At 42.8% G+C, this 117122-nt stretch overlaps 2 protein-coding genes across 3 annotated transcripts; one reads left to right on the top strand and one right to left on the bottom strand.

Annotated features, from left to right (window-relative positions):
• Positions 1-8094: 8094 nt before the first annotated feature.
• VWA7 (von Willebrand factor A domain containing 7) lies at positions 8095-64345 on the top strand. Its single transcript, XM_067463331.1, is given in 17 exon segments — positions 8095-8343; positions 20529-20783; positions 23147-23428; positions 26324-26420; positions 27532-27654; positions 29402-29597; positions 32655-32824; positions 36153-36265; positions 38706-38822; positions 40121-40300; positions 42791-42968; positions 44354-44506; positions 47589-47681; positions 51205-51485; positions 53845-53981; positions 54684-54852; positions 59851-64345. Coding segments are annotated over 16 exon segments (2949 nt in total). The 5' UTR covers positions 8095-8343; positions 20529-20543; the 3' UTR covers positions 60271-64345.
• Positions 64346-71646: 7301 nt separating this feature from the next.
• On the bottom strand, positions 71647-106431 carry SAPCD1 (suppressor APC domain containing 1). 2 transcript variants are annotated; one of them, XM_060759413.2, is made up of 6 exons: positions 105507-106426; positions 87634-87770; positions 76926-77063; positions 75642-75743; positions 74832-74936; positions 71647-72263 (listed from the first exon to the last, which is right to left on the bottom strand). In XM_060759413.2, exons 1-6 carry the CDS (start codon positions 105946-105948, stop codon positions 72141-72143), a joined length of 1047 nt encoding a protein of 348 aa, XP_060615396.2. In that variant the 5' UTR covers positions 105949-106426; the 3' UTR covers positions 71647-72140. The 2 variants fall into 2 exon arrangements, with proteins under 2 accessions (XP_060615396.2, XP_060615397.2); XM_060759414.2 differs by lacking the exon at positions 75642-75743 and having other exon boundaries at positions 105507-106431.
• Between the last annotated feature and the right edge of the window lie 10691 nt (positions 106432-117122).

The following is a 117122-nucleotide window of genomic DNA, read 5'->3' as shown; positions in this document are numbered from 1 at the left end:
TCATGTGGCTGGCATGACTACATGGAGTGCCGCTGGAGTGGTATTTGATCTACTCACATTTGAATGTTTTCGAAACTGCTAGATTGGCAGAAGCTGGGGCTAACAGTGGGAGCTCACTCCGCTCCCAGGATTCGAACGTACAACCTTTTGGTAAGCAAGTTCTGCAGCTCATCGGTTTAACCCACTGTGCCATTGTGGTCTCCTTATAACCCAGAATATCAAGGCAGAGAATACAACAATATCTGCTTAGAACTGATTTGAGTCCACACTACCACATATTCCAGTTCAAATTAGATATTGTGGGATTTTCTGCCTGGATATTCTGGATTACAGGCCTGTGTGGAAGGGCCCCTCTTTTACTCCTCTGCCAGTTTAGGAATGCCCAAGTAAAGCACCCCTGAAACAGAGCCAGTTATGCACCTTTTAGAAATCCCCAACCAATTTATTACCTCCTTGGGAAGTATTCTCCATAGTCAAAACACCTCTTACTAAGATGGACTCTTCTTTCTTGTAATATAAATTAAGGGCAGGAAAAAATACATTTGTGCTCTCACACAGTAGCTCTTCAGATATTTTAAGATCTCTCTGCTTATCTAATGCTTTCAATGTTGTGAGCCCCTTTGGGCCTGGATTAAGAGAGGAAAACGGGTCGAAGAAGAAGAAGCAGGAAGAGGACGACGACGACAACAATAACAACATTCCCATTTCATTCCGGAAATCAAGTTCCTCTTAGAACTTGGTTTCCAGATATTTCCCATCTTGCTTGCCTTCCTCTGGACACAGATTCACCTGCTGATAATAATCATTCTTCAGCTGCAGTGCTCAGAATTGATCGTATTGTCTTCCAGGTGAGTTTTGATCAGAATGGAGTGTTTCTACTATTATTTTGATTTTATTATTTTATTACTATTTTATTATTTGATTATGTTGATTTTGTTTGCTGTTTACTTTCAAGATATTTCTGACTTAAGATAAATTTTTGAAGTTAAAGTTCAAGAAGCTCCTGAAGAAGACATAGAGATATTGGTCCTTGCAGCCAAGAACATCTGGAGGACCACTTGATCATTGCTTCTGTCCTTGAGCACAAGAGGATCGGCCACCACAGGCATATGGAAATTCACTGCAGTTACACCAAATTTTGGCTGGGAAGTCCTCTGCTAATGAACATGTGATAGGTTTATCCATCCAGAAATGTCCTAGTCTAAAAAAATACTTGACGTATAATCCCTTCCTTCCCCTCAGTTTCTGAATAGAATCACACTATGCCAGCAAAACTGCTTTGAAGTTACTAAAAGCACTTTTAGTACCAGGAGAGGGGTTTAATGTAAAAAAAGGGCATCTGAGGTCCACAGGCTTCCTTTGTACTTTTGCCCTTAAACAGTAGGTTGCAACAGGAAAATGCTTTAGCAGGTGAATTGATAAATTAACTTTTCTCTAGGTCCTACAAAAGACAGCAAACTAGTTGGTTGATTAGACAAGTGCTTTTCTAACCTGCTTTCATATGCTAAGTAACCACTAACCATTTTGTCTCAGAATGCATATATATAAATAAAAATATAACGTTCGTTTGTGGGATTAACATAACACAAAAACCACCGGACGAATTGGCACAAATCAGGACAATGAATGACCATCACTCATAAAAAGATTGAAAAACACAGCAGAAGGGACTTAAAAAGCCAAAAAAGAAAAAAGACACTACAGCTCATGCACAAAATGACCCCTTGGCAAACAAAACACACAAAAGCATATCCACACTCTCTTCTGAACTACAGCTCCCAGCATCCCCTAGACCAGGCCCTTTAGGAGAGGCGGATGATCCAAATGCACTGCTTCCAAACTGGAAAGCTTTCTTCTCCTTGGATTTCTTTGAGAGCATCCCAATTCCTGCATGTTTCCAATTTCCTATTCCCGGACTGCAACTCCCAGCAATCCTATAGATAGATAGATTAGATAGAGATAGGTAGATAGATTAATCAGGAGGACTGCTGGGAGTTGCAGTCCTAGAATAGGTAGAGAAGGAAGAAAGGGGAGAAAGGAAGGGAAATAAAAAGGGGGGGGGGGGGAGGGAAGCGGAAGAGAAGGAAGGAAGGAAGGAAGGAAGGAAGGAGGAGAGAAAGAGGGAGGGAAGGTTGGCCACAGCAACGTGTGGCAGGTACAGCTAGTCTATAATATAAAATTAATGCAGTTTGATGCCACTTTAACTGCCGTGGTTGAAGGCTATGGAATCCTGGGAGCTACAGTTTGATGAGACACCAACCCTCTTTGGCAGAGTAGATTAAAGACCTTGCAAAACGACAACTCTCAGAATTCCATAGGTAGTTAAGGTGGTGTTAAACTGCATTAAATCTGTGGTGTAGATGCACCCTTAAATAGAATTGATGGTTTATAATCTCTTTCCTTACTAAACTTTCAAAATCCTTCCAAAAGTCTAGGGATTCCACTGTATTTTTCCACCCCGTTGCTGCAAACCCAGCAGAATATTCTCGGGACTTGGCCATCTCCAGCCATGACTCAGTTCTGTGTTTTGAGCCAAGAGTCCACTTAGCTTAATATGGGAGAGAACCTTCTCCCCAGTGAGCTATAATTTATCCCTTGTGAGTTAGTCACTGAAGATGAGCAGATGAGGTGTATCTGTACTCATGGCCATATTCTATACCTTCTCAGTTCGGCCGCATCCACTTTTGGCTGCAGATTTCTAGTGTCAAGAAAACAGCAAGAATAATTTGGTGCTGCTACAATATTGAGACTTTCCAACATTTTCGGCGTATGGCGATCTTAAAGTGAAGCTATCATGGGTTTTCCTTGATAGGATTTGTTCAGGGGAAAGTTGCCATTGCCTTCCTCTGAGGCTGAGAGAGTGTGAATTGCTGGCGGGCACCCAATAGTTTTCATGGCAAGTTGGGTTTCTCCATCACTTGCCTATCTGTGATATTGCTCTTAGAAATTTAAAATAGTAGATTTTTTTAAAAAAATCTCTCCTTTGGTTGTTCCTTTATTCATAACAAAACATATCCTGCTTCAACTGGAATGTTATACAGCTAATTTTTGCCCTGATATTCTTGTTATTGTGTGCCTCCTATGGCTTATGGTGATCCCAAAGCAACCTTCTCATGGGGTTTGCTTGGCAATAGTATTCAGTGGAGATTTGCCTGTGCCTTGCCTTGCAGCAACAACATACACACCAAACAAATCTTACCAATAAAATACCTTAGGATTTCTCAACCTGGGGGTCAGGACCCCTGGGGGGGTTGCAAGGGGCTGTCAAAGGGATCGCCAAAGATAATCAGAAAACACAGTATTTTCTGTTGGTCATGGGAGCTCTGTGTGGAAAGTTTGGCCCAATTCTATCATTGGTGAGACTCAGAATGCTCTTTGATTGTAGGTGAACTATAAATCCCAGCAACTACAACTCTCAAATGTCAAGGTCTATTTTCCCCAAACTCCACCAGTGTTCACATGTGGGCACATTGAGTATTTGTGCCAAGTTTGGTTCAGATCCATCATTGTTTGAGTCCATGATGCTCTCTGGCTGTAGGTGAACTACAACTCCAAAACCCAAAGTCAATGTCCACCAGTCCTTCCAGTATTTTCTGTTGGTCGTGGGAGTTCTGTGTGCCAAGTTTGGTTCGATTCCATCATTTATGGAGTTCAGAATGCTCTTTGATTGTAGGTTAACTATAAATCCCAGCAACTACAACTCCCAAATGACAAAATCAACCCCCCACCCCACCAAATTTGGGTGTATCTGGTGTTTGCCCCAAATTTGGTCCAGTGAATGAAAATACATCCTACATATCAGATATTTACATTACGATTCATAACAGTAGCAAAATTACAGTTATGAAGTAGCAACAAAAATATTTTTATGGTTGGACGTCTCCACAATATGAGGAACTGTATTAAGGGGTTGCAGCATTAAGAAGGTTGAGAACCACTGCATTACGAGTGTTTGATTTCAGGAACAAGAAGATATGCAACAGCAGTAGTCTATTTGATTTCCTTTTCCCCCATTTATTTGCTATGAAAGAATAGTTCAACCCTCCAGAATACTTCCTTCCCTTTTAATTTTCATCAGTGTGTTAGAACAAATGCCAAGTGGGCAAATGTATTTCCATTTTTCAAATTAATATCTATCACTGCCACTTTTCAAGCTGTTTTAAGGCCAGTTCAAGGCACTATGCTGCCTAAGCAAAGGAAACAATAGCATTTTTCCCTTCCCATGGGCAGAAGATGACTTGGTCAGCAGATGGATCCAACTTTCAAGGCTGTGCCTGATGTTTTTCCAACCAGCTAATGTTGAGTGTTATAAAAGGACAGCAAATTATTATTTGCTTCTTGTTGTGATTTTTTCATTTATTTTGTAAGGCAAGGGTTTAAAATACCCTAAAGACAACACATCCCATCTGATCTCAGAAGCTAAGCAGGGTTGTCCTTGGCTAGTATTTGGATGGGAGACAATCAACAAATACAAGGAGCTGTAGGCTATTTCAGTTGGCCCTAAGTATCCATGGGTTTTCACACCCATGGATTCCACCATCCGTAACATAGAAAATATGGAAAACCATATTATATAAGGGGCGGAATTTTGATATGCCATTATCTATAATGGGACAAGCATCAACAGAGTTTGGTATCTACAGGGGATCCTGAAACCAGATCCCAGCAAATACCAAGGATATTTCAGAGAAAAGTACTGAAATAAGCCTTCCTTCACTAAGAAAACCCTACAAAATTCACAGAGTCACCGTAAGTTAACACATGCAACTTATTAGAAACCTGAAAGGTTGTACCATGACATTTACATAATACAAGATATGCTCCAGCAGGCTTGGAAAGAAGCAGAGCAAATTGTATTAATAACTGATGAATATATGTAATTCCAGAGGGTCTTAGTCTCTTTTCCTGTCATTTGAACCCATTGCTTTGAGTCCTGGTTTCAAGGGCAGCAGAAAACAAGTCTGCTCCCTCTTCCTTCTGACACCCTTTCATGGCGATCAAGTCTCCTCTCAACCTTCTCTTCTTACAGGGCTCTTTACACAGCCCTGTAATCCAGAATATCCAGGCAGAAAATCCCACAATATCTGATTTGAACTGGAATATATGGTAGTGTGGACTCAAATCAGTTCTAAGCAGATATTGTGGTATTCTCTGCCTTGATATTCTGGGTTATAAGGAGACCCCAATGGCACAGAGGGTTAAACCGATGAGATGCTGAACTTGCTTATCAAAAGGTTGTAGGTTCAAAACCGGGGAGCGGAGTGAGCTCCCGCTGTTAGCCCCAGCTTCTGCCAACCTAGCAGTTTCGAAAACATTCAAACGTGAGTAGATCAAATAGGTACCACTCCAGCAGGAAGGTAACAGCACTCTTGCCAGCCACATGACCTTGGAGGTGTCTACGGACAATGCCAGCTCTTTGCTTAGAAATGGAGATGAGCACCAACGCCCAGGGTCAGACACAACTAGACTTAATTTCAGGGGGAAACCTTTACCTTTACTATAGTATCTTACATTTCTCCTTGTCAGAGGAAGAAACTAGCAAAACCACCTCTGAGTATCCTTTGTGTAAGAAAATTCTGTGAAATTTCTTGACATGAAGGTACATACATGGGAGAGTTAATACTGGGACTTTCTGTCCTATGTGCCAAAATAGGGCACATTTGGCACTTTGTGTGCATTTGGATTTGGCACGTTGTGTGCATGGGAGGGAGACATGCACTATTTAGCCTTAGGCAGCAAAATGTCTTGGGTCCACCCATCTGAATTCAACTATTCCTTTTCCCCACTGCTTGAGTTTAGTTGGATAATTTTGGAGGTTCTGAACAAATCCTGCTATATGCTTCCTTTAAGTGAGAAGACTGGCTGGATCCTAAAGGAATCGATGTAATATCCTTCACACTGTATAAATTGTATCCTTTTTAATATAAAAGTCAGCCTTCTTATTTGAAAGGCTATCAAAGGCCAGTCCTTTCTTTGTTTCATTTTTTGGTGAGTCTTTAAAAAGCTGTCCTTTGTAAGTCTAGTTTCTGCTTTTGGAATGCTACACTTACAAATAGAATGTGTTTGATTCAGTGCTGAAAAAGTAACACACTGCTGTTACCAATTACAATGATCAAAAGAAACAAATTCGGCACTTTGTTACACTATTGTTATTTTTGCAATCCTTGAGGTATTTTATTTTTTTCTCCGAGGGGAGAGACCCATAGAATTTCCCCTTGCTCGTTCAATCGTTTTTTTAATGCCTTAATTAATTGTCACGTGCCTTGAAGCTGGCTCCAATTTATGCCAAGGCTTCTTCAAAGGAAGAAGCCTCGCCATAAAGCCTGCTACATCTGAGGCTGAGAGAGTGTAACCATGGTCATGCAATTAGTCTTGATATCCAAGCAAAGATCTGAATTCTGATCTCCAGAGTCATTGTCCAAGGCTCAAACAACTACCAATGATGAGTTGTGATGCCTTACTTCAGCGTTTCTCAAACTGGGGATTGGAACCTGAGTGGGGGGGGGGGGGTTACAAGGGGTCACCAAGGACTATAAAAAACACAGTATTTTCTGTTGGTTATGGGGGTTCTGTGTGGGAAGTTTGGCCCAATTCTATCATTGGTGGGGTTCAGAATGCTCTTTGATTGAATGTGAACTATAAACCCCAGCAACTACAACTCCCAAATATCAAGATCTATTTCCTCCAAACTGCACCAGTGTTCACATTTGGGCATATTGAGTATTCGTGCCAAGTTTGGTCCAGATCCAACATTGTTTGAGTGCCCAGTACTCTCTGGATGTAGGTGAACTACAACTCCAAAACTTACTTGCCCAATGACGCACAATATTCACACCAACACAATCACCATAAACAGCTTGCATTCTCTGATGAATTTCCTTTGGGGTGACACCTTCCAGGCCTGTAGCCGGGGGGGGGGGGGGGGGGGTTAGGGGTTCACCCCCCCCCCCAAATTTTCAGATTTTTTAAAAAACCTGGTTTACTCATGAATTTTAACTAGTTAACCAAATTCCCATGCTAAGTCTATGAGATGCAAAAAACCAAGAGTCCCTCCAGAATTGCAAGCACTATCTCAAGCAAATATTGACAAATTATTCTCACTGTCATTACTTGCAGCAATAGCCGATGTAGCAAAGCAAACAAGTTTTTTTTGGGGGGGGGGGTTGAATGCTCTCATTAAGGAGGCCAGACTTGGTGGAGGTGGTTGACAGGGGCGGAGCTGCAGGCTATTGAAGACTAGGAGGCAGGTTTCAACCCAGAGGCGGCCCTAGGTAATTTTCAATGGTAAGCAAACAGTATTCCCGCCCCCCACCCAACCAATCACTGATATATATTTTCTGTTCGTCGTGGTCCTGTGTGTCATATTTGGTTCAATTCCATCATTGGTGGAGTTCAGAATGCTCTTTGATTGTAGGTGAACTATACATCCCAATAACTACAACTTGCATATGTCAAGGTCTATTTTCCCCCAAGAGCACCTCAAGAGCGCCCCTGGGCAAAATCAACTATACTGCAAATGCTTACTTCGCATAATGGGTTGAGCCGCCCCTGTTTCAACCCTCCCCCCCCCCCACGAAATTTTCAACCCTCCCTGATTTTTTTTTCTGGCTACGGCCCTGACACCTTCTGCTGTCAAGAATTCAATTCAATAAAAGGAAGCTTTGAAGCAGAGGCTGGATGGCCATCTGTCAGGGGTGATTTGAATGCAATATTCCTGCTTCTTGGCAGGGGGTTGGACTGGATGGCCCATGAGGTCTCTTCCAACTCTATGATTCTATAATTCTATGACTGCATGTTGCTTAAGTCGCATTGACCGACCGTCTGTGAAGGGTTCCATACTTCGCACTTTAACAACACAACCGTTCAATGCTAAGGCTTCCTGCCAAAATGGAACTGTAGAGGAGAGTCTACTGAACAAGCCAGTACCTGCCGCATACCAGTATTGCCATCTGCTGAGGAGTTACGAAGGTGGAGGCATTATTTTTCATTCAACCCTCCTAGATGTTTTTCAGTAATACCTTTTTCCAGGGCTGTTCTTAAGCCCGGCCGGCAGGGGGCGGGCTGGCGCATCTCCTTGCCTTAACCAGCAGCAAGGCGGCCGCAGCCTGGAGGCGTGGGAGGTGTTTTCTCTCTCTCTCTGTCTGTCTCTCACTCTCTCTCTTTCGGCCGCTTGCCTTGCCTGTCATTCCAGCCTGAGACGGAGGTGGCCTTGGTGCCCTCCCCGGCTGGCCTTGGACCCGGCTTCTGCAGCCACTGGCTATTCCTGGGCTCCCTCCTTCCCTTCCTAAGAGGGAATCTCTCCAAGAAGCGCACCCGGCACACCTCCGAAGCCCACCGCTGAAGGTAAACGGAGATGCCACCTTCCTTCCCTCCCTCCCTGTTTGGCTAGTAAGCAGCTAGAATCCATGCAGTTCTCCCCCGCTTGGCATGGGTGCTTTTGCAAGATCTCACCAAACTGCAACCCCCCGGGATTCCATAGCAGATCAAGTGGTGCCACCGTGTAGATGCACCCCAGGAAAGAGAGGTGATGTGAGAGGCACAGGTTGATCGATTATGTGTTGAGACTTTTCTGCCTTTCATTTTAGCCTTTGGATTATACTCTGCCCATCCCACTCCCAATCTTTTGACCTGCTCCCTCTGCAAACCAGACAAGGTTGCTTTACAAAGTCTGGTTTGGATCTCTAGTTATTATTATTTGGAGTTATTAAAGGTAAAGGTAGTCCCCTGACATTAAGTCCAGTCATGTCTGACTCTGGGGTGTGGTGCTCATCTCCATTTCTAAGCCGAAGAGCTGGCGTTGTCCGTAGACACCTCCAAGGTCATGTGGCCAGCATGACTGCATGGAGCGCCGTTACCCTCCCACCTGAGCGGTACCTATTGATCTACTCACATTTGCATGTTTTCGAACTGCTAGGTTGGCAGAAGCTAGGGCTGACAGCGGAAGCTCACGGCGCTCCCCGGAATCGAACCTGCGACCTTTCGATCAACAAGCTCAGCAGCTCAGTGCTTTAACCCACTGCGCCACCGGGGGCTCCTTGGATTTATTAGTTATTATTATTTGGAGTGGGAATTGGATAGAAGACACTGTTTCCATAGTCTTTTATATAGTTGTTGTATTTTTTATATGTATTTAGGTTGCGATTTAAACAGCAGTGGAACTCTCTCCCCCGGAGTGTGGTGGTGGCTCCCTCTTTGGAAGCTTTTAAACAGAGGCTGGATGGCCATCTGTCAGGGGTGCTTTGAATGCAATATTCCTGCTTCTTGGCAGGGGGTTGGACTGGATGGCCCATGAGGTCTCTTCCAACTCTTTGATTCTATGATTCTAACTGACTTATGTATGTTTTTATATACGGCATCTAATTGTTGCCGGTTTGCATGCCGCCCTGAGTCACCTTCGGGCTGAAATGGGCGGGATAAAAATGATGTAAATAAAATAAATAAATAAATAAATAAACCTCTGAGCTGCTGAACGTGTTGACCAAAAGGTCGCAGGTTTGAATCCGGGGAGCAGCATGAGCGCCCGCTGTCAGCTCCAGCTTCTGCCAACCTAGCAGTTCGAAAACATGCAAATGTGGGTAGATCAATAGGTACCACTCTGGCGGGAAGGTAATGGCGCTCCATGCAGTCATGCTGGCCACATGACTTTGGAGGTGTCTACAGACAACGCTGGCTCTTCAGCTTAGAAATGGAGATGAGCACCAACCCCCAGAGTTGGACACGACTGGGCATAATGTCACGGAAAAACCAACTTGTTGACCTCCCTCTTCAAACAGAAGGTTGCTTTACAACATCTGGTGTGGATCTCTAGTTATTATAATTTGGAGCCCCCGGTGGCACAGTGGGTTAAACCACTGAACTGCTGAACTTGCTGACTGAAAGGATGGTAGTTCAAATCCGGGGAGTGGCATGAGCTCCCACTGTCAGCCTCAGCTTCTGCCAATCTAGAAGTTCAAAAATATGCAAATGTGAGTAGATCAATAAGTATGTTGGTAAAGTGTTTTGAATGTGATTTTCCTGCTCCTTGGCATTGGGTTGGACTGGATGGTCCACAAAGTCTCTTCCAACTCTATGATTCTATGATTCCACCTGAGATGCAACTGCATAACATTGAAGTGTGTGTTGCTATTCCTGTGTGTTGTGTCAAAAGGCAGCAAAAAGTGGGTGTGACTCACATGGCACCGCTTTGCACATAGCTGAAGGTTGTGTAGATGCGATGCAATTAGCAATTGTGTGAATGGCCTTTTTAAAAATAAGTTACAGAGACCCATCCGATTGGAGCTGCCTTGGGTGGGTTAAAGCCCTCCTAGGGCCTGATGTTTACTTTAAAAATGTCATTCGCATACATGAATAATCAGCCACTCACCTAATCTGACCCGGAGAGCCATTTCATTCAATCTTGGTAGATGTGTAACTTGCATAAACATAATCCTTTGTGCCTTAAACCTAAGATAAGTAACTTATTGTCACAAATGGAGTCATGTGCAGATCAAAAGCTGGAAAATTGATGTAATAGATTGGATAGAGTCAACAGAAAGGGAAAAATCATAAAAGAAAGTGTAAAATTAGGAAGAACCTGTTCCTTATCGTTTCTTTATTTGCTAGATAGGACTAAGTTTTGCTGCTGCAGAAGCAAACAGAGCCATTTATGGGCTGTAGTCTTATGTATACTTACCTGTCTGGGAATATGAACTGTTTAATTTACTCCTAGTAGACACACAATGTATTGTTTCTTATTGTGGGTCTTTAAGTCATTTCCGACTTATGGCGATACAAAGGCAAACTTATTATGGAGTTCTCTCAGCAAGATTTATTCAGAGGGAGTTTCACTTTGCCTTTCAGTGGGTTTCCATGACATAGAGATTTGAACTCTGAATTCCAGAGCCATAGATGCATTTACACTGTAGAAATAATGTAGTTTGGCACCACTGTCATGACTCAATGATATAGTTTGAGCATTAGAACACTTTGGGACCAGGATTTGAATCCCTGCTTAGCCATGGAAACACACTCAGTGACCTTGGGCAAGTCACACTCTCTCAGCCTCAGAGGAAGTTTATTTTAGAATCACCATAAGTCAGAAATATTTGAATGGCATACAACAATAACAATGTGGCATACAACAATAATATGAATGGAACCTCCATGTGCAGTAGAAATATATCTGCAAGCATACCAGAAGGTGAAGGCAAAAGACAGGGACAGGGGCGGTCTTTGTGTCCAACTGATGAATCCCCAAGTATCTGTATGGCTCAGGTATGGGCAAACCTGAGCCCCTTGGACTCTTTTCCCAAGCCTTCCTCTCTCACACCACCCTATCCTTCCTTCCTTCCTTCCTTCTTTCCTTCCTTCCTTCCTTCCTTCCTTCCTTCCTTCCTTCCTTCCTTCCTTCTTTCCTTCCTTCTTCCCTCCCTCTTTCTCCTTCCCTTCCACTCTTTCGTCCTTCCTTCCCTCTCTCCCTCTTTCTCCTTCCTTCTCTCTTGTATTTCCTTCTTTCTCTCTTTTCTTTATCCTTCGCTTCCATCCATACTTCCTTCCTTTCCACCCTTCCATCTTTCCTTCCTTCCCTTTTGGCTTTCCTTCCTTCTCTCTTTCCTTTATCCTTTCCTTCCTTCCCTTCCATCTTTCCTTCTTTCACTTTTGGCTTTCCTTCCTTCTCTCATTTCTTTATCCTTCCTTCCTTCCTTCCTTCCTTCCTTCCTTCCCTCCCTCCCCTCCCTCCATCCCTCCCACCCACCCACCCACCCACCCACCGTTCCATCTTTCCTTCCTTTACTTTTGGCTTTCTTTCCTTCTCTCTTTCCTTCCTCCCTCCCTCCCATCTTTCCTCCCTTCCCTTTTGGCTTTCCTTCTCTCTTTCCTTTATCTTTCCCTTCCTTCCTTCCTTCCATCCATCCATCCATCCTTCCACCCTTCCATCTTTCCTTCTTTCCCTTTTGGCTTTCCTTCCTTCTCTCTTTCCTTTATTCTTCCTTCCCTTCCTCCCTCCCTCCCTTCCACCCTTCCATTTTTCCTTCCTTCCCTTTTGGCTTTCCTTTCTTCTCTCTTTCCTTTATCCTTCCTTCCTTCCTTCCTTCCTTCCTTCCTTCCTTCCTTCCTTCCTACCCAGCCACCCATCCACCCTTCCATCTTTCCTTCCTTCCCTTTTGGCTTTCCTTCCTTCTCTCTTTCCTTTATCCTTCGACTCCTTCCATCCTCCCTTTTGACTCTTCCTTCCTTTCTTCCCTTTTGACTTTCCTTCCTTCCCTCTTTCCTCCCTCATTTCCTCTCTCCTTCTTTCTCCTTCCATCCTTCCATTCCTCCCTTTCATCCTTCCTTCCTTCTCTCTTTCTTTCCTTGCTCCCTTTTTTCCATCACCGGGCAGCCAGTCTTCCTAGTAGGGAGTGCGAGCATGCATCCCCCAAGTTAGAGAGTTTGCCCATGCCTGGTATAGCTGCTACTGGAAACAGAAAATGGACTAGACTTCTGTGGCATTTTTTTTTCATGTTCTTCCAGCTGTGAGTTCAGATCTATAGTCAAAGCTGATAAGGCTGCTTTTGACCACACAAGCAGATTGCTTTGAAGCCGAAAAAGTGTCAGTTCATGCCAGGAACTGTACAGGAGCCCAAGAATGCATTTACACTGTAGAATGAATGCAGTTTGGCACCACTTTAATTGCCATGGCTTGATGTTATGGAATCATAGTTTAGTCATACACCAGCAGTCTTTGGCAGAGAAGGCTAAAGACCTTGGGCCCTTGCACATAGCCATATAACCCAGAATATCAAGTCAGAAAATCCCACAATATCTGCTTTGAACTGGGTTGTCCGAGTCCACTCTGCCATATATTCCAGTTCAAAGCAGAAAATGTGAGATTTTATTCATCTGTGCAGAAGGGGCCCTTGTGAAACTACAACTCCCATGAGCGGCTTTGAGCGGCGTGCACTCTCCCATGTGGTTTTTTTGTGTGATGGCCGGAAAATAGTAAGGAGCTGTTATCTTTGCAACTCAAGCTGCCTGACTAACTGCCAAGTTCTAAGAAATGGCACAGATCTCTCAACTGTCAGTACTCAGGGTTCAAAAAAGGAAAAGGCAGGAAAAAAACAAGATAGAGATAGTGCCAAAAAGAGAAGGAAGAGGCACCATTTCTGCAGGCTGTCATGTGCAAAACATTTTGTAAATAAAGTGACTGGAAGTAATGCAAATAGGAATTCCAAAATACTTCAAAATTGTCCAAATTTAGATTTTGATGGTTCAATGTACACAAACTTTGTTTCATGGACTTTTTTTTTAAAAAAATTGCATAATATGACCTCCATATTATGATGAATGAGTAAATGAGCTTCCTGTTTAGCTTCCAAGATATCTTTTTATGTTAATGCACACAAAGAATGGCATTCCAAAATCCAAACAACTCAGAAATGCAAAACACTTCTGGCCCAAAATATTTTGGATAAGGAATACTCAACCTGCCCTTAACAGTTTTTATATAGTGTGAGTGAACCCACCTGTTAGCCTATCCACAGCCATTTGCTATTTATTCCACCTGCTGTCTGCTCTTGGTACCTTGCACAGACCAGATGTGTGATTAAACCCTTTCCTTGCCAAATTAAACACCAAGAAGTAGATCTTGTGATGAAGAGGCAGCTAAGCTCGTACTTAAGGCAAAAACTTTCTGGTGTTTGTTGGAACAAAATGTTGTCTTGGAGAAATTTCCTTTAAAGTGTGATTTCAAATAAAAGTGAAGGATTTCCCCTGCTGCTTGGTGGTGTCATCAAGGCAGGACTTTGGGGCAAATATCCTTGATCTAGCTCAGTGTTGCTCAACCTTCCGAATGCCACAACCCCTTAACACAGTTCCTCATGTTGTGGTGACCCTCAACCATAAAATTATTTTTGTTGCTACTTCATAACTGTAATTTTGCTACTATTATGAATTGTAATGTAAATATCTGATATGCAGGATGTATTTTCATTCACTGGACCAAGTTTGGCACAAATACCAGATGCACTCAAATTTGAATAGTGGTGGGGTGGGGCGGTATTGATTTTGTTATTTGGGAGTTGTAGTTGCTGGGATTTATAGTTAGCCTATAATCAAAGAGCATTCTGAACTCCATCAATGATGAAATTGAACCAAACTTGGCACTTGGAACTCCCATGACCAACAGAAAATACTGGAAGGGTTTGGTGGGCATTGACCTTGAGTTTTGGAGTTGTAGTTCACCTACATCCAAAGAGCAATGATAGATCTGGACCAAACTTGGCACAGATACTCAATATGCCCAAATGTGAACACTTGTGGAGTTTGGGAAAAATAGACCTTGACATTTGGGAGTTGTAGTTGCTGGGATTTATAGTTCACCTCCAATCAAAGAGATTATGAACCCCACCAACATTAGAATTGGGCCAAATGTCCCACAGAACCCCCATATCTTGAAGGGACTCGCTGAAGTGAGACTCTCTCCAACCTCGCACACTGTCCGTTGCCTGAACATGTGCACCATGCTACCATGTGCTGAGCACGCCTACTCTCCCCTCCCTGCTTGGAGTCTCAGAAACAACTCTCCCTTTGGCTGAGAGGCTGGCCAATCAGAGCGGAGGAGGGTTTTTGGTGGAAGGATTCGCCGTCTACTTGCAAAAAGGAAGAGAAGAACACACAGGATGAGATCTTCAGCCTTCTCTGCCAAAGGAGTTCCTAACACCATCAGAAATACATGTTTTCAGATGGTCTTTGGAGACCCCACTGAAAGTCCTTTGTGACCCCCAGGTTGAGAAACACTGCTTTAGGTGGTGATTTCAAATAGAAGTCAAGGTTTATCCCTGCTGCCTAGTGGTGCCATCAAGGCAGGACTCTGGGGCAAATATCCTTGATCTAGCTGAGGCATGGGAAAATTTCGGCCCTCTAGGTATTTTGGATTTTAACTCCCACAATTCCTAACAGCCGGTAGGGCCAAAGTTTGCCTATGCCTGATCTAGCTCCAAGTGTTTAGCTTACTGGGCCAATCCTACTATCAGCATTTGAGTGACCTGAAAGAGCAGAAAATAGTTTTTTGCTTCATTATTATTATTACTGGGTTCTTAACAAGCTGCACTTGTAAGGTTTCTTTTGGCCTGCCTGGCATGCCCAAAATAACTTGGCCAGCTTTGAGCACTGTATGTACCTTCCTTCCACTTGCAGCGGGGTGTGTCCTTACTGCCTCCAGCAGCAGAACATTTCAGTCCAGCCCTGCTGATTTACCATATTTTGAAGTACAGTAAGTACGGTATATTACTTTACTATACACCGCCCACCAAAAATGGGAGGTTTCCTGAAGATCAGAGTGTAAAATGCTCTAACTGTGTTGATAGTTCCCTGAGGATTTCTACATATTGAATGTGTTTTTTGGCACATTCAATATGCACACACTCAGTATGGTTTTTTAAAAGCTGGGGATTTCAAAATATGTGGGAAGTGGTATATCTCTGTGTTTTTGTTCTCTGTTGGTTTCTGTCAAAGTATCAGAAACAGATCGTAATTTGTGACCCTTTGTGGAATCATTTTCCAGTTTCTAGGGCTAAGAATACTCGATTAGTAGGATTTAGTTTAGGTCAGTAAAGCACAAAATATGATACTGAGCTCCAACTTAGTTAGCTTGGAAAGAGAATGGAGCAAATTACAAAACAATGGGAGGAAATTTGGAACACTAAATTAAAATATACAGTAGCTACAGACCTAAAAGAAAATTGGCATAAAATGTTTTTAGATGGTATTACTCTCCAGAGAAAATTGCCAAATTTAGCAAAACCGCCTCCAACAAGTGTTGGAAGTGTCAAAAAGAAATAGGGACATTCTACCACCAATGGTGGGGATGTAAAAAAATTAAGAAATACTGGAGAGAAATTCATTTAGCAGCACAAAAAATCCTAAAAACAAATTTTCCACAGCTCCCAGAAATGTACCTATTAGGCATATCCTATTCCAAATTTAATAAAAACCAGGAAAAAGTTCTCTTTCTGATCAGCACAGCGGCCAGGATACTGTTAGCCAAAATGTGGAAGCAAAAAGATACCCCGACAATAGAAGATTGGATTATAAAGACACTAGACATAATACAAATGGATTGTTTATCCCAACATTTAAACAATTCAACAAAAAGGACAGACTGGGAGGGTTTCAAAGACTTTATTAAAGAAAAAAAGATTACTATGATAATAGACATATCCAGCATCTGAAGAAAATCAATAGACGGAGACAGCGCCGGAAAAGTCCTAGAAACATGGACGAAACCAACACCAGAAGGGAAAGGTTTCGCTTTGAAGACTTTGGGAAGTTCATCACATCGGGGGGGGGGGGGGGGGGGGGGAGGGAGAGGGTGGGAAGGGGATAAGGGACTTTCTCTCTCTTTTCCCCCCCCACATATTCTTGCTCTATCTGACACTGCCTTCTATTTTGCCCTCCTTTTCTTTTTATTATGTAACATTAAAATTTGCACAATAAAAATCATTCCAAAAAAAGAAAGAAAGAGAATGGAGCAAATTCATGGAGGATGAATTTGGGACCTACATTGGGAGTCTTATCCATGAATTTGTCCCACTCTCTTTCCAAGCTGAGTCGGAGCTCAGTAACACGTTTTGCACTTTTAATGTTTGGAAAAGGATTTTTTTTTAAAAAAAGGACTATAATTCCCAGTGGTTATCAGTGATAGCTGGAAGATTCTAGAATAAAGGATTTCAGCACAAAATCTGGTAAGCAACAGGATCTTGTGGGTACCATAGAGAAGTGTTTCACAAACTGTGTTCCTCCAAGCATTTTGGACCTCAGCTCCCAGAAATCCTACCCAGCTTACCAGCTGTTAGAAATTGTGGGAGCTGAAGTCCAAAACATCTGGAGGAGCACAGTTTGGGAAAATCTGCTTTAGAGCAGAGCTTTTCACACTTTTTAGATATACTGTATATACTCGAGTATAAGCCAACCTGAATATATGTCGAGGCACCTAATTTTACCACAAAAAACCTGGAAAAGGGATTGACTCGAGTATAAGTTGAGGGTGGAAAATGCAGCAGCTACTGGTAAATTTAAAAATAAAAATAGATATCAATAAAATTACATTAATTGAGACATCCGTAGGGTAAATGTTTTTGAATATTTACATAAAACTGTAATTTAAGGTAAGGCTCTCCAACTCTGATTAAGGCATTATTCTAACCTTCTTCAGTGAAAATGTGCTTAAGTATCCTTCCAATAATAATAAAGGGAGTAAAACAATAAATGCAATTAATAATAATAATAATAATAATAATAAAGTAAAATAATGGAAATGTAATAATGACATTAATAATCAAGTAAATAATAAATGTAATAATAACAATAATAAATAGTGTAAAATACTAAATGTAATAATAATAATAATAAATAGAGAAATTATAAATGTAATAAAATAATAATAATAATAATAATAATAATAACAGAGTAAAGTAATCAATAACCTTGACTTAAGTATAAGCCGAGAGGGACTTTTTTAGCCTAAAAAAGGGCTGAAAAACTAGGCTTATACTCAAGTATATACTGTACATAATTTCATGACATAGTAATTCAGTTTTACTTGCAGATGGGAGATTAAACCAACCTCTTATAAGATGTATGAACACACATATTGAATTGTAATGATGCAACATATCACATGAAAACCTTATATATGTGTGTGTGTGTTTTAAAATATGAGATTTATTGCTTATTTCACATAGACCCGGAAGTTTCTCATTAAGTTCGCACCACATATCTACATACTGCAGCCAACTCAGAGCAATGGGTTCAAATGACAGGAAAGGAGATAAGAGTCTTCCACTGAAAGACCTAGAATTTCATAGAGAGGTTAAAAATAGTGCTTTTTTATTCACAATTTCTCAATTTCTGCAGGGACCCTTGCCCTTAACCCCAGAGAATCTGGTGTATAGCTGATTAGTACCACATTGACTGCCATGGCTCAATGCTATGGAATTCTGGGACTTGTAGTTTTGCGAGCTATCAATCCTTCACAGCTAACTACAGATCTGAGAATTCCATAGGATGGATCCACGGTAATGAAAGTGGCCTTAAATTGCAATAGTGCTGTAGCATGGGTGGATTTTCTGTTAGTCTCTAAGGCTCTACAAAATTCCTTTGTGTACTGATATTCCAGACTAACTTTGAATTTTGAGCAACAATAGTCTATTCAAGAGGAACACCAAATAGAGATAAGTTATGACTAATTATGACTAAGCATGTGAATTCCTGCTGCATGAGTCTGTCTGAAGCACATTGTGGACCTCCTAGAAACACCAAAGGAAAGTGGAGTCAGGCTTTTTCCCTGCTCGGTGTCAAGGCTGCCCAGAGGGTAGATGATGCAGCCACCTTGCTGAACTAGACAGGTCTGAGATTGTCTGGAAACTTGGTGTATATTGCCTTGGGATGCCCAATGGGAAAACAGGTGTGAGTGTATGAAATAACTAAAACAAAACATGATTATTCTGGGACGAAAGAATGTGAAACAGGCTGCTTTCCTCATACCGTGATTGTTCTGAAAGTGTTCTCTGGAAAGCTGCATTCTGAGAACTAATATATTGGAGTGTTGTGTGGTTTTGGGCCATGTTCTAGCAGCATTTTCTTCTGATGTTTCACCTGAACCTATGGTTAGCATCTTCAGAGGATCCTCTACAACACAGCCATACAGCCTGGAAAGAACACAACACCTTAGTGAATCCGGTCATTAAAGCCTTCTACAACAAACTAATGTATTTTTAGAGCACAGTGGTATTTATTTATTATTCATTTACCACATTTGTATACCGCCTTTCTCAGCTGGAGGCGACTTAAGGCGGTTCACAGTTGGCAGTGATTCAATGCCATAACTATTATAAAATGCAGTTAAACAATTATAAAAACAATTAAAACAATACAGCCTGTAAAAACAAAATCCTCGGCGTCTCCTGACTGAAATCATTGTCCAATTGCATCGTCGGTCATTCCATATATTCATTTTTGTCTAATTATGCTCCAATAGTTATTACTTAAGCAATCCCTCATTTCCCAAGGTTATTGTCTTCCAGTGTTCTTGTAGGTCTGTATGTGGCTGTGGAGCCCTATTCTTGCTCTGCATCTTCTTCCGCAGTGAGGGCATTGGTTTCCAGGTGGAAGGCGGTCTCGGTCGGGGTTGGCTTGACGCGCCTTCCTCTTGGCATGCTTCTCCCTTTCGCCCTCCACTCGTGCCTCTTCAAATTCTGCAGCACTGCTGGTCACAGCTGACCTCCAGCTGGAGCGGTCAAGAGCCAAGGCTTCCCAGTTCTCAGTGTCTATGCCAGAGTTTTTAAGGTTGGCTTTGAGGCCATCTTTAAATCTCTTTTCCTGTCCACCAACATTCCATTTTCCGTTCTTGAGCAACTGCTTTGGGAGATGGTGGTCAGGCATCTGGACAACGTGGCCAGTCCAGTGGAGTTGATGGCGGAGGACCATTGCTTCAGTGCTGTTGGTCTTTGCTTCTTCCAGCACGCTGACGTTTGTCCGCCTGTCTTCCCAAGAGATTTGTAGGATTTTCCAGAGGCAGCGTTGATGGAATCATTCCAGGAGTTGCATGTGACGTCTGTAGACAGTCCACGTTTCACAGGCATACAGCAGGGTTGGGAAGACAATAGCTCTATAAACAAGCACCTTGGTATCCCTACGGATGTCCCGGTCCTCAAACACTCTCTGCTTCATTCGGAAAAATGCTGCGCTCGCAGAGCTCAGGCGGTGTTGTATTTTGGTGTCGATGTTGACTTTGGTGGAGAGGTGGCTGCCAAGGTAGCGGAAATGATCAACATTTTCTAATGTTACACCATTAAACTGTATCACTGGCATTGGAGAGAGGTTGGCTGGTGTCTGCTGGGACAGCACCTTGGTTTTTTCAATGTTCAATGACAGGCCGAGCTTCTCGTATGCTCCAATAGTAAAAGCTTGTTCCAAGAGCCAGGTCTTAACCTTTTTGCTGAATGTCAGAAGTGAGTTAGTGCAGTTATCATTTCAAATTGAGATCTTCCAATGCTTCATTATTTCATATATTAAAAATTGTCTGTGCAAATAGAAAACAGAACATTTAAGACTGTGTTGGGTCTCTGTAGCTCTCGCCAAATGTATACCTTTGTTGCATGCCAAAGACTTTTGGTGACAATTCTTTCTGTTCCTTCTCAATCTCATCAGTCTGTTCTCCCCACTTGCATGCATACCATGTCTAGCATAGACCTTGTCTGTTATAACAATAGCTTAGTTCACATTGGAAACATATCCATGGTTGTACTGTGCCTCCTGTGCTTTGACGGAGTTATATCTCTTCCCCATTGAGTTCCAGTTTGGAAGAAAGGTCGGCCATAAATACAGTGATGGGTGGATGAAGGTACAAAGTGGACTTGGCAACAATTTATACCACAGACTACTGATGCTTAAAAGAGCCACATTGGCTGGAATTGAGCCTGTTTAAGGATTCCTGCCAGCCTGTCATAAGGTTGCACAGAAATATGAATAACTGCCTGTGCAAACTCTATTTTCTTCTCTCTGCTCAGATAAATGTATCCAATATGGACCATACCTTGGCCTGGTTGTGGCGTCTCCTGTGGATCCTGATGCTGTGGTATTTGCCTCCACGAGAAGTCCATGGCTTCTTCCCCAACTTCTGGTCTCGCACCATGGCTTTCACGTGGGGGTCCACCACCCACCAGGACATGACCGAAGATGCCATTCTGAATGTCACCATCCGCCTCTTTGCAGAGATGCCTCCTTCCGTCAAGGGGAAGCGCTTCCGAGAGGAAGACTTCAAGGTGAGAGGGAACAGAGTCACTTCATTACAGACTTGTAATCTTTCTAAAATGGAAAAGGGGATAGTAATATTAATTCCCTTAGAATTGCTAAGAGGCAGACTGTCTGGAATTCCTTACGCCCAAAGACTATGCCCCTGTGGAGGAAATGAAATAGAAACAATAGAACACATTTTATTGCAGTGCTACTATTACACAGTGCAATGTAGCCAACTTTTATATCCAATCATGTCCCATATGACCAGTCATCCCCCGCAGAGGATTGTTAGATAGGGTTGTTGTAGGTTTTTTCGGGCTATATGGCCATGTTCTAGAGGCATTCTCTCCTGACGTTTGGCCTGCATCTACGGCAAGCATCCTCAGAGGTAGTGAGGGGTTAGGGTTAGATATCTTTTAGATAGATTGTTAGATATCTTTTAGAGGACAAGTGCCACATGTGGCACTTGTCCTCTAAAAGACACAGGGTGGCAAAATTCCTCACAGTGGTAACAAGGCTGAGAAAGCAAATCATCTCTGATAGGGATATTACTTGAAACCATGTAGACGTATTTTATACAACGGACTTCTCCTGAGATGGGAGAATTTATAATGACTGTTGGTTTTACTGATGAGTCTATGGATCATACTAAAATTGTTTTAAAAATAGAGAAAGAACCCATTCTAACTGGGCTTTCATTGTGTGAGTGATGGGGGTTGTAGTCCAACTCAACTGAAGGGTGGAGGGTGTGATTACTTTTAATATAGTAGAAGCTGCAATGGTGTTGCCTGGTGTGTTCAACACACTCTTCACCCTATTAGTGAGGCCACTGGAATAATCCTTTCCAACTTTTCAAGGGAAAAGTATCAGTTGAGTTGTTTGCCTGGTTTAAATGATGGCCCACAAAGATTGCTTCCAAACCAGTAGGTGGAAATGCTACATTTTTCACAACAACTCCCAGAATCTCTCAATCAAAATGGCCTGTTTGAGGATTTTGGTAGCTAGAGCCCACTAAAATAACACTATGTTACAAAATTTGAAACATTTTGTGTTCCTGGTTTGAACATGTTATTTTCTGTTTAATTGTGTGGCACTTGCTTTAAAAGTAGTTGTTTCCTCCAGAAACTTTGTTTTCGTGGCTGCCACAAACTATATTGAATTGGTTGACACTCAGTGAGTTATTTGTTGACAAACTATAGCAAAGTCTGCTGCAGGATGTCCTGCAAAAACAAAGATTTTGCAGTGGGTTAAGCTGCTGAGCTGCTGAACTTGCTGACCGAAAGGTCGGTGGTTCGAATCCGGGGAGCGGGGTGAGCTCCCGTTGTTAGCCCCAGCTTCTGCCAACCTACCAGTTTGAAAACATGCAAATGTGATTAGATCAATAGGCACCGCTTTGGTGAGAAACTAACAGCGCTTCATGCAGTCATGCCTGTCACATGACCTTGGAGGTGTCTACGGACAATGCCGGTTCTTCAGCTTAGAAATGGAGATGAGCACCACCCCCCAGAGTTGGACATTACTAGACTTAATGTCAGGGGAAACCTTTACCTTTTAAAACATTTTCCATGTTCTTATAACCCAGGAACAAAAAACGTGTTACACAGTATTACTTACTTACTTACTTACTTACTTAGGTGATCCCTCATTGTCCGGGTAGGATTGTCTTCCACGACCCGTGTACTGGTGGTGGGTACCTAGGTGACTGTGGAGCCCTATTCTTGACCTGCATGTTAATTTGCAGTGAGGGCATTGGTTTCCAGGTGGAAGGTGGTCCTGGTTGGGGTTGGCTTGATGTGCCTTCCTCTTGGCATGTTTCTCTCTTTCACCATTCGTGCCTCTTCAAATACTACAGCACTGCTGGTCACAGCTGACCTCCAGCTGGAGCGCTCAAGGGCCAGGGCTTCCCAGTTCTTGGTGTCTACGCCAGAGTTTTTAAAGTTGGCTTTGAGCCCACATAGCATAATTCTATGTTTATTCCCTCGGCTATGGAACGCACTTCCTGGAGACATTAGATCTCCCCCCTCCTTCTTAACATTTTGGAAAAGAGTCAAGACTTGGTTGTTTGAGGAAGAGTTTGAAAATGCATGATAAAAGACATAGGAATTGAAACGATTGGACGACGAGATGGGACAATGTTTTTTATTAAGAGACGCAAATGATCTATGTTTTAATATTCTTGTTATGGTTTTATATTATGTGTTAATGTTTTAAAATGTTTTATGGTGTTTTTGAGTATCAAATCATTGCCATTGAGAGGGGAAGTATACAAATACAAATACAACAAATACAGTAAATAAAATAAAATAAATAAAATTATCTATGTTTCATGTCCAAAGGCAGATTGGCTCTTCTTATTTTCTTCTTCTTCTTCTCCCTTATCCTTTCCTAGGACAAGACTCTTTTGGCTGATGATATCTTTGCTGCTTTCTACGGCCCAAAGGTATCTGTAAAGCGCTTCCGTGGGGCCATTGCCCAAGTGGCCAATGCCAATGCCGCCATGGACTTTGAGAATACCACTCGAGATGATCCGGTGCTCCACTTTGATTCAGAGCTCATCTTCTCCAGCAATGCCTGGCTGCTGCAAACGCACAAAGAGATCCTTCAGGCCATACGCTCGGAGCAGTACGGCATCGCGCGGGACAAGCTGGGGCAGCTACTCCATTCCTTACAGGTGCTAATACCAAAAAGTACGGATCACTAACCAAAGGCAGGAGAAGAATTTGGCAGCTGTCTCTTGAGTTGAAATAAGGGTGTACAATTTAGGATCTGTTCCTTTACTTATAAACTCCAAAGCAGAACTTTAAAATGAAATAGAACAGAAAGGAATGAATTGCATTGTACTCTGCTGTTATAGTACTGTAATACTTTATTTATACTATGCCATTCCTCCAAAGCTTGGAATCAAGGTGGCTTAGCTGACAAAAAGAAATACAAGTAAAAACATATGTAGGCAAAGACATTCAAAATATTGTTTTCAATGGCATTATATAGAATTCAAACCATTTAATGCCTTTCGGTTTAAAAGCATCGGGGGAAAAAGAAGACCCAACACTTTAATGAAAGCCCCTTCCTTGTAAAACCATAAGCCAGTTCCCAAAGGCCTTTTGACATAAAAAGATCCTTACCAGCTGACAAAAGGATGAAATGGATTGTGGTACTTATGATCTCCTCTATTCAGATTCTTTACAATTGTGAAATGTCATCTGGAAAGTCTGTGGTTTAAATCAATACAATGGAAAAACCCAGCTGGGGTCAAGTTTCAGGAGTCAAATGATGGCTTTGTGACCAGCATGGTGTGAGAGCCAGTTTTATGTAGTGGTTTAGACATTGGATTATGGCTCTGGAGACCAGGATTCAGTTCTCTAGAAACCCACTTTCTAGACAAGTCAGCACCAGAAAAAAACACATTTAGATTTGTTTTATGGTAAAAAAAATGGTCACAATATGTCAGAAAATTATTTCAAGCACACAACAAATAGTGTTTTCTCACCAAGTTCCACCTCCCTGCTGCCACTTCGAAATGGAGAAGCAGTATGTAGACCTTCCCAAAGGGAATATGGATCCCCAGTGTCCACCATTAATCTCTTGGGATCATATGCGATACCAGTATTTCTCAACGCCACAATGCCTTAATACAGTTCCTCATTTGTGATGACCACCAACCATAACATTATTTTCATTGCTACTTCATTACTGTAATTTTGCTACTGTTATGAATTGTAAGGTAAATATCTGTTATGCTGGATGTATTTCCATTTACTGGACCAACTTTGGCACAAATACTCGCTATACACAAATTTGAATACTGGTGGGGTTGGGGATTGATTTTGTCATTTGGGAATTGTAGTTGGTGGGATTTATAGTTAACCTACAATCAAAGAGCCTGTAGTTAACCTACAATCAAACTCCACCAATGATGGAATTGAACCCAACTTGGCACCCAGAACTCTCATGACCAACAGGAAGGGTTTGGTGGGCATTGACCTTGAGTTTTGGGAATTGTAGTTCACCTACATCCATATAGCACTGTGGACTCAAACAATGTTTGGATCTGGATCAAACTAGGCACGAATACTCAATATACCCAAATGTGAACATTGGTGGAGTTTGGGGAAAATAGACCTTGACATTTGGTTAGTTGTAATTGCTGGGGTTTATAGTTCCCCTCCAATCAAAGAACTCCACCAACAATGGAACTGAATCAAACTTGGTACAGAACCCCATGACCAACAGAAAATACTGTGTTTTCTGATAGTCTTTGGCGACCCCTCTGACACCCACTCGTTAACCCACCCCAGGGGCCCTGACTCCCAGGTTGAGAAACACTGTACTATACCCTTTCATTTTGTATAAAAGCCCAATATCATAATAATAATCATCATAATCTTTAATTACTTATTAATCGCCCTCCATCCGAGATGCTCCAGGTGATTTACATTGCAGAAATTATACAGGATAAAACACATACATACAAATATTAAAATTAACATGGTTCAAATGCTCTAGTAAAAAGCCAGGTCTTAAGTGCTAGGATAAAATGCCCTAAGTCACGCATGGCTCTCAAATAGGGAGGTAAGGAATTCCATAAGGCAGGGGCAGAAACAGAGAAGGCCCTGCGTCTGGTGCTTTCCAAGTGCACTTCCCTAGGACCCGGTAAATAGAGCAAATCGCATTGGGATGGTCGTGGCGACCTTCGATGATGGTAGAAGGAGAGACGGTCTCTAAGATACAATGGACCCTGGCCATATAAAGTTTTAAAGGTCAGGACCAGCATCTTATACAAACCACGATACTCAATTGGGAGCCAGTGTAGATGCCGCAGCACTGGTGTTATATGCCATTTCATGGGCGTTCTTGTGAGTAACCTGGGTGCAGCATTCTGGACAATATGGAGCTTTCGGGTTGTAGAAATAGGAAGGCCAACATACAAGGCATTACAATTGTCCAGCCTAGATGTGACCGTGGCATGGATGACTGTTGCCAGAGCCTCATCCGACAGGTAAGGTGCCAGTTACCTCGCTTGTCGTAGATGGAAAAAGGCCTGTTTGCTGGCACAGTGATGTATATCACAAGCTTTTAGTATAAAATGGAATGAAGTGGGGGATAATTTTTATGTTCTACTCTTGGCTTCTTGTACAAATGTGTCAGTGTATTAATTTTTCCTAATGGCTAAAAAATGACATGCTTCACATGTAGTCAGGAAGGTAAACAACCCATGATGCTGATGTGTGTGGGTGTGATTGAGTGATACTTTCTTTGCCTGGAGCATAATGTCTCCAGTAAGATTATGCTGGAGCCCTCAGAAATGTCTGGGAGAGTGTCTACAATTGGAACTTTCCAGAAGAGATACTTGTGGCTCGACATATTGCATAGTGTGGGAGACAGCATGATGTAGCAATAAGACCATTGGACTACAGCTCTAGAGACCGGGTTTCAAGTCCCCTTTTGGTTGTGGAAATCTATTGGGTGACCTTGGCCAATCAAGCTAGAGCAGGTATCCGTACAGTAAGTGAAACGCTGCATGCTCCAACCAATATCGACATGCTGTTTCTTTTTTTCTGGCTAGGATTTCTACAGCCATAGCAACTGGGTTGAACTTGGAAATAAACAGATCCATCCAGATCTGGTCCAACCAGGTCATGAAATCAAGTCAATTGCAGAAGGTGACAAACTGGTGTGATACTTGTGGGTTTTTTTTTCAATCTAGGGAGGTTTCCTTGTGAAAATTAATACAGGTTGACCCCTATATTTATGGTTAAACTTTCCTGTTCCCAGGCAAGGGCTTTGTAAACATTAACTTGAAATTAATGCATTCCATGCTATGTCGGAGAACAGCAAATACCTCTTTAAATCTCTAGGTTCTCCAAGGCAATTTATATATTTTTTGTGTCAGGAGCAACTTGAGAAACTGCAATTCGCTTCTGGTGAGAGAGCATTGGCTGTCTGCAAGGACGTTGCCTAGGGGATGCCCGGATGTTTTACCATCCTGTGGGAGGCTTCTCTCATGTCCCTGCACGGGAAGCTGGAGCTGACAGATGGGAGCTCACCCCATTCCCCAGATTCAAACCACAGACCTTTTGGTCAGCAGTCCTGCCGGCACAAGGGTTTAACCACCAGGGGCTCCCTAACTTATGATATGATAAACTGGAAATGAAGTAATTAAATGGCATTCATCATATCTGTACTTCCACATAACCATGGTTCAGCCAGGAACATATTCCTAGATAAGGGGGTCTTACTGTATCAGCATCTAATGGAGGCCCTAAATAGCCAGCCTAATGTATAGTCCTGTGTAGACTAGGGGCCCTTCCACCCAGCCATAGGGTAAAGGTAAAAGTTTTCTCCTAACATTAAGTCCAGTCATGTCCAAGTCTGGGGGTTGGTGCTCATCTCCATTTTTAAGCCAAAGAGCTGGCTTTGTCCATAGACACCTTCAAGGTCATGTGGCCGGCATGACTGCATAGAGTACCGTTGCCTTCCCACCAGGCAGGTTAGAAATGTGGGAAATAAAAGCCTCTGCATTATAAGAGGGTTTGCGAGACCAGTTGCTCTCGTTGCAATGGTGTAGTAACTGTTTTAATTCTTGGGGACCACTGGTGGTCCATGGACCACAGGTTGGGAACCACTGTGCTGAAGAGAGTGCAATAATATGGATTTTAAAATTGTTCTGATGACCCCTATCAGAACTAAATCTGCATTTTAGTCAATCTGTGGGTCCCTCATTTGTCCGTTCTCTCATCTCATCTTTTAAAAATCTCTTCTCGGCTCTCACAGCGGACATCCCGACCTGCAGCGACTGCATTGACTGGACCTGTGAAGGAAATCTCCTGGAAGACGTTGCTGCGAAAGGCCTTCTGACTACGGGTTACTATGGCAGCCAACCAGAAAAACCCATTGGTATGGAATAGGATGGGAGGCCCTGGTTTGGGACAGAGGGTTTTTGTTTTTGCCCCCATTAAAGATTCAAGGGGAATTCCCATTCTTCATTTGTATTCCTCGTGCGCCTTTAGACAGCTCATGTCAAAGCCCATGAGAACAAACCTTTGCTGTACCTTGGTTTAGAGAAGAGCTTTCTCATGTGATGGAGATTTGTTCTTTTCCGGCCACAGCTGCTTGCCTCTTGCTTCTTTCCTCCTGCGTTTCTTTTGTTATTATTTTCTATAATACGGTCAGATGTAATCCTGGAGAACTGGAGCGCTTTGTTCTCCTCCGCCATAGATAATTAATGAGGGAGAAGCAGAGCTTTTCAGCCATTCTCTCCTCGCAGCGGAGTCCTGTTTTGTTCAGCGAGGCCTAATGCAGGGCTCTATTCAGGAGATGTTTGCTCTCTCTTGAGGCATGTGGGCTTCATTATTATTAGCCCTCATACGGGAAGACAGAAAACAGAATAAGGGTAGGCCTGGCAATGGGGCCAAACAAGACGGGATGCTAACCTTGAGCTGCAGTGCTTGCTTTTGCAAAACTATGAATAGCTACTGCAGATTTTAATTCTGTTATGCTTTATATAGGGATATAGAGAATATCACTCACTTTGCTGCTATTAGCCCAAAAGACATCTTCCCCATACGCAAATGTAGAGGAATTATTATAAGATATTTTTTGGAGAATTATGATGGAAAGGCATGACCTTGTTAGAAATCATAACCTTTTGAAAAATGATGCCACAACCAGGTTGTTGTAGGATGCTTGTCATAGATGGATGCTTGCCATAGATGCAGGTGAAACGTCAGGAGAGAATGCCTCTAGAACATGGCCATATAGCCCGAAAAAAACCTACAACAACCCAGTGATTCCTGCCATGAAAGCCAATGATGCCATAACCTTTTGAGAAATGGCATTCACCATTTTGGGAAAATCAGAAATCTTGCTGAGAAGAGTTAAACCTTCTCCTTAATGATAAATACCCACTAGTATTAATGCAAGGCAATTAGGTTTCTCAGCTGTTAAACTGATATACCTAGATATCTCTTTGAACTGTTGGGGACAAAGATATGCCAATGCAGAAAAACACACATACATATATATAGCAGAGTTTCAGAAATGTTCTTTCAGTTGCCCAAAAAACATCTGGGCAAAAGTATGATAGCTGGTAGATGCTGATAGCTGAGAGATGCAGGTGCGACAGAGTCGTGGCAAGCTAGTTCACCAGAAAGGGGGGACGGGACGACAGAAAGGGTGGTAACGAATAGCCAAGCATAGTGCTTAAGGCTATCCAGATATCGTATGCAAACACGTTCAAATACTTAACATCTTCGCTTCTCTAATTCTGACCTGCGTTGTGCAACCAGCTTTGGATCCCAGCTATCATACTTTTGCCAACATCTACTCTCCCTTAAAACATCTTGGTTTAAATCATGCTCTCAGGAGACAAAAATAAGGTATACTTCTTTAAAAGTAACCTAGTTGGTTTACTCACAGACTTCATGTATTCAGCATACAGGTACATTGCATATCAGTCCAGTTACAGATAGGATTTGAAGTGTCTGTGTCTGTCTATATATAATGTATGTCTAAATGGCATTGCATGTTTGCCATGTATATGTGCATTGCTATCTGCCCTGAGTCCCCTGTGGAGTGAGAAGGGCAGAATATAAATACTGCAAATAAATAAATAAAGTTCTTTGAAATGTCCCTCTTTCCCCAGGAAAATGCAGCCATGGTGGGAGGTTTGATGACAGCCGCCACGAGGAGCCCCGTGGTGGGATTAATAAAGACAGCTCATCCCTCTTCTTCTCGCCCCACCACTACCTACACCAGGAGGCGGCTGTTCTGGCCCAGGAGGCCACCAAGCACTTCTTGGAGAAGTTGTGGCGAGAAATAGGGAACAAGCAATTTATGAGGTAATGTTGCTCATCTCTAAACCATGGGCTCTTAATCCATTCCTTTTTATCACACTCATCTAAATCTTTATACAACATCTTTCATTAAGCCTTGTCCATTCCAAGTTGGCAAAAGGATGCTATACAACATCATGTTATTTTCAGTAGAGTTATCAGAGAGCACATCTACAATGACCACTTAGGTCAGTTACAAACAGGCATAGAAGAAAGCGTGTGGGAATGGCTAGATTGGTAATCCTGGAACCCATTTGAGGCTGGCTCCAGGATGGTGATTGTTATACAGAGACTGGCCTTGAACTAGTTCCAGGGCTCACAGTTTCCATGGCTAGGTGAATGTGAAGTTTTGGTTTAGCCTTCTCCTCCTTTGCTTCTCTTCCCCCTGTTTACAGGCCTTCCCAATAGTGTAGGTTAAAAGGTAAAGGTTGTCCCCTGACATTAAGTCCAGTCATGTCTGACTCTGGGGTGTGGTGCTCATCTCCATTTTTAAGCCGAAGAGCTGGCGTTGTCCATAGACACCTCCAAGGTCATGTGGCCGGCATGACTGCATGGAGTGCTGTTACCTTCCCGCTGGAGTGGTACCTATTGATCTACTCACATTTGCATGTTTTCGAACTGCTAGGTTGGCAGAAGCTAGGGCTGATAGCAGAAGCTCACGCCGTTCCCTGGAACTGAACCTGCGACTTTTCGGTCAACAAGCTCAGCAGCTCAGCGCTTTAACCCACTGTGCCACCGGGGGCTCCAATAGTGTAGACCTTCCTTTATATTAGTGTCTGGGTGGATCTTAAAACACCCCTCAGAGGCCTGCCTGAGTTAGTCTATTCCATTTCCCCACAGAGCTCTTTTGCTGGATTCCTCCTCTTCTCTGAAGTAGAGCCTTAGAGGCCTGGATATTGTCTGGAATCTTAGGCCTAGCAGTCCAAGCAGGCATTCTTAGCACTTTATTATGCTGCTGCATTTAGCTGTATTTTATACCAGCAGTCCAAAGGACAACAGAAGCATTTGACCAGACAAGTTTCACAGGAAAGAAGATAAAGGCAGTTTATAACCATCGCTTTGGCACCAGAGGCAAAAGAAACTTTTAAAGACCCCAGAAAGATGCCTGCAACCAGCAAGTTCTCCTTTTGTAATGTTTTAAGTTATTCTATGATAGTTTCAGGTGGAGTTAACCCTTTATACATCTTGTTTCAGTAAACTCATTTGGTTATCTTTTCACCTTGCCTCAAAGTGCCTCTGTCTGCTAAGGGTCTTAATCTTAACAGAAGGTATCAGATAGCCAGAAAATATAGTTTTCCGAAAGTCTTGGGTGTGCCATCACAGTGAACGTATATGTTTTTCAACCCGCTTTGCATGTGTGCATGAGTGGAGCAATTTGGATATCTGTAATCTGGCCCTAGATTACACAAATTTAATCTGCAGAGCCGAGGTAGGCAAGCAGCAGAGTGGGAAAAACTCAAAAGAGTTTTAAATTGTTGTTTTATATGCTATATGTTTTACTTTATTGTATTGTACGGTACTGTATATAGATTATATAAATATATTTCATTTCTGTCTGTTCCAATTACAGCTCCATCCTCATGATGCACTTTCCCTCCACCTTTAATGAAGGTTTAATCCCACTGTTCAGCCCTTTGGGTTCCCCCGCTCAGAAACACATTCTCCCACAGAAACACATTCCACCCATCTCATCCAGGGTTTTAACAATTCCATCAGTTTTACTTCTAGTACATTTGGCCCGCTCACTGTGTCCCATTTCTCTTATCATGTCATTTTGGAACTGTTTATTTTATTTTGTTATGTTACATATTTATTTTGATGGTATTTTTGCTTTTTGCATTTTATTTTGCTGTACTTATATTGTATTTTGTTGTAATTTTGGGCTTGGCCTCATGTTAGCTGCCCCGAGTCCCCTTCGGGGAGATGGTAGCGGAGTATAAAGAAAGTTTATTATTATTTGAAACACAACAAGATGAGTCCACAGCAGACACTCTGCTGGCTGTTATATTGGATCGCACGTCGGACACTTCCCAAGTATCTAGGACTGTGTGATGTATCGGCAAATAATGCGTGCAGATCCCAGTAGGGTGGCCTTCTGCAGCTGGCAGATAGTAATTTTGTCAGCGCCGATTGTATTTAAGTGCAGGCCAAGGTCTTTAGTGCAGGCCAAGGTGTGCCGATCACCACTGGGACCACCTTGACTGGCTTGTATTTTATGCCCTGTCTCTTTTAGTCACTTTGTGCCATATGGAAGATGCCCCGAGTCCCTTTGGGTAGATGGAGATAGGGTACAAGAATAAAGTTAATTTTATTATTTATTATTCATTACAGAGATTCACATTCTGCAGAGCTCATATTACGGTGCAATGTAGTTTACATATCAGAGTACAGATGTAAATTACAGATTTTATTTCAGACTATTCCCAATTTGGCTTATCTCAAATGAATGGGTTTAAAGTACACTGCACCATGCTTTCTGAGTGTGCATTATCTAATTACCACATTTTCAAACTGCCTTAAACGATCATTGTAGAAGGCCGCTTAATCTAGGCTGTGTAATCTGTCTGGAGCAGTCTGGAACATCCCTTTATCTTCATGTCATCCTGGCGGCTGCCTCACTGGCCAAGGTGCTCTTTGCAAGAATGTGGTCATCGCAGTTGCATCTTCTGAATTCAGAGGATTCGGAAGGGGCACCTGTGTGATCAACCGGGAGGGGAGTAGAGTAATTTGATTTCTAAAGAGTAATCAAATCTATGAATAATCAAATCTGCAGAAGTTAAACCTGCAAATATGGAGAGCCAACTATAATTTTTCCAGGCCATACATAAAACCAAGCAAATACCAAAATGGAAGTCAAATGTGTTCCTTCCTCAGATACTTTCATCAGAAGCTGTTCTGTTATTTACAGGAAATTAATGCTGATAATCTCTTGGAACCTGCCCAACTCCCATGAAAATTGAATTGACTCAAAGTGCTTATGATTAATACTGTTTTCCCTCTACATAACCCAAGAGACCAGGATAGTGACTCATCCATGGTTGGTTCCTATTGTTTTGTTTGCAGGCTTCTGGATATCAGTCCAGCCACAGGCCTGAGCTTCGTGGTGGATACCACTGGAAGCATGGGAGACGAGATCAATGCTGCCAAGAACTAGGCACGAGAGATCATTGACCAGCGGCACGGCACCCCCCAAGAGCCAGATTTCTACCTCTTAGTGCCTTTTCATGACCCTGGTGAGATGATTGACATAAACCCAGGATTGCGGTGGGTGGGTGGTTACTTTTTGTATTTTCTATTTGTTTACATTTACATTCTGCCTTTTCACCAAGTGGTGCTCAGAATGTCTAAAGTACTTTGGAATAACATAATAGCAGAGCTTAGGGAAATTCATTTTTTGGATCAAAACTGGCAATACTGGTTAGCGGATACTGGATGCTAAATTGTGGCAATCGAGCTGCTTGTCCCAATTTAAAGGCAAAAGTTTCCTTTCCATTTCCGGCATCTGGAGGCAATGCTCAACTCTGGCCATGGGGAGGTACTTGTGTTCATTTTTCCATACTCTCCTGGTCATGTTTGCTGACAAGACTGCATGGGCACCTTTTTTACCTTCCTGCCGAGGCGGTACCTATTGGTCTGCTCACATTACATGTTTTCGAACTGCTAGATTGGCAGGAACTAGGACTAACAGCAGAAACTCACCCCGACCCACAGCTTCAAACTGCTAACCTTCTGGTCAACAAGTTTTTTTCTGCAGCTAGTGGTTTAACCCACTGTGCTACTGCAGCCCCACAGTATCCACATAGTATACAGGTTGGAGGGTTTATTTATTTATTTACTATATTTATATCCTGCCCTTCTCAACCCTGAAGAGGACTTCAAGTGGCCTTACAAATCAGCAGCAATTTGATGCCGTCAACAGTCAATAGAAAATAGACATGTACATTAAAACAAATGAAAAACAATAAAACATTAAATGCAATTTTAAAATCACCTAATCTGAGGACATAGTCAAAGGCCGTTCCAGTTGTCATTGCACGTAAGTCTATTTTACTTGTTGCACAGCACTATTGGCCAAAAGCTTGGTCTCAAAGCCATGTTTTTCACTTACTTCATGAAGATCAGGAGTGAGGGGGTTGACCTGATTTCGATGGGGAGGGAGTTCCACAGACAAAGGGCCACCACTGAGAAGGCCCTGTCCATCGTCCCCACCAACTGCACCTGAGAAGGAGGTGGGATTGAGAGCAGGACCTCCCCAGATGATCTTAATCTCTGAGATGATTCATAGAGGGAGATACATTTGGACAGATAAGCTGGTCTGTTTAGGGCTTTATAGGCTTTATAGGCTAAAACCAACACTTTGAATTTGAATTTGAGTAGTTTAGTAGGAGTCAGCCAGGGAGTTTCCAAGAGCTGAAATGTCTGTGTACAGTTTCTTTGAATTCTGCATTATTAGTATATTCATGTATGGATCCCCCTTACAGTTGTGTGGATATCAAAATAATTCGCCGAAGAGTTTACTGCCTTAAGGATCATTTTGAGTAGGCAGAACGTGTCGCTTTGACTCCTTAAGCCCAAGACCATCTGCTTAAGACACATGAATCAACTGATGTAACCTTTTGAAGAGTAATAATATACTTTACAGTAATATACTTTATCTATATCCCGAGGGGACTCAGGACAGATTACAGTACACATATATGGCAAACATTCAGTGCCATTATACAATTAACAAAGACAGATAGTACATAAACAGAGGTAAAGGCTTCCAAGCTTTTTCCATCTTCGGCATCTGGAAGCTGTGCTCAACTCCCGCCATGAGGGGGTGCTGTCGCTCCATCTTCCATGCCAAGGAGCTTTGTTTTCTTTAGACACTCTCCTAACTGAATCGCTGGCATGTCCACATGGGCGGCTTTTATTATCTCCCCACCTAAGCGGGACCTATTTATCTACTCACATTACTGTTTTTGAACTGCTAGCAAACCAGAAGCTTGGCTGATGGTTGGGAGCTCACCCCAACCTGGGCTTGAACTGTTGACCTTTCGATTCTGCAGCTGGTGGTTTAACCCGCTGTGCTAAAGAGTTGCAATTAATGCCACGGTTGGCATCTTTCTGTATGCCTTGACATTCAGATTCCATGTAACTGTGCTTAAATATTTAATATTGTTCTTTGTTGGAGAGTGTTTCTACTCTCTCCAAGGTAGTACATTTGAATGAAGTGGATACACACTAATGTTGGTGTGGAGTATCTTTCCTGGTATGTTGGATATAGTTTTCCATCTTGAGTCGCCTTTGGGCTGAGAAAGGCGGTATATTAATACGGTAAATCTATATAAATCAAAATGTAATGTTCGTTTGTGGGATTAACATAACTCAAAAACCATTGGACCAATTGACACCAAATTTGGACACAAGACACCTAACAGTCCAACGAGTGAACATCACCCCTAAAAATACAAAAAAAACCCCCACAAAAAACCCAGCAGAATGGACTTAAAACCTCCCAAAATACACCATACACACACACACATATATACACATGCAAACATAGGCACACATACAGAAGAAGACCGGGTTATAAAAGCTCTAAATAAATAATAATAAATATATACCCAAGCAGACGCAAATATATTATTTTATTTATTTATTTATTAACTGCACTTGTAGACCGCCGTTCTCAGCCCTAGGGCGACTCACGGCGGTGTACACACTCATACATCTACACACACACACACATATGCATATAGACAAGCACACACATATATATACATCTTGTTGTTGTTGTTGTTCATTCGTTCAGTCGTCTCCGACTCTTCGTGACCTCACAGACCAGCCCATGCCAGAGCTCCCTGTCGGCCATCACCACCCCCAGCTCCTTCAAGGGCAGTCCAGTCACTTCAAGGATGCCATCCATCCATCTTGCCCTTGATCGGCCCCTCTTCCTTTTACCTTCCACTTTCCCCAGCATAATTGTCTTCTCTAGGCTTTGCTGTCTTCTCATGATGTGACCAAAATACTTCAACTTTGTCTCTAGTATCCTTCCCTCCAATGAGCAGTCGGGCTTTATTTCCTGGAGGATGGACTGGTTGGATCTTCTGGCAGTCCAAGGCACTCTCAGAACTTTCCTCCAGCACCACAGTTCAAAAGCACATCTACACACACACATATGCACACACATATATACACCCACACCCACCCACACATACATATATATACACACACATGCAAACACACATATATACACAGATACACAAATCACATATATACAGACTGGGCCACAGCAACGTGTGGCAGGTGATGGCTAGTAAATAAATAAATCTTATTTTTTTATACTTCTAGCTGACATTTGGGACTGGGTTCATGCAAGCATATGTGTTGACTGAAGACTTGGCTGCCTGGATGCAGCCATTGCAAGCTCAGTGAGATAAAGAGAGCTTGGATGTAGTACAGCTGATGTAATGCTTCTTCTATTGAGCTGGTCCACCTATTCAGATGCAATGAAGTAATGCAAGTGCATGAATCAGCCATTAATGCCGTGATTCCCTTTCTCTCTCCTCCCTCCAGGGTTTGGCCCTGTCCACAAGACCAGTGACCCGGAAGAATTCTGGAAAGTTTTTGACGACATCGTTCCTTTGTCTGGTGGGGACGAACCAGAAATGTGCCTTTCTGCACTGGAGGTTGTATTTCATGTATAATTTTCATAGACAGCAAGTTCTCAAAACTGTTGTCTGCAGTCTGAGTGAGAGGAAAGGCATGAATAACATGATCTCATATATAAAATGAAAGGAGTAGGAGGGGAGGAAGGAATAAAGCAGCACCTTTAAGACGAACCAGTTTTTGTTTCTACAGGATTTGTGGATATAAACCTATTTCTTCAGATGCAGTACCGACTAATATAATTTAATGCTCAGGTATTGAGCATATTTACACAGTTGTAGGAGTGGAATAACAACCAGAAGTGTGCAAATCAGGAACCTTAACCTCAATTTTGCAATGATCATACATTTTATTTATTATTTGCCTCTCCCTATGTCTCTGTCATTGTAGACATAGGCTTTATATATTTAAGGCTTTCTACACTGCCAGGTGGGCTCCCTGGTGGCACAGCGGGTTAAACTGCTGAGCTGCTGAACTTGCTGACCAAAACGTTGGTGGTTCGAATCCGGGGAGAGGGGTGAGCTCTCACTGTTAGGCCCAGCTTCTTCCAACCTAGCAGTTCAAAAACATGCAAACGTGAGGAGATCAATAGGCGGGAAAGTAACGGTGCTCCATGTAGTCATGTTGGCCACATGACCTTGGAGGTGTCTACAGACAATGTCGGCTCTTTGGCTTAGAAATGGAGATGAGCACCACCCCCCCCCCCGCCCAAGTTGGACACAACTAGACTATACTACTAGACTATACTATACTACCAGATAATGCAGGTTATCACAACAAAAAATCCACATTATCTGATTCGAACTGGGTTATCTTAGGCCCCTTCCACACAGCTGAATGAAATCCTCAATTTTCTGCTTTGAACTGGAATATATGGCAGTGTGAACTCAGATAACCCAGTTCAAAGCTGATATTGTTGAATTTTCTGACTTGATATTCTGAATTATATGACTGTGTGGAAGGGCCCTTAGTCAACGCAGCCATATAATCCAGTTCAAAGCAGATGTGAATTTTATACAGCTGTGTAGAAGGGGCCTTAGGTTCTCTTAGTCGGAGGCAGGCACAGTGAGGCAGAGGCTGCAGTAGAGAAGGAGAAGAAGCAGGTTAAATTTTACTTTGTGAGAATTTAATATATTAGTCTTAGGTTCTCTAAGTCAGGGGAAGAAAGAACTGAACAACTTTATGGGTTTCTCATTGGCCGTTGAGGAAGACTAATGATTAAAGTGTACCTGGCCTCTGTTGGGTTACAGATTTTTCAAAACCTTTGGTCTGTTGCCTTCCTTTAGTTACTGATTTATGCCTTGTGGAACTTTACCCTTGTTACTGTTTATAGGCTGTATATATAATAATTTTGTGGATTTATCATATTTTTGGAATACATCCATATACAGTGGGTCCTTGGCATTTTCTAGACTTTGGTTCAAGGACCCCCCATTGATACCAAAATCCCAAATATGCAATGGCGTAGTAAAACAACATCTCATTTACTTAACAGATGGTTAAATCCATGAATGCAGACTCTGTATATACAGAAGATCAACTGTATTATATCCCGAGGGCCCTTCCACACAGCCATATAACCAGGGATATCAAGGCAGGAAATCCCACAATATCTGCTTTGAACTGGGTTATCTGAGTCCACACAGACATATATTCCAGTTCAAAGCAGATATTGTGGAATTTCCTCCCTTGATATTCTGGGTATTACTATTGTTGTGTCAGGAGAGACTTGAGAATCTGCAAGTTACTTCGGATGTGAGAGAATTGGCCGTCTGCAAGGACGTTGCCCAGGGGATGCCCGGATGATTTGATGTTTTATCATCCTTGTGGGAGGGTTCTCTCATGTCCCCGCATGAGGAGCTGGAGCTGGTAAAGGGAGCTCAACCACCTCTCCCTGGATTCGAACCTGCGACCTGTCGGTCTTCAGTCCTGCCAGCACAGGGGTTCAACCCACTGCGCCACCGGGGGCTCCTGATATTCTGGGTGATATGGCTGGAAAGGCCCTGAGTCTGTTTGTTTGGTTACAGTGAAATCCTAAAAATGTTCTATCCTACAATTGAAGTGCAACTTCTGTTGTTCCTAACCATCAGTTATGTTGGCCAGGTGTAATGGGAGTTGGGGTCCAAACATATCTGTAGGGCAGCATTTCCTTAGACCTGGGCTAAGGGGAGATGGTTGTGATTTTCTCGCCAATCATTAATATGGGTTGGTTATTAATCTAGTGTAATATAACAACATTTCTGTTAACTTGTAAATTAAGTTTTGGCTTGTTGACTTTTGAAAAATGGTGGGAAACTCAACAAATACATTTTTGAATCCACAACCTTGTGGGGGTCAGGACACACAAACTATTTGTTTCCCTAGGAATTTCTTTTGGCTGTCCCTATTGGCCAAAATGAATTGAAATGCTGTGCTCAGTGGTCTAACGCCAATCTCTCTTCTCTTCATCCTTTTCTCTAGCTTGCCCTCCAGTACTCACCGCCATATTCTGAGATTTTTGTCTTTACTGATGCGTCCGCTAAAGATGCTCATCTCAAGAACAGTGTGGAATCACTTAGCCAAGAGAAAAAGTGCAAGGTAAAAGGGATCTTTTGCTTGTTAGAAAGTTCAATTTCAAGAACTGAGTAGAGTTTTCATTTGTGTAATATGCCAGGGAAAAATATAGAATCATAAAGTTGGAAGAGACCTTGTGTGCCATCCAGTCCAAGAAGCAAGAAAATTGCATTCAAATATGCTGACCTTCTCTAGATCAGGGCTTTTTAAACCTTTTCCATTCATGACCTCTGTCGGCCTGAGAAATTTCTTTGCCATCCATTTCAGCCTGAATTTGTTTTACATGATACCAGTTATAACTTTATATAAAACAAAACATTTACCGATAATTATAAACCAGCATTTGCAAGGTCTGCTTACATAACAGCCTGATTTCCCTTATTATGAAGTACAGCTGAAGCATCTTCTGCAGACTTCACTGTAAACACAACAGATTTATGTGAATATCTAAAACAGCCACTGGGTGCCATTCAGAAACCCTTACATTCAGAAACCCTTACTGAGAGGCCCTGCTTATGATCCCACCGGCATCGCAAGCACGATTGGTGGGGAAGAGGGATAGGGCTTTCTTGGTGGTGGCCCCTCGACTCTGGAACTCTCTCTCTAAGGACATCGGGCAGGCCCCGTCGCTAGCAATCTTTAGGAGGAGCTTGAATACATGGTTGTTCCAGTGTGCCTTTCCAGAATAAAGAAACTCCTAGCATTATGTCCCAACGCACTTTATCAGAGATTCAGGATATCTGCATGCCCACCCCCCCTCCAAACTCCCCACCTTGTCATGCCCAGCACTTTTAATTTTAATTATTACATTTGGCCCGGCCATTGTTTAATTGCGTTATTGGGTGTTGTTAATGTTATTGCTTTGGTTTTTTTTTTTTGAGTTACTGCATTGTTGTTATTGCTGTTGTTTTTATTGTTGTATTTGGGCTCGGCATCTTGTAAGCCGCACCGAGTCCTTTGGAAGATGGTAGCGGGGTACAAATAAAGGTTTATTATTATTATTATTATTATTATTATTATTATTATTATTACTGTTGCCAAATTTTGTGACCCCCCCAACATTGAGCCAAGGGGACGTCATTTGAGATCAGGACTCACAGTTAAAAAAAAAACCAGTGCTCTAGACCAGAGTTTCTCAAACTCTGCTCCTCCAGATGTTTTGTACTTCAAGGTCCTATAATTCCTAACAGCTGGGATTTCTGGGAGGTGAAGTCCAAAACATCTGGAGGAGCACAGTTTGATAAACGCTGCTTTAGACTGACAGGCACACACAAACTACACGCACAAATATAAAGCTTCTTCCTTTCTCCATCTAACATCAGGTGACCTTCCTCATTACAGAAGATCCATCCAGGACCCGGGTGAAACGGGAGACACTTGCCCCAGACCGATTCAATCTCTATGTAGACCTGGCTCACAGTTCAGGTGGGCAAATCATATTTACAGATGACAAGAACATCCGGCAGGTGGCGAAAGTCATCGGTGAATCCAGCATATCTTCGGTAATTATTTTAGTATTGCTTTTAATGCAACCTTAATGTTGTTTGTTAACTTGATACTATGGCTGATGTTATTTTATTGGTAATATAATTTTGTAATTATTTTTGTAGGTCAAGTGGTACAAAAAGCTACAGAAAAATAATACAATGTACAAAAGGGCAAAACAAACACTTCTGAGCAATACTATAAATAATATACTTTATTTATGTTCCACTCTATCTTCCCAAGGGGACTCAGAGTGGATTACAGGCAAACATTCAAAGCCGTTATACAATTAACAAAGACAGACAGAACATAAACAGAGGCAAGGCTTCCTTCTTTTTATCTCTGGCATCCGACTGTGCTCGACTCAGCCATGGAGAGGTGCTGTTGTTTCATTTTCCACACCAAGGAGCCTGTCATCCATGAACACGTTTCCTGGTCAGATTTTTGCCAGCATGTATTTCAGGGCGCTTTTTACCTCCCTGTACCTATTTATCTACTTTTTTCATGTCAGGAGCGACTTGAGAAACAGCAAGTCACTTCTGGTGTGAGAGAATTAGCCGTCTGCAAGGACACTGCCCAGGGGACGCCCGATGTTTTGATGTTTTACCATCCTTGTGGGAGGCTTCTCTCATGGGGAGCTGGAGCTGATAAAGGGAGCTTATCCGTCCTCTCCCCATTTCGAACCTCTGACCTGTCGGTCTTCAGTCCTGCCAACACAAGGATTCAACCCATTGCACCACTGGGGGCTCCAATATATCTATTTACATTGTTGTTTTCGTACTGCTAGGTGAGCAGAAGTTGGACTGAGAGCAGGCTTGAACTGCCAATCTTCTGGTCACTTAGTTCATTCCAGTTAGACTTCTGATTTGTTTAGTTACATGTTGTTTTCCTTGTTAGCATTACATCTGATACACACACATATACACAGACACACACTAATCACATGGATAATAGAAACCACCATATCTATAATTTCAGATCCTAATTTTGATTCAATGCTATTTACTCTCTTGCCAAACATTGTCTCTTTCATTGTCCAAACATTTCTTAGGATTAGTTTTCCTCCTTTCTCATTGTTAAAGCATCTATTTCATTTTTTCCAGCCTTGCAATCAAGTTGCTCTTTGCATTGACCTGTTTTCATCTTTTTATCCTCCTTTTTTCTCTTTGAACATGCTGTTCATATTTGTTTTTCTTCTGATATCTACAGTATATGTATAGCTAAGTCTTGCCTCAACCCAAATAGCTTTGGTATTTTCAACCTACTGATATCTTTTTGTTTAGCTCAACTCCAAATCTCTCCCACTTTTGCCTTAAAAATTGAAAACCTACAAATCAACTTATAGGCCTGTGGCCTCATTAATTATATCTTAGCTGATCTTATAAAAATTCATAATTGGGTATATGAATTTTTTTAAAAAACCATGTACATGAATTAAAACTGTGTATATGGGTTTTTTAAAAATCAACAGCCTAGTAATTTTAGAGGAGAAAATATTCTCATGTTTGCTGCATCCCTTTAAGACAAAATGCTGACTTGTTAAACCAAAATGCATTTATTTTGACTTACACTTTTTCATCCTGCTCATGGGTATATCTGACCCCATGATTATGTTTTATTGAATCCAATCAAAACAGGCCTCATTAGCAAGCAAATGACATTGTTTAAATGTGACTTGTGATGCTGGCTTAATTGGGCACAATCCTTGCTTCAGACATAACATTGACCTGCCCACACCCTAAAGGTATAGGATTTCATTTGATCTCGAGTTAATACATGGATGGGAGACTGCTAATGAATGCCAAGTGCTGCAAGGTGTATTTCAGAGGAAAGAACTGGCAAAGCCACCTCCAAGGCTTCCTTGCCTAAGAAAACCTGCAAACACAAGTTGACAGGTGACTTAAAGATATACCCACACAGAGACCCACACTTAGTTTGTTTACCTGATTATATGGCTTAGAGCGGTGGTTCCTAATAATTTTTGACCAGGCACCACTCTCCAAAATTAAAAAGGTTACAAATTGGTTTTTGACTTGGATTTGGTTTGGCCATTTGGGGTGCCAATTCAGAAAATTGCATTGGATAGACCACTTCAGCTTTAGTTTCTGATACAGAACATATGCCATCCAGTAGTCACTATCTGCTCACCCATAGAAAATAATATTTAGTAAGCCTAACCACTATAAGAGGGTTTGCGAGACCAATAATTCTCATTGTAATGGTGTATGGTGAGGCTGCAGAACATATTTTAGTTGTTGTGGACCACTGGTGGTCCACGGACCACAGGTTGGGAACCACTGGGTTAGAGGATCAAAACAAGAAGAAAGGAGAGTGTGTGGATTGTGCTTCAGTATATCCCTGGCTTAAAATCATGTACAAACATGAACACTGTTTTCTTAGATGATACACAGATGAACAATGGCAAACCCATCCACTGCAGATTGGATTTTCCTTCATGTTTTCTTGCTAAACTACTCTTACAGATCCTTGGCAATCTGTCTTTCCAGGTGACCCTCTTCCGCCATCAGAAGGGAAATATCTTCAGTCTTAAAGGGGCTCATCGGAAGATAAAGAAGCGGGCAACAGAGCTGGAGGTTCACCAGTTCTGGATTGACAGCTTGGTGGATAAAGTGGTTGTGACCATCCAAGGGGCCATCCAGGCCTTTGAAATCTGGGATCCTTCAGGTAAAAATCTACTTTTTTCTCAGTTCAACAACTTTATCAAGACTCTTCAGGCTTTTAGAATTGCTTTTATGGTTTGTGTTCCCAGCAGAGAAAAGCAGGTAAATAGATATGTATTTCCACACATACACGCATGCATAAGCACACATATCTAGACATCCCCATAAATATACACACAAATAATATATATGTACGCCTGCACCAACATACCTGTGTGTTAGGGTCAAAGTAAATTATAAAATAAATTATTATTCTGTGTTGTTAGTGCATCTATTTCCCAACAATGGACCAGAGTCCTGTATCTCATCAGAAAGTGTTTTGCTCATCTTCCAATGATGGGACACAAAGTAGACCTCCTTCCTTTGCAGAGTAAGGAAAAGCAAGAGACAAACAGACATTTTTCAACAATTAAGGATTTCCAGCTTCTAATTCCTGGCTAAGTGTATCACCTTGTTTGATGATTCTTACAGTCATGATACACTTAATCAAGCTCTTTGGGAGATTACTAGGAGATCAGAAATTATAATTAACATGCGTGAAAGACAGCTTGCTGACCACTTGTTCCTATGTTCAGCCTGAAGGAATTTAGACTTCTGTGTACTCAGCTGAAGCTCAATAGGCCTAACCAAACATACAATGTAAATTACTCCAGAATGATCAAGAATACACCAACAATTCTTTCATTTTAATATATTCACATTCTCAATCCCTTTCAGTCCTTCCTCAAAATGGTATTATCCTGCTTGTCTCTTTATTGCAAATAATCTGAAAACCTGGAAAGGTGCCGCACTGTAGAATTAATGCACTTTGACACCACTATAGTTGCTATGTAGATGCACCTCAAGATTTATTTTATTCATACACTGGGAAATAGTAATCAGTTGAAATAGTCATCAGTTATAGGTTATATCAATGGTTTTCAACCTGTGTTTTTGCCTTCAACTCCCAGAAATCCTAACAGCTAGTAAACTGGCTTTGATTTCTGGAAGTTGTAGGCCGAAACACTTGGGGACCCACAGGTTGAAAACCGCTGGTTTATATAGTTGAGTGGGCATTTCTCTGGTCTAACCTTTCAACTTTTGACAAAGGAGCTTGCTGTGTTTGTATTTCAATCAGCCCTTCAATCAGAATCCTCGGGATTTGAATCATACTTTATTTTAGGGTAATTGGTGACAGAGAATCAGTTTTTTATTACCATACCATCTCCTTTTGAGACTAGGAGAGATACCTTCATACAAACCTGCCAAGAAAATCTCAAGATGGCATTAGGTTGCCATATGTTAGAAACAATTTGAAAGCACACAGTAATAAAGCATGCTTAAAACTCACATTTAATCATGTATTAGTTTTCCATAGTTCTGATTGTCTTCCCATAAACTTCTTTGCAGGTAACGTCCAGACAAATAAATTCCACAGTGGTCCCTTAGCCAAGATTGAGTCCATTGGTGGCATCTACAGAGCGTTCCTTTCTTCCCCGGTCCATGCTGGCAATTGGACATTGAAGCTTCATTGCAGAGGCCATTATTCTGTTTATGTCCAGGGTAAGAACAATACTGAACTAATATAATTGCTCAATGAGAATGTAATGATGTGTTCATTTCCATCCTCAACAACCTTATGAGCATCAGGGCATGATGAATCCAATTTTAAACTTTGGCAATGTCTTTGAGGTCTTGCATCGGTGGATCCTACTGATGATCACTTCTGTTCTCCAGAGCAAATGACCTATGCTGAGTTGCTTTAGTGCTGCGGGATGTGGTTTTCTAGGGATTAGAATGGTGGTTCCACCTGGCACATTTTCAGGTTTGACTTTTGTATTTAGGCGATCCCTTGTAGTTCGAGTATGATGGCCCTCCTAGTGTAATGTCTTGGTAGTGGATCCATAGGTGGCTTTGGAGACCTATCTCCCTCCATCTCCCAATTTCTTTCTCACACATTTAATCTTATCCTCTAGCTTTCATTCAGCTCATCTCCTATGTAATGTAACTTAAAGGGTAGCTATTAAGTGCCAGATCATGACTTCTTAGGATGGAATTATTAATTTTGGTTTTTTTTTATTGTTGTTATTATTGCTGTCATACTTACTTACTTAGGTGATTCCTGATTGTCAGAGTATGATGGCCTTCCAAGTGTAGTGTCTTGCCAGTGGATAAGTAAGTGACTGTGCAGATCTTTCCTTGACCTGCATGTTCTTCCACAGTAAGGGCATCGGTTTCCAGCTGAAAGGTGGTCTTGGTTAGGGTTGGCTCGATGAACCTTCCTCTTGGTACATTTCTCCATTTCATCCTCCATTCATTCATGCCTCTTTGAATTCTGCAGCACTTTTGGTCACAGCTGACCTCCAGTTAGAGTGCTCAAGGGCCAGGGCTTCCCAGTTCTCGGTGTCTATGCCACAGTTTTTAAGGTTGGCTTTAAGCCCATCGTTAAATCTCTTTTCCTGTCCACGATTACATTTCCCGTTTTTGAGTTGGGAGTATAGTAACTGCTTTGGGAGATGGCGTTTGGGCATTTGGACAATGTGACCAGTCCAGCGGAGTTGATGGCGTAGGAGCATCAATTTAATGCTGGTGGTCTTTGCTTCTTCCAGCATGCTGACATTGTCTGCCTGTCTTCCCAAGAGATTTGCAGGATTTTTTTGGAGGCAACACTGATGGAATCATTCCAGGAACTGAGTGTGACATCTGTAGACAGTCCACGTTTCACAACTTTTGTAGATTTGATTGAAACGTTCTCTCTTGGAATATCTAAAATATCTAGAAACTTCTGCCATTGACCATAGACTTGTGCTGGAGGACCCCTAACCTTCACAATTGTTTAGGGTTGATTGTATAATGTGGTCTTTGGTTATGTCTGTCCCCATGGTTAATATCCTAGTATGACACTACATCCAATTCAGTTTAGGCCTTTTGCAGTTTCTCTTTTGATTTGATATGTTCTCCTTGCAGTTTTTGCTTCAGCAAGCATATCATGTTAAGGGATTGGCCTTTAATTACTTAGTTCACATTCCCTTTGGGTATGGGTTTAATGACTGGTTTGTAGTGAAATTCTTTATTTAATGTTTTAATTCACTATGGCAAATCATTATTTTACCTTATTGTAAAACAAAATGTAATGTGCTCTGGAAACCTGCCATCCCAAACAAGAAACTCACTCATGAAAGGTCATTTCAGGTATGTTCCATTCATATTGAAAAATAAGTGATTATAACAGGAAAAGAGGAGGAGAGTCTAAGAGAAAGTACAGGTGGAACATCTCTTACCCAGAATTTCAGATAAGAAATATTCAAACTGTACCTTGCTTCCTGTCCCTGTAGAACAGGGGGAGGCAGGAAATATTGAGATGCTTAATTATAGTTAATATCAACCCTGATGACTGGCTGTGCTTTCTGGGGTGGATAGGAGTCATTGTCCAACAACATCTATATATTACTGAACATTATGTACATATATGCAAATGCAGGAATTCCAAACATTTCTAGATGTTGGAAATTGCAACCTTCTCAAGCCTCCACTAGTTTATGTATATAATTGCTTACCGAATTGTATATGTGTATATTGGATTGCAATTTTACCTTAACTCTGTTGTGGGAGGAGCTATAGACCATGTGATCAGGTCTGGGCTTGTTCAGGACTCAGACTCCATTTTAGAAACAGTTCAGTTTAGACTTCAGTAGGAACTGTATGCTTCAGACTTTAGTAGGAAAAATATGCTTAGAGACTCCATTGGACTTTTAGACTAGACAGAGACTGTATTAGACTTTCAGAACAAAGATGCTTTGGACTATGGATTACTGATTACAAAAAAGATGCTCTGTGTTATCTACACAGAGAAACTACTTCAAATCTATTTGTAACTGGAGTGATATGCAAAGTGCCTATATGCTGAATACATGAAGTTTGGGAGTAAACCAATTACATTATTTTTAAAGAAGTCTGCTAATTTTTGTCTCTTGAGAGCATGATTTAAACCAAGAGGTTTTAAAGGAGAGTAAAAAAATTTGGGACAACTAAAAAGAACACGTCTGAAATTCTGCTGGGTATATATATGTTTGTGCATTGCCATATCTTTGTCCCTAACAGTTCAAAGACATATCTAGGTACATCAGTTTAACAGCTGAGAAACCTAGTTGCCTTGCATGAATGCTGGTGAATACAATTTTTCCCAAAAGGTTATGACTCTTAATGGGCCATGCTTTTACCAAGAGGTTATGGCATCATTTTTCTATTGGTTATTACTTCTAACAAGGTCATGCCTCTCCAAAGATCATGAAATCTTCAAAAGGTTATGGAGATTTCTATTTTACCAAACCAGTCCCAAACATTTAGAATTTAGGACACTTGACCTGTACCAATTGCCCTTCAAGGCCTTTTACCACTGTGCAAATCTGCGATATCTGATGCTACAATTGAATTTGGAGTATTAGAAAGCAATGGTTAGTTCATGATCCCATATGGATTGTGTTAGACAGAGCATAGACAAAAGATGGCATTTCCAAAGCCAGTGGAGAAACAGCTGTGGACAGATTGGACAGAATTGTTTATTGTATCCTAACCACCCCTCTGAGTTTCTGAGCAACCAGAGTGCCTCCTTTTGAAATGTTCAAATATTTGTCCTTGGTTGCAGGTCAAAGCACCCTTGACTTCCTATATTATTTTGCTGCTCCAGTGGATGGGCGTCATCCAGGCCTGTTTATGATGGATAGCCACCCTATAGAAGGTAGGTGTGGGAGCTTTGTTGGATCAGTGTTTTCTTTCACAGGGCTATGTGAGACCCTTTGGTGCTTTGGTCATTCGAAACATCGCTTTTTATTAATTAATAACTCCCTTAGGCAACTAAAACCTAGTAATACAGAAATTTCATGAAACATGCTGTAAGATTCACTCTATTTGATGTTGTAATAGCATCACATTTGGATGAATAGTTGCTGAGAAAATAGCACACAAGCATTACTTTCAGCATGACCTTAGTATTTTCCAAAGCTAGACAATCCCAAAGGAATTTGAAGTCTGCATTTATTCTTTAGAATGAACTCCAAGGCTCAATGCCATCAAATCTTAGGATTTGTAGTTTGGTGAGGCCCTATTACTCTTTGGCAGAGAAACTAAAGGTCTTGTAAAAGTACAACTCATGATTACATAACATCAGTTATTGTGTGAATTTATATTGCTATCATTCTATATGCTTATGTATTGTGTATTTTGTGTGTGCGGTGCTTTGGAGTGCCTTTGTGATCCACCCCAAGTCCCTTTGGGGAGATGGTGGCGAGATACAAATAAAGATTATTATTTGAAACACAACAAGATTAGTACACAGCAAACAAGATTACTATGCTGGTTGTTGTATTGGAACACACATCATCATCATCATCACCATCATTATCATCATCATCATCATCATCATCAATCCCTGGCAGTTAAAAGGATGCCAAACTTTGTTTATTTATTTATTTACTTTGCTTGTATACCGCAGTTTCTCAGCCCGTAGGCGACTCAACGCGGTTCACAACAACGCGGTTCATTCCATAGTGTAGACACACAAAACCAAAACTGGATTTTTTAAAATTTTATTTATTTATTACATACATTTCTATTCCTGTAATTCATTATTTTGGAAGGGGCTAATAAAAGAAGGGGAGCTGAGATACATTCCAAAAGTGACAAAACAAGCATAAATAATATAATAATAATAAACTTTATTTATACCCCGCCACCATCTCCCCTGATGGAGACTCAGAGTGGCTTACATGGGGCCAAGCCCAAGCAACAAATTACAATACAAAAAATACAAAATTACAATAAAATAAACAACATAATAATAAAGGAATTTTTTATTTAAAAATCAAGGCATATAAACAATACACATAAAACATAAAGCCAACATATTGATGCAACAAATAACAGCATCTGGTATCACTCAAAAGATTATTTTCAAGAGCATTTTAAAGCACGTTTTATGGCATTCTTGTATATCCTTACACATTTTCTCACAACCAAAGAGGATTTGGGAGGAGCTGAGGGGAAAGCAACAGAAAGTAACAACGTGACAAGAAATCTAACATGTTAGCTTTGTCAGTAAAGCACTGTGTAACAGTGACTTTCTAACCACTGTAGCAAGAGTTTTAAACACTAACTTTACAACTCTGCACAAAACTACCCGTTTGCCTTTGATTTTTTTTCCACACCATTTCCTTCAGAGTTTTGACATTTTATTTTTTTGGGACAACACCCCCAAAGTCTTTTACTAGCAGTGCTTGTTATGGGAGTTTGTAGCTCTAGTCCCAAAAAAAAAGTTATGTTCTTGTTCAGATACCTTGCTGCAAACTTCTGGCAGTTATTTCTTGGCCGGGTTGTTGTAGGTTTTTTGGGCTGTATGGCCATGTTCTAGAAGCATTCTCTCCTGATGTTACCCCTGTATCTTTGGCAAGCATCCTCAGAGGTTGTGAGGTATTTCTTTGCCATTTTATGGGTGCAGAGATCTATTTTGTTGGGTGGGACTGAAATATCAGTTCTAATGTATTTCCCAAGTGAAACAGGGAGCTGGAATCAGTCCTGAAACTGAGAAGGAAGGCAAACAGACAACAAGCAATACATTTCATAGAATCATAGAATCAAAGAGTTGGAAGAGATCTCATGGGCCATCCAGTCCAACCCCCTGCCAAGAAGCAGGAATATTGCATTCAAATCACCCCTGACAGATGGCCATCCAGCCTCTGTTTAAAAGCTTCCAAAGAAGGAGCCTCCACAACACTCCGAGGCAGAGAGTTCCACTGCTGAACGGCTCTCACAGTCAGGAAGTTCTTCCTCATGTTCAGACTGAATCTCCTCTCTTGTAGTTTGAAGCCGTTACTCCATTGCGTCCTAGTCTCCAGGGAAGCAGTAAATAAGCTTGCTCCCTCCTCCCTGTGGCTTCCTCTCACATATTTATACATGGCTATCATATCTCCTCTCAGCCTTCTCTTCTTCAGGCTAAACATGCCCAGCTCCTTAAGCCGCTCCTCATAGGGCTTGTTCTCCAGACCCTTGATCATTTTAGTTGCCCTCCTCTGGACACATTCCAGCTTGTCTATCTACTCTGGGTCCTCATCTGGGAGAAAAGTGACACATAAACAAAGTCAATGCATGCATGTCTAAGTTCTAAGTGTGCACACTCATGCACATACGTGCCGTACCGGTGTAGATGAAGCGTCCCGGGGCTCCTTTGCAGAATTGCTTGGATTAGGGCTGGGCGGTTTCATTTCGTTAATTCGTAATTCGTTAATAATTTGTTAATTTTTTCAATTACAAAACGATAACGAACTATTCTGGAGCAATTATTAAAAAAATGAATTTTCAAAAACGTTTTGTAAATGCTTCGTATTTCGATATTGTATTCGTTTCGTTATTGTTTTGAGGTCGTTTCGTTATTATTTCCGCATGTCTGGGCCAGTTTTATGGTTTAATTAGTGAAAAAAAATTATAATATCACACCAACAGTCAACAACAGAGGGAGAGGGAAGCTTCAGAAGGTTTTGGAGGTTTTTTAGCGTATTTCGCGGTCGCGTCCGCCATTAACGAATCGATTCGTTATTGTTTCGGAAATCGATTCGTTAATTTTTTTACCATTTACGAAATTTCGTAAATATCGAACTTTTTAAAAGGAAAATTTTGTAATTATTTTAAATATCGAAACAAAAAAAAAACCCCAAATACAAATCGATTTTAGAAACAAATTTTTCCGTTGTTACCCAGGCCTAGCTTGGATTTGTAGGACAGCGTCATTTGGCCAAAGAATCTACCAAAGTGTGCATGAGCAATATCTAATGCATACATGACCATCTTTATTTGAGAACTCTCTGATCAGCACAAGATGTATTAAGAATTTGCTTGTTGATGAGGATGTTTCTCATGGTCTGGTATTGTATTCAACCATGACATCTGGTTCATAATATTGCAGTTACAGCATTTCTTTCACAGCACAGGTGATAGAACTCAGCAAACTATATAGTCCATGGGGGGGGGGGGGGGGATCAGTTATTGTCAAAAATAGATTTGATCAGGCTCCCTAAAAGTGATCAACATACATCTGAATCTTTATTTCCTAATTTGTGCCAACATGTATATAAACCATTACTTATAACTAGATATACTCAGGATATTTTTGCTTGATTTTATCCATAGCCCATTTGTTTCCCAACACAGGATTCACAGTGGGAATGGACATTCAGAGTCCAATTATCTCTCACTTTTCTATCCCACAACAGGCTTGGCTACTTACCTAGTAGTTATGGCGATGGGTCTGAATCAGTCAGAGTCAGGCTCTGTTCAGCTGCAGGCGGTGAACTTGGAAGGGAGGACCGGCAGCCTTGGGGAGCTGAAACTACAAGGAGGAGCCAAGAGAACTGACCTCTTTGTGGCAGAGCTGCCTCCAAACCTCTTGACCAGCAGCAACTTCTCCATAGTGGTGCATGGTGTAGATGGCGAAGGCCAGAAGTTGGAGAGAGCTGCTCCTCAAGCTGCTACTATAGTGGGATCCTTGTTGGAGGTAAAGTAGGACAAGCTGATGAGAAGGAAGTGGAGTTTGTATTGGAAACAGTGTAAGGTAGTCATGCGCAAACTTCGACTGTTAGGAATTGTGGAACTCCAAAACACCCGGAGGGCCCGTTTGCCCATGCCTGCTGTAGGATTATGGCGCATTGTCAGACTGTGGCCTTTGTGAGTGAGCCATAAACTCACTTAGGCATTTTGGTATGTAGAAGGTATTGTGCTCTCATAATATATGGAACTGTATACTTATTACCTGCATGAATACCTAAGTGTGTGTGTGTGTGTGTATAGGGGGAGGGAGTCTTTCTTTCTTGATTAAGAGAGCAGATGTTCATATGCACATATCAAGATCGTATAAAAGAACATTGCCACATTAAACCAGATAGTTCAACTATATATCCATCTTGCAGCACACACTTTTTCTTTTATAAGTCTCTACCATTAGTAAATAGGTATTCGTGAATATACAGGAATCCAAGGTCAATGGTGTTGCAAACCCTTGTGCTGCTGAACCGCTGACCTGAAAGTTGGTAGTTCAGATGTGCGGGACGGAGTTAGCTCCCGTTGTTGCCCCTAGCTCCTGCCAACCTAGCAGTTTGAAAACATGCAAATGCCTCAGTGGGAAAGGTATAAGACACACCAACCAGGCATGCTGGTCACACGACCAGGAGGTGAGAAGGTGGCTTCTCAGCTCAGAAATGTAGAGCAGCACATCTGACAGAGCCAGAGATGAGCACCGCCTCCAAAGCTGGAAATGAAAGAAGTCTTTGCCTTTGTTTGTGTGTTTCATTGTATTGCAACAAGGCATCAAATGTTTGCTGATATCAGTTTACACTCTAAGCCACTCTGAGTCCTCACGGGGAGAAGGACGAAGTATAAAGTGTTGTTGTTATTATTAATCTTTTCCAGCATTGTTAAATCTAACAGCATCCATTACATCTATAAGCATCTTAATAGGCATCTGTTACAATCTTTATACCATGTGCACTTGATCTACTTATTAAGCAAGCCTGTTGAATGCAGTTTCATTTACAGTGTTCCCTCCCTTATAGCTGGTGTTACATTCGAGGGCCACCTGCGAAAAGTGAAAATTCGCAAAGTAGGGACGCTATATTTATTTTAATATTTATCCATTATTTTAGTAGTTATACACTAGTTTAAGTCTTTATAAACCCTCCCCACACACTTATACACTACATAACCCTCCTTGAATATGTTGTTCATGTAATCCTGGGCTCTGGCTTTATCCGCAGAGGGAGCCTCTCCATACAGACATATGCTCTTAAGCACATATTGCAAAACCGTGAAACAGTGAGTCCGCAAAAAGCGAATCGCAAAGTAGCGAGGGACCACTGTATATGTAAAAAGCATTGAGCCCCATAGAATCACAATTAAAAATGCCTAAAGAAGTGTTTTCTCCAGATCTCCTCTCCTATTCTATTGTCATTTTAGGTGAAGCCATTTTCTAGGTCCTGTAGTCAGATTCGGTGGGCCAGAAGCCCAAAGACATTATTAATTTCATATAAAAAAATTAGGGCTCTAGATTACATGAAAATCATATTAGAAAAAGGTTCTTGGAATGGATCTTCAACACTGTCCTTCAATAACCATTTTAGCATATCCTGGGTGTTTCTTTTAACCCACCTATATACCAAAACACACCTGATACTTATTAGCACATCTGGGTAGATTATCAGTTAACAATTTACCAGTAATATCAATTACTTGAGTGGGTGATTTGAGATGATAGGAAAAAATGCCACAAAAATGAAAACTTCTGATGACTTCATGATCAAAACCAACTATCTATGGCAGGGGTCCTCAAACTAAGGCCTGAGGGCCAGATGCGGCCCTCCAAGATCATTTACCCGACCCTCGCTCAGGGTCAACCTAAGTCTGAAATGACTTGAAAGCACACAGCAACAGCAACAATCCTATCTCATCAGCCAAATAGAGGCCCACACTTCCCATTGAAATACTATTAAGTTTATATTTGTTAAAATTGTTCTTCATTTTAATTAGTGTATTGTTTTTAAGTGTTTTTTTGCACTACAAATAAGATATGTACAGTGTGTATAGGAATTCATTCATGGTTTTTTTCCAAATTATAATCTGACCCTCCAACAGTTTGAGGGACTGTGACCTGGCCCTCTGTTTAAAAAGTTTGAGGACCCCTGATCTGTGGAGTGGACTTCTTGTAGCATTAATATTTCACTGTCAGCATCCCTGTATATGCTATTGTGCTTACTTACCTTGAATCCATGAAAATAAGCAGTTGAAACAGCTCTTCATGCCTCTCACTTTTCCCATTCTGGCTCTATTGAAAGTATTGCAATCTATCCTATGGTTTGTTCCAGCTGAGCAGAGACACTCCTGTGTTCCCAGGGAGGCCTGTCTCCATCACTTGGAAAGTGACAAATCCTGGCTCATCTAAGAAGTATCATCTGAAAGTGAGCAGTGTCCCCCAGTTTCCTGTCAACATCTCCAGGTCCAGGTAATTCTAGAATATCCTCCCTCCCTTTATTTAAATGTCTTGGTATGCTTTAGTCCAGGCATGGGCAAACGTGGGCCCTCCAGGTGTTTTGGACTTCAACTCTCACAATTCCCAACAGACTTGGGCCCCTTCCTTTCCCCCCTCATCCGCTTAAGCTGCCTTTTGGCACAAACCTGATATGCCCAAATTTGAATACTGGTGGGGTTAGGGGCGGGAATTGATTTTGTCATTTAGGAGTTGTAGTTGCTGGGATTTGTAGTTTACTTACAATCAAAGAACATTCTGAACTCCATCAATGATGGAATTGAACCAAACTTGTCACACAGAACTCCCATAACCAACAGAAAAAAACTCATGGATTTGGAAAAAATAGACTTTGACATTTGGGAAATGTTCTAGGAGTATCTAGGTCATGCAGTGTAATTCTATGGCCTGCTTCCTATGGATGTTTATACTGGAGAACCTAGAGATTCCCAGAAAGAGGTGTTTTGTCAAGCAAGAATAAATAAATTGTGTTTTCCCCCATATATTTTTATTGAAGGGGTTGGGGGATTCTGCTGTTCCGGAGGGATGACTGCATTTTTCAACAAGTGAAAGCTTGGTTTCTTTGTGAATGCTTCAGGTGGTCTTGTCACCCAACCATAAAAATGACTTTGACCAGTGTCAATACTGTCACTGTTAACATTCTCCTCTTCTCTGTAGGCTACAGTTGGGCATCAACCAAACTGCAATAGGGCAGATCTCCCTGTATGTCCCCAATGGTACCACTCCTGGCTCAGTGATCACTGTAACCCTGCAGGCTGACCTCCTACACCCAGCTGGAGAGCCTAGCTTCGCCCATATTTATCTGCTTGTGATGCCTCCACCTCCGGTGAGTCTTGGGGCAAGAAATCTGCTGAAAGTTGGAGGTGTTTTGGGGCCATGTTCTTCTGACCATTCATTCTTCGATGTGCTTGCTCTGTTAACTTCTTGAGAACAGAAATGTCATTGCTAGAAGCAGGCCAGAGGTTTTTCTTATCCAGTGCTTTGGTTCCAGCTTCTGCTACAAGTCTTATCATCTGAACAACGTCCCGATAGCTGTTGCCAACTACTTGTCTGATATGGGGATTCCGTTTTTGGTTGGAATCATAGGATTGAAAGAGATCACCAAAGCCATTTAGTCTGCAAAGATACAGAATGGGAGACACATGGCTCGAGAGCAGTACGTGTGAAAAAGATCTTGTAGTCCTTGTGGACAACAAGTTAAACATGAGCCAACAGTGTTGCGGAAAAAGTCAATGGGAATTTGGCCTGCATCAATAGGAGTCTAGTGTCTAGATCCAGGGAAGTCATGCTACCCCTCTATTCTTCTTTGGTTAGATCACATCTGGAGTATTATAGTCAACAGTCCATAGTCTAAAGCTCTGGTTCTCAACCTATAGGTCCCCAGATGTTTTGGCCTTCAACTCCCAGAAATCCTAACAGCTGGTAAACTGGCTGGGGTTTCTGGGAGTTGTAGAACTACTGGTCTAAAACATCACTCTAGTCTGAGAGTCTAATAGAGTGAACCGCCCAGAATTCCCTTCGGGGTTAAAAAGGGTGATATACAAATACCACAAATAAATAAATAAATAGATTTCTGTCTCGTCTGAAAGTTCAATGGAGTCTGAACTGAGCTGTTTCTGTAGACTTCTAAACTGTAGAGTTTCTACTGACTGCTGTGTTTCTAAAATGGAGTCTGAGTCCTGAATAGTCCCAGATCTGATCAGATGAGCTGCATCCTCTCTCACAACATAGACTTAAGGAAAACTTCATGCCAATACACACATATACAATACAGGAAGCAATCTGAATTATATGCATAACAAACACATAGTGGAGGCTTGAAGAAGGTTTTGAACATATGTGGAATCTCATTTTCTGTAGTTTGAATCTGTGTCCTAGTCTCTGGATTGTCAAAAGACAAGGTTGTTATAATTGATATTCATGGATAGGCTATGCCTCTGTGAGTGCATTCATATTTTATTTTAGTTAAAGCCAGCTAAATTATCATCCATCTTCATACCTGTTTTTGACTTTCATTTCTCAATTAATGCTTTAAACTTAACATGCATGACGTTGGGGTAGATCCGTTACCACTCTTCCTAGCAGTGCATGTGTGTGTTTTGGTGAGGGATCAAATGAAATCTCTGTCTTATCTCTCAGAACTTGGAAAATCACTCTGACAAAATAATTAGTTATGGTTCCAACCCAATTTCCAAATTAGTTGGTTACTGTAGTTGAAGTTCAAAATAAAGTCTTTATTGTTCTTTTTTGCAGACATAACTATAATTCATACTTTTTATTACTTAAAAAAAGAAAATCTGAAAACACCAGCAGAGGGTGTGGTCTGAACTGGCACGTGAATCATTCCGCCTCCACTTTTTAGTGAGACCATATCTCCTTAATTGTAAAAGTAACTTAAAAGTTGTAGTTACACTGCAACAGTCGTCATGGTTACAATTAACAGCCGTTAATTTATACCCACATATAGTATGAGCTGAGTATCTCTGGGTGATACATTCCTGAACTTGTGAAAACAGAGAGTTGTTCATTCGTTCAGTCGTCTCCGAATCTTCGTGACCTCATGGACCAGCCCACGCCAGAGCTCCCTGTCGGCCGTCACCACCCCCAGCTCCTTCAAGGTCAGTCCAGTCACTTCAAGGATGCCATCCATCCATCTTGCTCTTGGTCGGCCCCTCTTCCTTTTGCCTTCCACTTTCCCCAGCATAATTGTCTTCTCTAAGCTTTCCTGTCTCCTCATGATATGGCCAAAGTACTTCAACTTTGTCTCTAGTATCCTTCCCTCCAATGAGCAGACAGAGAGACTTGTATAATAATGAGCCCTAGTGAAATGAATGACTTCTGTTGGAAATTACTATAGAGTTACACTGGAGGACCTAGAACATTTGAAAAGAAATGTCCTCTTTCGAAATTTGCTAGGTCCTCCAGCACAATTCTGTGGTTACAGGGGTTGTACTGTATTTTTCATTATTGAAAACAAGAACAAAGTATGAGAAATTTGTTATTTGTGCCCACTACGTTATGCCTTATTCAGGACTGTAGTCTGATCTGGCCTGTCACCTTCCTGTATCCTACACAATGAGCCAGTCCCTGGGTTGTGTCTGTGTGTTGCATTCAAGCATGACTGAGAAACTAATTCTGGAGCAAAGTGCTTCCGAGCCATTACTTTTCCTTCATTGGAGCAGTGAATTCAATACCAGTGGATGAATGTGGTTGGTCAGGGTGTGTTGGGATGGGCACTCTTTGGTATCATGGGCTAAAGTTGGTCTCTGCTAATTTTGTACTTCTTAGATGTAGATTAGATAGGGTCATGGTGGTGCAGCAGGTTTATTTATTTATTTATTTATTTATTTGGTATGCTTGTATACCGCCAATATCTCAGCCTGTGCAGCGACTCATTGCGGTTTACAACATGTTAAAATATACAATGTTAAAAAATACAATTCACTTAAGCATATAAAAATTAGGATTAAGAATACATACAAAAACATACGCAGTATTGGGCCACCAATACAGATCGGGACATCTCATAGTTAAAATCGTCATCCAATTCGTTGTCTTGATTGCTAATCCATGGTCAGATAAAACATCACGACGAAGGTCAATTGAAGACTTGCTCAAACATCCAGGTTTTTAGTTTTTTCCTAAATGCCATTAGCGAGGTCGCTGATCTTAATTCAGTAGGGAGGGCATTCCAAAGCCGGGGGGCCACCGCAGAAAAGGCCCTATCTCTCGTTCCCACGAGCCGCACCTGTGAAGCAGGTGGGATAGAGAGAAGGGCTTCTCCTGAAGATCTAAGGGTCCTGGTGGGCTGATAGGCCGAGATACGTTCGGATAGGTATGTAGGGCCAGAACCGTTTAGGGCTTTAAAGGTCAAAACCAGCACTTTGAATTGGGCTCGGTAGCTAATCGGTAGCCAGTGAAGCTGGTACAGCAGAGGAGTTGTGTGCTCCCTGCGCCCAGCCCCTGTTAATACCATGGCTGCCGCCCGTTGGACTAGTTGGAGCTTCCGGGCCGTCTTCAAAGGCAACCCCACGTAGAGAGCGTTGCAGTAATCAAGACGGGATGTAACCAGAGCGTGGACTACCGTGGCCAAGTCAGACTTCCCAAGGTACGGGAATAGGTTAAACCACTATTCTGCAGAACTTGCTAACCAAAAGATAGGCGGTTTGAATCAGCGGAATGGGGTGAGCTCCTGTTGTTATCCCCAGCTTCTGTCAACCTAGCAGTATGAAAACATGAAAAAGTGAGTAGATCAATAGATACCGCCTCGGAGGGAAGGTAATGGTGCTCCATACAGTCATGCCAGCAACATGAACTAGCAGGTGTCTACAGACAACACTGGCTCTTTGGGTTAGAAATGGAGATGAGCACCACCCCTGAGTTGGACACGACTAGACTTAATGTCAAGCGGAAACATTTATCTTTACCTAGATGTAGAAATTGAAAAAATTGGGTACAGTGTTATGTTTCCAATTACTTTAGGCAAAAAATATTCATTCTACCTATAGCTCTTGGTCAAAACCAAGAAATCTTTGCTGCTTTGGATGTTGCTGGACTTCAGTTCATTTCAGTTGGTTCCCAGAATAGGAAACTCCAAGCATCATGTCCCAAATGCACTTTACTAGAGATTTAAGGTTGCAGCTAAACGTCAAAAAAACCAAGATTATGGCAACAAGAATGATTGACAACTGGAAAATAGAGGGAGAAACCGTGGAGGCCGTGACAGACTTTGTATTTCTAGGTGCAAAGATTACTGCAGATGCAGACTGTGGCCAGGAAATCAGAAGACGCTTACTTCTTGGGAGGAGAGCAATGTCCAGTCTCGATAAAATAGTAAAGAGTAGAGACATCAGACTTGCAACAAAGATCCGCCTAGTCAAAGCCATGGTATTCCCTGTAGTCACCTACGGATGTGAGAGCTGGACCTTAGGGAAGGCTGAGCGAAGGAAGATCGATGCTTTTGAGCTGTGGTGTTGGAGGAAAGTTCTGAGAGTGCCTTGGACTGCGAGAAGATCCAACCAGTCCATCCTCCAGGAAATAAAGCCCGACTGCTCACTGGAGGGAAAGATACTAGAGACAAAGCTGAAGTACTTTGGCCACATCATGAGGAGACAGGAAAGCCTAGAGAAGACAATTATGCTGGGGAAAGTGGAAGGCAAAAGGAAGAGGGGCCGACCAAGGGCAAGATGGATGGATGGCATCCTTGAAGTGACTGGACTGACCTTGAGGGAGCTGGGGGTGGTAACGGCCGACAGGGAGCTCTGGCGTAGGCTGGTCCATGAGGTCACGAAGAGTCGGAGACGACTGAACGAATGAACAACAACAAGAGATTTAAGATTGTCTGCACAGTGCACCTATCTCCAAAAATCTATCTATTTCACCTGTCACGCCCAGCATTTTAAAATTTTTAATCATTACATTGACCTGGCCTTAGTTTTAAATGTGTCACGATGTTATTGTCTAATGTTAATTGCTATTGTTTTAATGCTTATTACTTGTTTTATGAGTTATTTATTGTTGTATTTGTTATGCTGTTGTTTTTTGTTGTGTTGGGCCTCGGCCTCTTGTAAGCCACACCGAGTCCTTCGGGAGATGTTAGCAGGGTATAAATAAAGGTTTATTATTATTATTACTTTGGTTCCCAGTCAGTCTTATGTCAAAGATCACCCTGAGAGTAGTAGCCTAATAATAAATAAAGCATTTGTAAGTCCCATAGCTCTGCTGTAGGTAGATTAGAAACCAAAACTCTTGTTCTGAAGGCATGAGGTGAACCATTTTACATTTAGAGATATTCTCACATGTTCTTGTTACTCTCCACCTGCAGGTACAGATCCTCGTTTCCCCAGTCTGCGAAATCGCTTCCACTGAGACTTCCTGTGGGCCGTCACAGTCCCTCTGTCACAGCATGCATTGGACAGTTGTCTTGCGGGTCAAGGACGAAGCTGGTATTCGCTCAGTGCAGGCGGAAGGAGGTGCCATTGTGCCTCACCAAGCAGATGGCTCAGCGGAGTTGATCACTTACACCTCAGACTGCTGCTCACAGCAAGTCAAGCTCCTGGTTACCAACTTGCTTGGGGAAAGGTATCGGTGCCAGGTGGCCGCCCCACCTCTTGCTCTCCCTGACAAAGCAGTGGCCAAGCCTCCAGAGGTTGTGGTAAAGGCCGGGCTAGCTCCACCTCCTAAAGCCTTGTTGTGGTGGACATTGCTGACAGTCTTCTTGGCAGTTGAGTGTCTAGGACTGTAAGCCTTCAGGATAACATCTGTCAAATGACACGAGGAGAGCTCTTCAGGTGGAGGATGCAGATCCTTGGTCGTTGAAAGAGCTGAAGGACGCCAAGTAGAAGGGCAGTTCCTAAGTTCTGGGCTCCTGTGGGAGTGGCACACTCATGGTTTGTTGAGATCCACAGCTGGTCAACAAACAGGATACTAGCTTTCCTCCCATCCTCTTGTCTGATCAAAGCTCTCTTAAATCCAGTCTTGAGCAACACATAGATCAAGTACTCATGTTCATATGAGTTTGTGAAGCTGCCTTCTGTTGAAGCGGAAGATTGGACTTGCTAGATTAGTATTGTTGATTCATCAGACTTTTGAATCTGCTGTCTTTTAGAAACAGATTGCTTAAAGTCTTTAAGCTAGAGGTGGCAGGATTGAAGCTGGACTCCTGCATGGAAAACATGTGCACTATCACAGAGGTATGGCTGTCCTCAAGAGAGAGCACAATCGAGGCCAGCGTGGGGCCTGAAGCCACAATCTTGCTGCTATAACTTCTGTGTTCTGAATTAGCCTTAGGATACGACCATGTTGCCAACCACATCTGCAACTGCTATGTATCTGTGCTCTTACCTTTCCAAAACTGCTTTCTCCTCCATTGACTTTTGCACCCTAACATGTCTGCTCCTGTTCTTATTCTTTCTGCTCCTGCATATCTTTGCATATGCATTGCTTTTTGACCTTGCCACCTGAAGTTCATTTCTTTTCCTGCCATAAGCACATTGGCAATTGCGTTGTTTGCCAAAGTGCTAAAGGCAGAGGATTAATATGCAGGTAGAATGAAGTGAACTTAATTGCATTTCTGCTTAATGAGCAACAGCTTAGACTGCAGCCTGAACACATTTTATTTTCAAAGAAGGAAGGATACAATCTCTGTGTTGTCGAAGGCTTTCATGGCCGGAATCATGGGGTTGCTGTGAGTTTTCCGGGCTGTATGGCCATGTTCCAGAAGCATTCTCTCCTGACATTTTGCCCATATTTATGGCAGGCATCCTCAGATTCTGAAGATGCCTGCCATAGATGCAAGTGAAACATCAAGAGAGGATTCTGGAACATGGCCATACAGCCCGGAAAACTCACAGTAAACCTGTGATTCCAGCCATGAAAGCCTTCGACAACACAATTCAGTTGCTATGGCTTTAGCCTATGGTATTCTGGGATTAGTAGTTTCTTGAGGTAAGTAGAATTACCTGTCAGAGTCCCAATAGTGGATTTGTTTTACTGTATTTATATACCACTTTTCTCACCCCTGAAGCAGTTTACAACATACTGACAAAATTCAATGCCATACATACATGTAAAAATGCATAATATCTAAACAAAAACATATAACAATGAGTTAAAATCAATTAAACATAAGCCATAAGCAACATTAATACATATCATTAAAATATCATAGTATAAACGCTAAAATCACATGATCCAAAATCATAAACTGTAGCCATTCCAAATTGTCAATTTCACATATTCCCTAATTATTCTTACACTGCATTACTTTACTGGTCAAAGGCTTGGTCCCACAACCATGTCTTTGTTTACTTTCTGAAGGCTAAGAGGAAGGGCGCTGATCTAATCTCAGCGGGGAGAGAGTTCAGAGCCAAGGAGCCACCACTGAGAAGGCCTTGTCTCTTGTCCCCACCAACGACACTTGCGAAAGAGGTGGGACTGAGAGCAGGGCCTGCTCAGAACATCTTAACCTCCGAGGTGGATCATAGAGAGAGATACTTTCTCAGGAATGATTCCTTTGAAAGGTCCCTCACCAAACTAAAAATCCTAGGATTCCTTTGGTAAGTGGCATCAAAGTGCTGTGACTCTGCAGTGTGAACCTCAAGATCTTCGAAACCTCTTTTTTGTTCCAAACTCTCACTTCTCAGAGAGGGTCATGTTACAAAGGCTGCAGTTTTTAAACATTGTTCAAGTCTTCTTCCTTGGTGAATAACATCAACATGTTTTCTCTTGGTTGATGATCTTTTGCACACTGCTGTCCAAAGACTGTTTCCTGAAAACACCTGTTTAAATTTATAGATGTTTGCTCAATCAGGAATGGACTCCTGGGGAGAAAAGTCCTTCCTCTTCCTCAAAGGTTTCTCTTGGCTTCCCATTCTCGTATAGCTTCTCCCTTTCTTCCACAACCTGCTTTGATTTACTCCTGAAATTTATTCTTCTGACACAGATGTTTGGTGTGTAGGATGAATGTTTTTGATCTGTTTTGCTTTGTTTTGTAGAGAAAATGTTCTTGGAGGAATCTTGTAGATATTCTCCTGCCTCATCATTTGGGAGCAAGGAATTAGTGATGTATATAAGGAAGTATCTGTGCATTTACTACTAAGAAAGAACCCCTGGTAGTGCAGCGGGTTAAACCCCTGAGCTGCTAAACTTGTTGACTGAAAGGTCGCAGGTTTGAATCTGGGGAGCAGGGTGAGCTCCCGCTGTCATCCCCAGCTTCTGCCAACCTAGCAGTTTGAAAACATTCAATAGGAACCACTCCAACGGGAAGGTAACAGCGCTCCATCCAGTCATGCTGGCCACATGACCTTGGAGGTGTCTACGAATAACGCCGGCTCTTCAGCTTAGAAATGGAGATGAGCACCAACCCCCAGAGTCGGACACAACTGGACTTAATGTCAGGGGAAAACCTTTACCTTTATCTTACTACTAAGAAGGCCCCAGCTTTGGTCAAGACCACTACTTAATATCTTCCCATAAGATACATATGAAAAATGAATGCCATGGTCATGAAATTAGTTTTGCTTCCTCTCATAGTCATATTTTTAAAACCGTAACTCCTTTTCAGCCCCATTATGAAGATAGGTAAGTTCTTCATAAACAACTTGAAATGAAATCCTCCTTCATCTGCACTACCCAAAATGAAGAACACCATTATTTTCAATGCGTTGTCAAAGGTGTTCGTGACGAAAATAATTGTGTGGCTATGAATTTTCTGTATGGCCATATTCTAGAAGCATTCTCTTCTGATGTTGCACCCACATCTATGGCAGAGGTTTTGAGGGACCTGAAAGACACTGCAGAATTCTAGACAAGAAACAGTCAGGGCCAGCCAACACCTGAACAAAATCTGGATACCAGATTTTTCCTCCCCACCCCCTTCCAAAATTAGTCTGCTGTTGTTATTGTTGTTGCTAGCTATTTTTGTTATGCTGTTTTATGCTGTTTTAATTGTTATTGCTTTATTTTAATTGTATTCTGCCTGGGCTTAGGCCCCATGTAAGCCGCCCCAAGTTCCTTTGGGGAGATGGAGGCAGGGTAGAAAAATAAAGTTCTTCTTCTACCAATATTTTTTTTAAAAAAAACTCTAAAATCAGGACAGCAAATAAAGAGCAACACTAAAAAAATGGGAATTCCATACAAAAGTCAATTGGGGCCAGCTAACACCCCCAAGGGTTCCCTCAGGCAGGAAGCAGCCAGGCTTTGGAGATGCAAGGCCATTCAATGCTCATTGCAACATTCACCCTTGCCTCAGACAGACAAGAGTTCTTTCTCCCACCCAGGACCTTCCACAGATATATAAACCTCCCTTGCCTAGTTTCCAACAGTCCTCACAACCTCTGAGGATGCCTGCCACAGATGTGGGTGAAATGTCAGGAGAGAATGCTTCCGGAACATGGCCATACAGCCTGGAAAGCTCACAGCAACAAAGTGGAAGATGTTAGGATACCTACTCATAGACCCCATACCTCATTATTGAAGACTTATTGGGAGACTTACTCATGGATCACATTCCCCAATATCAGAGTCCTGTCTCAACGCTAGAGACCCATTCATAAATCCCCTTGTCCCATTCAGTTTGGCCTTAAGCTGGCTTGCCTTCTCTTCCCTAGAGCCCCCTTCAGCTATATTTGATCTGTATATTTTGACTACTAATCTAGATGCCTCTATTTTGATGCAAATTATTTTTTTAATTTTCAGATGTTTCGTTTTTTTGCCATATGAGACTGACCTAATTTCTGTTTATATGGATAAATAATGTATTGCTGTCTGATGGATAATTTTTTTGTAGTGTGTTGTCAATAAATCCCACTGAAATGCAACGCAGAATGGCTGATCTCCTTATCACACAAGCGAACCATGAAGTTGGGTATACTGTGTAAGGAAGTGTTTCTCGACTTGGGGGTCGAGACCCCTGGAGGGGTCGCGAAGGGGTGTCAGAGGGGTCGCCAAAGGCCATATGAAAACACAGTATTTTCTGTTGGTCATGGGGGTTCTGTGTGGGAAGTTTGGCCCAATTCTGTTGTTGGTGGGGTTCAGAATGCTCTTTGATTGTAGGTGAACTATAAATCCCAGCAACTACAACTCCCAAAGGTTAAGGTCTATTTTCCCCAAACTCCATCTGTGTTCATAGTTGGTGTATTGAGTGCTTGTGCCAAGTTTGGTCCAGATCCATCATTGTTTGAGTCCACAGTGCTCTCTGGATGTAGGTGAACTACAACTCCCAAACTCAAGGTCAATGCCCATCAAACCCTTCCAGTATTTTCTGTTGGTCATGGGAGTTCTGTGTGCCAACTTTGGTTCAATTTCATTGTTGGTGGAGTACAGAAGACTTTTTGATTTTATAAATCCCAGCAACTACAACTCCCAAATGACATAATCAACCCCCCCCCCCCAACCCTATCAGTATTCAAATTTGGGCATACCAGGTATTTGCGCCAAATGTGGTCCAGTGAATGAAAATACATCCTGCATATCAGATATTTACATGACAATTCATAACAGTAGCAAAATTATAGTTATGAAGTAGCAGTGAAAATAATTTTATGTTTGGGGGGTCACCACAACATGCGGAACTGTATTAAGGGGTTGCGGCATTCGGAAGGTTGAGAAACACTGGTGTAAGGGACTTCCTCCCACCTTGTATTTTCTCTTTTTTTCTGGGGATGAGAAAGCTTTGGGAACCAGGTCAATCGATTAAATAATCCAGCACATTCAGATACACTTGCTCTTTAATCACACAATGATTTCAGTCCTTTTCTATATATTAACATCAATAAATACAAAAGTATGACAATAAATACAAAATTATTAAAGAGGAGAGTTAGAGGAGATGGGTACAACTGAAGCAGGGAAAAGTAGTAAAGCTAACCTTATGGCTGTTTGTATCCTTCATGCCAGCAGGGGGAGCTAGAGGCTTATGAACCAGTGGGGGCCTTCTGGTCATCTTTACAGAGAAGAAAGTTCTGGTTTCAAGTGCTGGGCTGAGTGAGTTGTGCTGAATATGTCATGTGGAGGCCTGTGTTTCAGGGTTCGGGATCAATAAAACAAGGCTATGGCCTCCCCTTATCACAATGTGATGCGGCGGCAAAAAAAGCCAATGAGATTTTGGCTTGCATAAATAGGAGTCTAGTGTCTAGATCCAGGGAAGTCTGTTCTGCCTTGGTTAGACCACATCTGGAATACTGTGTCCAATTCTGGGCACCGCCATTGAAGAGAGATATTGACAAGCTGGAATGTGTCCAGAGGAGGGTGACACAAATGATCAACGGTCTGGAGAACAAGCCCTGTGAGGAGCGGCTTAAAGAGCTGGTCAGGTTTAGCCTGAAGAAGAGACGGCTGAGATAAGACATGATAGCCATGTATAAATATGTGAGAGGAAATCATAGGGAGGAGGGAGCAAGCTTGTTTTCTGCTGCCCTGGAGACTAGGACACAGAACAATGGCTTCAAACTACAAGAGAGGAGATTCCATCTGAACATTAGGAAGAACTTTCTGACTATGAGAGCTGTTCAGCAGTGGAACTCTCTACCCCGGAGTGTGGTGGAGGCTCCTTCTTTAGAAGTTTTTAAACAGAGGCTGGATGGCCATCTGTCGGGGGTGCTTTGAATATAATTGTCCTGCTTCTTGGCAGGGGGTTGGACTGGATGGCCCATGAGGTCTCTTCCAACTCTATGATTCTATGATTCTAACAAGGCAGTCCAATGCAACAGTACTCCCCAAACATGGGGACTACAGATGTTTTGGACTACAGCTCCAGTTTTCCTGCATGTTGGCTAAACTAGTACTTCAGGGAAGTGACATCCTAGAGGACAAGTTTGGGAACAGCTGCAATACAAAATAAAATTGAGTGAAAAGGTTTAAAACGTCTTAAATAAGTGTGCATATACATTTAGGTGAGATGTCCCATAGGGGCACAGGGATTGAAAGAGCCCTCCCCACAATTTTTTTTCATATCTCACAAGCAAGCTGAACCATGGTAATGACACATAGCGACACAGTACGTCTGAAAGGGATCTAGGAGTCCACAAGATGAACATGATGCAGAAATACAGCTTAATGGTGCAGTGTTGGAAAACGTTGACCATTTCAGCTCGCATGGCAGCCACCTCTCCACAAAAGTCAACATTGACACTGATATACAACACCATCTGAGCTCTGCGAGTGCAGCATTTTTCCGAATGAAGCACAGAGTGTTTGAGGACTGGGACATCCATAGGGATACGAAAGTGCTTGTTTATAAAGCTATTGTCCTCGCAATCCTGCTATATGCCTGCAAAATGTAAATTGTCTACAGACATCACACTTAACTTTTGGGACGATTCCATCAGCATTGCCTCTGAAAAATCCTGGAAATCTCTTGGGAAGACAGTTGAACATATGTCAGACCACCAGCATTGAAGCAATGCTCTTATGCCATCAACTCTGCTGACTGGCCACGTTGTCCGAATGCCCAATCACAATTTCCCAAAGCAGTTACTATACTCCCAATTCAAAAACGGAATTTAAAGATGGACTTAAAGCCAACCTGAATATTGGTGTGTGGGAAAAGAGATTTAAAGATGGAGTTAAAGTCAAAACTGTGGCATAGACACCGAGAACTGGGAAGCCCTGGCCCTTGAGCGCTCTAACTGTAGGTCAGCTGTGACCAGCAGTGCTGTGGAATTTGAATAGGCACAAATGGAGGGTGAAAGGGTCAGATGAGCCAAGAGAAAGGCATGTCAAACCAACCCTGTCCAGGACCGTCTTCTATTTGGTAATCTATGTTCTCACTGTGGAAGAAAATGCGGGTCAAGAATAGGGCTCCACTGTCACCTATGTATCCACCACCAAGATACTACACTTGAAGGGCCATCATACTCAAACAACGAGGGAAGGCAGCAGCTAAAAAGGACAATAATTTAGACTGCATTAATAGGAGTATAGTGTCGAGATCGAGGGAAGTCACAGTTCCACTCTATTCTACTTTGGTCAGTCCTCACCTGGATTAACACCGTGCCCACTTCTGTGCTCTACAATTCAAGAGGAATATTGACAAACTGGAAGGTGTCTAGAGGAGAGCAAATGAAATGGTAAAAGGTCTGGAAACCAAACCCTATGAGGAGCAGTGAACTGGATATGTTTAGCCTGGAGAAGAGGAAGTTAATGAAAAGAGATTCCACCGAAACATTAGGAACAACCTCCTGTTTGGCAGCGCAGTAGGCTGCTGCCTGGGAGTGTGGTAGTCTCCTTTTCTGGAAGCCATCTGTTGAGTGTGTTTGGATTCTGCATTCCTGTATGGCAGGATAAGGTTGGACTAGATGACCTTTGGAGTCTCATCCACTTCTATGATTTTATGAAGCAACTGGCTCAGGCAGCAGATATCCAAGGAGCAACATGGGTAGCCCAGCTATCCCTCTAGATCAGTGGTTCTTAATCCGTGGGTCCCCAGATGTTTTGGCCTTCAACTCCCAGAAATCCTAACAGCTGGTGAACTGGCTGGAATATCTGGGAGATGTAGGCCAAAACACCTGGGGACCCACAGGTTGAGAAGCACTGCTCTAGATCCTGCTGGCAACTCCCATCATTTTGAAGATAGTGCTGTGCAAGCCACACCTCTGCCTTCCATCCTCTAAACCAGGCATGGGCAAACTTTGGCCCTCCAGGTGTTTTGGACTTCAACTTCTACAATTCCTATCAGCCAGTAGGCTGTTAGGAATTGTGGGAGTTGAAGCCCAAAACATCTGGAAGGCCAAACTTTGCCCATGTCTGCTCTAAATTGACCTCTTTGCCCAAGTTCTGTCCATGAAGCAGAAGTAAGCACTGCCTTGTCCCTCGCCTCAGGCACGCAAATATCATGGATGTCCCTGATCACATAGGGAGTCAACCATTTTTGTCTTAGTTCTCTGGCATGCTTATTAATCATTTTAGCTGGAACTCTCAAAGTAGCATGGAAATGGACTTCAGGTTTTGGTCTTCAAATTGGAGCCACAAATGCAAAGGAGTTGCGCCATTCCATTTTCCCATCGTCATGGATATAGCTTTTCCATCAGTTGGGGATCCTCAAAATAATACGACAGGAACGGCCTGATTAATACGGAAGCCATCACTTCAAAGAGAAGATCAAAGAGAGGAAAAACAGCAGGATGGCATCAAATCAAATTAGAAGAGGCATGACATTGTTAGGGTTCATGGGTGTGCATGCAACGTTAATCTAATGAGTCTTTGGAATGGACATAATGTCCTAGATATTTTAAAAAATGGGGAATGCAGGGCTTCCATAAGCGACCGAGCATGAGGACAAGGTTTCGCATTTTTGCTCAGTCATGAGACACCTTCTCGGGTGATGTTTCCTGAATAAAAGAACAAGGAGCTAGCTCACTGACGTAACGTGCAGAAGGAGTGGCGTGATTTTCAGATGTAAAGTAATACTAATGATTGCAAAGTAATGCTAACACCACAGATTAAAGAAATGGACCAAAACCAACAAAATGAAGCTCAACAGCAAAAATGCAAGTTACTCCACTTAGGCAGAAAAAATAAAATGCAAAGATAGAGAATGGGGAACACCTGGCTCAACAGTAGTACGTGTGACAAAGATCTTGGAGTCCTCGTGAACAGGAGCCAATAATGTCATGCGGCAGCAAAAAAAGCCAATGGGATTTTGACCGGCATAATAGGAAAGTAGTGTCTAGATACAGGGAAGTCATGCTACAGTTGTGCCTTGGTCAGACCACACCTGGAATCATACTGTGTCCAATTCTAGACGCCGTAATTTAAGGGAAATGTTGACAAGCTGGAATGTGTCCAGAGGAGGGTGACTAAAGTGATCAAGGGTCTGGAGAACAAGCCCTATGAGGAGCAACTTAAAGAGCTGCACATGTTTAGCCTGAAGAAGAGAAGACTGAAAGGAAACATTATGAGGACCATGTATAAATATGTGAGGGGAAGTCATAGGGAGGAGGGAGCAGGGTTGTTTTCTGCTGCCCTGGAGACTAGGACGCAATGGCTTCAAACTACAGGAAAGGAGATTCCACCTGAACATGAGGAAGAACTTCCTGACTGTGAGAGCTATTCAGCAATTGAACTTTCTGCCCTGGAGTGTAATGGAGGCTCCTTCTTTAGAGGCTTTTAAACAGAGGCTGGATGGCCATCTGCTGGGAGTGCTTTGAATGTGATTTTCCTGCTTCTTGGCAAAATGGGGTTCGACTGGATGGCCCATGAAGTCTCTTCCAACTCTATGATTCTATGAATAGTGGTTTGAGGTTTGTATTAGGACTCTGGAAGACAAGATTTGAATCCCTGTTTGGCCATGGAAACTCCCTAGGTGGCCTTGGGTAAGTCATACACTCTCAGCTCCAGAGGAAGGCAAAGGCAAGCCTCCTCTGAACTAATCTTGTCAAGAAAACCTTGTGATAGGTTCACCTTCGAGTTGCCGTAAGTCAGACATGATCTGAAGCCATACCACAACAAAAGCTACACAACATTTTTAGGCAAGGTCACACACTGTAGCAGCCTAGAAGAGAATTCCCATACCTAAGTCTTGATATAAGGTCCAATGGGGGTTCATGTGAAAACAGAATATGACATACCTGGGAATATGGAAGACAACACACAAGGGAATGTGAATATACACTCCATGCTCCATATACACTAGCATTAGGGGCACAGGACTTCCAGAAAAGTATTTTAAAAATACTTCTTTTGTAACTTCAGAGAATGTCTCTCTAAAAACCGCTATGTTCTCCAGCAGAACTTTATGGCTAATTTCTGTCAGAAGCCAATCAGAGAATTGGACTGGAGGATCTAGAGATTCCTGGAGATCTGCTCTCTCTTCCAGACTGCACCAAATCGCAGGTTTAAAAAAAACCTTGGGACCTCAGAGCAGGTCCGCACACAGACCTGTTGGTCCCGGCCCAGGACTTGCTGCTTTGTTCCAAGATTTAGAAGTCCGCAAGATGTCTGCTGTGGGACGTCCACTAGAAATTCTGGTGGCTGAAAATTATTTTAATGTGCTGATGTGAATATGCTCATTGTTCATATAAACTTTGTTCCTGGCTTATAAATGGCAGTTCATCATTAGTTCTATCATAAAAACCTAGTGAAAGTTGATTACAGGGCAAAAACTGGCAAGAGAAACATCACCATCCACCTATTTATCGGAGCCCCCGGTGGCGCGATGGATTAAACCCTTGTGCCGGCAGGACTGAAGACTGACAGGTCGGAGGTTTGTCTTGGGGAGAGTGCGGATGACCTCCCTCTGTCAGCTCCAGCTCCCCATGCAGGGACATGAGAGAAGCCTCCCACAAAAATGGTAAAACATCAAAACATCCGGGCATCCCCTGGCAACATCCTTGCAGATAGACAATTCTCACACTAGAAGCGACTTGCAGTTTCTTAAATCATTTCTAATATGAAAAAACTCTATTTATCAAAGTTTTTGCCATGTAATCAACTTTCCTCATGTTTTTACAGCGGAAGTAATGAGGGACTGACATTTATTAACCCAGGAACAAACCAATATAAAAATATCCCATATTTTCTGAGTGTCGGGACATACAGAGATTTGAAGATCTGAATCTTCTACCCAGAACTGGGATATTCCCTCACTTTTTTTATCTTGTGGTTTTTGGCTTTGTCACAATTGTTTTCAGCTGATGTCATCTAGCCACCCTCCATTTTGAATGGGGAGCTCCTGGGATACTACGTGAGTGGGCCCTAAGAAACCATGTTTCCCCATGAGATCAATTTCTGTGAAAGTTGCATCGGAGGATCTAGAGCAGTGGTTCTCAACCTGGGGTCCCCAGATGTTTTTGGCCTTCAAGTCCCAGAAATCCTAACAGCTGGTAAACTGGCTGGGATTTCTGGGAGTTGTAGGCCAAAAACATCTGGGGACCCCAGGTTGAGAACCACTGATCTAGAGTTTCCCAGAGATAACACTTTAACCAAATCTGGAAATAATCACATCTGCACATCTGCAGAAGTCAAACCCACAAATGTGGAGGGGTAACAGTATTTGAAGGAGATATCACAAGGGGGGGGGGGGGGGAGGATCTTGGAATCCTGCATGATGTCTTATTACAGAATGTGAAATCATCCATTTTAGCACAGAAACCTAAATTAAGAAGGAAAAAAAACTGCAGACTTGCACCTGAAATAAAAACGTGTTGGTCCATGTTGGGGAAGTCAGCAAACAACACCATTCCCACCCTCCATTGTTCCAAATAGTGTGGCTTTCTTTTGCAAGCCAAGTCTTCTCTATCTGCTCATTTCCATGACTTGCATTGGTCCTTTGTTCCCAGGTTTCCACACTAACCACGATCCCTGTCTGCAATATCTGCCAGGCTGAAATTGCAACTATGCAAACATAGTGGGTAGAGAGACACGAGTTAAGTCTACAGTCACACTTTCCTGATAGGTGTCATTGAAGAAATTGGCTACTGTGCAGAGGAGCAATTGTTGCTAGAGACAACTGCAATGAGGTGAGAAAATGCCATGAATTTTGCAGGCCAGAAAGGTTTCCCAGAAAGATGTGTCCTTTGCCTTGGGCTCAGAGGAGGAGGAGATGTCACAGGCAATGTGGATACAAAAGCAGGTGATTTCACCCTGTTCACAGTTTACGAGCAGGGACCCAGTGGGTCAGATAAAGGTGGACTCCTTATGGCTTGGTAGTCGGTAGCCCCGGCTCTCCTTCAGTTGCTTGTAAAGGGCTGCTTTCTCTTGCTCCAGCTGGGCAATGCGGTCGCTTTTCTCAGAGACTTCCTGTTAGCCAAGCAGACACCAAGAATTAGGACAAAATCATCATTTTTCTGGAGCCCCCGGTGGCACAGTGGGTTAAAGCCTTGTGCCGGCAGGACTGAAGACCGACAGGTCACAGGTTCGAATCCGGGGAGAGGCGGATGAGCTCCCTCTATCAGCTCCAGCTCCTCATGCGGGGACATGAGAGAAGCCTCCCAAAAGGATGATAAAAACATCGAATCATCCGGGCATCCCCTGGGCAACGTCCTTGCAGACGGCCAATTCTCTCACACCAGAAGTGACTTGCAGTTTCTCAAGTCGCTCCTGACACGGAAAAACAAAATCATTTTTCTGGGTTGCTATGAGTTTTCCAGGTCATTTCCCAAAAGCATTGTCTCTTGATGTTTCACTCATATCTATGGCACGCATCCTCAGAGGTTGTGAGGTCTGTTGGAAACTAAGCAAGTAAGGTTTATATATCTGTGGAATAATGTCCAGGGTGGGAGAAAGAAATATTGTCTGTGAATGTTGCAATTAGCCACCTTGATTAGCATTGAATGGCCTTGCAGCTTCAAAGCCTGGCTGCTTCCTGCCAGTGGATGATAGTTCCTTTGAAACAATTGTTACTATAATTAGTGCTACTTTTGTGAACATTGAAAATGTAGCTAATTATTTTTTTTCAAAGCAAATTTCCAAATACGTTTTTAGGATTGTCAGGAAGGAGGGTTATCTGGTTGGAAGATGTATTTAATTTTGCTTGTGATTTCATTTTTTTCCCTTTTATTGATAGCAACCGATATCAAAGAAAAGATTTTAAAAGGCTGCATCCACCTCAACAAGGGCCCCATCTATATGGCTATGTAATGAGGTTTGAGACTGCATTATTTGGTCAATGTAGACATATAATGTAGTTCAATGCCTTTTTTTTTCAAAGCCAGGAGCGACTTGAGAAACTGCAAGTTGCTTCTGGTGTGAGAGAATTGGTTGTCTGCAAAAATATTGCCCAGGGGACACCCAGGTGTTTTACCATCCTGTGGGAGGCTTCTCTCATGTCCCTGCATGGGAAGCTGGAACTGACAGACAGAAGCTCACCCCACTCCCTGGATTCAAACCGCCGACTTTGTCCAGGGTGGGAGAAAGAACTCTTGTCTGCTTGAGGTAAGTGTGAATGTCACCTTGATTAGCTCTGAATGGCCTTGCAGCTTCAAAGCCTGGCTGCTTCCTGCCTGGCAGATCCTTTGTTGGGAGGTGTTAGCTGGTCCTGATTATTTCATGTCAGTAATTCCCCTGTTTTTTTTAGTGTTCCTCTTTATTTACTGCCCTGATTTTAGTGTTTTTAAACCTCATTTGCCAAGTTTCCAACAGACCTCATACTCAGAGGTTGCCTGCCATAGATGTGTGTGAAACCTTAGGAGATAATGCTTCTGCAACATGGCCCTACAGCTTGGAAAACTCACAGCACCCCAATAATTCCTGCCATCAAAGCCTTTGCCAACACATTATTATTGCTGAGAGGAAAAGGGATGCTGATACTTTTAGGGTGAATGAAGTGTGTGCTGGGATGTACACTTAGCACAGCTTTAATAATGCGCAGCCTCCCACTTAGGAGCAATTCCCACAACACACAGAGAAAGCCCTCTGTGACCTTACATACACACAAGGAGAGTGAAACTTGCTGGAAACCCAGGGAGCATCTACATGTAGAATGAATGCAGTTTAACACAACTTTAACTGCCAGGGCCCAAAGCAATAGTATTCTGAGAGTTGTAGTTCCACAAGGTCTGTTGTTTCTCTTCCAAAGAGTGCCTCACCACACTACAAATCCCAGGATTCCATAGCTCTGAGCCATGGCAATTAAATTGGTGTCAAACTGCATCCGTTGTGCAATGTAAATGCACCCTTGTATTTTACTGATATAGTAGAATGCTTCTATAAGTTTAATACCATTTTAATACTTAATTTTGTATGATTGTAATTGCATGGCCTTCTGAGTGTCCGCTAAGAGAAAAATGGAGTAAAATAATAATAATAATAATAATAATAATAATAAAAAATAGTAAAATGGGATCAATCACCATCAACTGATAATTTGGAAGCCATGTTTTATCTTTCCCCTATTTTTGTCTTTTAGTTTCTAGTTTGTGTTTCGTTTTTTAGTCATGTCAGAAGCGACTTGATGAACTGCAAGTCACTTCTGGTGTGAGAGAATTGGCCATCTGCAAGGATATTGCTCAGGAGACGCCCAGATGTTTTACCACCCTTTGGGAGACTTCTCTCATGTCCCCGCATGAGATGCTGGAACTGACAGATGGGAGCGTACCCTGTCTCACGGATTCCAACCACTGACTTTTTGGTCAGCAGTTCAGCCAGCACAAAGGTTTAACCCATTGTGCCACCATGGCTCCTTGTTTTGGTTTCTAGTGTGTAGTCTTACTTTTTGTGCTTGTGACTTTATTATGTAGTTTGTTCCTATATATTATCTGTGGTCTTACAAAAATATTTTGTATTTTATGTTTAACAAAGACATTGTTTAAAAACCTCTCTGTGTTTGTCTGTATATATATATATGTAACACCTTCTGTCTCTTATTACCTTGATAAGCAGGTGATTTTGTTCCTTGAGGACAGTGACTGCTTGCTGGTGAAATTCCTTTTTTCCTGGTGGATAAACCCCCAAGCCACTGGATGGAGCATCAGGCTGGAAAAGAGGACAAAATATATGAACTGCATGAATCACTTCCTACACAAGGATTCTATGATTCTATGAGCACCCGGTGGTGCAGTGGGTTAAACCTCTGAGCTGCTGAACTTGCTAATCAAAAGTTTGCAGGCTCAAATCTGGGGAGCAGCATGAGCCCCCACTGTTAGCCCCAACTTTCTGCCAACCTAGCAGTTTGAAAAAATGCAAATGTGAGTAGATCAATAGGTTCCTCTCCGGCAGGAAGGTAACAGCGCTCCATGCAGGCATGCTGGCCACATGACCTTGGAGGTGTCTACAGAAAATGCTGGCTCTTCAGCTTAGAAATGGAGATGAGCATGAACCTCCAGACTTGGACATGACTGGACTTAATGCCAGGGGAAAACCTTTCCCTTTACCTATGATTCTAAGATTTACTCAGAGGGCAGTTGACACTGCATCTCTTTAAGGCTGAGGGTGAATCTACCCAGTAGAATTAATGCAGTTTGATAGCATTTTGACTACCATGGCTCCATATTATGGAATCATGGGTGTGTTGTAATTTGAACAGGACTGGTGGCTGAAGCTGAGATGCACCACGGCTGCCTATCTGTATGAAGTCCACAAAGGTGGACTTGCACTCAGAAAAATATCCTTTCCTCTTCGGTCACCAGTTTGCCTCAGAGTAGTGCAACCTTGGACCCCTTTCCCTTTAGCCCTCCTAACCTTTCCAGGAGAAGTGAGCAGGTTTTTCAAGCACAGGTTCACTTCCTGGATCCTGGCCAGCAGGAGGCAACTCTGGGTGGAGTACGGGTCGGAGAAATAGTTCTGCAGACATGGCAGACAAAGGAACAAACACACATGCAAAGGTCAGCACTTGAGATCCGGTTGCATTCCACATATTGCAATCCCCAAAGGGAAGTTATTTTTTAAAAAAATGACTTTTCAACTTAATCCTCTTAGGATATTTACACTATATGGAACATTATATGCACTTAGTTGCATAGCTGAGTGTGTAGATCCTTGGTATCTATAAAAGTCTGGCTCCTGCATGCATACCACAAAAGAATAAATGGTGCCATCCTTTTTGATAAAATGATAAAGGGTAGGCTTGGGCAAACTTCATCCTTCCAGGTGTTTTGGGCTTCAACCGACTGTTTGGAATTGTGGGAGTTGAAGTCCAAAACACCCGGAAGGCTGAAGTTTGCCTAGGTCTGGTCTACAATGACCACATAATGCAGTTTCAAACTGTATTATATGGTATTGTAGATGGCTGGGTTGTTGTAGGTTTTTTGGGCTGTATGGCCATGTTCTAGAAGCATTCTCTCCTGACATTTCACCTGCATCTGTGGCAAGCATCCTCTAAGGTTGTGAGGATGCTTGCCACAGATGCAGGTGAAATGTCAGAAGAGAATGCTTCCAGAACATGGCCATACAGCCCAAAAAACCTACAACAACCCAGTGATTCCGGACATGAAAGCCTTTGACAATACAATGTAGATGGTGCCAAAAAGTCCTATTATATTACACTATTATGGTGCTATTATTCCACTTTAATTGCCATGGCAACATCCTGTGGACTGTATTGTCGAAGGCTTTCATGGCTGGAATCACTGGGTTGTTGTAGGTTTTTTCAGGCTATGTGGCCATGTTCTAGAGGCATTCTCTCCTGGCGTTTCGCCTGCATCCTCAGAGGTGACTTCACTACCTCTGAGGATGCTTGCCATAGATGTGGGCGAAACATCAGGAGAGAATGCCTCTAGAACATGACCATATAACCTGAAAAAAACCTATAACAACCCATCCTGTGGACTGCTGTGTTTTGTAGGTTGGAGAGCAGCAAGAGTGGTCTAGCTGAGAGTGATAAATACCTTTCCCTGAACTACATATATCAGAATTCCAAACCATGTTGCCATGAGGTTTCAAGTGGAATCATACTGCTGTAACAATACAGTGTGATAGCACCCTGTCAGTGCATTGTGTGCTAAATATTGAAGTGCTGTTACTTACTGCCTCTGCTCCCATGTGCTTCTGGCGCCTCTGAGCCTCCAGCAGATGGTGCTGAAACCAGTCCCGCACCCGATCCACCATTTCCAAGCCGTGCAACAAGGCGTCCCGCTCCCTCTCCAGCTCTTGCATTCGTTTCAGCTGCAAAACAGAGAAGGGAGAGAAATAGGATTTTTCACCATAAGTTTTGCTTTATATAGTGGAGGGAGCTTGGCACTGGACTGTTGTGTAATGAACTGGCCTTCATGACAGTTGTTGTTGTTGTTCATTCGTTCAGTCGTGTCCGACTCTTCGTGACCTCATGGACCAGTCCACGCCAGAGCTCCCTGTCGGCCGTCACTACCCCCAGCTCCTTCAAGGTCATTCCAGTCACTTCAAGGACTGGAACACCTTTAAAAGGATTGTGTTGGACACCTTTAAAAGAAACCTTAAAAGGGCTTGTATTAGACACCTGTAAAGGTAAAGGTTTTCCTTGACATTAAGCCTAGAGTCTGACTCTGGGGGCTGGTGCTCATCTTCATCACTAAGCCAAGGAGTTGGCATTGTCTGTAGAAACCTCCTAGGTCATGTGATCAGCATGACTGAAAGGAGAGCTGTTACCTTCCCGCCAGAGCAGTACTTATTGATCTACTCACATTTTGCATGTTTTTGAACTACTAGGTTGGCAGAAGCTGGGGCTAATAATGGGAGTTGAACCCACTCTGTGGATTTGAACCACTGACCTATCGGTCATCAAGTTCTGCAGCTCAGCAGTTTAATTCGTGGCACCACCACGGCCCCAGACATCTGTAAAAGGCTCATATTGAGAAATTACTCACTTCACAAATTGTATAATATGTGTATTGCTGGGATATAGATTATTATTATTATTATTATTATTATTATTATTATTATTATTATTATTAGAAACACCACAAGATGAGTCCACAGCAGACATTCTGCTGGCTGTTGTATTGGATCACACATTGGACACTTCCCAAGTGTCTAGGACTGTGTGATATATCGGCGAATAATGCGTGCAGATCCCAGTAAGGTGGCCTTTTGCAGCTGGCAGATAGTAATCTTGTCAGCGCCGATTGTATTTAAGTGCAGGCCAAGGTTTTTAGGCACTGCACCCAGTGTGCCGATCACCACTGGGACCACCTTTACTGGCTTGTGTCACAGTCTTTGCAGTTCAATCTTTAAATTCTCATATTGTGTTAGCTTTTCCGGTTGTTTCTCTTCAATCCTGCTGTCACCTGGGATTGCAAAGTAGACAATCCATGTTATTATTATTATTATTATTATTATTATCCTGCCACCATCTCCCAGAAGGGGCTCAGGGCAGCTAATATTATAGTATTAACATGAATGGACATAAAACACAGAAGGTGGAGAGGTGGGAGTGAAAAAAAGATAAAGAAAAGGTATGACCAGAAATTGCTTTGAAAAATCAAGGAAACACTTTCTAGCATTGTAACGTTTGGATAACAATGTAGTTTAATCCAAATGTTTTACAAGAAAACAAAAAGACACATTTTAAGGGGAGTTTTGAAGGAAGGGAAAGAAGAGAGAAGGAACAGAAGCTCTTGATGGAAGCAGGATTTTGGACAGCAAAGTGTGGTTGGATTTACAGGAGTTTTATAAATCAAATGCATAGAATTGTAGAATCATAAAGTTGGAAGAGACCACATGGGCCATTTAGTCCAACCCCTGCCAAATCAAAACATATTAGAGATAAGCACAACAAAAAAAAGCACAACAAGAAAAAAGGTGTGGCACCTTATCCCATTTGGTAATGGAAGTTAAACAGGATCAGCACTGGTTAGTACTTGGATGAAAGAAAAATACACTTTAGAGAAAAGGATTGGTAAAACCACTTCTGCATATTTCTTGCCTAAGGGAATTTTATTTAATTAATGGGGTCACCATACATTGATAGTTAACTTGAAGGCAGGCGTGCATACATATGCCAAGTGAGGACAGAGCACTAAGGACAAGAGATTTGGGCTACACACAGAAATTGCTCCATAAACTGATACAGTAGTAAAGATAAAGGTGTCCCCTGACATTAAGTCTAGTCATGGCTGACTTTGGAAGGTGGTGCTCATCTCTATTTCTAAGCCAAAGACCCAGTGTTGTCTGTAGACACCTCCAAGGTCATGTGGCCGGCATGTCTGCATGGAATGCCTTTACCTTCCCAAATAAGTGGTACCTATTGATCTACACACATGTGCATGTTTTTGAACTGCTAGGTTGGCAAAAGCTGGGATTAACAGCGGGAGCTCACCCTGCTCACTGTATGCGAACCACTGGCCTTTTGGTCAGCAAGTTATGGCTCAGTGATTTAACCCAGTGCACCACTAGGGGCTCCCATAAACCAACAGACTACTTAATTTTAATGCATATGGTCTCTAGAAAAACCAGCACAATAATGCAATTATAGTCAAGCCTTCACATTAACTGGGGTTAGAGGCATAGGACCCCTATGAAAGTGAAAAATCATGAATAAGGAAAACACTGAAGGCATAAACAACAAAAGGAAAACACTATTTATGTGAGAGAACACCTCTCTAAGGATTTCTAGGTTTTCCAGCATGACTGTGTGGGCAACTCCCACTGAAATCACACAGGAGAAGCCAAAGATTCCTAGAGAGCTGCTCAATACCTAGAAATCGCTAAGTCCGCCAGCATGGCTGGAGCAAAATGACCGCATGGACAAAGCATGGGCAAACTTTGGCCCGACAGGTGTTATGGGCATTAACTCCCACAATTCCTACTGGCTGTTAGTTGAAGTCCAAAACACCTGGAGGGCCAAAGTTTGCCCATGCCTGATATAGACTAACAATGGAGGACCTAGATATAGACAGAATATGATTAATTAAATCTGCAAAAGTCAAAACCTCAAATGTGAAGGGACAACTATACAAGTGGTAGCCTGGGAGGGGGCCTGCAACCAAAGAACTTATTGTCGAAGGCTTCCATGGCTGGAATCACTGGGTTGTTGCAGGTTTTTCAGGCTATATGGCCATGTTCTACAAGCATCCTAGAAGCATGACCTCACACTTCTGAGGATGCCTGCCATAGATGCAGACGAAATGTCAGGAGAGAATGTTTCTAGAGCATAGCCATATAGCACGAAAAACCTACAACAACCCAACCAAAGAATGCCTTGCCCTGCCATCACTCACCCATAAGAAGAACTGCAGTGCCTCCAGACTGCTGAGGGCCGTGCCCAGCGGGACGATGAGGATGGTGTAGCCTCTTTGGACCACCATCCCGGCGTTGGGATGGCAAGGAGGCAGCAGTGCCCAGAGTAGCAGGGGTGAGGGCCAGCCTGGCATGCCAGCAAGGCAAGGATACCCCTTGATATCACCCCAACCTGAGGAGGGTAATGCCTTTGAAGCAGCTAGCCTGCTTGGGCAACAAATACTTTCACTGATCCATCGTTGCTCTCGTGCAAGTGTACCACACTTTCAGAGAATGCATCTGCACTTGTGTCTTGGGCCTCACAAAAAACTTCACATTGATTCCTTGAAAGCCCTCCCCACTTCTCCTTCTACCTATTCCAAATTCTTCTTCAGATGCTTTAAGAGCTGGTCTCCTGCTTCATTGCATCTTTCTGTTCCCTGCCTGCTTCCCTTGCAGTCCTCTCAAATCTCATCCCAAGTTGCCCTCCAACCCATCGTCCCCTATCCCTTCTTTGGAGCAGCTTCTCCCTTCCACTGTCTCCTCCTCCAACTGTTTTCTTGCTCTTTCTGCTTCTTCTCAGTTGGTTCTTCAGGATCTTCTCATTTTCCTTCCACCACTACCCTTCTGCACTCTTTCTTTTTCCACTTGTCTTCCGCGTTCATGGTCCTCTTTGTGCTGCCTGCTTTGTCCGTAACCCTCTCCACAAACTCTTTCCTCGGTTTTCTCTCCCTGCTGACCCCCTTCTTTTGCCAAAGACCCCTCCCCTGATGACCAGCCTTTGGGTGAACTAGGAATGTCAGGAATCAACTCCCTCCCTTCCCATTTGACTCCATTTTGCTGAACTCAGCACTTCCCAGTGCATCCTGGGATGTGTGTTACAAGCCTCAGTGGCCGTGGACAATGGGAGCCGTAATCCCGGCCTTTCAGGCTGGCTGAATGAATTTGGGGAACAGGGTGGGGTGCACCAAGTGAGCTGCTTTGCCATGGGATTAATGCCTTTGGGTGCCAGAAAAAGAGCGTGTATTTCGAATGTTTGCATCCTTTCCGTCAACCAGCCTGCTCTTCCTCCCACCCACTCCTTTTATCCTATTGTTTCAACTCTGACCAGAATGATGAAAATGACAAACATGTTAAGTATGTTTTTTTTTTAAAAAGCAGATCATGTAAACATTAAAACAGATTAGAATCCCCCATTTAATATTCCTTGCTTTGTATTATTGTTGTTGTGTGCCTCCAAGTCAATTTAAAACAAGAATGGGCAACTTGGAAGTCCCTGAACAGAAGTGGAGTGGGCAGATCAAAAGACAACCTGGCAAAATGGCACTACCTAGAAAAGCATTTCTCAATCTGGGGGTCGGGACCCCTGGGGGGGGGGGGGTTGCGACAGGGTATCAGAAGGGTCACCAAAGACCATTGGAAAACACAGTATTTTCTGTTGATCATGGGGGTTCTGTGTGGGAAGTTTGGACTAATTCTATCGTTGGTGGGGTTCAGAACCGTGCTTATGATCGCATCCCTGGACTGACCCTATCCTATGGTTTTCTTGGCAAAACTGATTCAGTGGAGGTTTGCAATAGCCCTCCTCTGAGGCTGAGACAGCATGCTTTTCCATAGATAAGCAGAAATTTGAGTCCTGGTCTCCCTGAAGCCTACTACAACACACAAACCCTATGCTCTGCTGATTCTTCCTCCTTGCTCTTGTTCACCCTATTTGCTCCCATCTGTTTTTTTCTATCTAAACTTTACTCTGGGATCCCTGGGATTGGTGGTGGTGGTGGTGAGCAGTTGGTGAAGTCAGAGGACTACTGAGGAAAGAAAGTAACGGAGAGGGGAAAGGGTGGGTCCAGTTCAATAATAATTTCCAAGAGGGCGGTCTGTTAAAATGCACACATGTCCTCACAAAACCTTGCTGGGATTGCAGTACTCACTTCCACACAATGTACCGTTTGTCCTAAGGCCATCTTTGATTATTTGGCTAGATCCCCATTACTGACAGATCTGACTTGAGTGGAACTGTATTTAGTCTCTGATTTTAGCCAACACATGTAGAATAAGACATTTTGTGCATGATGCAGAAGATTACATACAACCTACATATACGAAGTTTGGAAATACAATGTTCCCTCGCTTATCGTGGGTGTTCCTTTCCAGAATCACCCGCGATAAGTGAAAATCCGCGAAGTAGGGATGCTCCACCCACTTGAGTGGAGTGTCCCTACTTTGTGACAGCCTCCTCCTCGCCACCTCTGATGCTCCCCGCCTTGGACGCCCCTTCCTCACCAGGCACGCCCAGCCTGGCGAGGAAGAAGCAGGGAGCAGCGGAGGGACGAGGAGGAGGACGCCACCAAGACCCTCTTTGGCGATGGTCTCCTCCTCCTCACCTCCTCCACTACTCCCTGCCTCGGAGGCCCCTTTCTCTCCAGGAAGGAACAGGGAGCAGCTATACAGTATTCCCTCGCTGTTCCCCATAAAACAGTGACTCCGCAATAAGTGAACTGTGAATTAGCGAGGGAACACTGTACTTTTGGGAGTGACACTGGAGACAAAAGTCATGTGCAATTTATTTATTTATTTATTTATTTGGGGTTCTTGTACCCCGCCCTTCTCACCCCGAAGGGGACCCAGGGCGGCTTACAGCTGCAAGGCGCACTTAGACGCCTGCTACACAAACAATCATCACAAAAAAATAAAATAAAAATATAACAGTACAAATTCCCACAATTCAACATTATCCAATAAAATCAGTAAAATGATAAAATCAGTAAAAACAATACAAACCTGGATCTTCCTCCTACCCATCAGTGTACAATTAACTCAAAGATCTGTTTTGGTTCCATTTCGACAATCCTGCCGATCTTACACATCTGATTGTCTTATTTGGTTGTCATTGTCTAATTGCCTGGTTGCCCAAAGGCCTGGTTCCACAGCTATGTCTTCACCCTCCTCCTGAAGGAGAGGAGGGTTGGTGCTGTTCTGATTTCCCCCGGGAGTGAATTCCACAGGTGGGGGGCCACCACTGAGAAGGCTCTGCTTCTCGTCCCCACCAGCCTCACTTGTGAGAGTGGTGGGGTCGAGAGCAGGGCCTCCCCAGATGATCTCAAACTCCGAGGTGGGACGTAGAGGGAGATACGTTCGGACAGATACACTGGACCAGAACCATATAGGGTTTTGTAGGTTAAGACCAGCACCTTGAATTGTGCTCGGAATTGAACCGGCAGCCAGTGGAGCTGGCACAACAGGGGGGTGGTATGCTCCCTGTATGTCGCTCCGGTGAGCAATCTGGCTGCCGCACGCTGGACTAGTTGGAGTTTCCGAACAGTCTTCAAGGGCAACCCCATGTGCAAGAGAGGAGCAGCTTACTTTAGGGCACTGGTTCCCAACCTTTGGGCCTCCAGGTGTTTTGGACTTCGGCTTCCACAGTTCCTAACAGCTTGTAAGCTGGCTGGGATTTCTGGGAGTTGAAATCCAAAATACCTAGGGGTCCAAAAGTTGGGAACCACTACTTTAAGAGTTTCAAACATTTGCAAGGCTCATGACACAATGTGGAGAAATGAAATCTGCACAAAACTCTATATGCATTTCCAAAATGTGAACAGGCAAAATGTTTATACAGTCATCCCTCCACGTTTGATGGGGTTAGCGAGGCAAGACCCCTGAAAAAATGGAAAAAGTGTAAATAAAATAAATAAACCAATTATGTTTATTGAGAGATTACTTCTCTAAGTCTTCCAGTGCTATTCTATGGTCAATGTCAGCTGGAAGCTGACCACAGAATCATACTGGAGGAATGGCAAATGCCCAGGTAAGTGTAATCGCACACATATAGAAACACACGGGCATACAGGCATACAGAATGTGTGGCTATATAAATTTAGTGAGTCCTCAAATATTCAAATGTGCTTTCATCAATGGAGAATTCTGGCCCTCCAATATGAAAATAAGGAGAAATGTTGCCAGGCAAGATCAGAGTTCAAGTCAAGTTGGAAAAGGGTTTCAATCATGAGAAAAAAAGCAATAAATAAATAAATAAATATGAGGAGGAAAGGGAATTCACAAGTTACAGAACTTTGCTTTGCCGTCATCTGCAGGGAAGAACAAGATTCAATTTGCAGCAAGTGAAGTAAGTTGAGAACCAAGCGGGGAAAGGGGAGAAGGAAAGAGAAACTGGGACATTTTAAAAGCAGTTGAGAAAGTGGGACAGTGGAAGATAAAATGGAATTGCCCCTTTCGAGTTTGTTAGAAGGTATAAACAAGCACAGATTAATCAAAACACTTGTATGAAATGCTAATTAATTTTCACAACCAGTAGTGAACACAGAATGGCATGAGAAAGCAGATGGAATTTAAGGAAGCATTTGGGTAATGAAATCAAGAGTTTTCCGCATCTCTTCCTACTCACAAATACCAAAGTTATATAGTACTTAAAACCAATTTGGATTATTTTGTTTCTTGGGAGGGAGGAGCTATAAAAATCTCTATATGACTCCCTGCCAGTTAAACAGAGCAAACCCCATAACTATTTGCTGCTGTTTCAGGAGGCCACAAATCTGTTGCCTAAGGCAAGAGGTTCACTCTGCCTACAGGACTAGACATTCCTCATCTCAGATTCAGTTCTGATGAGATATTGCACAAGAACAATGAACAACGGTAACAGCTAAACAAAAAGCATTGCTCTCGCGGCTGGTCAACTTGTGTGAACAATGCAACAGAGAAATGGCAACTCATGGAAGATGGTTTGTTCCTTTCTATAAACGAAAAGCTAAAGCTTGCAGTTTTTCTATTCAGGAAAAGACGCCAGTTCGTTCACACAGAAACGTGTCCAGTTTTGAAACATTCACACCTAGCTCCAACAGACAAGAGTTCTTTCTACCACCCTGGACATTCCACAGATATATAAACCCAATTTTCCTAGTTTCCAACAGACCTCACAACCTCTGAGGATGCCTGCCCTAGATGCAGGTGAAATGTCAGGAGAGAATGCTTCTGGAACATGGCCATACAGTCCAAAAAACCTACAGCAACCCAGTGATTCCAGCCATGAAAGCCTTTGACAATACACTAGATAATTTTTGACCAAGTATTCTTATTTCCTTGGCCCATATACCCCAAAGACAGCGGATCCCGTCTGATTTTGGAAGCTAAGCAGGGTCTGCCTTGGTTAGTACATGGATGAAAAACACTAACTAAGATCAGTTCTAGAAATATACTCACAACCTCTGAGGATGCTTGCCATAGATGTGGGCAAAACGTCAGGAGAGTGTGCTTTTGGAACATGGCCATATAGCCCGGAAAACTCACAGCAACCCTATAACACTATTCTTTCCAAGAGAACATCTCTCCTAGGTTCTTTAAGATTAAAATTCAGGGCCACAATCAAAACCAACTTAGTTTGTAGTGTGTTCATGTGTCTTCAATTTTCCTGTCGACTTATGGTGATGTCATGAATTTTATAGTTTTCTTAAGCAAGGAATGCTCGAAGGTGGCTTTGCCAGTTCCTTCCTTTGAAATATAGCCTGCAGCTCCTGGTATTCATTGGCAGTCTCATACACTATTGAATAGAGCAGCTTCCAGGAGCAATTATACTCTGAGGTGGTGGATTTAAATTAATTAACCCATAATCTGCACTTCATGGATAAACCTATGGTCAAAAAATAATACAGTTCGAACTCCACATTTGTAGGTTTGACTGTTGTGGATTTGATTAAAATATCTCTAAAAATGAGTAAGTTACAAGTGCAACGCTATGGTCATCTTAACTATAGTTTCAAACTGAAGGATTTAGACATTCCCAGAGAAGTGTTCGATCAGTTCAGAACAGTGGTTCCCAACCTGTTCACTGCAGCCCACTTGTGGGCTGCAAGACCTAAAATAAGGTCTTCAAGACACACATTTTTAAACCTGTTCCTGGGGTTATTTGGGGTGCTGGTTCAAAAAGTTTGCATTGGCTAGACCACATCAGCTCTAGATTGTTAAATATGGTTTTCTGTGAGCGAGGAGATGGCAACTACTGGATGGCATATATTCTGTATCAGAAAGTACAGCTGATGTGGTCTATCCAATGCAGTTTTTTTAATCAACACTCCAAATAACGAAACCAAATCTAAAGTTGACCAAAAAGTGATTCATAAAATTTTGGTACTAATTTTGGGAGACTGGTCCCTGATAAAAAAAAGGTTGGGAACCACTGGTTTAGAAAAATAGCATTATTTTATTTATAGATTTTCATTGTTGCAAGGGTCCTGTGCCCAGTGAACATGAAGGACTGACAATATATTCATTATTATTTCTAAATGATAAAGGTGTGGAACAACAATATCTGCTTAACTGGCCTAAGGCAAAGGACAACACAGTGCTTCCTTCTCCATCCTATATAATGAAGCTACCTGAACTGCCCATTGAATACTGACAACGGGGCAGTATTCATCAGAGATGGATGGTCTGCCTTAGGTAAAGGTAAAAGGTTTTCCCCTGACATGAAGTCCAGTCGTGTCTGACTCGGGTGTGATGCTCATCTCCATTTCTAAGCCGAAGAGCTGGCATTGTCTGTAGACACCTCCAAGGTCATGTGGCCAGCATGACTGCATGGAGTGCTGTTACCTTCCAGCTGGAGCAGTATCTATTGATCTACTCGCATTTGCTTGTTTTCGAACTGCTAGGTTGGTAGAAGCTGGGGCTGACAGCAGAAGCTCACGCCGCTCCCCGGATTCAAACCTGTGACCTTTCAGTCAACAAGCTCAGCAGCTCAGTGCTTTAACCTACTGCGCCACCGGGGGCTCCTTGGTCTGCCTTACTTCAGGGGAATAGACTAATTTGAGAGGACATACATAATCCTGCCAATCCACAGAGGGCTACACCCTTTATTTGTTGCATTTGTATACAACTTTTCTCACAAAGTGGGGCCCAAACTGGCTCCCAAAACAATTAAAAATATTTACAGTATGGCCTATTCTACAATTAACATTATAATGCAGTTTGTACTGGTCAGCTTGGAACCATATAACACAGTGCACTGCTGTTCAAAGTGCAATATATGGTCAGTATATAGAGTTTTCTCAAGGGGCTAAGCTGCAGAACTTGCTGATCGGAAGGTTGGCAGTTCGAATCCACGGGATGGGATGCGCTTCTGCCTACCTAGCAGTTTGAAAACATGCAAATGTGAGTAGATCAATAGGTACTGCTTTGATGGGAAGGTAATGCTCCATGCATTCATGCAGGCCACATGACCTTGGAGGTGTCTACTGACAACACTGACTCTTCGGCTTAGAAATGGAGATGAGCACCAATCCCCAGACTTGGACTCAACTGGACTTAATGTCAAGGTGAAACATTTACCTTTCCTATATAGTTTTATGGCCAGCTTAAAACTCTATAAACAAAAGCAGTTCAAACACCATAAAACCCTTTAATAACATATACACATTTCAAAATAACAAAATAATCCTAGAAAAACACAAGAGCAATAGGTAAGGGACTGACTATACTGCTCCACAATAGGCAACTGTTTCATTCTGCCCATTATAAGAGTTCATGACCCCCTTACCATATCGTATTCCATGGCATTGGAAATGGTGTGTCTGCGTGGCTCCTTGGAGATTCGGATGCTCCTGCGTCGTCCAGCTTGGCACAGGGAGCTGTTGATGCTACGGGATCGAGTGACACCCTTCCCTTCGGATTCTCCTGGAAGTAGAAAGAGAAAGATCAGTAAGAATAATCTGACCTGTCATCACATTTGTTGCATTAAAAGGGCATGAGTCTGGTTATGCCATTCTGAAACCCTTATATAGGCAATTATGAACATCCGACTTACAAACCTCACTGAATACCAAGCACCTACTCTAATTTAATCGGCTATGTTGTATTAGTGGTAAATGATGCACCTAGAACACAATGTGGGTCTAGAACAGGCATGGGCAAAATTCATCCCTCCAGGTGTTTTGGACTTCAACTCCCACAATTCCTAGCAGCCAGTAGGCTGCTAGGAATTGTGGGAGTTGAAGTCCAAAACACCTGGAGGGCTGAAGTTAGCCCATGCCTGGTCTAGATTCATAGTACTTTCCTTGTTGTTGTGTGCCTCCAACTTTTGACGACTCTAAGGGGAATCAATCATAGGGGTTTCTTAGCAAGATGTATTCAGAAGAGGTTTGCTCTTGTCTTCCTCTGAGGCTGAGAGAGTGTCACATGAGTTTCATGGCTAAGCAGGGGTTTGGACCCTGGTCTCCATAGTCCTACTCCAATACTCAAACCACAACACTGTGCTGGATCCCTGTCCTGCCACTAAATTTGTCAGAGTAGCAACATCTCCTCCTTTAAAAAAGTAAGTGTAAACATGGTATGTGGTGTATTGTTGAAGGCTTTCATGGCTGGAATCACTGGGTTGTTGAAGGTTTTTGGGGCTGTGTGGCCATGTTCTGGAAGCATTCTCTTCTGACGTTTCACCTGCATCTATGGCAGGCATCCTCAGAGATTATGAGGTCTGTTGGAAACTAGGAAAATTGGGTTTATATATCTGTGGAAAGTCCAGGGTGAGAGAAAGAACTCTTGTCTGTTGGAAGTAGGTGTGAATGTTTCAGCTGGTCACCTTGATTAGCATTCGATGGCCTGATAGTTCTTAGGTGTGGCTTGTTACTGCCTTGTTGATCAAGGTGGCCAACTGAAACATTCACAACCAGGTTGTTGAAGGTTTTTCTGGCTGTATGGCCATGGTATAGAAGTATTTTCTCCTAATATTTCGCCTGCATCTATGGCTGGCATCCTCAGAGGTTGTGCAGTCAGACCTTACAATCTCTGAGGATGCCGGCCATAGATGCAGGCAAAATGTCAGGAAAGAATACTCCTAGAACATGGACATATAGCCCAAAAAACCTACAACAACCCAGTGATTCTGGCCATGAAAGCCTTTGACAATACATATACACACCTAGCTCCATCAGACAAGAATTCTTTCTCCCACCCTGGACATTCCACAGATATATAAACCCAATTTTCCTGGTTTCCAACAATCTTCCCAACTTTTGAGGATGCCTGCCATAGATGCAGATAAAACATCAGGAGGGAATGCTTCTAGAATATGACCGTACAGCCTAAAAAACCGACAACAACCCAATGGTGTATGGTTCTATAAGCATTATGCCTCCCCATAAGTAGAGTGATTCCTTCTCCTTAAAATCAACAAAGTATATAAACCTTGTTTGCAGCATTTACCAAATTGTTCAAATGCACGAGAGACCTTTATTACTGAAATCACAATAGATTGAGTAGCAGAGTATGGCAAAGGCCGCAAAAACAATTGGCAGAAATGTGCCGCCTATCCGTGGGGTTGCCTTTGAAGACGGCCCGGAAGCTCCAATTAGTCCAACGTTCGGCGGCCATGATACTAACAGGAGCGGGGTTGCCTACGTGGGGTTGCCTTTGAAGACGGCCCGGAAGCTCCAATTAGTCCAACGTTCGGCGGCCATGATACTAACAGGAGCGGGGTTGCCTACGTGGGGTTGCCTTTGAAGACGGCCCGGAAGCTCCAATTAGTCCAACGTTCGGCGGCCATGATACTAACAGGAGCAGAGCACAGGGAGCATACAACTCCTCTGCTGCACCAGCTCCACTGGCTGCCGATTTGTTACCGGGCTCAATTCAAAGTGCTGGCGTTGGCCTTTAAAGCCCTAAATGGTTCTGGCCCAACCTACCTAACGTATCTCGGCCTATCAGCCCACCAGGACCCTAAGATCTTCTGGGGAGGCCCTGCTCTCTATCCCGCCTGCTTCACAGGTGCGGCTGGCGGGGACGAGAGACAGGGCCTTTTCTGTGGTGGCCCCTCGGCTATGGAACACCCTTCCCATGGAGGTAAGATCAGCCCCCTCGCTGATGGTGTTCCGTAGAAGATTAAAAACCTGGATGTTCGAACAGGCATTTGGTTAATTCGGTGCAATGAATGTAATGATTAAAGGATTGGTAATATGGATGACGAAACTGGATCACGATTTTAGTCAGGAGATGCATTGGATTGTTATTGATGTGCGAATATTGTGTATCATGCTTTTATGGTTTTAAATTGTATACTGTTGATTGTTGTATTTTGTTGTAAACCGCGTTGAGTCGCCGGCTAGGCTGAGAAACAGCAGTATACAAGTATAGCAAATAAATAAATAAATAAATATCCACTCCTGATGTAGCAAATTGGACTTCTGCTACCAGGCATATGGTTTTTGCCAAATTGGGATAGTTTGGGTATGCATCTAAATCTAGATATTTTAGGGAGCTTGTTTACATCCATTTTTGGATTAAAGGTGGTTGTAAAGCACCCTGACCACAGATGCAACATTCTTCTTATGTCTATGCTTGTTGGAACAGCCTGGCAGATATTCGAACACCCAAGGCAGTAGTGGAGGACACTTCCACTTGCTTTAGCTAAGGACAAAAACAAACACCCTGAAAAGGACAACCCCCTTGTTTAATAACTGTATCTAGTTCACTCCCATTTTCATGAATTCAATACTGCCCCCCCCCTTCCTGGTCTCATTTGGGCCGCTTTAATTAAAGTCACTAATTACAGGAACTCATTGATTAACTGAGCCAAGACTGGCTCTGGTCCACTGGGATTGATTGCCCCAGCTGACTTTCGAGAGACAGAATTAATAAGGGAGAATACAAAGAAAGCGAAGGACTCAGGGATCCTACCCTTCATCTCTCTCCATCCCCCAACTTCTTTTTCACATATTTAATCTTATCCTCTAGCTTTCATTCAGCTCATCTCCTATGTAATGGTCTACTGTAAGGGTAGCCAAGTGCCAGATCATGAGTTCTTATGTCGGAATTATTATTTTGGGTTTTTATTGTGGTTGTTATTATTGTTGTTGTTATACTTAGTTACTTAGGCAATCCCTCATTGTCTGAGTATGATGGCCTTCCAAGTGTACTGTCTTGGCGATGGATACATAAGTTACTGTGGAGTCCTATCCTTGACCTGCATATTCTTCCATAGTGAGGACATTGGTTTCAGGTAGAAGGCGGTCCAGGTCGGGTTGGCTTGATGTGCCTTCCTCTTGGTACATTTCTCCCTTTCACCTTCCATTCATGCCTCTTCAAATTCCACAGCACTGCTGGTCACAGCTGACCTCCAGCTAGAGTGCCCAAGGGCCAGGGCTTCCTAGTTCTCGGTGTCTATACCACAGTTTTTAAGGTTGGCCTTAAGACTGTCTTTAAATCTCTTTTCCTGTCCTCCAACATTCCATTTTCCATTCTTGAGTTGGGAGTAGAGTAACTGCTTTGGGAGACAGTGATCAGGCATTCGGACAATGTGGCATTCAGTCTAGTGGAGTTGATGGCAAAGGAGCATCGCTTCAATGCTGGTGGTCTTTGCTTCTTCCAGAATGCTGACATTTGTCCACCTGTCTTCCCAAGAGATTTGTAGGATTTTTCGGAGGCAACGCTGATGCAATTGTTACAGGAGTTGAGTGTAGACAGTCCATGTTTCGCAGGCATATAGTAGGGTTGAGAGGACAATAGCTTTATTAAAAAGCACCTTGGTATTCCTATGGATATGCTGATCATTAAACAGTCTCTGTTCCTTTCAGAAAAATACTGCACTCGCAGAGATCAGGCGGTGTTGTACTTCATTGTTAATGTTGACTTTTGTGGAGAGGTGGCTGTCAAAGTAGTGGAAATGGTCAACATTTTCTAATATTACACCATTAAGCTGTATTTCTGGCATTGCAGAGGCATTGGCTGGTGTTGTTATGGCAATGGTGTGAAAAGCTACAGTCGATGAAGTTCCCTTTTCCACATAGCTTTTAAACACCTTGGTTTTCTTTGCATCTTCTCATATGCAATCACTCCACTGACCTGCATACACAAAATTTCCTGAAAAAAAATGTGAGCAGTGAGTCCCAGAAACATCCACCAGATGTTTCTGGAATTGCATGTCTCATCAGCCCATCCCTAGGCATGTCGATTGGGGATGATGGGAGCTGAAGATTACCAACATCTAGAGAGTAATTTGTTCCGCAATTCAGTGGCAAAGGTGTGGAAAGAATGTGAATTGTGAAGGAAAAGCTGTTAAGATTTTCTTCTTCTCTTTTTCTCATAACACCAGGTCTTAGGGTCATTAGATGAAGAGATACTTTCACTGTTTAAATGGTCATACATCCTGTATTCTTATGGCACTGCAATAGACTCATGCACAGACTTTTTCTTCTAGCATAATTAGCCCCACAGAGAAGTGAGGATGGATGTGAATGGCTTCTAAGTTGGTCAGCTATGTAGAGCGCGAGGGGAGAAGAAAGTAGGCAATGGAAGAGGGCAAAGCGGAACCACACAGGGAAGGATGCCCAGATCTCAGCTGATACCCAAGCGCTTCCATGCACGGGATACACAGTGCCAGACGCCAGTCACCGATTGAATGGCAGGCCGCCCAGACAATGAGGCAGTTCGGGGCCAACTCAGCAGATGGAGGGATGCCCACGGCTCAGTGCCAAACATGGGGGCCTGCCAGATTCTCCTCGCTCCACAGAGAGCAGCTGGGATAGCAGCTGCCAATCAGGATCTATCCGTTAGGGACCTTTGTATTCCCATGTTGCTCTCTCTCTCTCTCTCTCTCTCTCTTAACTAACCCTTCCTTAACTTCCCTCTAAAGAACATCAAATTCAGAGCTTAGGAATATATTACTTTGTTCGAACTGCATTATATGGTCAGTGTAGACCCATTTAATGCCATTCATTACATTTCAAGTTGTATTATATGGCAGTGCAGATCCAGTCTTTGGTTACAGCTTCCGGAATCCATTGGCCAGCTCTAGGATTCAAGGAGCTGGAATACAAAAATATAATTTTCCCCAAAGTCATCTTTCTCCCTCTTCCCTTCTCCTGACCCTTTCCTTTTAAGTCTTTCTGTTCTGATATTCTGCCATATATTGGATGATTTCCCACTGCAATCAAAGTGATGCCCACCACATCAACTTTGGTCCACTAGGGCCCCTTCCGCACAGCTGTATAAAATCCACATTGAACTGGATTATGTGGCAGTGTGGACTCAGATAATCCAGTTCAAAGCAGATATTGTGGATTAAGGTAAAGATAAAGGTTTTCCCCTTGACATTAAGTCCAGTCATGTTCAACTATGGGAGGTGGCGCTCACCTCCATTTCTAAGCCGAAGAGCCAGTGTTGTCCGTAGACACCTCCAAGGTCGTGTGGCTAACATAACTGCATGGAGCACTGTTACCTTCCCACTGGAGTGGTACCTATTGATCTACTCACATTTGCATGTTTTTGAACTGCTAGTTTGGCAGAAGCTCACACCGCTCACCAGATTCAAACCTGAGACCTTTCAATCAGCAAGTTCAGCAGCTCAGCAGTTTAACCCACTCCATCACTGGCAGCTCCCAAATTGTGGATTATCTGCCTTGATGTTTTGTGTTATATGTCTGTGTGGAAGGACCCCGAGCTCACACAAAGAAGAACTATGTTGAACAAAGTTATTATTTTACAGTATAACAATTATTTTGGTCATTAAGACTGGCCCTGTCATTAGCCATTCAAAACAAGCATTAAGAACCTGATTCTGGGACCCAGCTATTGTTAGCTGCAGGTAGCATGCACAACATCCAGGACTGATGGGAACTATAGTCCAGCAGTTTCTGAAAAGTCACAGATGCCAACTCCTCCCAATGTAAAGAAGGGAAAGCATGGGGACAGTAGACCCTCTGCGACATATATATGCTAGTTGTATATAAAAACGGCGTTCCATGCAGTCATGCCGGCCACATGACCTTGGAGGTGTCTATGGACAACGCCGGCTCTTTGGCTTAGAAATGGAGACAAGCACCACACCCCAGAATAGGACACAACTGTCCTACTCTGGGGACAGTCAGGGGACAACCTATATAAAAGTACTTTCCAGCTATATTTCTAAGGTGCATATGAAACATAAATGAATGTCATGTTTAGAATTAGATCCCGTCTCCACAATACCTCCTTATGAGAATACTATGTAAGCAAATGCAAACATTCAAAAATCCCCTATTGAAATCCCAAACTCCTTTTACCCAAAACCCTGTTAACGAGAGAAACAAAGAATGAAAAAACAATCACGGAATCCCTTTTGACTCCTAATTTCTGCAACCACCTGTCTTGAAAAACCCTGCAGTACAGAGTGATCCAAGTGTTTCAAGAAAGGGATAGGGCAGAGACAACTAATGCTACTGTACTGCCAGGAGGTAGTAGGTGGGGACAACTGGTCTTACAAATAAGAGGGCAGCTCTGTGGGTTATGGGTTGAAAAGGGAAGTGAGAAACTCAAGTAAGCACTGACAAATATGCATCAAAATACAACACCACCTGAGCTCTGCGAGTGCAGCATTTTTCTGAATGAAGCAGAGAGTGCTTGAGGACCGGGACATCCGTAGGGAGACCAAGGTGCTTGTTTATAAAGCTATTGTCCTCCCAAACCTGCTGTATGCCTGCGAAATGTGGGCTGTCTACAGATGTCACATGCAACTCCTGGAATGATTCCACCAGCGCTGCCTCTGAAAAATCCTGCAAATCTCTTGGGAAGACAAATGTCAGCATACTGGAAGAAGCAAAGACCACCAGCATTGAAGCGATGGTCCTCTGCTATCAACTCCGTTGGACCGAGCACATTGTCCGGATGCCCGACCACCGTCTCCCAAAGCAGTTGCGCTACTCCAAACTCAAGAATGGAAAGCGGAATGTTGGAGGACAGGAAAAGAGATTTAAAGATGGACTCAAAGCCAATCTTAAAAACTCTGGCATAGACACTGAGAACCGGGAAGCACTGGCCCTTGAGACCTCCAGTTGGAGGTCAGCTGTAACCAGCAGTGCTGAAGAGGCACGAATGAAGGGCGAAAGAGATAAACATGCCAAGAGGAAGGCGCATCCAGCCAACCCCGACCGGGACCGCCTTCCACCTGGAAACCAATGCCCTCACTGCAGAATAAGATGCAGATCAAGAATGGGGCTCCACAGTCATGTACGGACTCACCACCAGTACACTGATCCTGGAAGACTATCCGACTTGGCCAGTTAGGGATCGCCTAAGTAAGTAAGTAATGCCCAGCCTGCTGTGCAAATAAAACTGCAAAATGGATAGCAGAAACCTGAAGGTGAGGAAATGCATGCACCCAACTGCGTGTGATGGACAGAGCTCAGAAGGGAAATCAGGGTTTACCTGCTTGCCACCTGGAGAGTCACTTTGTTCCTAATACCAGAGATCAAGCTGAAGATATCCTTCTGTCCACCCCTCCCTGCTTAATGCTGACTTTTTAAGCACACCTGGGCAAGGCGTGCTCTCTGCCAGAGATGGAGGAGGACAGGTTAGCCAGACAAAATGTAGGTCAAGAATACTGTAACTTTAATTACTGTGACGAAGAGGGAATTTCAGCCATAAGTATCCAAAGGAATGAATCGCACAAGAAGTTCAGCACCTTGGATACACCTTTGGAAAGTTCAGGCTATAAGCTGCTTTGTGTCTCAATCTCTGCTTTGTGTCTCAGTCAAGATAAAAGCAGGATATAAATAACTATAATCATAGAATCATAGAATTGGAAGACATTACAAGACCCATCCAGTCTGACCGTCTGCCATGTAGGAAAATACAATCAAACAATAATAAAATAACAATAACAATAATTTTCTGTTCCTAGTTTGAAAGTCTTAATTCCTGTTTAATTGTGTGGTACTTACTTTGAAAGTCATTGTTATACTTGGTTGTTTTTGTGGCTTCCACAAACTATGTTGAATTTGGTTGAAACTCTATGAAAATAACTATAGCAAAATGTGCTTGGAGACTAGGATGCGGAACAATGGCTTCAAACTACAAGAGAGGAGATTCCATCTGAACACGAGGAAGAACTTCCTGACTGTGAGAGCCGTTCAGCAGTGGAACTCTCTGCCTCAGAGTGTGGTGGAGGCTCCTTCTTTGGAAGCTTTTAAACAGAGGCTGGATGGCCATCTGTCAGGGGTGATTTGAATGCAATATTCCTGCTTCTTGGCAGGGGGTTGGACTGGATGGCCCATGAGGTCTCTTCCAACTCTTTGATTCTATGATTCTATGCTGCACGATGTCCCACAAAACAAAGTTTCTGAAGTTTAATAAACGTTTTCCATGGTTCTATGATAGAGCCAATTAGGAAATGCAATTTATAATCCAGGGTCCTTCCACACAGCTATATAACCCTGAATATCATGGATGAAAATCCCACAATATCTGTTTTGAACTGGGTTATCTGAGTCCACACTGTCATATATTCCAATTCAAAGCAGAAAATGTGGGATTTTCTTGAGCAGATTTCCAGATTAGTTTAGTGTTTACAACTTATATTATTTTTCTGGTTATTTAATATTTAATGTTTATTTTACTTAAGTGATATTTGTCTTGACTGTTCTAATGTAGCACAGATCCTATGTAAAATCATACTATGTATTTTTGACATTAATATTGAAATCTGAAATATATATAGAATGTATTTCAGTCTTCGGGCTGAAAAGGGCGGAATATAAGTGTGATAAATAAATACATACATATATGTGTATGTATATGCCTGCAAGTTGCTTTGCAACTTAGAATTACAGAGTTGGAAGAGACCACAAGGGTCATCCAGTCCAATCCCCTGCCATACAGGAGTACGTAATCAAAGCATTCCAGACAGATGGCCATCTAGCCTCTGTTTTAAAAACGTATGGATAATAATAATAGAGTAAAATAATAAATGTAATAACAATAATAAATAGAATAAAATAATAAATGTAATAATAATAAATAGAGTAAAATAATAAATGTAATAATGGGTTGTTGTAGGCTTTTTCGGGCTATATGGCCATGTTCTAGAGGCATTCTCTCCTGACGTTTCGCCTGCATCTATGGCAAGCATCCTCAGAGGTAGTGAGGTCTGTTAGAACTAGGAAAAAGGGTTTATATATCTGTGGAATGACCAGGGTGGGAGAAAGGACTCTTGTCTGCTGGAGCTAGGTGTGAATGTTTCAACTGACCACCTTGATGGCCTGACAGTGCCTGGAGCAAACTTTTGTTGAGAGGTGATATTAACAGTAATAAATGATATGATAATAAATGTAATAATGTAATGTAATAATAACAGTAATAATAAATAAAAATAATAAATGCAATAATAATAATAAACATAGTAAAATAATAAATGTAATAAGAGTAATAATAAAGCAAAATAATAAATGAAATAATTGGAAATGTAGCCTACAGCACAACGTTATTCACAGGCGGTCTCCCATCCAAGTACTAACCAGGACCAACCCTACTTAGCTTCCATGATTAAACATGATCGGGTGCCTTTAAGGGATTTAAGCCCTCCTTCTTATATAGCAGACTTTATCTCATGTCCTCATTTCTCCACCCCCTACAAATAGCTGTCAGTGACCTAAATGCACTGTGATGTTCATGGTAGCATCAATATGTTCATCCAGCTCCCCCCTCAGCTCTTTTTCTCTCCAAATGCATGTTTTTGCCACATTCCCTAGCCTTCTGGAGCAGGTCCTTAATGTTTAGGAGGAAACAGGGGATAGAAGGAAGGAGGGGAGATAGTCCACTCTGCTTGGGCTCAGAGAAGATGCCTCTGAAAACAAATGACAGCATTGGATGCTGGTCAAGTAAGAGCATAGGTCCCTTCAGACTGCACCATTATGGCACTATGGTTCCACTTTAACTGCTATGGTTGCATTCTGTGCATTCCTAGGATTTGTAGTTTGGGGAAGCACTAGAGCTCTCTGGCCAATAATTGTACATTTCCCTCTCAGGATTTATTATTATAATAGAATGGAATTGTGGCAAGTAAGTATAACTCGTATTTTCCATAATATTGTGCATGAAACATAGTTTGTGTACATTGAACCATCAGAAAATAAAGGTGTCCGTCAACCATGTGGACAGGAGCCCCCGGTGGCGCAGTGGGTTAAACCTTTGCAGGACTGAAGACTGACAGGTTGGAGCTTCAAATCTGGGGAGAGTGCAGGTGAGCTCCCTCTGTCAGCTCCATGCAGGGACATGAGAGAAGTTTTCCACAAGGATGGTATAACATCAAAACATCTGGGTCTCCCCTGGGCAATAGCCTTGCAGATGGTCAATTCTCTCACACCAGAAGCAACCTGCAAGTTTCTCAAGTTGCTCCTGACATGAAAAAAAAATACCCATGTGGATTTTTTTTTAAATTCCCAGATAATGCTCAACCTATTTTATATGACACCTTGAGATCTGAGTAAATGTGAGATAAAAATAATATTTGTCCTTGGCATATGGGAGTTGTAGTTCAGCCTTATCCAGAGAGTTCTGAACCCAGCCAATGATGGATCTTGAACAAACTTCGAACACAGACACAGCATGACCAATTGCACATACAGGCAGGGGTTGAGAGTGAGTGACCTTGGCATATGGGAGTTGTAGTTCACCCTTATCCAGAGAGCCCTGAATCCGGCCAACGATGGATCTCGACCAATCTTCGCACACAGACCCAACATGACCAACTGCACATACAGGTGGGGGTTGAGAGTGAGTGACCATGGCATATGAGAATTGTAGTTCACCCTTATCCAGAGAGCCCTGAACCCAGCCATCAACGGATCTCGACCAAACTTCGCACACAGACCCAGCATGACCAACTGCACATACAAATGGGGGTTGAGAGTGAGTGACTATGGCATATGGAAGTTGTAGTTCACCCTTATCCAGAGAGCACTGAACCCAACTGACAAATAACCCAGCTGTCAAATGCCCTTTTCAAATTACCTGGGCACTGCTGGGTCTTCAAGCTAGTTTAAAATAAATATACAAATGCAACTAATTAATACATTAGATAGCCTTCAAAGTATCAAATAAACTTTCCAAGTGGCTGCTTGTGTTTTTTTCCAGCTTATTATTTCCCTCTGTATCTACTTGTCTATCAATTCATATATCTATTGGCGTGTACGTAGACACATGATGATTTTAAATCTATTGACAGTTATATAATGCTTTTCCACTTATGTTCATTTCATGATTTGTGCTTTGTATGCAGTGATACATTCCTAAAAATCCATATATGGAACACAATGGAACTGAATTAAATGTCCAGGATCTTGATGTTTCATCCCAACTACAGCAAACCCATTTAATCAGTTATTGTATTAACTTCAAGGTAAATCCAATTGTGTTAATCTAGTAAGGGCTAACAAGGAATGTGAGAAATCCTGAAGATAAACAAATTCAGGTGTGTCTTTCTATAAGGTAACTGAACTGATATTTAATGCTGTGATTCTTTTCCCAATTTTCCCTGTATTGGATTTTTTTTTATCATGCCAGAAGCGACTTGAGCAACTGCAAGTCGCTTCTTGTGTGAGAGAATTGGCCGTTTACAGGGAAGTTGCCCAGGGGATGCCTAGATGTTTTACCATCCTGTGGGAGGCTTCTCTCATGTCTCTGCCTGGGAAGCTGGAGCTGACAGATGGGAGCTCAGCCTACCTCATGGATTCTGCCTTGATATTCTGGGTTATATGGCTATGTGGAAGAGCCCTGGGTTATATGGCAGTGTAGAAGGGGCCTTGTGGGGCTTGAAGAGACCCTAAGGGCCACTGTCCTGCAAGAATGAAGAATCCAATAATGCCCAATAAATAACCACCCAGTCTCTGGGTTGTGTGTTTTCCAGGCTGTATGGCCTTGTTCCAGAAGCATTCTCTCCTGACATTTCACCCACATCTATGGCAGGCATCCTCAGAGGTTTTGAGGTCTGTTGGAAACTTGGCAAGTGGAGTTTATATATCTGTGGAATAATGTCCAGGGTGGGAGAAAGAACTCTTGTCTATTTGAGGCAAGTGTGAATGTTGCAATTGGCCACCTTGATTAGCATTGAATGGCCTTGCAGCTTCAAAGCCTGGCTGCTTACTGTCTGGCGGAATCCTCTGTTGGGAGGTGTTAGCTGGCATTGATTGTTTCCTGTCTGGAATTCCCCTGTTTTCTGAGTGTTGTTCTTTATTTACTCTCCTGATTTTAGAATTTTAAAATACTGGTAGTCAGATTTTGTTCATTTTCATGGTTTCCTCCTTTTTGTTGAAATTGACCACATGCTTCTGGATTTCAGAATGTGTCCAGAGCAGGATGACTAAAATGATCAAGGGTCTGGAGAACAAGCCCTATGAGGAGCGTCTTAAGGAGCTGGGCATGTTTAGCCTGAAGAAGAGAAGGCTGAGAGGCGATATGATAGCCATGTATAAATATGTGAGAGGAAGCCACAGGGAGGAGGGAGCAAGCTTGTTTTCTGCTTCCCTGGAGACTAGGACGCGGAACAATGGCTTCAAACTACAAGAGAGGAGATTCCATCAGAACATGAGGAAGAACTTCCTGACTGTGAGAGCCGTTCAGCAATGAAACTCTCTGCCCCGGAGTGTGGTGGAGGCTCCTTCCTTGGAAGCGTTTAAACAGAGGCTGGATGGCCATCTGTCAGGGGTGATTTGAATGCAATATTCCTGCTTCTTGGCAGGGGGTTGGGCTGGATGGCCCATGAGGTCTCTTCCAACTCTTTGATTCTATGATTCTGTGATTCAGTGGCTTCTCTGTGTAGTCTGACATGTGGACCTTGTTTACAGCCTGGCCATGTTTACATTAGCTATCGCCACTGGAAAAGCAGGGCCCAGCCTCTGTTTAGAAACCTCTAAAGAAGAGACCGCAATATACACTGAGGCCGTATTCTTGCAAAGGCAGTCCTGAAGTCCTATCCAAATCATGCTCTCAAATATCCTGAATTAAAAGAAAAATTCAGGTTGTTTGATTGTGTAGTGGTCTGGATGGCCTTTGTGGTGTCTTCCAACTCTTTGATTCTGTGCCAAAGGGAAGGGAAAATACACCTTTAAGAAAAGAAATTCCCTTTCTTGATGGGTATGCTTCTTACAGAGAAAGTGAAGGATATAAATGGATGCCTGTCTTGTTTTTCTGCAGTGAGATTGAGGGCATAAGCAGAGTGGAGGGGATGTGTGGGCCCAGGGCGGTGACTTCTATGGCTATCTAATCCAGCCCCCCCACCTCCATGCTCTGTCGGAGGCTTGCCCCATTAACCAAAGCTCCTTACAGAGGGGGGGACTTGGATGAGAGCGGTTGGGTAAGAGGATTGGTCGTCTCTATGGCTGGGGAGACAGGATCAGGAGTGCTAAACCCCTGGCCGTATGGTGCCCCGACTGAGCTCCCTCCAGGCCTGGAAGGGGGAGGGAAAAGAGAGGGAGAGTACATTAACAGAACAGACAAAGGATGGGTATTCATCAGTCCTGGAAGCTTGGTTCTTGATCTTCTCATTTTTTTCCTTTTTCTAATGTTGCCCCCCTCCAACCCCAGCCCCCCTTCTGTCATGTCATAAGACTGAACACTTTCCTTCCTGTTGAGAAGTGAAAATGCCTCTGTTTCAAGTCACTTTCTCTGAAACACATTCTGAGATCCTTTCAATTATTGGCTGATTAAAATGACCTTTTTAAAACGGTTTTAGTGGCTGGCTTTTAAATGGTTTTCACACTGGCTAGAGTATGATTCTATTTATGGATTTGGTTGGTTTTTAATGGACTGATTGATAATTGGCAAATAGAGGGAGAAAAGGTGGCGGCAGTGACAGACTTTGTCTTTCTAGGTGTGAAGATTACTGCAGACGCAGACTGCAGCCAAGAAATCGGAAAACGTTTAATTCTTGGGAGGAGAGCAACGGCCAATCTCGAGAAACATCACACTAGCAATGAAGATCCACATAGTTAAAGCAATGGTATTCCCCGTAGTAACCTATGGATGCAGGAGCTGGACCATAAGGATGGTTAAGCAAAGGAAGATAGACGCTTTTGAACTGTGGTGTTGGAGAGTACCTTGGACCGCGAGAAGATCAAACCAGTCTATACTCCAGGAAATAAAGCCCGACTGTTCATTGAAGGGAAGGATATTAGAGGCAAAGATGAAGTACTTTGGCCACATAATGAGAAGACAGGATACCTTTGAGAAGAGAAGGATGCTGAGGAAAATGGAAAGAAAAAGGAAGAGGGGTCGACTAAGGGCAAGATGGATGGATGGTATCCTTGAAGTGACTGGTTTGACCTTGAAGGGCTGGTCCATGACATCATGAAGAATTGGAAGCGACTGAACAAATAAACAACAACATGTTTATGTTTTTGTCACAATTCTGTTCTGCAATTTCTGTGTTTATGATTCTTTCTCGAGAGCACTGTCAGGGGAGAGCACTTGCCCAAAAATATGGTTTATAACTAGGCTGACCAGAGGAAAAGCTAGGAATGACTCTCATTAGGTGTTGCTGACAAGCAACACGGTGTAATTATCTCTCTTACTTAACAATTAAATGTACAGGGTACTTGTTCAGTTTTCAACCTGGCCACCAGCATGACATATAACAGGGATTCTCAAACTGTGTTCCCCAGATATTTTGGACTTCAACTCCCACAATTCCTAACAGTTGATAAGCTGGCTGGGATTTCTGGGAGCTGAAGTCCAAACTGTGCTCCTGGAGGAGAACATTTCGAGAAACACTGGCATATAGTATTGGACTACATCTCAGGAGACTAGGGTTCAACTCCCTACTTAGCCATGGAAACACACCAGATGACCCCAGACAAGTCACACACTCTGATAGGGTCACTTTGTTGTTGTTGTTGTTCTTGTTCATTCGTTCAGTCGTTTCCCAGAGAACCCAGCAATCGTAGGATCACATAATAGGGAGGGATCCATTTGGCCCAGGACCTGACTGTTGTAGAAAATCTATTGTAGTTGGTTTCCTTGGCTTGGGGTACTTTGGAAATTGTTGTCTCACAGATCGCATTGTCTCTGACCCCGCTGTCTAGCTGTCCTGGGGGTATGTTGTCCCATAACACCTGGAGACACCAGGTGTGTTACTACATCCCTAGATTGTGGCCATTTAGTATGGGGCCATGGTTGCACAGCGGGTTAAACCGCTTAGCTACAGAACTTGCTGAACAGAAGGTCAGTGGTTTGAATCTACGGGACAGGGTGACCTCCCGTTGCTAGCCCCAGCTTCTGCCAACTGAGCACTTCGAAAATGTGCAAATGTGAGTAGATTAATAGGTACAGCTTCCACGGGAAGGTAACAGCGCTCCATGCAATCATGCTGGCCACATGACCCAGGGTGCATCTATGGACAACACCAGTTCTTCAGCTTAGTAATGGAGATGAGTATCACCCCCAGAGTCAGACTCAACTAGACTTAATGTCAAGAGGGAAACCTTTACTAGTATGTATGTTATATTTTAATGGCCTAAATTCCCTAAAAGCACCAGATCCTTCTGATCTTGGAAGCAAAGTCAGGTCAACCCTGGTTAGTACCGACAAAGGCCAGGGGCTGGAGTCTATATTCAGAGGATGGAAATGGCACACCACTTCTGAGTCTTCCTTGCCTAAGAAAGTCATGGGACCATTATAAGTCAACTTGAAAGCACATACACTCACTCCCAAATATAATATTTCCCAACTTTTCCTCCGCCTTGGAACTCAAGGCATCTAACAAAAAGACTGAAGAAAAACTCACATTTAAAGTATATACAAAGTGAAAATAATTAAACTATTTGTAGCATTACTATGTAGTGAGCCAAAAGTATAGAGGTTGGAGTGTTGGACTAGAACTCCAGGTAACCAGAGTTGAAATCCCAGTTCTGGCATTGAAACCCATTGGGTGGTCTTGGGCAAGTCGCACACACTCAGACTCAGTGGAAGGCAATGGAAAAGTTGCCAAGAAAATCCAGTGATATATCTTTTTTGTTGTTGTGTGCCTTCAGGCCATTTCCAGCTCATGGCCTCAGTGCCCTAGGGGAGATAGGGCGGAATAGAAATAAAGTTTATTATTATTTATTATTATGTTGACCCAAAGGCAACCCTACCACTGAGTTTTCTGGGACTGGATTTCCTTGTTCAGTTGGGGAATTGAACCCTGGTTCCTAAAGTTATAGTCCAATGCGAAAACACTGTGATGAGGTCTGCCTTAAGGATGACAATGACATAAGTTGGTAACTATTTGAAGCCACACAACAACTATAACACTATGTAACAAGATGCCATTTCCTAATTGGATCTATCATAAAAACATGGAAAAGGTTTATTAAACTGCAAAAACCTTTTTTGTGGAACATCCTGCAGCACATTTTGCTATAGTTTTTCAATGAATAGCTCATAGAGCAGTGTTTCTCGACCTGGGGTCACAAGGGGGTGTCAGAGGGGTCGCCAAAGACCATCAGAAAACAGTATTTTCTGTTGGTCATGGGGGTTCTTTATGGGAAGTTTGGCCCAATTCTATCATTGGTGAAGTTCAGAATGTTCCTTGAGTGTGGGTGAGCCATAAATCCCATCAATTACAACTCCCAAATGTCAAAGTCTATCTTCCCCAAACTCCACAAGTATTCCCATTTGAGCATATTGAGTATTCTGTACCAAGTTTGGTCCAAATCCATCATAGTTTGAGTCCACAGTGCTCTCTGGATGTAGGTGAACTACAACTCCAAAACTCAAGGTCAATGCCTGCCAAGCCTTTCCAGTATTTTCTGTTGATCATGGGAGTTCTGTGTGTCAAGTTTGGTTCAATTCCATCATTGGTGGAGTTCAGAATACTCTTTGATTGTAGGTGAATTAAAAATCCCAGCAACTACAACTCTCAAATGACAAAATCACCCCCCCCCCCCACCCAAACCCCAGCAGTATTCAAAAGTGAACGTATTGGATATTTGTGCCAAATTTGGTCCAGTGAATGAGAATATGTCCTGCATATCAGATACTTACATTACGATTCATAACAGTAGCAAAATTACAGTTATGAAGTAACAATGACAACAATTTTATGTTTGGGGGTCACCAAAACACGAGGAACTGTATTAAGGGGCCACAGAATTAGAAAGGTTGAGAAACACTGTCATAGCGTCTCAACCAATTCAGCCTAATTTGTTTCAGCCACAAAAATGAAGTTTCAGGAGTAGAAGTACTTTCAAAGTATGTACCACACAGTTTAGCAGGAAATAATACTTTCAAATCTGGACCAGAAGTTATTTTTTACATAGTGCAATAAAAATATTTTAACAGTCCATAATCAAATACATAAAACGGTACAGCAGACTATGAAAAGTTTTTCCTGCTTAAATAGTATTTCCTACTGTAACAAGACAGCCTCCACTGGCCACTCGAAGGATACCATGGAGGAAGTCATTCCAGCTTCTCTAGAAGGAAAGCCCATAGGATGGGAGCCACCACCATGAAGGACCTGTGAGGTATACACCAGATCCCTCTTCTTTTGGAAATGATAAAAATATTCCAGTACCCAACCTTATGTATTCCAACTCATTCAACCCTCTTTACCAGAAAACCAAGGAACTTGGTTTGGATTCATCCCCAAAATCCCTATCACCCAACTGGGCCTTTTCATGTCTCACTTACGTATCCGACTCAGGTTCTTCATGGACTGTGAGGTACTGCGTCCCCTTTCGGTCTGCCCACCTCTGGTCCCTTCTCCGGTGGCCTTCTCCGCTTCTTCCTCCTCTTCTTCAGCCCGAAGGAGGGCAATTCTCAACCCCGCCACCAGGCGGGGGAAGCTTAAATACCCCCCGCAGGGCTCTGCCACCTGCTGGAGGGCTTGTAGCACCCCGGATGGGAGCTGGCATCTCTCTTTGTCTCCTTGCGGGGTCACACCGGAGTCCCTTCGTCCCCACCGGCTCTCAATTTCAGAGATGTGGACAGTCCCGCTTCGTTGGTCATCCAAGATTTCGAAGAGGGTCCGGAGGCTGCGGAGAAAAGGACGAGGCAGGCGGGTGCCCCGGACGGGAGGGGGTTCTTCTGGGGTGGAGGGAAGGGATGAGGCAGCCAGGCCTCCAGAAGTCATTGGAAAATGGGCCTTCAAGGGGTATCTTGGCAATGAAAGATGGATTCTGTGAGATGTTTGGGGATTTGAAGATCCCCCAAGTTTTTCCAGTGAGGGAGTTAGGAGAGAGTGGCGGAAAAAGCTGGACTGGCTGCCTAAGCACTAAGTGAAATGAGACAGCAGTGCAGTGAAAGTCAAGACCTCTTGGTCAGGCGGAGGGCTGGATGGGGAAGCCTGAGAGGCGAACTGGGACACCAAGGTTGCTCTGGTAGGGGACTGGGCTACTGGGTCAAAGTCAAAGACCTGGACATCAGGCAAAAGTAGGATGGGCAAGTCTCTGTCTGGCGGCTGTGCGGCCAGGGCTGCTCTGGTGCTCTTTGCTGAGGTCTCTCTCGTTTGTCCGAGTTGGATTCTCTGATCGAGTGAGATTGGCCAAGCTGGTCCAGGCAGGGGGAGGCAGCTGGGCCTGGAATCATGTGACCCATCTCAGATAATCACCCTGGACGCCAGATGATTAGCGGCTCTGTCTAACGAGGTGGCTTCCCCTCTGAGGAAGGGAGGGGGAAAGAGAGAGAGAGAGATTGAAAGGGGGATTGAGAGAGAGAGAGGGAGGGAGGGAGAAATTTCTCCCTGGTGAGCAACTAAACTCAGAATCCCTCCAGGGTCAGAGAGGTCAAACAACTTCCCTTCCTTGCTTGCTTGCTTGCTTCCCTCCTTCATCCTCATTCTCTTTCTTTCTTTTTCTTTCTTTCTTTCTTTCTTTTTTCCTTCATTCTTTCCACCAGAATTTTTTTCAATGTACCTTTTGCTCATAGTCTCACAAGTCTTGGCAGCCCTACAGGCAGCCCTCATCTATACTCATGGATTCAACCATCCAAGATTGGAAAATACTCAAAAGAAAACCAGAAAGGAAACCTAGATTTTGCCATTTCACTTTGCCATCTGATATTTTATTTTAGTATCCATAGGAAGTCCTGGAATCAGACCTCAGCGGATACGATGGACACACTGTAACTATGGGTTATGTCAAAGGGACTGTTCATAGGACATGTGTTCTTTTCATCACTCAACATCTAGTTTACACATTGAGTAGTTTGTATGTTAAGCTTAAATCCAGTTACTTTCTTGAGTAGACCCATTAAGTAAGATGATGAGTAATAAGCATTAGAAAGAGGGAAGAAAATATCTGTCACATCAGCCAGACGTTCATTGTTGTTGTTATTGTGTGCCTTCAAAACTTTTCCAATGTAGGATGGCGAATCTACCGCAAGGTTTTATTGGCAAGATTTGTTCGCGTGGGACATTTCTGACCAAGCAAACATCAGTATGATCAATAAAGTAAATGATAGTAGGGAGGCAGGAAGAATGCACAATCCAGGAGAAATTGCAGATATCTCGCAATTTTTGAAACAAAAGAACAGTTAAAACAATTATAGAAATATTAAAATATAATCAACAGATTCACCCATCCACATCTTGGAAATATCCTCCAATCCCCCCAAATCCAGACAATCTTTTCCTGTAATCCCTTCCTCTCCCCGTGCTGCATTTACTGAGGCACCATCTAATCTGACATATAATGCAGTTTGAAATTACACTATATGATCAGTGTAGATGGGGATTGAGTACACTTGAAACTCAGTTTGCAACAATTAAGTAAAATGAGGACGAGGGGAGGAGAGGTTGGCAGAAAGAGAAACTGGGATATCTTAAAAGTGACTGAGGGTGTTTCCAGACAGCACCAAATCACGGGCTTTAATGAGCAGCAAAAAATTCCCAGGACTTCCGAAGAGTTCCACATACAGACCTGTTTGTCCCGGGATTTCTGCCTCCATCATCCACACTTGCTGCTTTGTTGTGGGATTTAGAGGATCCCAAGATGGCCACTGCAGGACTTCTGCCGGAAATTTTGTTCAAAAAAAAAAAAACTTAAGATGCAAACATGCAGAGATGCAAATCATTGCATAAATACCGTTTCTTGGTCCTGGCCAGAGAAAATGTGCCCTCCACACATTTCATGAAGTTTCTGGCACACAAACAAAATTGTCGTGTTCTACTCATCTTTAGTCAGTTTTAGGAACTGACTAATCAGGAACAAACATCTAAAACCTGGGAGCAAACCTAGATTTTAAAAAACCGTAATTTCCGATGCAGGGACATGCAGACATTCAAAGATGCAGATTTTTGGAGAAGAACTGGGATATTCCTGTGCCTGAAAACCTCGTGTTTTTGTCATTTGTAGCGAGTGCCGCAGAAGCTTCTGAGATAAAGGTGCTGTCTGGACGGGCCCTAAAAAAATGGGATGACAGAAGATTAATATGGACTATACCTGACAAATGGGGAAAATTGAATATAAATGTTAAAATCTGCTTTTTTGTAGGCAATTTGTCAGTAAAATAACAACATGAAGGAGTGCGGATTGGGAGAAGGAAAAGATAACCACGAGACAATAGCTTGCCTGTCATTTACTCTTCCACTCAACCATTCCATTTATCACTCACTTTTCTCCCAATATGATTTGATATAAGGGGCTTCATTTCATTTCACCACTTGAGCATCCACAGATTTTGGTATCTACAGGGGATCCTTGTCAACCCCCACAATGCTTTCCTGCTATTGTGATGTGATGTGGCGGCAAAAAAAGCCAATGGGATTTTGGCCTGCATCAATAGGAGCATAGTGTCTAGATCTAAGGAAGTAATGCTACCCCTCTATTCTGCTTTGGTTAGACCACATCTGGAATACTGTGTCCAATTCTGGGCACCACAATTCAAGAGAGATATTGACAAGCTGGAATGTGTCCAGAGGAGGGCGACTAAAATGATCAAGGGTCTGGAGAACAAGCCCTATGAGGAGCGGCTTAGGGAACTGGGCATGTTTAGCCTGAAGAAGAGAAGGCTGAGAGGAGATATGATAGCCATGTATAAATATGTGAGAGGAAGCCACAGGGAGGAGGGAGCAAGCTTGTTTTCTGCTTCCTTGGAGACTAGGACGCGGAACAATGGCTTCAAACTACAAGAGAGGAGATTCCATCTGAACATTAGGAAGAACTTCCTGACTGTGAGAGCCGTTCAGCAGTGGAACTCTCTGCCCCGGAGTGTGGTGGAGGCTCCTTCTTTGGAAGCTTTTAAGCAGAGGCTGGATGGCCATCTGTCAGGGGTGATTTGAATGCAATATTCCTGCTTCTTGGCAGGGGGTTGGACTGGATGGCCCATGAGGTCTCTTCCAACTCTTTGATTCTATTTTATTTGTCGTGTCAGAACAACCAGTCAAATTATATTACATTTCTAACAGAGCAAAGCAAACAAGCAGATTACAAAATTTGTGAGTATGAGAGTTGATTAAATGTCCTTTGACCAGTATCTGGCCACTTGGAGTGCCTCTGGTGTTGCTGCAAGAAGGTCCTCCATTGTGCATGTGGCAGGGCTCAGGGTGCATTGCAGCAGGTGGTCAGTGGTTTGCTCCTCTCCACACTCGCATGTCGAGGATTCCACTTTGTAGCCCCATTTCTGAAGGTTGGCTCTGCATCTCGTGGTGCCAGAGCGCAGTCTGTTCAGTGCCTTCCAGGTCGCCCAGTCCTCTGTGTGCCCAGGGGGGAGTCTCTCATTGGGTATCAGCCATTGGTTGAGGTACTGGGTTTGGGCCTGCCACTTTTGGACTCTCGCTTGCTGAGGTGTTCCAGTGAGTGTCTCTGTAGATCATAGAAAACTATTTCTAGATTTAAGTCGTTGACGTGCTGGCTGATACCCAAACAGGGGATGGGCTGGAGATGTCTCTGCCTTGGTCCTTTCACTATTGGCTGCTACTTCCCGGCGGATGTCAGGTGGTGCAATACCGGCTAGACAGTGTAATTTTTCCAGTGGTGTAGGGCGCAGGCACCCTGTGATAATGCGTTTGATTCTATGATTCTATGATTCTATTGTCATCTTGATACCGCGTGCTCATGTTCCACCTTGTGGCCAGTGGTTGAAATGCTTCCATAAGAGATAGCTGGACTGGACAGGAGTATGTTTTGGAGAGATTGAAAGCTGCTCAGGTACTGCATGTCCTGATTTATTTTTTCATTTGTGAAAGAGGAACCACGTATCATTTATGGTGTAGAACCTTTGAGCCTGCAAATGTTGTTGGCCAGCTTCTGAACTTTTGGAGACACATAGAAAATGGAGATCAAGTTTAGAGAGCCATAACTTTTCCACTACTGTGTTGTTGAAGGTTTTCATGGCTGGAATCACTAGGGTTGCTGTGAGTTTTCCGGGCTATAGGGATATGTTCCAGAAGCTTTATCTCCTGACAGTTTGCCCACATCTATTGCAGACATCCTCAGAGGTTGTGAGATTTGTTGGAAACTAAGCAAGCGGGGTTTATATATCTGTGGAATGTCCAGGGTGGGAGAAAGAACTCTTGTATGCTTGAGGCAAGTGTAAATGTTGCAATTGGCCACCTTTAATGGCCTTTCAGCTTCAAAGCCTGGCTGCTTCCTGCCTGGGGGAATCCTTTGTTGGGAGGTGTTGGCTTGCTCTGATTGTTTCTTGTCTGGAATTCCCCTGTTTTTTGAGTGTTGCTCTTTATTTACTCTCCTGATTTTAGAGGTTGTTTTTAAATATTGGTAGCCAGGTTTTGTTCATTTCCATGGTTTCCTCCTTTATGTTGAAACTGTCCACATGCTTGTGGATTTCAATGGGTTCTTTGTGTAGTCCGACATGGTGGTTGTTGGTGTGGTCCAGTATTTCTGTGTTCTCAAATAATATGCTGTGTCCAGGCTGGTTCATTGGGTGCTCTGCTATGGCTAACTTCTCTGGTTGAAGTAGTCTGCAGTGCCTTTCATGTTCCTTGATTCATGTTTGGGCAATGCTGCTGCATTTGGTGGTCCCTGTGTAGACTTGTCCACAGCTGCATGGTATATGGTAGACTCCTGCAGAGCTGAGTGGATTTTCCACTACCTGTTGAGGATCATGCGGCCTTACAAATGGTGTCAAGCAATACTGGGAACTTAATTTCAATAATATCACGATCCTCATTCCTGCCATCTACAAACAAATTCAGCATGTAGTATCCGAGCACCATTTTCATATTGTTGCACTTTTGTTGCACAAAGATCCGCCTAATCAAAGCTATGGTATTCCCTGTAGTAACCTACGGATGTGAGAGCTGGACCTTAGGGAAGGCTGAGCGAAGGAAGATCGATGCTTTTGAGCTGTGGTGTTGGAGGAAAGTTCTGAGAGTGCCTTGGACTGCGAGAAGATCCAACCAGTCCATCCTCCAGGAAATAAAGCCCGACTGCTCACTGGAGGGAAGGATACTAGAGACAAAGTTGAAGTACTTTGGTCACATCATGAGGAGACAGGAAAGCCTAGAGAAGACAATTATGCTGGGGAAAGTGGAAGGCAAAAGGAAGAGGGGCCAACCAAGGGCAAGATGGATGGATGGCATCCTTGAAGTGACTGGACTGACCTTGAGGGAGCTGGGGGTGGTAACGGCCGACAGGGAGCTCTGGCGTGGGCTGGTCCATGAGGTCATGAAGAGTCGGAGACGACTGAACGAATGAACAACAACAAGCACTTTTGTTTTTGTTGGTTTGACTGTAGTATTTCAAAGTAGATAACTCTTTGAAATAAACATTCCATAATGATATAGCATCATTCTATTTATTTAATGTTTGTTTATTTAAAATATTTATATCAAGTCTATTTTGCTTTTAAACCCTGAGGATAACTCACTATAACCAAAGCACTTAGGGGCCAGTGTGGTGTAATGGTTTGAGCGTTAGACTATGACTCTGGAGGCCAGAGGCGCATCTACATTGTAGAAATCCTGTAATGTAGTTTGACATCACTGTAATTGTCTTGACTCAATACTATGGAAACCTGGGAGTTGTAGTTTGGTGAGGCACCAGCATTATTTGCACTCTACGTGGGGTTGCTTTTGAAGATTATTCGGAAACTTCAACTAGTCCAACGGTCAGTGGCCAGATTACTCACTAGAACAATTTTCCCCAGAATTTTCCCTGGAATTTCAGTTTCCCTGGATGTTCTTTTTTCCCTGGATGGTTTTGAGAAAAGAAGCGGAATAGTGGCTTCAAACTACAAGAGAGGAGATTCCATCTGAACATTAGGAAGAACTTCCTGACTGTGAGAGCCGTTCAGCAGTGGAACTCTCTGCCCCGGAGTGTGGTAGAGGCTCCTTCTTTGGAAGCTTTTAAGCAGAGGCTGGATGGCCATCTGTCAGGGGTGATTTGAGTGCAATATTCCTGCTTCTTGGCAGGGGGTTGGACTGGATGGCCCATGAGGTCTCTTCCAACTCTTTGATTCTATGATTCTATGATTCTATGGGACGAGCTGGTCTATGTCCTATAGTTTAGCTTCCTTGTGTGAGACTGCCCCAAAAATGGCTCCTTTCCCTCCCAGAGCCCTGAACAAGAGGCGGAACCAAAGCTTAATTATGATGGACAGGTGGCCTGACCTATGACTGCAAACAGATAACAGAAAGAAAATAAAGTTGGAGTTCCTGGTACAGCCGTACCAGCACAGGTATCCTTCCAATAATAATAAAGTAAAATAACAAATGTAATAATAATAATAATAATAATAATAATAATAATAGAGTAAAATAATGTAAACGTAATAATAGAGTAAAATCATAAATGTAATAATAATAACAACAGAATAAAATAATAACCTTGCCTCAAGTATAAGAAGAGGGAGTCTTTTTTCAGCCTAAAAAGGCTTATGCTTGAGTGTATATGGTATGTTGCCCTGGCATTGAAAGCCTTGCATGCCACATTAAATGATGTGGTAGGCTGTATCCGGCCCTTGGGCCTTGCGTTGTGACATATGTGGTTTATCTTAACAAGAGGTTGTCACTATATTTCTTACCTAGGAAGGAAGTACGTTGCCTTCCCTTTCGGTGGTCAGTCTGTTGCTCTGTTTTAGGAATGATGTATGACCAGCCTGGAGCCATACCACGTGAGACCAATGTTTCAGAGAACAGTCAGTGGACATTAAAAAAAATGTAAAGCAGAAATAGCACAATCAAGTTATCTCAGGACTTGTCTAAACAGGCAAAACAAATAAATTAAAATTGATACTTGTTTCCAGTGCTAGCATAACACACTGTAATTCATTTCATTTCACCTTGACCCTTTACCCTGTAATTTTATGAAAAATCTGGATTATGTGTGCCTTTTGGATTAGGACTTTGCATCCAGACCTTTGGCCAGTTTGGTTGCCCTTCTTTGGACACATTCCAGCTTGTTAATGGTCTTCTGGAATTGCAAAGCCCAGAACTGGACACAGTATTATTCCAGGTGAGGCCTGACCAAAGCAGAATACAGTGGGACGATGCCTTTCCTTGATCTTCTCGACACTATACTCCCATTGATGCAGCCTGAAATCACAATGGCTTTTTTAGCTGCTGTTTTACTCTGTTGACTCATGTTCAGCTTGTGGTCTTTCCTTCAGGAAGAAACTAAAGTCTTGGCTTTGGGACCAAGCATTCAGGCAGCTGGCTGAGCAAGAACTGTAATGACTTGTGAGAATTGTTAATTAAGAGACCTTGAACTGGAACTCTGGACTATGTTTTGGATTTGTGGACTCAGACTTGGTTATGTTAATATATTAAGGGGCAATATTTTTAATGTATTTTTATTGCTGTTGACTTGTTTATGTGAATTGTTGTGTTCTAACTGTATCTTGTCGGCATCTAATGACTGCCAATTGTAAGCCGTCCTGAGACCCCCTTTTGGGGTTGAGAAGGATGGGATACAAATGCCCTAAATAAATAAATAAATATTTGTCAGAGAAAGCTATAGGCCTCATAAAACTACGACTCCCATGGTTCCATAGCACTGAGCGATGCCATTTAAAAGTGGCATCAAACTGTATTCATTGTACAGTGTAGATGTACCCCAGGAATCTAATCCAGAAGAAGAGTGGCCAGCTGTAGGACTTTTGCAAAGGTAGCTTAAAAGTGTGGCATTTGCCATGGCTCATGGCTGGAAGCAATCGTCCTGTATGGAATGATTCAGCCGGTAATCTTGACCTTTGTACTTTGTGTGTGCTCTGTGTTTGGACATTTCGTGAGCCTCTTATTAGTGACCTTCAGAACTGACATTTGGACAGTTCTTTGTGCCTTAGACTCTGGTTGGATTACTGCTGTTGTTGACCATGGGTTGTTTGACTACTCTTGCAACCAGCCAGGCTTTGAAGCTGCAAGGCCATTCAATGCTAATCAAAGTGGCCAATTGCAACATTCACACTTGCCTCAAATAGACAAGAGTTCTTTCTCCCACCCTGGACATTTCACAGATATATAAACCTCACTTGCCTAGTTTTCAACAGACCCCTCAACTTCTGAGGATGCCTACCATAGATATGGGTGAAACAACAGGAGGGAATGCTTCTAGAACATGGCCATACAGCCCGGAAAACTCACAGCAACCCAGACCTGCAATAGTTTAGAAATGATTTGAAGACAATCAAGAACAACAATGATATCATTCAGGAAGAGGAGGTCTCACTCTATTTTTTAAAAATGTTAAATACTTCAGTAACATAAAAACAAGCAACTCCTTGCAAATATTTGGGGGCTCCAGCAGGAATCATATACAGTAAGTTTATGTTGACATGTTCCAGTGATACTTCCTCTATTTCTACTATCTATGCTGGCCTTTTTCCTCCCTGGTCTGTCATCACTTTTTTCCTTCTCTGGCTTGGCTTTTGGGGTCACGGTAGGGGGGGAAAGACAGTAGCAGCTGCAGAATAGAGCCTGAAGCCTTGGACCCCATTTACTAATCTGTCCGGGCGCAGAGAAAGAGAAAAGATATGATAGCCAATGGAACAGATGGTGCATGGGATTGCTGCTCTTGTTTTAATTTCCTGGTCATAGTATTTGTGTGTGTGTGGGGGGGGGGGCACCAAATCCCATCTGATCTTGGAGGCTAAATAGGGGCAGCCCTGGTTAATACCTGGATGGGAGACTGCCAATGAATACCAGACTTTATTTCAGAGGAAGGAACTGGCAAAACCACCTCAGGGTATTTGTTGCAAAAGAAAACTCTGAAATTCATAGCATCTCCATAAGTCAATAGAAGACACAAACTGTATTGCAATATTGGAGACCTAGTTCAGGGGTCCTCAAACCAAGGCCTGGGGGCCGGATACAGCCTCCAAGATCATTTACCCAGCCCAAGCTCAGGGTTAACCTAAGTCTGAAATGACTTGAAAGCACACAAAGAGCGAAAGTCTCTTAACTCAGCAAAGGGAAAAAGGGAGGAGAATATGAATTCTCGTCCTTTCCAGTAGATTCAAACAAAAGCATACTGGTGACTCTCCTAGATTGCGTGCTCCTCCTCATGCATAACTTTTGTCACCGTGACCACACTGAGGTCCCTCCTACACTGCCAAATCATCCAGATTATCAAAGCAGATAGTCCACATTATCTGCTTTGAACTGGATTATATGAGTCTACATTGCCATATAATCCTGTTCAAAGCAGATAATCTGGATTTCATATGGCAGTGTAGAAAGGCCACAGGTGTTGCTTGGTCCCATGTTGGTGAGATGTTAGAGGTTATCCCATTGAGGGACTGTAACTCTGACCGGATGAATGTGGGGCAGGTGTGCACTCTGTGAGGTTCAGAGCTTGGTGTCATTTTGATCCTGAGTATTGTGTTAAATTCTGTTTCCTTTTGTTGTGGAGGCTGTCCTGCCAGTATCCAGGGTGGATCCTTTGAATGACTGGATCAAAAGGGCAGGGTGTGTGTACGTTGGTGTTTCAACCCTATTAACTGATCATCTTTCATTGTCTACACATGATAGAGAGTAACAGGGAGAGCGAGAATTACAAGAGGTGATCTTGTAAATTTCTGGTGTGGCCACACCATTTGTATTAATGCCATATCATTATTGAGTGCATTTAAAAGGAGGAGAGGAGGAGGAGGAGGAGGAGGAGGAGGAGGAGGAGGAAAGGAAAGAAGTAGAGGAGGAAAAAGAGGAAGGAAGATGCGGGGGAAACTATGTTGGCAAACAGGGGGAGAAATCTCAATTTATATTAGAACAAATTTTATTGAGATAATGGAAAGGTTGCCCCTCCACATTTGTATTCTTGGCTTTTAAGGATTTGATGATTCACCGATTTGATTTTAAATGTTCTCTCTGTGAATCTCAGGTCCTCCAATGTGACCCTCTGGTGAACTTCCTCCAGTCAGGCTGGGGTAACTACCTAGGGATTTCTATCCAGGTCCTCTAATGTAAATCAGTGTTCAGCTTCTGGCAAAGTTGAACGAAGAGTCATGCTGGAAGACCTAAACATGCATTTGTTGTTGTTTATCCGTTCAATCGCTTCTGACTCTTTGTGACCTCCTGGACCAACCCACGCCAATGCTCCCCATCAGCCGTGGCCACCCTCAATTCCTTCAAGGTCAAGCCAGTCACTTCAAGGATGCCATCCATCCATCTTGTCCTTGGTCGGCCCCTCTTCCTTTTATTTTCCTCAGCATTATTGTCTTCTCCAAGCTTTCCTGTCTTCTCATTATGTGGCCAAAGTATTTCATCTTTGCCTGTAATAGCCTCCCCTCTAGTGAGTAGTCAGGCATTATTTCCTGGAGTATGGACTGGTTTGTTCTTCTTGTGGTCCAAGACACTCTCAGAAGTTTCTTTATATACCACAGTTCAAAAGCATCTCTCTTCCTTTGCTCAGCCTTCCTTATGATCCAGCTCTCGCATCCATAAGTTACTACGGGGAATTGTTGTTTATTTGTTCAGTCACCTCTGACTATTTGTGACCTCATGGACCAGCCCATGCCAGAGCTCCCTGTCAGTCATGGCCACCCCTAGTTCCTTCAAAGTCAAACCAGTCACCTCAAGGATACCATCCATCCATCTTGTCCTTGGTCGGCTCCTCTTCCTTTTCCCCTCGATTTCTCCCAGCATCATTGCCTTCTGCAAGCTTTCCTATCTTCTCATTATGTGGCCAAAGTATTTAATCTTTGCCTCTACTATGGGGAATACCATTGCTTTAACTATGCAGATCTTCGTTGCCAGTGTGATGTCTCTACTCTTCACTATTTTGTCGAGATTGGTCATTGCACTCCTCCCAAAAAGTAAACGTCTTTTGATTTCCTGGCTGCAGTCTGCGTCTGCAGTAATCTTCACATCTAGAAGTACAAGGTCTGTCACTGCCTCCATGTTTTCTCCCT

This window comes from Anolis sagrei, chromosome 2 (assembly GCF_037176765.1).
Source record: "Anolis sagrei isolate rAnoSag1 chromosome 2, rAnoSag1.mat, whole genome shotgun sequence".
Classification (NCBI taxonomy): domain Eukaryota; kingdom Metazoa; phylum Chordata; class Lepidosauria; order Squamata; family Dactyloidae; genus Anolis; species Anolis sagrei.
Note: the sequence above shows the minus strand (reverse complement) of the source record. Positions and strands in the feature narration are given on the sequence as shown.

Coding starts and splice junctions, on each gene's coding strand:
- SAPCD1 (XM_060759413.2), bottom strand. CDS start 105,948: ATGACTTCTGGAGGCCTGGCTGCCTCATCCCTTCCCTCCACCCCAGAA. Junction 87,771..105,506: donor GAAGAACCTGAGTCGGATAC/GTAAGTGAGACA, acceptor TTCTACTTCCAG/GAGAATCCGAAGGGAAGGGT. Junction 72,264..74,831: donor AAAATCACCTGCTTATCAAG/GTAATAAGAGAC, acceptor CTTGGCTAACAG/GAAGTCTCTGAGAAAAGCGA.